Source organism: Desmodus rotundus, chromosome 1 (genome assembly GCF_022682495.2).
Source record: "Desmodus rotundus isolate HL8 chromosome 1, HLdesRot8A.1, whole genome shotgun sequence".
In the NCBI taxonomy this organism is placed as follows: domain Eukaryota; kingdom Metazoa; phylum Chordata; class Mammalia; order Chiroptera; family Phyllostomidae; genus Desmodus; species Desmodus rotundus.
Window position 1 is genome coordinate 68,158,969 of NC_071387.1, and position 138,885 is coordinate 68,297,853.

Sequence of the window (138,885 nt, forward strand, 5' to 3'; positions counted from 1 at the left end):
GGTGAAATGAAAGTTTTTAAAATGTATCAGGAGCCAAAATTAGTATCATTATGATGTCAGTTTCAGGATTTTAATTTTGATACCCTAGTCTTAAATTGTATTTGATGTAGTTGTAAACCAAGGCAGTGTTGAAATGAAAGTCAACATAAATTAAATTCAAGAGTTAGAGAAAACATAATATGAAGACAATTTTAGGATTTTTGATTTGGCACCCTAATCTCAAATGAGCACTTGAAATTTAACAGTGAAGTATTATATAGGCTTATAAAACAATGTTACTGATTTTTATGTATAGTTTCTGAAATATTTATAATCACATGTAACATCATTTCAGAAAATTGTGCCACGATAGATTTGAGATGATTAACGATATCCAAATTCTTTCTTTGGCATGATGGAAATAAATTACTAAAGAATAATAACAATGATAAATATAAATGATAATATCACTATAAACCTAGAAACCTCTTACAGATTGTTTATAGCATAATAAAATTTAAACTACCATATATTCAAAATATTTTTTTTCTCTAACTGGGTTAATTTAGAGCAATTTGAGCATAAAAAAGAATAATGATGCAATTAAAATCACACTAATTCATGGAAAGTGGATACAATTCTCTTTCTAGAGTAGGGGTATCAAACCACTGGGGGCCACATCAGCCTCCCAGTTGCCTTCAAAGGGCTGAATGTAATTTCAACTCCTTAACAGTTAAGGAGCAGTTACATTTATACAGTCCTCAAATTATTTCTGCCCTTTGAAGGCAACCGCAAGGCTGATGTGGACCCTGGTGAAGATGAGTTTGACATCCCTGTTCTAGAGGATGGCAGCTAGTTAATACAGAGTGAATCTTAGAATTATAAACTCACCATATTGTGACCCACGAGTGATCACAATAGACTGTGGCTGGGAAACAGAATAGTCTCGTAATATCACCCAATCGATCTTATTTATTAATTACCAAGGGAAAAGTTTCTTGAGACAGAGAATGAGAGAGAGTAAGCAGTGGTGGTTATCACAACCAAATGGGAGACTATGTGCAGTTTCAGGTTTATCTAAGTTGGGTTTTTGATGGAATGCTTGATTGTAACCTAGTCACAGAGGAGCCAGTCTAGCACATCCAGATGGTTGGGTGTTCTGCACTGAATGCTGAGTGGTCAGAACTCTGTAAGGGATTCAAGGAGAGAGAATGCTGGTGGCCGTGCTATGATGGCTGCCCCCATCTGGTGTGGGACCCGACCTGTATGACTGTCTGTGGTAGACAGGGTGCAATGCACCTCTGAGGTGTGTAACTGCTGCTGTTTGTGGTCATCTTCTCAGGCTGTCTGGAAAGGGAAGAGCAATTGCAAACACCTCTTCTAAATTTAATCTGCACATTATTAGAAAATACTTTAGTGACCTGTTTTCAAACATTTACTCCTAATTTTCCATTTTTGTGTACTTACTTCTAACCATGTATTTTTCAAGTTTATTTTACCTTGTATTTGTAGTCACTAAGGTGTATTTTGATATTAACATTCCATGATTCCAATGAGCAAAATTTTGCTTTTGTTACAAAATGGATTGTGGCTAATCTGAGTATAGAAAGTAATATTTCCATATGGGACAATTCTACTCAGCTATCTCCTGAATTTTAATTTTCACTGGTTAGTAAGCTAAAGCTTTAATAATTGGTTTTCTCAAAATAGATTTTTTAAATCAATTTTTCTAGATCTAAGGACTTAAAGCTTAAAAAATTCTTCCTGAAAGAGAATGGAGTATATTTCAGGTACCCTTACCACCAGGAATATTTGGTTACAGTTCAAACTTAGATTTAATACTGAAAAAACAAAAGTGAGATGATCCCTCTTCTTGTGCAGACGTTGCAGTTATGCTGCTTACCAGGTGTGTGGTGCCCATGGGTAGTGAGCTCCTTTTTGGCTTGTAGAATTGTCCTTACTTGGGAGGTTATACAGGGGAAGTGGTGAGTGCCAACATCTCTGCTTGGGAGGAGCCCTAGGAAGTGTCTGGGCTTTATGTTTTTCTGTTTGCTCCTCTGCCTTTGGGAGTGAGTGGGGTGAAAGAATTTGGGCCAGGAAGCAGTTGCTTCTTTTATTCTATTTGGCATAGATGTCCTGTCAGGGAATTTGGCAAAAGGTGACTCATTCTTTGACCTTGTTTTGAATACCCCGGTGTTGATATATTTTCCCACATTCTAGAGAAAAAATATATTGTAATGCCAAATGTAAAAGTGTAAAAAGTGGAAAAAGATGACCTGTGGGCATAGTGAGTGGAAGTTCAGTCTTTTAAAACTTTACTGGCAGAGATGAAATAACACAGGCTTTGGAGTTAGGTAGGCCTGACTTTAAATTCTAGCTCTGCTACTTTCTATTGAGTGATTTTGGCCAAGTTATTCAACTTCTTTAGTTTCAGTTTCCTCATTCATAAGATATGATAGTTCAATGTTCCTTATAGCATATATGGAAGTTATTGAAAGCATTGGTAGAAAAAAATGTATCAGGGAACAAATGATATAAATATTTTACTAATAATAGAGGAAAGATTCTGTGTGGGTCAAAAAATAGGACTGGATTTTCTAGCCTTCATCTTTCTCACCAGGTGAAGTTAGGTTTGCTCTGCTGGTAGCAAAGAAGAGTCATGGAGTATAAGCTAATTAACAATTGATGCATTTTTGGAGCATTTAAAATTTTATACGGTCCTTTGTGTATCACTTTCACTATGTCAGCCCTATTCTCAGGCTATCAGATTATTTTCCTAATATTTCTGTTAAAATTGGATTACCTTGATTCCAACTTTATTTAATTCTCATTTAAGGTAGATTAGCTATAAAATTATGGGTTTTTCTGTGCAAGATATATTTTTCTAATGCACTCTAAAAACAAATGCTTTAAGAGTTTCACCTATAGTCTATGTACTACCTATAATAATCATAGGTACCTCCTGTGCTACCTTACTGTGCTTCAGGAAACCCTGATACACATTCTCTTCCTTAGTCCTCATAATAGTTACATGACATAAACAGAAAAGGCATAATCACCCCCATTTTCAAGATGAGAAAATCAGGTTCATGGATAAAGTCTCATAGCCAGTAAATTTCCAGAATTGGGCCTGTTACTCATGCTTTCTCTGTATCAACCCAATGTTCCTATTGTACTACTAATTCTTCTAAGGAATGCAAACCTAAAATTAAAAGGAAGGTTTTATCTATTTAGAACTGTTTTGGGATTTTGTGGTAATTTGAATAGAGATCAGATAGGAAAAAAAAAGAAAGCGAGAGTAGATTGCTCTGTTGTGGTAGCAGCCTCTGAAATAGCGCCTGATCATCTCAGCCTGCTAGCATTCATGCTGGGTAATCCCTCTCCTTGAGTAACTCCTGTCTAACCAAGAGTATAGCAACTTAGAGAAGGTGTCACTTCTGTGATTAGTTTACAAAAGAGTGTGACTTCTGTCTTGCTAGAAGACTCCCCCCCTCTCTTGCCGATTTTGATGAAGCAAGCTGCCATAGGAGAGTCCTGCCCAAAGAGAGAGGACCTGCGGGTGGCCCTCAGGCAAAACCAGCAAGGAGCGTTTCAACATCCCTAAGGAAAATGAATCCTGCCAACAATCACGTGTTGGCTTGAAGGCAAATCCTTCTTTGGATGAGACCCCAGCCTTGATAGATGCCTTGACTGAAGGCTTGTGAGAAACTTTGAAGCAGAGGACCCAGGTAGGCCATCCCAGAACCCTGAATCACAAGTGTTTTATAATACTGTTTGTCTTCTTTTTGGTGTTGGGGCAGTGGTTTAATCTGTTATTCAGCAATAGTGCACAAGAAGTCCGCAGTAGTCATTTCCAGAAATGACTGAGTGGAGGTGGAATCCAGTGAATGCTGTGCATGGGCCCCAGTGCTTGCCGTTCTAACGGACTATGAAATCTAACACTTCTGCCTTATCGTCCCATTCTTTCCTCCCTTCTCTCCCTTGTTCCCTCCTTTTCTTCTTCCTTTCTACTATGTCCTGTACTTTTAACTAATAGAATGGGTGGAAACTTAAAAAGTAATAGCAACACAAAAGAAAACTTGTTACCATTTATACCTTTCCACAATGCTCTGCTCCAGCTTCACATGTAGGTCCTGTGCATACGTAGGAGGTACTTAACAAAGGTCTGGCTGTTGGAATTATTGAATCATCATGGAGTAGTTTTATTGCTGTCCCTTCCAATTGGTTTTCATTTTTCTGCTTATTGGAGTGTCTTTGTTCTTTTATGGGTTTTGTGTACTCACGTTCTCTCTTTTCTTCTGTAGGCAATTTACAGTACTGATCTATCAGTACTGTTCCTCACTTCAATGTGAATATGATTTTTCCTGAAAGTTCTCACTTTACAGAATTAAAAACTTTGAGCATGAGGAAATAGCATTCAGCTTGACATTGTCTTACTGACTTCCCCTCGTTTTTCCATCTACCACACTATACCTGAAAGATTTTCCCTTTTGAGCAGTGTTTACCTCTATTTCACATGCACAAGTAGCTGAGAGGAACTAGGCAAGGACCATTGCATGTGAGTCCATGTGTACAAAACCTTGAAGATAACCTGAAGCTAGCCCTTGATAAATGAGGGAGGGGTGGGTTATGTGAAGGGATAGAATGAGTAGTGTGTGAGGTTAATATATGGACAAATCTGAGTCACAAATTTCTCACTATATGCAAGCAAAATTTAATAATAGCGCTCCTAAGTGCACACAAACACACATGTAAATGAGTCACACTACAAAACCTTTTAACAAGTACTGGCAAGTCAGATGGCAGACTCACCCAGAAACCTGTCTCTTCAGTAAAAACTTCTTAATTAGCAAGGATGTCCATAAATCACAACCTATAATAACAATTATATGAAACTGGTACAAGACTTGATTAGAAAGTTAAAAGTGAGTTTTCTCAGATGAAAATTCTTTTTCTCTATGGCATGCAGCCAGCAGGTTGTCATCTATACTTGAACCATGAGATGATACTTGGTGCAACAATTAACATCTCCTTAACTTGGTCTAAGAGGGGACCAGGGTGATACAGTTCATTTGTCTTGTAAGAACAATACTAGTGTTTGCTGTACATTGAGAAACTATGTGTTGGATACTCTCTTAGGTACCAAATGTACTATCTCAGTTCATCTTTTTGTACACTTAGGCAACATTTTACTTGTATAAAAAGGCTTCAACTGGTTTACTGAGTTCTCTAAGTTTTCATAAGTAATAAGTGACCAAATCAGGATTTGAACCCAAGTCTACTTGACTCCCCAAAGTGCTTCTTCTGTCAAAGGTATAGCCTTGATAAAGGACATGAAATTAATGAATATATGGAAGCTGGTAAACAGGATAAACTGTGGCCTTAAAGCACATCTTTTTCAATACGTGGTAAAATGGATAAAAGAAGGCTTTACTCTGTTGCTACCTCTTTAACCTTGAACAATTCAGCCAATTTTGCTGGATTCTTGTTTGTTTGCTTGATTGTTTGGTTTTTGATAAATGAAAACATCTGAACTGGTTATTACCTGATGTGCCTTCCATATTCAAATTTTATTATTCCAGTCTATAAAGTCCTCCATTCAGGCTTCGATCAGTCTCACCAGCCTAAACTGCATAGACACTGAGACTTGGCATGCTCTTCCACCAGAGTCCAGCATGGCAGGCAGTTAGAGTCTGAAAATGGACTGGAAGTTCCGTGAAGCTGTAGCACTACTTTTTCATTGTGTGCCTCCCTCTCTTTCTCTCTTAGGTGCCTGGTTTGCTGACATGTTCTGTGAGAACTTGAGGTGAGGATAAACTGGTGGTAGAACTGGGAAGGACCTGAAAGAATTAGTCAAAAAAATTCAGATTCCTTTTTTTAAAAAAAGATTTTATCTATTTATTTTTAGAGAGAGGGGAAGGGAAGGAAAATAGAGGGAGAGAAACATCAATGTGTGGTTGCCTCTCACATGTCCCCCTACTGGGCACCTGGGCCACAACCCAGGCATGTGCCCTGACTGGGAATTGAACTGGCAACTTTTTGGTTTGCAGGCCAGCACTCAATCCACTGAGCTACACCAGCCAGGGAAAATTTCAGATTCTTGTTTTCTAACACACAAATATTTTTACCCCAACTGAAATTTTTAAGGAGTAGAAGAAAGCTCTGCGCACAGACAGCGTATCTTAGGGTAGCTGTTAACAGAAATTGCTTGGCCGTGAACTCCTATTTCTCAGAATTTCATAATTCTCTGAAAGTATTTGTTTGACTCCACCTGTTAAAACTTTTAATGGCATACTACAGTGCAGAGGTTGGCAAACATTTTCTCTAAAGGGCCAGATAGTAAATCATTTAGTTTTTGTAGGCAGTAGGGTTTCTGCCACAATTACTCAACTCTGCTGTAGCACCAAAGCAGCCACAGATAATACATGGATGAAAAGGATGCCTGTGCCCCAGTACAACTTTACAAAAACAGGCAGTGGGACAGATTTGACACGATTGCCGTAGTTGGCTGACTCTTGGTATAAGGGAGAGAGTTTATTTGGAAGTGATTATGACTCTTTTACTGTAATTAGGTATTTTGGGGAAAGATATTTGATTTATATTTGATGTAATTTGTCTGTAAAATGGGGATAACAAAACCTTCACAAGACTGTTATGGAGATTAGTCTATGTAGCTAAATATACCAAACTGGTAACTAGTAGGTGCTTAATAAATGATAACCATAATTATCATGATTACAGTATTATTATTTTAATTTCCCTTAGTTTATATTTTTGGTTGTTTCAGTCTAACTAATGTATTTACAGTAAACCAGTAAGTGCTGTTGAAGGTGGCTGGAACTGTGCTTTGAGGGTTCATCGTCAAAGATTCTTGTACTGGAATTAGAAAGTTGCTTTAGAGAGTGTTGGTGCTTATTTCATACTTACTGAACTAATAACATTCTCTCTTGGTTCTAGTTTCTCTACTTTAAGTCCTTTCAAATGAATTATGTAGATATAGGTACATGTGTTTGCTTTACTTTATTTTCCCTATTGGGTATCATGCATCTGTTGATTGGCATTAAAAACAGCTCTCACCAAACCCATGGCAACAAGCTTCTGTTGACTTGAATTCAGACCAGCTCTGGTGGAAGAGCCTGGGTGTGTCCAGCTTTGGCTGTGGCACTGAGAGGGGGTGGATGCACCTGTTTTACTTGTGTAACATTAGCCCAAGGTAGTGGTTGCTTCTTTGTGTATTTGCCTTTGTCTTCTTTATGGAAAGCTGATTTGAGCTGCTGGGCTGAACCCCATATCCTGTGCAAACTATATTGGCTTTCTTTCTGTGGCAGACTGCCTCATATCTAGAGGTGAATTTGGCTCATACAAGTGAGACTGGCTTTTCTTTTCCTAGAAGGAGAGAAGGCTATCGTCATATCTAAGGGTCCTGAGTCATTACAGACATGACCTTTCTCAAAGAGAGTTGTTTTACTAAAGGAGAAAATTGTATACCAATCATTAAAAACAGAAACCACGGAATGGGGCCTGAATTTTTGACTTATAAACATTAACAGACATTTAACAGACAACTTGCAACTTCTGCTATTGGAAGGGTTGGACAGTAGTTTTCTCCTCTCTTTCCTTGAACCACTTTCATTTCCTTTTCTCTCTCCTTTCTTATAAAGAAGAGTAAATACAAATGATAACAGATCTGCTTTGGGCTGATATGGAGGCAAGATATAATAATAGAAGTTGGATTGAAATTACAGTGTGCATGGGCTAATTAATTGAAAGCTTTAAACATGAAGATAAAGCTTGTGAAAGTGGCTACAGAGAAAGGGTCTAAAACAACAGTAATATATAGGGACAATATTAAAAATCTTTACATACTGTACTTCAACACAATACTCGAAGACAAAATATTTTTTAAAGGTAACATAACTAATTCAAATACCAAAAAAGTTTCATAAAAAGTTCACTTTAAATCATTATAATTCTGATATTATAACAGTGGTAAGAATACAGCATATTTCATACTTTATTTACATATTTGTGCCATTTTCTGCCTCTTTTTAACCTTTAGAAAAAGGGTATTTAAGTTGCATCAAATCACAGGGCTAGTTTGTAGCCTAAAATGTTTCCTCCTGGCTGTTTCCTTTCATTTCTATACATATGGAGATATTTGTATTGTAGTGCTACCTCAATCTTTTAAATTAATATATGACATATTCTATAATTTATTTACACTTCCACATTAATGAATATTTAGCTTGATTCTTAGTTTACCTAGAAAGGTTTATAGTTGCTCATGATGAAATTAGGAATCAGAAGTTAATTTAGTGGAGGTTTTCTTTTATAACTCCTCTGGCTCCTTGCATACCTTTGAGAATGAGTATTTATTTATTTATTTATGTGGTGTTTAAAAATTTTTTTGTCTTCATCTGAGGATATTTTTTCATTGCTTTTAGAGAGAGAGGAAGGGAGAGAGAGAAGAATCTATGTGAGAGATGCACTGATCTGTTGCCTCCTGTAAGTGCTGGACTGAGGATTGAACCAGCAACCCAGGTACGTGCCCTGACCAGGAATTGAACCTACCACCTTTCAGTTACAGGACAGTGCTCCTACCAACTGAGCCACACCATCCAGGGTAAGAATGACTTTTTAAAATAAGCCCAAATGCCTTTGGGAAGGTATTATAGGAGTTTATATCTCCTCAGGTCTCCTATGATTTAGCTGCATCAGAGAACCAGTAGTGTAGGTTTAATTTGAAACCCAGCAAAAATTAATACCATAGTTGGATTCTGGTCAAACAAGTTGTTATTAACCCAGCTATGGAATAGGATTTAAAGGTGACTCTTGCTAATGTCAACAAACCAATTTGGCCCAAGCTCATTTCTTTCTCTTTTTTTGATTACTCTCATATAGTTGTTTGCGTACATGTCTGACTTCCTTGATCTTCTGAGGGTAGGGACCATGCCTTATTCATCTTTGTGTTTATTCAAGGCTTCTCCCACAGGGCCATGCCCACAGTGGTTACCCAAGAAATGTGTGTTAAGAGAAATAATTTTATATAAGCTAGAAATTCTCTTTCAGATTCCTGTATTTGAACAACTGGCTTTCAGCATTTTGGGTGGGATACAGAACAAGTATGGGTTTTTGGTACATACGATACTTTCATGTAGAATTTAAGAGTTGCCATGCTCAGTTCAGAATCCTCTGCGGTTTTCCAGTATTCTCACTCCTATCACTCGCCGTGTCTCAACGTGAGGGAGGTGACGCTCATCCTGGCATGTTCTGGCAGGACAGAACTCTTCGCCTGGTTTGCCTAGTCATATTGGCTTCTAGTTTGAACAAGAATTGTTTACACACATTTAATTTTAGCTCTTGGGCTGTAACATGTCATTGTTCTTTTTGCTCATCTCCTCCTTTTGCTTTTGAAAATAGGATAGGCATCTTTAATTCTTGCTGGTCCTGTTCCTTGTGCTTTTAGATGGGATTTAGCCTTGCCCTTCAGCTTTCATGGCACTCCAAGATATTTTCCCAGCCACATTTCCTGTATAAGAAAATATAAACTATGTTACCACAAAGGGAAGTGGAGATTGGGGGACATTATTTAAATTATTTAGGGAACTCATAACGTGGTTTGAAGGAAAGTTAAAGCAAGGTATTAGATTGATTTATTATATTTGATTGTTCTTCTATATTCAACTTATAGAATAATGCATTAACCTTTTATTCAATTTTACCTGTTGCTGTCACAGTGAACCTGTAGAAAAAAAAATAGATTTGGGGCTTAGTTTTTTAAAAAATTCACGGTTAGTAGAATTATTTTTATATCTTCCCATATTTAGGGGAAAATTAATACCCTAGGAAATAATATTGAACTTTGGCTAAAAAAATATTTTCCTTAGAGTAGGCCATGAAAATCGAAAGTACTCAAAGCAGGCTTGAACAAGTGCTTTGTAAACTCTCTGGCACAGTTCTATTTCTTTATAGTACTTACACAATTGTAGTTCTTAATGATTTTCTATAAACTTGTTTTGATTAAAAAGCTAAAGATATAAAAATAAAGAGATAACTTTGGGAGAAAATACACTTATGGTTGCTTACTTCCATACTATGACAGACAAAATTATGAATTTTTTTAATACAATTTTCACACGTCAATTGTAGAGGAAATAGGAAATGCAATAAACTGTAGGAGGTATGAGTTCGCCACCTAGAGGAGAGATGTGAAATTCAATACTTCTCTAAACACTTCAGTAGAATTCATTCATTCATTCACTCATTCATTAAATTATTTACTCATTAAAATAATTAAGTATCTACTAGAATTAACTATTGTGCCAGTGCAGATTTAATAATCTAATCAACAAGAATGGTTCAAAGAAACCACAAAGTGTATGTTACTTCAATTACACAGCTGCCTCTCTTAAAAAAAAATTTTTTTTGAGACTATAAATTAAATATTTGGGCAATTCTAAAAATCAATATTTGGATTGTATATTACTTTTAGCTCTTGGTTTATAATAAAGCTTCGTCCCTTTACAGTGTAGATATTAGGCCTTCTTTATGTAAGTTAGAAAAGGGAGTTTCAGAGAAGCTGAATAACAAGTTCAAGGTGTACAGCTATTTCATTATAATGCCTGTGTTTGAACCCAGGCCAGTCCGACTCCAGAGCAACACCTCCTGACTCAATTTTAGCTCAGTCCAGATGCTGGTAAATAACCAGATTGCCGCTGAGGGTATGGGTCATGTTTATGGGTTGAAGAGATTATGGCTGGCCTTACACCGTCAATAAAGCAGGCTGGGAGAAGCTTTAATGAAGCCACAAAACTAGATAGAGTACACAGATGGTAGAATTGTTCATATTTATGGATTTCTTGTACTCTGAGGAATGAACTCCTAAATATGCCTGACAGGTAAGAGTAGACAGAAGGCTGGTGACAGTGGTGTGCTCAAGTGTCTCCTTTGTAGCTGGGTAACTAACATCACTGACAACCACATCTCATGTGAGACAGAGCCACACAAATTAATGTTAGAGAAAATTCTCTTGCAGTCTGACTAGACAGGGCTAGTATTAACATGCCAACTATGTAGATGAGGAAACTGACATACTGAAGATGTATCCTGAATTTCAAGGCCATGTGATAAACCTTGGTGCTAGACGTGATCCCTAGGTTTTCTGATTTCAAACCAGCATTCTTTCTGTCATTCCTCCCTGCCAATAGAATCAGCTTTGCTTTCTCTAACTTTTCTTAGTCACTCCTGTGGCTTCACTAAATAGTTCTGTGCCAAGACAGAAATTCCCATGAGAACAAATATATCAGAGAGGCTGATGGTACTAAGAGATAAAATAGAGATAAGGAGAAGACATGTTGCAAAGTTGTGTCCACCAATGCAAGAGGAAAAGGACATATTGGGAGTAAAGAAAGCAAAGTCAAGTCAATGAGCCATTTCTGAGGTGGTGAGGAGAACAAATGTTGTATGTGTTCATGAATCTCTTTGATAGGTGTGATCCCGAGGACTTGTATATAGGCGACCCAAAGTGTAATGCACTATGGAAACTCTCTAGCTGTTGGGATTCTACTGTGAACCGTTTTTCAAAGTGAAGAAGACTCTGATCAGCCTCTACTTTGTTGATGGAAAGGACTTTGCCCAGTCATACCCAGAAAGCTTGAGAATACCATCTACACAAGTATAACCCTGAGACAATTTTAGTTTACCAGGAAAATTTGCTTAAGAGGAACAGTAAGATCTGTTCAGTTCTACTACATGGACATATGATGATGCACATGGTTACCTTCTATTGTAAATTTGGAAAAAAAAAACCCCAAAACCAAACACCTCACTGTATTCTATTGCTGAGGGATGCAGAAGAACATTTTATTTGGCTTTGAACTACTTTAGTTGAAATCTGACTGAGAAAGACAGCATTGGAGACTGTATCTTATTTATTTTGTACCTTTGTCTGCACCTAACATAAGTTTTTTGAGATCATTATTCAATAATTTTAAATTAGTTTAGTAAAGACATTTGCAGATGCTTTACATTAAAACATTGAATCAATTTGACTTACATTTCCCTCTAGTTGAAAAGAAAACTTATGCACTCCAAAGCAACGTTTTCCTTTTGAAAAAAAAAAAAATCGAAAATCACCCAGAGACAATTGGGAGTGTTCCAGATCCTTGTGATTTTATTTATGTGAGGGTAAAGTTCAAATTTCTCAACATATTATAGTCTTAGTATAACTGGCCAAATTCCATGGTGGATAATTAGACCTAGTTTACCAGGGCAGGTTTGGCTGGAGAGAGCAGTCACAGTGTGCTTCTGGGAATCTGTCAGCCAGGTTGTTGTGTTGGACATGAGTGGTCGGCCTCACCTTACTTGCTGACTGGACTAGCCCGGCAGGTTCTATGGGTGAGATCACTGCTTGGCTCTCTCATTCTGCACCTGGTAGGTAGAAGAAGCCACGAAATGAATGGCCTGACTTTGGGTCTCAGAAGTTCTCTTTCTTATTTCCTCTCCCAAACCCCTTCTTGAGAGAAATCTCTAGGATCTGAAGTATTCATTTATACATTTATAATTCCTTCATTTATTCATTCAATAAATATTTACCAATTACCTATAATGTGTCAGGCACTGACCCAGGCTCTAGAAATATAATAGTGAATCATACATTTCCTGCTTTCAAAGACCTATAGATGAATAACTAAGATACTCAATGAAAAATGTTACAATTCACAGAGCTCAGCAATTGAAATTTTTATTGTTTCTGTCTTTAAAATACAGAAAGTGTACAACTGTTCTTTGGAAAGGTATGGCACAAAAATGTACTTACAGATTTCAATATATAAAATTAATGAATGCAGGAAGACTGGTTCTTCTGTTTCACGGTGGATGGAGAGGAAAGCCCACCCTCCCTGGCTCCACCTTGCCCAACAGCCACGACTGCAGTGCTGCTGGGAGCACCACTCTCCAGGGTCTCAAGCCACACTGACTTTGAGTGTCTTAAGGATCTTGTCTCACAAGTACTCAAACCCAGTGTTAAGATAAAAAAAAATTGACCTTAATATTAATGTTGGTCTTATCATGCTAAATAAAGCAAACATATCACTGAACTCAAAAAGCCACATTCAACAAATGTCTCTAACTCAAAAAAATCATATAAGAATGACTATGCTTAAAATCTCCTAATCAGTTCCATAATACATATGATTGGTAATATGTTGCCTTGCTTATGAAATGTACATGTGCTTTGAACATCTATGTGCAATAGAGTTTTATGACATTCCTATTAACAGGCCGTTGGTGTAATACTGTTATTATAACACTTTATACAGAAATTATAATTCCATCTGTTTCTGTTAATGTTTAGTTCCTCTCAACACCTTCTCTGAACTGTAAGGTGCTATCAGGTTTATACTTTATATGATTAGGAAGCTTAGGTTATCTGTGGTATAATATCAACATTGATTATTCAACAAAAATTCTGTGAATATTATATGTGCTTGGACTTTTCCAATGTTGTGAAGGGTGATTGACTGAAAGTTTCCTCATATGCATTAGTAATTTGAAAGTTTTTATTTATTTATTTACTTACTAATTTATAGGGAGAGGGCAAGGGAGGGAGGAAGAGAGGGAGAAAAACACTGATGTGTAAGAGAAATACCGATTGGTTGCCTCCTGCACATCCCCACCTGGGATCCTGGCCCGCAACCTAGACATGCCCTGACTGGGAATTGAACCAGCGACCTTTTGGTTTGCAGGCCAGCACTCAATCCACTGAGCCTTACCAACCAGAACTGCATTTTAAGCATTGCTAAAGATTGCCTTATATTCGTACGTGTTTCACTATAGTAAGAAATTATAGGCATTTAATAAAATAAGGTATGAATTATAGTTTAAAGCTTTTCCATACTCACAGCCTTTATAAGATTTTTTTTTCCTTTCAAGTACTATCTGAATAAGGGGAATGTTCTGATTGAAGACACGGAGATACATGCAGAGACACACACTTGTGCACACACTGTTTCGTTTATCTTCAAATCTATGCAGCATTCAGTTGTTGAGTATATATTAATATACTGACCTTGATGAAGACTGAATTTTTCCTGAAGGAACTTATAATCTAGTAGGTGAGAGACTTGCCCCTTTCAAAATGCGACACTGCTTCCCCACTCCTTAGGTTGTGAAAGCAGTTGTTTGTGCTTTCAATTGTTCATGTGCCATCTTCGTAATTTTGCTATCTTTACATATCACTTGTACTACTGTGCTTCTGTAAATATATTGCTATTTTTAACTTAAATTTGTTTAATAATAACATCTGGTAAATCACTAGGTTGATGTGCTTGTCATAGGCTTTTCAAAATACTTTAATATAGGTACATCACTTCTAAATTAAATATTTTTTCCCTGTACAAGTCCCCAAATCTTCTCAATTTCTCTCATGACTTCACGTATCACCATACTTTGGGAAGATTTACATGTAGGACCCACCTTTGAGAGTGAGGAATGGCAGAAAAAAATAAAGTGCATAATAATGATAATAATCTTAGCAATGCTAGGAAGAGCTATTGTTTATTGAAGGCTTTACATGTGTGATTTATCTTATTTAATCATCACAACTTTCACAGGCATGCGTGTCACACAGATATGAGGCAAAAAGGCAGGAAAGAGGGAACGGCATAGGGCAACTGTAACATGTTATAATGTGTTAGTATTTATTCTTTGTTTTCGATAACAGATTTTACACCTGATTATTTTATGAAGATTAGTGTGTGATGGTGACAGATTAAACACATTTTAATACAATATATTTGCTGTTAGTCAAAGGATGTTAGTGTCAATCACATCCATGCTAGGAATGCCAGATCAAGCAAAAGAAATCACATTAAAACTTTTTTTCAAGCTAATGATTTTCTGCTTCCTCAGTTGCTAATCAGTGAGAATATCTTTGTCCTGTTGAACTGAGGCATTTGTTCAAAAGCCTGTGCATTTTCTGGCACAAGTACTTAACTTACTAAAGGCAAAAATCTTCCAGTTCTGTGCTAAAAAAAGGTGAAATAAATTTTTATTTTTTAAGTATATTTTATTGATTATGCTATTACAGTTTTCCTAACTTTCCCCCTTTATCCCCCCTCCACCCCACACTCGCCAACCCTCCAGCATTACCCCCTCACCTTAGTTCATGTCCATGGGTTGTACATATAAGTTCTTTGGTTTCTTTGTTTTCTATACCATTCTTAACCTCTCCCCATCTATTTTGTGCCTACCAATTATGCTTCTTATTCCCTGTACCTTTCCCCCTCTGTTCTTCCCCTCTCCCTCCTCACTGAAAACCCTCCATGTGATGTCCATTTCTCTGGTTTTGTTTCTGTTCTAGCTGTTTGCTTAGTTTTTGTTTTTTTTAGGTTCAGTTGTTGACAGTTGTGAGATTGTCATTTTACTGTTCATAGCTTTTGATTTTCAATTTCTTAGATAAGTCCCCTTTACATTTCATATAATAATGGCTTGGTGATGAACTCCTTGAACTTGACCTTATCTGCCCTTCCATTCTAAATGAGAGCTTTGCTGGATAGAGTAATCTTGGATATAGGTCCTTCATGACTTCAAAAACTTCTTTCCAGCCCCTTCTTGCCTGCACAGTTTCTTTGGAGAAATGAGCTGATGGTCTTATGGGCACTTCTTTGTATGTAACCCTGACCTTTCCTCTGGCTGATTTTAAGATTCTGTCTTTATCTTTAATCTTGGGTAACTTAATGATGATGTGCCTTGGTATGCTCTTCTTTGGGTCCAACTTCTTTGGGACTCTCTGGGCTTCTTGGACTTCCTGGAAGTCTATTTCCTTTGCTAGATTGGGGAAGTTTTCCTTTATTAGTTGTTCAAATAAATTTTCAATTTCTTGGCCTTCCTCTTCTCCTTCTGGCACCCCTATAATTTGGATATTGGAATGTTTCAGGTTGTCCCAGATGTTTGTAAGCCTCTCTTCACTTTTTTGAATTCTTGTTTCTTCATTCTGTTCTGGTTGGATGTTTATTTCTTCCTTTTGTTCCAAATTGTTGCTTTGAGTCCCAGTTTCCTTACTGTCACTGTTGGTTCCCTGAATATTTTGCTTTATTTCACTTTGGGTAGCCTTCATTGGTTCCTTCATTTTGTGACCAAGCTCAGTCTGTTCTGTGGGCATCCTTATTACCCATGTTAATAGGTTGGCCATCTCCTTGTCGCTTTTTTCTTTCTCTGGCGTTTTGCTCTGTTCTTTTACTTGGGACCTATTTCTTTGTATCGGTGCACCTGTTAAGTTGTAAAGCGGCGGGGCCTTAGGTGTTCAACCAGGGCAGGGCAACCCTCCTTGCTGTGCTGCAGCACTGTCTGTGGGGGAGGGGCCAGACAGGGAACAGTGCAGCTCGCTTTCTGGACTCTAACCCCACTTTCCAACAAACTCTCATGTGAGACTGGGAGTTTCTCCTACTGTGACAACCCCTGCTGTAGTCCACAGTCAGCCCTGAGTCTCAGTTTCCCATTCAGCCAGCCCTACCCATGCTGTCCACCGCCTTGCCCCAGGTTCTCTCCATCTGCCTGTCTTCCCATTTCCATCCACCTACCAGTCTCATTGACTGTTTATTTAATTTGTTGGTTGTTGGAATCCCATGCAGTTTGATTTTCTGGGAGTTCTGGTTGTTTGTTTTTAGATTGGTAGTTATCCTCCTTTTGGTTGTGCAAGGAAATGAAGGGTTTCTATCTACACCTCCATCTTGGCTGGAACTCCAAAATAAATTTTTAAATAAACATATAGTCACAAAATGTTAGACCAGGAGTATCCAACCCACTACTCACAGTCCACATGTGGCCCAGGTGGGTATGAATGCGGCCCAACACAAAATGGTAAATTTACTTAAAACATTATGAGATTTTTTTGTGATTATGTGTCACAATGTCACGTAAAATAAACATACATATGTTCTCGCTATTTGTACACATCCATGGCTTCAGTTTTACAGTAGTGTGCGGCTTCCAGTGTGTTATCTTCCAAGCGCAGGCAGTAGAATTGACACCATCAGACATTACATGTGCTCGTGATGACTTCGCCAGGCAGCGATAACAATAATATTACAACCTCCCATTGCAATGTTAGGCATTTAATGTTATTTAGAAGTCAGGTAAACATTCTTATTTGATTACTAAAGGTACTTCCACGCCTTGGTGGCACCTCGCAGATCTCCTACCATGTTTTACAATCAGTCCTCAATTTTATGCATTTTGATACATTGGCTAAACACAGTCCTGTGAACAGCAAAAAATATGCAGCCTTGCTTTTCCATTTGATACAAGAATTTGAAAACAGATTTCAAGATTTCCAGGAAAATAATCAATATTTTGCTATATTTGTGACTCTATTTTCAGTCTACATAAATATATTACCTGCCAATTTTCAAATGGAATGCACAGAGCTGCAATGTAACATTGAACTTAAAGAAAAATTTGATCATGTCCCCTTACTGGACTTTTATAGGTCCCATCTTCCAAGAGACAAATATCCCTTGCTTACAATCATGCCTTATTCATGTTGTCACTATTTGGCAGCACCTACATTTGTGAGCAACTATGTTAAAAAATGAAACACATTAAGAGTAAAATTAGAACCAAAATATCTGATGAGCACCTTGAGAACTCACTGAGAATTACAGCTACTTCTATCAAACCAGATACTGATGGACTATTTTCTCAAATACAATGACAAACATCCCACTAGTTTTATGTTACCCTCTTTTCTTTTAGTTTTATAATAAAAATATTAAAAACTCAATGATGTCTTATTACTTAAATATGTACATTCTGTAATACAAACTTGGGACCTTCTCAAGGATTTTAAAAGATTATCAAAGGGCCACAGCATAATTAAGGTTATTTTGTGAGGACTTCTTTGCTTATTTGTGGTGGTGGATATCATGAAAATTATGCACAGACTTTTTTGCTCATCAGTTTTAGTTAGTGTTTGTGTATTTAATGTGTGGCCCAAGATAACTCTTCTTCCAGTGTGACTCATAGATGCCAAAAGGTTGGACACCCTGTGTTAGACTCTGAAGAGGCCTAAGAGATCTATGACAATTCCCTAACTTTATGGAGAAAGAAAGGTAAACCCAGCAATAATTAGGGAATATTTTCCTGTGTTTCCATAATTGTTATGTCCATCATAAAATTTATGACACATAATTATTTTTAATTATGTACCTAAATTTTGGTTTTAATATATGGTGAACTCCAAGTAAAAACTGTAACTTAATTGTTTCTTATTCTGCATTTTTAGCAGACTGCCTTGTACTCAGTTGGTACTGAATAATCATTTTTTTGGCTAACTAAATGGCATGATATTCCCCACAAACCTTCCTTTTAATTCTTCTTTGATATGAACTTTCTAGATACTTAAACCATATCACATTATTTATTTTCCTATAAAAGTGTTAAAGATTATTTCAGAGATACTTAGGTGCATAATAAAGACTTAGATAGGTGGACCAGTGTGCTGTCCAATGTCATACTTATGTGTTCTGGAAATAGGAAATACATTTCGGAATTGTCAAAACAAGACATGAAAAATCTAAAGGTGTGTGAACTATGTTGATGAAATACTTTTTTATTGGACATTTATAAATATGGTGGGAGCTATAAGAAATAATGACTCTTTAGCAATTCATTTTTTAAAAAAGTTTTTATTTATTTATTTTTAGAGAGAAGGGAAAGGAAGGAGAAAGAGAGGGAGAGAAACATCAATGTGAGAGAAACGTTGATCGGTTGCTTCTTGTACATGCCCCGACCTGGGACCCAACGGCAAGTCTGGTAAGGAACCTGATCTGGAATCTAACTGGCGATCTTTTGCTTTGTGGGATGACATCCAACCATCTGAGCCACACCAGTCAGGGCTATCCTTAGCAATTCTTATGGAACAAATCATGTAAATATTGGGAGATGCTTAGAAAAATATTAAAATATGCTAGTTGTTTCATATAATTAAATTATCAAATAATTACTTTAATTATTTTTGTCTAGCTGTGTTGTAATATGAGTGATATACAAAAATGCACACAACTCATGTACACAATATGATGAGTTTGGGCATATGTCTATGTACCTGTGTAACCATACTGTTATATTTTTCCAAGTAGCCTAATTAAAGTACAGCATTGGGTCTCATAGTATATTTGAACATGAAAGATTTGTTTGGGTTGAGGTAATTTTTTTTGTCATTATCCTGTAGATAACTGAATTATATAGTACATCATTTGGTAAAAATCTGTTTTAATTCTTAATACTCTTTGATGTAAAGTGTACTTTAAGAAGTGTCCAAGGCTGCCCTGGCTGGTGTGGCTCAGTGGATTGAGTGTCAGCCTGCAGACTGAAAGGTCATTGGTTAGATTCCTGGTCAGGGCACATGCCTGGGTTGTGGGCCAGGTCCCCAGTTGGGGGTGTGCAAAAGACAACTGATCTGTGTTTCTCTCACACATCATCAGTGCTTCCCTTTCTTCATCCTTTCCCTCCTCTAAAAATAAATAAATAAAATCTTTGAAAAATGAAAGCATTCAGAGCCTTGGTTTTACCTGTGAAGGTCAATGCATCCTTCTTTTTAATCCTCGGGATTAAAAAAAATAACTTGATAAAATAGGATATGCTTCTCCTAACTGCCTCCTTCCTGTGCCTTTTCTCCACTGATTTTTTTTTAAGTCCTCTTGCCATATGTACTTTTTCTGCCATGAGTTAGTTAGAGTGGGAATGTCAACTTGCATTTTCCATATTGATTGGGAAAAGCAGTTTGAAGGCAAAAAGTGCCTGAATATTTCTCAGTAGGGTCTCCACACAACGCTCCTGACTCTCTCCTGAGAACACTTCTCTGTATTTAAGTTAGAAAGTGCCAAATTATTCCCCACCACACACCCATTTCACAAGATCAATACCCATTTTAGAAAATTTTTTTTAAGAAATGGAAAATATTATTTATTTATTGTGTGTTTTTTCTTAATACTGAGACTCTATCTGCAAGGGATTTGAGGAGGTTGTGCATACACAAATAATACACTAGGATTTGGAATGAAAAAGAAAAATTTTTAGATTTAAAAAAATGGGGAAATGGAAATATGAATAGAATTATAAGGTGAAAACAATTTTTTTGTATTCTAGCATAGAGTACTACTGTATGTTGAGCATTCACTATGTATTGACCAGTTAACATTATCTTATTACAATATCTAATCTAATTTAATGAAATAGTCAAGTTTTTAAAAACATCCTCACCTGAGGATATTTTTTCATTTCTTCTAGAGAGGGGAAAGGAGGGAGGGAGAGAAGAGGGAGAGAAACATCGATGTGAGAGAGAAACATCAATCGGCTGCCTCTTGCATGCACCTTACTGGGGACCGAATCTGCAGCCTAGTTTTGTGCTCTGACCAGGTATCAAACCTGTGACCTTTTGGTTTCAAGGATTATGATCCAACCAACTGAACTGCACTAACCAGAGTTCAACTTTCTTGTGTCTTATTGAAGCCATCATCTCTTATATTACTGATAACATATGCAATGCATGTGATGTAAATAATATGATCATGTTTATATCCTCCTAAAAAGATACTTTGTTTAAAAAAATCCTTACCAGAGGGTATGTTTATTGATTTTAGAGAGAGAGGAAGGAGGAGAAAAAGGGAAACATTGATGTGAGGGAACATTGAAGGCTGCCTCACATACATGCCGTGACTGAGGCATGAACCTGCAGTCTAGGTATGTGCCTAACCAGGAATGGAACTCACAATCTTTTGGTGTCTAGGATGATGCTCCCAACAAATGAGCCACCAGCCAGGGCTAAAAAGATATTTTTAATCTACTTTCAGTTCATCCATATTTTTAGTAACAATGCTAAAATAAAATCTTGAATTGTTAGGTATCTGTAAAGTACTTAGTCATCCAATAAAAAAAAATGAACATTAAGCCCCTACTAAATATCAGATACAATGTGCTAGGTACAAGTGATGAACAAATCAGAGTATTAATTATAAACATGGCAACGGCCATGAAATAAAAGTTCTGGATGTGTGTGCATAGCAAGGGAGCTGATCCAGTGTGGTGGTCAAGGAAATCAAGGGATGTTTGAGTTGAGATCTGCAGGATTATGTTGGCATTAACTTGCCAAAAGAATGGGCAGTAGTTGCAAGGGGGAACATTCCAAGCTGAAGGAATGGCATGTGGTGGGCCCTGAGGTGGAGGAAGTATGGGCATACTGAAGGAATTTTAGTTGGAGCATAGGAATGGAGGAGGAAAGTATGGGTATCCAAGATTGGAGAAATACAGGAAAATCTTATTGGGCTATATAGACCATGTTAAGTATTCTAAGAGAAGGAGAAGCCATTGATGTGTTTAAGTGATGCATTTTCATCACATTGAAGTGATGTGATCAAATTTTCAGTTAAAAAGTCACTATTGGTGCATTTTGGAGAATGGTTTGGAGGAGAAGCAAGAGTGGATACTGGTGGGCCAGTAGTTCAGAGGATAGATTATGATAGTTTGGACTAAAGAGTTTGCACCCAAGATGGAGATAAGTAGATTGCTTTAAGGTATATTTACAGAATAACTTCAACAGATCTTAGAGATGGACATGGGGGAGAGGAAGGTGTTAGGCAGATCTGTACAACTGGAGAGGTTGGTGATACGAGTTTAGGTTCAGAGAGCTTGAACTTGATATGTGGTGATGTATCCAGTGGCAATGTCCAATGGAATTTATAGACATGGGTCTGGAGCTCAGAGAGGAGTGCATATACCTAACTTAGACTAATTTATACTAACAAATGGAGAAATGAAACTGGCATAAATTTTAGCATAGAGGATAGATCAATTTTAAGAAAAATATAAACTATAGTAATTAATCCTAAGACTTAATTACAAAGCTTTACTAGCAAGAAAATTTTGACAATATATGTTGATACCACCTCTTCAGTCTCTAAATTTGCTTAATAATTCTGAAGACATATTTCATATTTCTTTACATTGTTAATGCTATTTTATTTTAAAACTTATAAGCTGAAGAATGTCTCTGATTACTTATATATAAGGAACAGTTGCCAAGACATAAATACAATTCACATTCAAAATTAGAATAATGAATTGAAAAAAAAAATCAGCAACTACCTAAAGAAACACTCAGGAAATTGCCAGAAGTTTTCTAAAAATTTCTCCATATATCCATTCTTATTAAATGGAAAAACAAACTGAGTAAAACAGCATTACTAGAAAATCACCTAAAAATAATATCCTTTATGAATGAGGAATGCTCTTTTCATGGCTATTCTTTTCTGCGTATGTTTGTATTGACTATTCAATCCATCTAATAGCCACTGAACAAATATTTATTCAGTGTTGATTATATGCCAGGTACACTCCTCTAGGCCTTTAAAATAATCAGTGACAAAACAGTGCATGATCCCTGTCCTCATGGCTTTTACATTTTAGCAGGGGCATCAATTTCTGATATAAATTAAAAAAGGTTTTTTCTTTTTTAAAAATATATTTTATTGATTATGCTATTACAGTTGTCCTAATTTTTCCTCTTTTGCCCCACTCTGACGGGTGACCCCATGCCCTCCAGCAGTCCCCCCCTTATTCACATCCATGGGTCATACATATAAGTTCTTTGGCTTCTCCGTTTCCTATACTGTTCTTAACATCACCCTGTCTATTTTGTACCTACCATTTTGTACTTCTTAGTCCCTGTACCTTTTCCTCCATTTACCCTCTCCCCACTCCCATCTGATAACCCTCCAAATAATCTCCATTATCTATGATTCTGGTTCATTGCTTAGTTTGTTTTTTAGATCAGTTGATAGTTATGAATTTGTTGCCATTTTAATGTTCATAGTTTTTATCTTCTTTTTCTTATATAGTTCCCTTTAACATTACATATAATAATTGCATGGCGATGATGAACTTCTTTGGTTTTACCTTGTCTTGGAAGCACTTTATCTGCCCTTCTATTCTAAATGATAGCTTTGCTGGATAGAGGAATCTTGGTTGTAGGTCCTTTCTTTTTATCACTGAATACTTCTTGCCAGCCCCTTCTTGCCTGTAAAGTTTCTTTTGAGAAATCAACTGGCAGTCTTAAGGGAACTTCCCTGTAGGTAACTCTCTTCTTTTCTCTTGCTACTTTTAAGATTCTCTCTTTATATTTAACCTTTGGCATTTTGATTATAATATGTCTTGGTGTGGTCCTCTCTGTATTCATCTTGTTTGGGACTCTCTGTGCTTCCTGGATTCATATGTCTATTCCCTTCACCAAATTAGGAAAGTTTTCTTTCATTATTTTTTCAAATAAGTTTTCAATTTATTGCTTTTCATCTTCTTCTGGCAACCCTGGGATTTAGTTGTTGGTGTGTTTGGAGATGTCCCAGAGGCTCCTTATTCTATCATTTTTTTGAATTTTTTCTTGCTGTTCTGGTTTAATGTTTCTTTCTTTCTTTTGTTCCAAATCATTGATATGAATCCAAGCTCTCTCCCCTCCACTGATAGTTCCCTGTAGATTTTTCTTTATTTTGCTCAGTGTAACCTTCCTTTCTTCCTTTATGTTGCTGCCATACTCGATGAGTTCTTTAAGCATCCTGGTCACCAGTGTTTTGAATTCTGCATCTGATAGGTGAGCTATCTCCATTTCATTTAGTTCTTTTTCTGGTGTTTTTTCCGGTTCTTTCATTTGAGCCATATTTTTTGTCTCCTCAATTTGGCAGTTTCCCTGTGTTTGTTCCTGTGTATTAGTTAGAGCTGCTTTGACTCCCTGTCTTAGTAGCGTGGTCTATTGTAAAAAAGTCACCTGTAAATTGTGTGGGGTGGAGCCATAGGTAATTGCCAGGGTGGGGCAACCCACTTCACTGCTTAGAAGCTCCACTTTTGGGGGAGGGGACAATGCTGCTGTCTGGCCTCCAGAGATCCCCTGGAGCTTGCCCTGTTTCCAGTCACTTCACCCACTTCTTGTGTGTGATTGGTGTCCCTCCTGCTGCTGCCCTGGGATTTGCATACAGTGTAAGTCATGCTGGTTCAAGTGGTAAAAATCTGGCAGTTTTTTCTGTCGCCCTAACCCCCACTGGCTTTTACAGACAGAGATAATGGGGGTTTATCTTCCCATTGCTTGGAACCTGGGCTCTGCAGTCTGGCCTGGACATGGGATTGCTTCTACTAGGGTGTCCCTCCGGATTTTTATCCAGCACACATAAATGTGGGACTGTCTGTTCCACTGCCACTTGTCTGCACCACACCACCTCTTGTTTGCACCACATTGCCTCTCTACCCTATCTCTGCAACTCCGCCCCTCCTACCCATTTGGATGAGTGTGGCTTCTTATGTCCTTGGTTGTTGGATTTCCATACAGCTCAATTTTCTGACAGTTCTGGGTGTTATTTGTTTTTGAGATCTGGTTGTAATTCTTTCTATGATTGCACATGGAGCTGAAGCTTGTCTACCTACACCTCCAACCTGACCGGAAGTCTGGTTAGTTTTTATTAGATAAGCTTCATGTTTTATAATATATCATTAAAACACAAGGCTTACTTTATAAAATATCTTATAAAACTTTTAAAATAATTTGTTATATAAATCCATAACAAAACTCTTTTTCCAATAGTCACAAACTGAATGCAAATGATTGTTCATCTTAGAAAATCTATGATAAAGTTAAAATAAAAATTTCAAGACACAGGAGAGAAGATGATAATGGCTGAGTCAGTGGAAGGTGAGTCCACTTGCTCTTGCTCCCAACTGATATTCTTGGCTGATCTTCTGACAATTAACATGAACAATCAATGGAATCTTAGCTGATATGAAGTTTTGAAGCCTAGGAGTACAGAAAATACTTCATACCAACCAGTAAGGAGATTTTATAAGTTGAAGGGGAAATATCCTGTGCATGGCCTGGTAGCAACAGAATAACCAGGTAGAAATTGCAGCTTTGGAGCTCTCTCCCCTCTCAGAGCAGGTGGCCCCAATCCTGCACAGAAATCCCCAACCTTAATCAGGAGTCTTGACAGGATATATGGAGTCTGGGAGACCCAAGCTACTCTCACACAGTGAGCAGTACATCCTTAGCTGCAGCACCAACCTGGAGAGTTCCAGATAGGGACTCAATTTCCTAAAACAAGCAGGTTGCTGTACCTGGGTCTGTCAGAGGCACCAGCAGGCTGCAGTTAGCTTTGACCTTGAGAGACATTTAGACATTTTGCTCTGGGGGGAGGTGGTATGTATGGAGGCCAGACAGTGGCTCAGTACTGTCGTGTGGGTACCACATAGAGACTTTTTAAAAAGGAACTGAAATGTGGCTGGGCAAGGACCCTGTATGCAGCTGCTCCACCAGTAAAGACACCAGACTGAAAGCACAGTTATGAAGAGCAATCTAGCAGAATGGGAAAAGTGCTTCTCTTGGACTCATTATGAACCTCTCTCAGCTGCTCCAAGCTGCAATGGATATATGGATTCTTTCCCACTGAGACCAGCTGGGAAGAGAGATCAGAGATTGGAACAATGTTGGGGGAGGCCAGAATAGAGATCTTACTGAACACATTGTGTAAGAAAACCTGTTTCCCCATTCTCAAGCCTGTGAGAGGTCCCCCCACACCCCACCATAGCCTGAATTAATCAGCTGCTGCTGATGTGGCTGTGGAGAGGAACCTTGCACAATGGGAAAATTTCTCTTTGACCATTCTGAACTTTTCTCAGCCACACTAAGCCATGCTAGATCTCTGAGTCCATTCCCACTGAATCCAGCTGGGGAAGGAGATCAGAGAGTTGCACAGTGAAGGGTTTGCTGGGCCCCACCCAGCTCTGCTAGCAAGCAAGAAGGGGCTATGCATAACAGAGTGATCTAGACTGTGTCTCATGCAAAGGTGGTGGGCTGAGAATTAGATGGGCAGATGGGCAAGAATTGACTGCCTGAGACCTCGCCCCCCCCGGCCCCCCCCCCCCCATTGCATAGTAAAAACCTCTGGGAAGGGAAAGGCATGCCTATCCCCCTCCTGCAAAGTTGTGAACACCACCTCCAATGGGAAAAGTCTGCACAACAGATCTGCCAGGCTCAAGATACCTCTGCTGGACACATTTTCGCAGGAGAAAGAAAAACTCCAAAAGGGGCCTTCCTGAACATTCTTAACTCACCAAGTCACACTAGTTCCCTGGGTCCTAATCCACTGAAACCAGCTGGGCAGAGAGATTAGAAATTGGCACATCAAGGGGTATTCAGGGCCCTGCCGATCCTTGGCTCTTACACAGAGCTGCCATCAATGCCAAGCAGGAAAGAGCTAATGTTTTACAGATTGTCCCCTCACATGAAATTAACAGCTAACTCATCAGAAACTATACATTACTGGAAATAATCAGGGACAGACCAAGACATGTGGCACAGGAGTGGGTGTGCACACCCAACATCTTCCCTGAAGTCTGAACTGTACCTATGAGGAGAGATCCAGGGGATCCATCCTCCTGGTTGCACCAGAAGCTCTCAAAATGGATGGGTCAGTGGCAATGCTAAGACTAGTGGCAGGACCGCAGATAGAGGCATGTGGAGGTTGTGCCCATGGTGCTTTTGGACATTGGATGCCTCAGTCGTGGGCATTGTGTTAATAACAAGTCAGCAGTACAGAGCAGTGAGGTCCATCCCTCATACAGTCAAGCATGCAGGCGCCAGTCATAGACTAGGGATCACATGTAACTTCAAATAGGCTGCCTAGAGCTCGATGGTGACAGCATCTGACATTACCACAGACATAACCAGAAGGAGAAGCCAGCAGGCAAGCACTAAACTCTGCTGAGAATTCTACCTCATTCTTCATTATTTTCATTATTTTTTTTGCATAGCTTTTTAACATATTTCTTTTTCTTTGTTTTGTTCCTATATTTTCACTATTTTTAAATTTCAAATCTCATAATTTATTCTTCCCTTTTCTTCCCTTGCCTTCTTCCTTCCCCTCCTTATTTTTGTTTTAAATTTTACTTTTTTACCTTTCTTTGCCTCGTTTCTGTTCCTTACCCTTATTATTTCTCTTCCCTCTATCCTCTCAAAATAATTTTTCTTCCTTTAATCATTTCATATTCTTTTTCTCTTTCTTAAAGTACTCTTATTCTCTCTCCACCTTTATTAATCTTCGCTCATTTGTCATTTGTATTGTTGTTGTTTTTCTTCAATTTTATTTCTAATTTTCACTATTTTTAAAAATTTCATATTTTACTTTTTCCTTGTATTACCCCATTTTGTCTTCTTCTTTCCCTTATTTTTATTTTAAACTTTATTTTTCCCCTTTTCACCTTGTTTCTACCCTTTACTCTTATTATTTCTCCTCCCTTTCTCCTCTCAAAATTATTTTTCTTTATTTAATAATCTTGTATTATTTTTATTACATTATTCTTATTCTTTCCATGTTTATTAATCTTTGCCTATTTGTCATTGATATTGTTGTTGTTGTTTTTCTTCAATTCTCTTCCTATTTTTTCACTTTTTAAATTTCAAATCTCATATTTTACTCCCCTCTTTCCTTACTCCATTTTCCCTTCTTCCTCCCCTTTCTTATATATGTTTTAAATTTTATTTTTTTGCTTTCTTTGCCTACTCATATTATTTCTCCTTCCTCTACCCTCAAAATCATTTTCCTTTCCTTTAGTCATCTCAAACTTTCCTTTTTAAAAAAGATTTTATTTATTTATTTTTAGAGAGAGGGGAAGGGAATGAGAAAGAGAGGGAGAGAAACATCAATGTGTGATTGCCTCTCACACAAAACGTGTGACCTGACCCACAACCCAGGCATGTGCCTTGACTGGGAATTGACCAGCGACCCTTTGGTTCGCAGTTTGGCATCCAATCCACTGTGCCACACCAGCCAGGCCTCTTTTTTTCTTTTTCTTTCTTTCTTTTTTTTTTTTTAGATTTTATTTATTTTTACAGAGGAGAAGGGAGGGAGAGAAACATCAGTGTGTGGTTGCCTCTTGTGTGCCCCCCACCAGGGACCCAGCCTGCAACCCAGGCACGTGCCCTGACTGGGAATAGAACCGGCAACCCTTTGGTTCACAGGCCTGGGTTCAATCCACTGAGCCACACCAGTTAGGGCCTCTTTTTTTCTTTTGAATAATATTTTTATTCTCTTCCTGTCTTTATTAACTTTTGCTCATTTGCCATTGATATTGCTGTTGTTGTTAGGGGTATTTTTGCTGGCATGGGTTTTGTTTTCTGTGTTCTGTTTTCTGTGAACAGCTGTGCAACAGCATACAAGACATGGTGGGGGTTGAGACTGTCAAGTCAGACAGAACACAGAAAAGGGGATGTTAAGAACAGTATAGGAAATGGAGAAGCCAAAGAACATATACATGACCCATGGACATGAACAAAGTTGTGGGGATTTCTTGAGGGAGTGGGGTTACTGGGTGGAGGGGGGCCAAGGAAGAGAAATTCGGACAACTCTAATAGCATAATCAACAAAATATATTTAAAAAGAAACAAAATATACATTTTTCTGAAATGCACATGGATTATTTTCAAAGATAGACCACATTGTAGGACACAAAAAATGCCTTATATTCAGAAAATTGGAATCAGATCAAGCATCTTCTTGGACAACAAATGCTTGAAACTAGAAACCAACCTCAATAAAATACTCAGAAACATTCAAATACATGGAGGCTGAATAACATGTTATTAAATAATAAATGGATTAACAATGAGATCAAGGAAGAAACCAAAATGTATCCTGAAACAAATGAAAGTAAACATGAAACAGCCCCAAATCTATGGGACACAGTGAAGGCAGTCCTGAGAGGGAAGTTCATAGCAATACAGGCCTACCTAAATAAGATAGAAAAATTTCTAATAAACAACTTGACACTACATCTATAAGAACTAGAGGAAGGAGAACAAGCAAAGCCCACAATGAGTAGAAGGAAGGAAATAATCAAGATCAGAGCAGAATTAAATGACATAGAGACTTAAAAAACAAAGGATCAATGGATTCAGGATCTGGTTCTTTGAAAAGATACACAAAATTGACAAACCTTTAACCAGACTCATCAAGGAAAAAAGAGAAAGGACCCTAATAAATAAAATAAAAAATGAAAGAGAAGTAACAACTGATACCACAGAAATACAAAAGAGTATAAGAAATTACTATGAACAACTATATGCCAAGAAATTGGACCACCTGGGCAAAATGGATAAATTTCTAGAAACATATAACCTTTCAAAACTGAATCAGAAAGAAGCAGAAAACCTGAATAAACTGATAACAACTAGCAAAATTGAAGCATTAATTAATAATAATAATAATAATAATAATAATAATAATAATAATAATAAAATAAAAGCCCAGCACACAAAAGCCCTGGACCAGATGGCTTCACAGGTGGATTTTACCAAACATTCAAAGAAGTGCTAACACCTCTCCTCAAACTATTCTAAAAAATTCAAGAATAGGGAAGACTCCCAAAGTCTTTTTATGAGGCCAGCATCATGCTAATTCCAAAGCTAGGTAAACACAACAAAGAAAGAAAATTACAGGCCATGTCTCTGTTGAACATAGATGTTAAAATCCTCAACAAAATATTAGCAAACCAGTTCCAGCAATACATTAAAAGGATCATACACCATGATCAAGATCAAGTGGGATTTATGCCAGGGATGCAAGGATGGTACAATATTTGCAAATCAAAAAATGTAATATATTACATAAAATGGAGGACAAAACCACATGACCATGTCAGTAGATGCTGAAAAAGCATTTGATAAAATTCAGCACCCATTTATGATAAAAACACTCAGCAAAGTGGAAAGAGAGGGAGCATACCTCAACATAATAAAGGTTATATACGAAAAACCTACTGCCAATATCACTCTAAATGGGCAAAACCTAAATGTGTTTCTCTTAAGATCAGGAACAAAACAAGAGTGTCTGCTTTTGCCACTCTTATTCAATATAGTACTGGAAGTTCTAGCCACATTATCAGACAAGAAGAAGAAATAAAAGGCATCCAAATCGGAAAAGAGGAAATAAAACTTTCATTATTCACAGAAGACATGAAAATGTTTGTAGAAAACCCTACAGGCTCCACCTAAAGACTACTGCACTTAATAAGTGAATTCAGCCAAGTAGTGGGATACGAAGTCAATACTCAGAAATCAATGGCATTTTTGTTTACCAACAATGAACTATCAGAAGGAGAAACTAAGCAAAAATCTCATTTATTAGAGCAACAACAATGACAAATCTACCTAGGAATAAATTTAACCAATGAGGTAAAAGACCCATATTCAGAAAACTATAGAGCACTGAAGAAATAGAAAAAGATACAAATAAGTGGAAGCATATACCATGTTCATGGATTGGAAGAATTAACATCATTAAAATGTCCTTACTACCCAAAGCAACCTATGGATTCAATACAGTTCCTATTAAAATACCAATGGCATATTTCACAGATCTAGAACAAATACTCCAAAAATTTATATAGAACCAAAAATGACCCCAAATAGACTCAGCAATCTTGGGAAGGAAGAACAAAGTTTGAGTGATCACAATACCTGATATCGAATTATACTTCAAGGCTACTGTAATCAAAACAGTCTGGTACTGGCATAAGAACAGACATAGATCGGTGGAACAGAATAGAGAGCCCAGAAATAGACCCATGTCTCTGTGGTCAATTAATATTTGACAAAGAGGGCACTATCATACAATGGGGTAAAGTTAGTGTCTTCAATAAATGCTTTTGGGAGAACTGGTACATACAGAAAAAATGAAACTAGGTCACCAAATCATACCATACACAAGAATAATTTCAAAATGGATAAAAGACTTAAATATAAGTCGTGATGCCATAAAAATCCTAGCAAAAAACATGGACAGTAAAATTTCAGATATGCCACATAGTAATATTTTTGCTGATATATCTCCTAGGGCAAGGGAAATAAAAAAAATAAACAAATGGAACTAAATCAAATTAAAAAGCTTCTGCATGGCCAAAGTAACCATCATCAAAGCGAGAAGGGTACTTACTCTATGGGAGAACATTTGCCAATGATATATTGGACAAGGGTTTAATCTGCAAAATATATAAAGAATCCATACGACTCAACACCAGGAAGACAAAAATTCCAATTAAAAAATCGGCAAAGGACCAGAATAGACACTTCTCCAAGGAGGGCACACAGAGGGCCCATAGACTTATGAAAAAATACTCGACATCACTAGCCACTAGAGAGATGCAAATTAAAATCACAATGAGATATCCCTTCATACCTCCAAAATGGCTATCATTAATAAATCACAAGAAGTGCTGACGAGGATGTGGAGAAAAGGGAACCCTAGTGCACTGTTGGTGGGAGTGTAGGATGGTGCAGCCACTGTGAAAACAGTATGGAATTCCCTCAAAAAATGAAAAAATGGAACTACTTTTTGACCCAGTGATTCCACTGCTGGGATTATACCCTAAGAACCCTGAAATAGCAATTCAGAAGAATTTATGCACCCCTATGCACCCTGGCCTGTGGGGTCTGTGTGTTGTGGCTGCGATGAACAAATTCACACAGACTGCAGAAGTCCTGTGGAGAAAAAGGGACGGCATGGCCACTCTCTGAGTGAGAGAGATGGCCCGGACCCCTGCCTGGACAGGCCTTTATTGCTTTTCTGGGTACATTACATCGAGGATGGTCCTCATTTTCTATGCACAGTTTCGCTTTACAGATAACAAAGGAAAGGAAGTTGCTAATTACTATAAAGAAAAAAAATATTTGCAAATGCAAAGGAAAAAGTGGTTGAACTGGTTACACTCGTCCTTGGGAGGCTTAGCATAGATTTTAGGAAGTTACTTTAAAGATATGCAGTAAACATTTGCTGACTCAATTCAGGGTGAGGGGGTTTTAGCAAAAAGCAAGCCTCAAAGCAGCCTAGGTACAATGCAGGCCTGATTTCCCAAGGGAAAGCCGATCTGTGGGTTTGGTTTCCTGTGTGCCAACTCACGCCTGTCGGTTTTCTGATAGAACTGGGCTACATTCTCCATGCCACGTGGAAGGGTTCCCTATACCTGTGCTCATAGCAGCACTATTTATAATAGATAAGAGTTGGAAACAGCCTAAATGACCATCAGTAGATGAGTGGATTAAAAAACTGTGGTACATTTATAGAATGGAATACTATGCAGCAGGAAAAAGAGGGAACTCCTACCTTTTGCAACAGCATGGATGGAGCAGGAAACTATTATGCTAAGCTAAATAAATCAGTTGGTGAAAGACAAATACCATATGATCTCACTTATAGGAGGAATCTACTGTATAAAATAAGCTAATAAGCAAAATAGAACCAGGGGTATAGATAGAATCATGGAATAGACTGACAGTGGTAAGAGGGGAGGAGTGAGGTGGAGACTGAAAGAGGATGAAGGGATTAGTCAACATATATGAAGGACCTGTGGATGTGGACAACGATGTGGGATTGACTGTGGAAGCAGGGGTGGGCTGGGTGGAGTGGTGGAAAGAGGGAAAATTGGGACAACTGTATCAGCATTAACAAAAGAAAAAGTTTCAAGAAACAGACCATGAGCCAAAATAAAGCACATTAGGTTTAGTGTTTTTTTTTTTTTTTTTTATTTTGGTGTTCCCACTTTAAATGAGTATGCATAATTAAGTTGAAAAACTATATACAGTTATTAACCAAGGCATAGTTGAAATGAGATTTTGAAAAGTATCATAAGCCAAAATTACTATCATTATGATGTCAGTTTCAGGATTTTAATTTTGACACCCTAGTCTTAAATTGTATTTGATGTGGTTGTAAACCTAGGCAGTGTTAAAATGAAACTTTCAAAATAAATTAAATTCAACAGTTAGAGAAAATATAAAGGCAATATTAGGATTTTTAGTTTGGAATCAGCACTTGAAATTTAACAGTGAAGTATTATATAGGATTATAAAACAATGATACTGATATTTATGTATAGTTCTGAAATATTTTATATTCACATGTAATATCATTTCAGAAAATTGTGCCATGATAGATTTGAGTTGATTAATGATATCCAGCTTCTTTCCTTGGCATGATAGAAATAAGTTACTAAAGAACTAAAAAAACAATGTAAATATAAATAACAATATCACCATATTATGAACCTCTTATAGATTGATTATGGTATAATAAAATTTAAACTGCTACATATTCAAGATAATTTTTTTCTCTAATTGGGTTAATTTGGAATAATTTGAGCATCAAAAAGAAAGATGATGCAATTTAAACCACACTAATTCATGGAGAGGGAATATGATTCTCATTTTAGAGGATGGCAAGTAATAAATATAGAGTGAATCCTAAAATTATAAAATCACCATATTGTGACCCCTGAGTGATCACAATAGACTGTGGCTGGGAAACAGAATAGTCTCGTAATATCACCCAATCGATCTTATTTATTAATTACCAAGGGAAAAGTTTCTTGAGACAGAGAGAATGTGAGAGAGAGTAAGCAGTGGTGGTTATCACAACCAAATGGGAGACTATGTGCAGTTTCAGGTTTATCTAAGTTGGGTTTTTGATGGAATGCTTGATTGTAACCTAGTCACAGAGGAGCCAGTCTAGCACATCCAGATTGTTGGGTGTTCTGCACTGAATGCTGAGTGGTCAGAATTCTGTAAGGGATTCAAGGAGAGAGAATGCTGGGGGCCGTGCTATGATGGCTGCCCCCGTCTGGTGTGGGACCCGACCTGTATGACTGTCTGTGGTAGACAGGGTGCAATGCACCTCTGAGGTGTGTAACTGCTGCTGTTTGTGGTCATCTTCTCAGGCTGTCTGGAAAGGGAAGAGCAATTGCAAACACCTCTTCTAAATTTAATCTGCACATTATTAGAAAATACCTTAGTGACCTGTTTTCAAACATTTACTCTTAATTTTCCATTTTTGTGTGCTTACTTCTAACCATGTATTTTTCAAGTTTATTTTACCTTGTATTTGTAGTCACTAAGGTGTATTTTGATATTAACATTCCATGATTCCAATGAGCAAAACCTTGCTTTTGTTACAAAATGGATTGTGGCTAATCTGAGTATAGAAAGTAATATTTCCTATATAGGATAATTCCACTCTCTGCTATCTCCTGAATTTTAATTTTCACTAGTTAGTAAGCTAAAGCTTTAATAATTGGTTTTCTCAAAATAGATTTTTTAAGTCAATTTTTCTAGATCTAAGGACTTAAAGCTCAAAGTTCTTGAAAGAGAATGTTATATATTTCAGATACCCTTGCCATCAGGAATATTTGGTTACAGTTAAAACTTAGATGTCGTACTGAAAAAGAAAAACTTGAGGAGAGACTTCTTTGCAGTTATACAGCTTACCAAAAATTTTGGAGCCCATGGATAATGAGCTGTGTTTTGCCTCTTGTATTTTCCCTGACTGGGACTGAACCCATAACCGAGGTATGTTCTCTGACTGGGAATTGAATCTGTGACCTTTCAGTTTAGAGGAGGATGCTCCTACTAAATGAGCCACAGTAGCCAGGGCAGTAGTCAGTGTTTTGAATCTGTTTTGATTTTGCAGAAGTAGAAATTGAGGCTTAGAAAGGTTAATTCATTCAACTCCATGCTACTCATTAATGGTGGAAGTGGCATTTGAACCCTCTGGTAGTTTCATCAGAGTCACCACTACAACCTCTATAACTTGATCTTTGGCACAGCTATTTATTGGGCTGGCCAAAAGTTTCATGTTTTTTCCTGTAAGATAGTGGCATTTAGCTGTCTTTAAATTCATTTGAAACAACTTTGTTAGATTGTATTATGACAGCTGTCATATCAGCACACATTTAAAAAAACTCATCAAAATTGGTAAATTTTTGTATAACCATTTAATATTAGAGATGAAGGAAAAGATTTAACATTTTTCACCTAATATGATTATTATTTCAAGAAAGATAAAAACACAACTGATGGCAAAATAATTGTGCAGTCTATGGACAAGGTGCTGTGCCTGATTGAACATCCCAAAAGTGACTTGTTAAGTTTTTTGCTGGAGATTTCTCGCATGGTTGGGCAGACCAGTTGAAGTTGATAGTGATTATATCAAGGCATTAATTGAGAACAATCAATGTTATACCATACTGGAGATAGCTGACATACTCAAAATATCCAAATCACTAAAGTTATTGGTAAAAATGGAAAATGTGTCTTTTATTTTATGGAAAAAAGTAAATACACTTTTTGGTGAACCCAATATTACTATTTGCAATTTATAGTGCTATCTCAGCAAATGTGCAAATAACTTAGTTTGGTTAATTAGGAATATTTTTCTCAACCATTAATTTTTTTAAAAGTATATTTTATTGATTATGCTATTAAATTTGTCCCAATTTTTTCTTCCCTTTATCCCCCTCTGCCCTATACAACACCATCCTCCAGCATTACTCCCCCCAACCCTTAGTTCATGTCCATGTGTTGTACATATAATTTCTTGGGCTTCTCCGTTTCTTACACTGTTCTTAACCTCCCCCTGTCTATTTTGTGCCTACGAATTATGCTTCTTATTCTCTCTACCTTTTCCCTCCATTCTCCCCCTCCCCTTCCCCAATGATAACCCTCCATGTGATCTCCATTTCTGTGATTCTGTTCCTGTTCTAGTTGTTTGCTTAGTTTTTTTGTTTTTTTTTTTTTTAGGTACAGTTGTTGATAGTTGTGAGTTAGCTGTCATTTTACTGTTCATATTTTTTGATCTTCTTCTATTTCTTAGATAAGTCCCTTTGATATTTCATATGATAAGGGTTTGTGATAATGAACTCCTTTAACTTGACCTTACCTGGTAAGCACTTTATCTGCCCTTCCATTCTAAATGATAGCTTTGCTGGATAGAGTCATCTTGGATGTAGGTCCTTGCCTTTCATGAGTTTGAATACTGTCCAGCCCCTTCTTGCCTGTAAGGTTTCTTTTGAGAAATCAGCAGATAGTCTTATGGGCACTCCTTTGTAGGTAACTGTCTCCTTTTCTCTTGCTGCTTTTAAGATTCTCTCTCTATATTTAATCTTGGGTAACCTAATTATAATGGGCCTTGGTATGTTTCTTCTTGGATCCAATTTCTTTGGGACTCTGAGCTTCCTGGATTTTCTTGAAGTCTATTTCCTTCACAAGATTGGGGAAATTTTCCTTCATTATTTGTTCAAATAAGTTTTCAATTTCTTGGCCTTCCTCTTCTCCTTCTGGCACCCCTATGATTTGGATATTGGAGCATTTAAAATTGTCCCAGAGGATCCTCAGCCTCTCCTCATTTTTTAAAATTCTTGTTTCTTCATTCTGTTCTGGTTGGATGTTTATTTCTTCCTTTTGTTCTAAACCGTTCATTTGAATCTCAGTTTCCTTCCCTTCATTGTTGGTTCCCTGTATATTTTGCTTTATTTCACTTTGTATAGCCTTCATTTGTTCCATCATTATTCAACTGAGCTTAATCAGTTCTGTGAGCATCCTGATTACCAGTGTTTTGAACTGTGCATCTGATAGATTGTCTATCTCCTCCTCACTTAGTTCTTTTTCTGGAGTTTTGATCTGTTCTTTCATTAGGGCCATATTTTTTTGTCTTGGGGCACCTGTTATGTTGTGAGGGGCAGAGTCTTAGGTAATCGCCAAGGCGGAGCAACCCTCTTTGCTGCATTGTGATGCTGTATGTGAGGGAAGGGTCAGACAGTGAACAATGCTGCTTGCTCAGCTCTCTCCCAACTTTCTGTCACTTTCCTTGCTTCCCACAAGCAGACTGTGCCCTTTTAGGTGGGTGGGTTTGTGTACATTCTAGGACCCTGTGGGCCTCTCCAACTGACTCTCCTGTGAGACTGGGAGTTTCTTCCACCTTTGCAGCCCCCACAGGATTTTACCCAGAGGTTTCAAGTCTTTAGATTCCTGCACTTAAACCCTGGGTTTCATGGTCTGTCTGGCTCCTGAGTTGTTCCTCATGGCTTATCTGCACACTAATGTGGGAGTGCCTGGTCCACCAGCTCCACCTCCCTTGCCCATGTGGTCCGCTGTCTTGCCGCATCCTCTCTGCCTGGCTGCCGGTCTCTGCCCCTGCTACCAGTCTGAATGAATGTTTCTTTATCTCATTGGTTGTCGGAGTTCCATACAGTTTTATTTTCTGGAGGTTCTGGTTGTTTTTTGTTTTTAAGTTGGTTGTTATCCTTCTTTTGGTTGTGTGAGGAAATAAAGCATTTCTACTTATGCCTCCATCTTGGCCAGAACTCCTCAACCATTAATTTTTAAGAAGTAGACTAAGTTGGGGGAACAGTAATAGGTTAGATGCTAGAGGTAGTTGTGGTTTTGATGGAAGACGTAGTAAAATAAAATGGCTGTTCCTGATCTTTGCCACAGTGAAGGTCAGAAAGTAGATCATTTGAAGTCTACAGTTATCCTTGGAGGTTTTATTTTTCACCAAGATTTAGGTGTTAACAAAACCATATAGACTTGGCAATATGTCATAAGAGTGAAAATACAACAATAGAAAATGATGTAAATTGCTCAAAATTGTGGTCTAAGCCTCTTTAAAAACCTCATAAATGACCAAGCACATTCATTAAACAGAATTTTATGTAGATGCACAATAATAAAATACCACAATGTAGTTTTATAAATTGGACTTAAAATAAATTATTTGGCTGTATTATTAAATATTTAATAGGTGCAATTTTGTTTGCACTGGACCTAGAACATAAGAAAAAAACTTTGAGATAACCTGAATAGCTCAGGTCTCTTGAGAAAGCTCTCAGCTTTTTTGAATGGTTTCTTTTTCTCCAGATAAATTTCCTTTTAGCAAATGGAAGCCATCAGAATGATTTCCTAGACCTTAAAAGCACCTCAAAATACTGTTGCAGTTTATAAGCTAGACCTGAGCAATAAATCAAGAACAATGTACTGCTTTTCATTATGTGTCAGGCACCATTAGGTCTTAGGTTCCTTAGGCCAGGAACTTTATGCATATTATTTTGTTCGATTTTACTAACAACTCCATGAAATTTTATTATCCTCATTTTAGAGACTGAGGAACCACAGAAGGATCAGGGAAGGAAAATAATTTGCCCTTCCAAGGTCACATCAATGATGCAGGCTGAAGTTGAATTCAGATAAGTACAAACCCCTGTCTTTAACCACTGGACTATCTGTCTGCCCTCAAGGAACTGCTAAGGTTGTCATAGAGATTTAGCTCTGTATATGGATTTTTGCTTCAGGAGAGGAAAAAAGCAGGAGGATGAGGTGCATAGGTTTAAACTAGGCATCTGTGCTAATATTGAAGGTGGAACAACTAGATTCTATTTATTGAGTGGAGGTATACCTATTCAATGTATTTGTTCATCACACATAGTTCAAGGTGATAAAGGGATCTAGGAATGTGGATTAGGAAATATATACTATGTTTGGGTCATAGCCAAATCTCAGGAATAACATCTGCCTCTTATCCGGTCTCTCTTTCATTGAGAATAAACCTATCTCAACTGTAGGGATCAATGAAAAGACTTTTGTATTCTTGCCACCAGATATATGTTATCTGTACTTGGAGAATTGAAAGCATAAGTCATAGAAACATTCTCTTGGAAAGAGAGGTAATGAGATACATTGGAAAAAATGGGTAGTTTGAAAATCACAGAGACCCAAGTTTAAATAGTGGGGTTGACACTTTTTAGTAGCATAGTGTACTTCACTTCTTTGAGTCCCACTTTTTTTTCCTGAAAAAATGAGGGTGATCCAAATTATATCCAGAGTATGATAAACATTTAATGCAGATAATGTAGATAAACTCTTGACACTAATAGATAAAAGTCTTTTCATCTCTTGTCTGCCTAAGTTCTCCTTTCCCTTCCTGCTAATTTCTTCCCTCTCTTCTCTTTTCCTTATTTTTTTCTGTACCTAACAATTTTTCACAAACCCTAGAGTTAAATATTTGTATGTTGTTGTACCAACTATGGATAAAGAAAACACCGACTCTGCATCCACTGATGTGCTGATAGAAGTATTTCATCCTCACAAATTTTAGAGGGAAAGTCTAGACGCTGGTGAACCGGTGAGAAGGCAGCAATTATTTTTGCGATTTAACTGTGACATATGTATTGAAGAGATACCTGTCCACACTATTGCAATTCCATGCTTCCAGGAACTGGGAAGGTAAAGAACTTACCACCGGTGATAGATTAATCAAGCAAAAAAGTGTAAAATAAGCAGAGTATCTTATAATAATATATTTTATTACAAATTGTGGAATGTATTATTATAATTATTTATGTTTCTTATAGATTAAGTTTATGTTACACAAAATTTCTTTTTTATATAATTTATTATTTTATTCTTTTTTTCTTTTTCCTTTTTTTATACGAAATTTCTTATATGATTTTACTGTTAACACAATAGTAAAGAAAATATATTGCAAAACATAGCTAATTAGTAAAAAAATTAGAAACAAAGTCCTACTATATAACTCCCTTCTAAATATTTTCCCTTTAAGGAGATTTTGAAATCCAGCTTTTCTGTGTTTCGATACTGGACAATAAAACATTAAGTAGGAAACCCTGAGGATGATATAAGTAATTGGGTGTATTTTAGAGCTGGATTTCATCAACAACTAACTTGTCACTGTCATCCTGTAAATATCTTTTTGTATCATCCCCATTGCTCCAGGAAGCCGTGCGCTTTTAAGGTTGGTGCTGATATGAAATCTCTCAGCTGGGGCAGCCTCTGGGAGGGAGGGAGCTGGCCAAATGTGCATACCAACCAAAACTTATCACGTTGACCTAACTCTTCTCATCCTGTGTTTCTCAACAACATCTCTCTTTTGCATAACTCCAGTGGAATAATTTCTATTGAATTGCAGAGAAAGTCTGTTTATGGGGTTAGTCTGGCAGAGTTCTCCATTGGGTTTTTAGATTTCACAATTAATTTCATAATTTGATATACCCTTTTCTTGGAGTCATAATTTATTGTCAGGTCCTTTTAAAAAAATTCTTACCTGAGGATATGCTTATTGATTTTAGAGAGAAAGGAAGGGAGAAAGAGAGAGAAACATCGATGTGAGAGAGAAACATTGATTGGTTGCCTCCTGTATGCACCACGACCAGGGAGCAAACTTGCAACTTAGGTGTATGCCCCAACTGGGGATCGAACCTGCAAGCTTTTGGTGTAGGGGACAATGCCCCAACCAACTGAGCCACCTGGCTAGGACCATTCTCAGGTCCTTTTAAGTAAAATGTTTTTAATTACCTTTTTTAAGGTTTGAATTTTTTTTTTAAATTTCTGGATAATTTCATGGGGTATACTGAGTCAACAATCCATGTTAGGGAAGCAATAGAACAAATGAATGGGGTTTTTAAACCACCATGGATGATAGAATAAGATATTTGAGAGAACACTGAAAAAATGAGGAGTTTGAAGGGAGTATATGTGAAAATGTTCCATTACACTTGACCCTCTCTACCTTCCTTTGTTATTTGGTTTTGACAATGAGAAATATCAAAGACACACCTAAGTCTTCATGTTTAAAAATGGAATCACAGTGCTTACCTTATTGGGATATGGCAAGATTCAAGTGAAATAATTTGTGTAAAAGGTGTAGCACTATGCTTTCCATTCTTGCTTTCCAAAAATATCAACTATTTAGATTTTATTATTACTGTCGCTTCTAAAATACTATTGTTAAGACTTTTTCAAGTTGGTGTTTCCATATAACTTCTAGTAACTAGGCTAATATGCTCTGTGGTTCTTCTAGGCTTCGAGCATTATGATGAAGAATATTAGAAACATTTCTTGAGTCAGTACTGCTTTCTAGAACAAAACTAGTATAGCTATTTGGAATGATTTTAACTCTAAAAGAAACCATTTGAGGTAACAACCTTTTAGATGTTGCTTCTAATTGAATGAAATTCCTGAGCAGCTCATTGCCACATCTGAGGTGTAAGTTTAGTCTAAATGCAATGGCCAGAGAATATAGGAAATGTCTTTCCTGTTCCGTCTAAACCTTTGTGGCAGCATTTTCCAAAGAAATGCATTTTTTCAGAACTGAATATGAGTCCTATAGGTGCTTTACTCATAAAGCTTCTTTGCCTCCTCTTTTTAGAACTCTTTTCTTACACCAGTCCCTCTCTGTCACTGTCCAAATACCATCTGCTCTTGTAGGAGGGGCCAACAGGCTCTGGCTCTCAGACCAGCCAGAGCACACTGGTCAACTTCTAATAGCAAAACAAAATGCTAAAGCCTCAAATAGGGGCAAAAGGGAAAGACGGTTTCCTTCACAGAGTTAGAATGGCTCTATGATTAAGGGCCTTGAAGTCAGACAGACCTGAGTTTGAATATCTGTTCAAACAATAAATTTGTTCATAAACTTAAGTGTTATTAAATAATGCATACTTCATGGGCTTGTGATGAACAGGAAGTAAAATAATGTCTGTAAAGTACTTCATAGATCGGCCAGCATAACGTAAACATTTATTTCTCAGTAGCTTTTTTTTTTCTTCAAAATATTTGTCTCTGGCCTCCCAGCAATCAAAAGTCAGTTTGTGTAGATTCCATCACAAGAACTTAGAGAAGTCTGAACATTTAGACAACTATCTTTTCCCCTAAAACCAAGGAAGGAATTTTTATTCTAAAATGCCAAGATTATCCATATAATTTACCCAGGGACTTGTCAAATCTATATCTCACTTTTATGCAATTGTAAAACATTAAAAAAGTTGTATGTATATTTATATATGTACACACATATATGTATATATACATACACACACTTACGTATATTTCAATATACTTCTATGACGTTTTGCTCATCTGTTCTCTCCTATGTCTATACCCCTGTGAGGTAGGTTTCACATCATCCCATTTTATGATTAAAGGACAAGGGAGTACAGAGAAGCAACTTGGCTGGGTCAAAGGCATTGCAGCTAATAGGGATGGAAGTGGGGTATCCTGACTCCTTTCCAATTTTCCTTGCTTTGCACTGCTCTGATGACTGTGGATGTGAAGTGCAGTAGAATTTGGCTACCAAGGAATTCCAGCTGAGAGGTAACCAAAGGAAATAGCATGGCTGAAATCCAGTTAAAAGTTAAAATCCCATTGGGTAATTTCTCCTTAATTGTCAACAGGAATCGCTGGCATGTCCCTGTCCAGCCACTTTGCAGACAGCAGGGATGTTAGCAGGAGCTCTTGGTGAACAGTGATTGCTTCCCAAGGGAGCAGTGATCGCTTTGGCTGGATTGTGCTGTGGCAGTTTGCTGGCGGTGAAGAGACTGTAGTCAGACAGAGGCAGTAACCATTTTCTAATAACCACCTCAGGCTTTTGGCACTGAGTTTTCTGGCACTGTCTAGGGAAGCTCTTTTTGCTACTTCATGCTGCTGGTTTGATTTTGCTAGGAAATGTAACACTGGCCATAGAATCACTCACCTCACTGGGATTCAGTGTGTGTGCCCTGAGCAGTGTTCAGAGATGATTCTTATCATCTCTGACAAGCAAAAAGCAGAGAGATGTTTTAAAAAATGGTCCCAGTTTGTACAGCTTTCTTCATCTGTGTTTCCGTGGTGCTTGAAATCAGGTTGTGGTCCTGAGTTAATGACAGGAAACATTTTTTTTCATCCTTACCCAAAGGTATTTTTTCATTGATTTTAGAGAGAGAGGAGTGTAGAGAGGAAGGAAGAGAGAGAAACATTAATGTGTGAGAGAAGTATCAGTTGGTTACCTCCTGCACTTGCTGGGACGAGTATCATATGCACCTGGACCTGGGATGGAACTGCCAACCTGATTATGTGCCCTGACCTGAAATCGAACCTGCAACTTTTTGGTTACAGTATGAAGCTCCAACCAACTGAGCCACACTGGCCAGGGCCTCACAGGAAACATTTTGATGTCTGTATTGCCTCCTTGATTTTCTTGAACCTCTCACATGGAGTGGCTTCATCCTGTCCCGCAGTCCATAGCACTATTATCTTTCTCTCCACTTCCTGTGCAGGCCTTCCTCTGGTTTGTGGGCTGTGCACTTCATTTTTTTTTCCTTCAAGGCACACAGTGAGCTGCTGGTCAAACAGAGTTTATGTGGGTGACTTCTGCTTTCTGCTTATCACCACAGGATCAGGTTTTCTTTCCCTATTTTCTAAACCCGAAGTGGCTCTTTTTCCTTCTTTTCAACTCGTTTATATTTTTCTTTTCCAACTCTCCCTTCACTTTTCATAGTGATTAAGCAGGTATTATGCTTCTTTCCCAAAACTTGATTCTGTAATACCCTTATTCCTAAAGAGTTATGTTTACAAGGCTAACCTAAATATGCTAAACTTGGTGTTTATTTGATGACTTCGAAAACTCCTGATTCCTTGCCAATTATTTGTGAAGGAGCTTACTTAAAATATCTGCTAATCTACCTGAATTTACTTCTAAAGGCAATTACATATAATGCCTCTTAAGACTAAGTCTCTATGGTTGCAGGTTGGCAGCCTCCTACGGGGATTCTGCAGGTTAAGTAAATCATGGAGATTACATCTTCACATAGGAAGTATGAAAGCTCCAATGTATGTAAATACTACTTAAGAAGACCCTAGATTTTAGGGAAGGCTTGAGATTTTGGGGGAGACCCATAAAACACTTCCTGGATGTGAGTTGTCACAGTGAACTTCCTCCCTCTGGCTTATGTTATATTCACATTGAATCACCCAGGGACTGTGTTTTTAGCTCGCTTATATCATACACATTTCTGATCTGGGTGGATAAACCAGCCTTATAGATTTAAAGAAGATTCCGTCAGTTCTTTCCCCCGCAAGGAAGTTTTTCTTGAGTTAGTCAAGAACGTATGGAACATAGTCCTAGGCGTTTCACTAGCTGCAGTTTGAAATAAAATCTGTTAGGGGGTTCATTGATGCCTATGGTCATCACACCATGGTGGGGGACCCTGGTGGCCAGATAAAGGGAAACCTCATATTCTTATTTCTGATTTCCCTACACATGTATTTTGTGACCTTAACAGAAGGGCTTATGACCTCTTCACTAAAAAAATTGCAAATTTTAATACTTTTCTCTGATCAAAAATAAATCACAGGATTGAATTACTCTTCCAGTACCCTTGAAATTGTAAAGCCTGGCCCGGGGGCTTCCCAAGGGCATAATCTGTGTCTGGCTCAGTCACTGTTTCATCCACAGAACCCTACATGGTGCCTGGAGCAGATAGAAGACAATAAATAAAATGAATGAATAAATAGAAAGATAGGAACAGAGTCACATTTTAGTGACCTAATTATATCTTTTCAGGGTAATGTAGTATTTAAAAAGGGACAGTGTTAACACATTTCTAAAAGGAGATGAATGGCACATTTGACACTTCCCAAGAAGGGATTTAGCTTCTATCACTCAATCTAGGTTTTTAATTACAGAAACATTTAGAACTCCCTGTAGTTGAATATGGATGAATCTTTAAGGCAGGTTGAAGGCCCAGGTGGTCCTTGTGGACATCAATACTCCCATGGAGCACTGTCCATGAAGAAAAGTGTGGGCTTGCTGTCTTTTCATCAAAACTCCTAGAATTTGGCTGACTGCCTGGTTTATTCCAGGACGTTAGTCAGCCCACAAATACCACACTTGTTTATTCAGTCCAGAGCGAGTGAATACTGCCATTATCCCATCTCTTTTGTTGGCAAATGCTTTGTTAGCCTCAATTGAGCTCTGCAACACAAAATACAGTGACTAATCTTTTGGGGGTTCTCCCTTCCAGGTTCTTATATGAGCAACTAAATCTATAGGCCACAAAGTCCCATGCTGTCATTTTTACTCATGCTGTTCTTCTGTTCTGATGGTTACACTTTGTACTAAAGGAAACTAATACCTTCCCGAGTGTTGTTGAACTGGCGCCGCCAGTAAGAAAAGGAGGTTACCAGTCTTTTTATTGTTGTGAGGAAATGTTGGTGGCAAAGGGAGGTTAGGCTGATTATTTATACTTACATAGTCTATTATTGGGCATTTGTAATAGCTACTACCTTGCACTCTCAAAAAGTTTTCTAATACTGAATATGAGAGTCTGAAAGTACAGGAAGTAGGGTCAACACAAAACAAGCACTTTGGATGATCATACAGTTAATATGTTATAGATCTGGAATATGAAACTAAAAAGAGTGTATATCCTTAATCACTAGGCTATTTGTCTATTTACAAATATCTATAAAGTTCTAAACTTTTTAGCAATAGTTTGAGGATCTATTTTTCTGAATTGCCATTGATGGTGAAGGAGTGATTAGTTTTGGTAGACAGCTGTGATACCACATGGTGCAAAACAGGGGAGGGGTAAAGGAAACCATAAAGGTCAACATTCTCGCCAAAATCCCAGCCATTTTTATAGCAAATGGCACAAAGCAGCTTGACAAACAATTCTGGTTGATTATTAGGCCTGTAGAAATTGTTTTTGGTTCATAAAGCATTGACTTTGACTCTAACCTGTTTCTCTCTCCTCATTCTACAACCTTTAGCCACAATTACCTTTCAGATGACTTCTTTCTACCACAGTCCACCTCCCCAGTGGAAGAGAATGCAGGTACAGGGTGACATTTGAAGCAAGAACATTGAAGAACTACTGCCAGCCTGATGCGTAACCGAGGCTTGGCGTAGCACAGTCTTTTTAGCTTTTCGGTGTGAAGTCCGGGGACCACAAAGGGTGTTTCATCCATGGGGTTTTTGCTACTTGTTATTTTAATACCTGACATCTGGGGGAAAGATGGATCTAAATGTTTTTTAAAAATAGCCATTAGCTTAAGACATATTCAGGGGAATGTATAAATAATTCCTGGGCTTTGGCACAGATGATGCACATGCTAGCAAACAGAAATTTAAAGTAATAAAAGAGATTGCCCTTTTTTGATAGTTTTCTGGCTTGAGGTATACATTTTTGGATTTGACTCAGTGAAAATGTTTATTGAGCACCTAAAACATGCCAAACACTTTGCTGCATTAGAAGGGGTTGGGGGCCTATTCTGCAGTCCAGCTGGGATGCATGAAGGGTGAAGAGAGAATACATATACTTATAGCACAAAGCAGAATAAAATATAGTATACGATGGGCTCTAGGCTGTTATGGAGGAAGAGAAAATATGTTATTAGTGGAGTCAGGAGATGCATTATTAAGGTGATGGCCTTCTTGCATGGTCATGAAGGATAGATAGGGTTTTGGCAGGTGAGGAGGCATTGCAGTGCAAGAGAATAATAATAGCAAAAGCACCATGATCCATTTAGGGTAGAGGCAGGGAAATAAAAGGTGGCTGAGTTTGTACTATGAATACTGAGCTGTATGTACACAGTTGACCACGTCCTCTTCCTTGAACCACTGTTTACTCCAGACCCACCACGCCCTCCTGGCTCTTTGTCAATCATACTGGCCACCACTTCTCAGTCACTTGTTTTGGCTACTCTTCTCAGTGTGAGCTCTACATGTTGAAGGGCTTCAGCTTCAGTTTTTTTAGCTCACTTCTCCTAGGTTGCTCTTATTTAAATATAAAATATTTAACATCTACATGCCAGTGACTTCCAAATGAGTGAATTTCCCCATGACCCATGCCCTAACCTCTAGGCTGTATATCAAATTGTCTACCTAACATCTTTACATTTGCTGTCTAAATTTCTAGATCCAAACCAGAACTCTTGATTTCCTCTCTGCTTCCACTCTCTGCTAGAAATCTACTCTTCTATTAGTCTTCTCCCTCTTAGTTAATGGGCCTGCCGTTCACCTAGTTTGCTTAGCCTCCCACCCCCAAACTGGGAGTTATTCAAGTTTGCCCTTTTCTCCCACCCTCACCATTAACAACAAGTACAGGGTCCAGCACATATAAATGCCCCTTTTTACTACAAAATCATAAGCATGTAATTCTGTAACATAACAATATCACACTCAAGCACACTATACGACATTTTAGGTGAAAGTTCAAATTAAAACTGGAAGAGTAAATTCAATAAAACAAAAAAATCCTATAAATTATTACACCCATATTATTACCTACCAACCACACTCAAGCAGGCCTTCCTTCTGCTGGACCCCATGTCTTGAGTTCACCACTGCACCACCACACACAGGCGACTATTGTTTTTTGTCACCTGTTTGCCATAAGCCTTACAGCAGTAAGATGAATTGGTTTGATAACAGTAAATATTAAATTTAAAAAAGATTACTTTTACAGAGATCATCTCTTGATTCCTTTCTAGAAATTAACTCATAAGTTATCCAGAAGAGCCATGGATTTTTCAGTGTGCATGTATGTTGGAATTTATTTCTCCCACCTTCCCAAAGAGCCTTCACATTCTCTTGCCTTTCAGATCCAGCCACTATGGATCAAATACACAAAAACCTATCCCTGATTATCTGATATATAGTGAAAACAACCCTATGATGAAAAGATGGTATTACTGCAATGACTACTAACTAGCACCTATGAAGCCCTGTTATCTGCTGCCCTAACCACTTTACATTCACTGATGGTTCAAGTTACATAAGACACTATGAAATAGATATAATTATTGTCCTCATTTAGACATCCCAAAGTCGCTTAGTTGGAAAGTGACAGAGAACCAGAACATAAATCTATTTCTGCTAGACTTCAAAGCCCATGCTTTGAACCAAAAGTAATTTAAAATTACTTTTTGAGTCACGGAATAACGGTAGATGCAGCTTCTAGTCCAAGAACATTTTGGTTGTCTACAATGAGGAAGACATAAAGATATATCTCTACAAAGATGATACAATATAAAAATAGCTCTTATTTATATTGCCTTTTCATAATTTTTAAGGTAATTTCATTTGGGGGGAGGCTGAAAACTTGCCATTCATTTATGCCCCCTGTAACATGCATTTCTTCTCAGTGTCTCCAGTGGACACATCCACTGGCATCAGAGGTGTAAAACGAGAAACCAGGGAGAACCATGAACATAACAAGAGGGTAAATGAAATTACTAGAAAAAAATTTCCAGGGAAAGAACACTACTTTACAGCTATTTCAATCTTTATTTCTTTCTGGACATAAGCCTTACTCAAAACAGAAGAGATTGAATTAGTCAGGATAAATCACGTTATGCTATGGTAACAAATAACCTCAAAATCTCAGTGGCTTAAACAGCAAGGAATTAAAAAAAAATCAAAGAATAATTTTCATTCATGACACATGCCCCTCAATGGCCACATTCCATGATGTATTTCTCCTTCTATTCCTCATCTGTTTATACTCCTATCTCTTCATTCTGAGCATTAGGACCATTTTCTGGTTTCATGTAGAAATTGCTTCAAGAGTACTCCCTAGACACAGAAGTTCTTGAAAGTACCACAGATTTTGTTTGAGGGTTTAGATGATTTCCTTGAAAGTTGATTATCCCCAGTGCCTTCTTTCCTTGGTCTTTGGGCCATTCTGCAGTTGAAATAGTCTCATTTGTGTCTCCTGGAAATATTTTTGACTCTGAGAGTTCCTCCAAGTGAGGTAGTATTCTCTAATGTTGAGAATGGGCTCTGGAAGCCAATAGAAGTCCGAGTTGGCTCTGCTGCCTACTAATTGTGTAAACTGGGCAATGTCTTAACCTCTCTCAGCTTTAGCTTACTTATTTAAACAGGGTTGTTGTTCATTATTTGAATAGGGAAAACTGGATTTGAGAGAAAGCAGGAGATAATATTAGTCGAAATTTTTGATGAATTGGGTAAGGTAGAGGGAGGAGGCAAGGATAACTACCAAGATTCTATCTCAAGCAACTGGGTGGTGGTACATTTTACTGGGAAGGGGATAAGAGAGTTGATTGTGTGTGTGTGTGTGTGTGTGTGTGTGTGTGTGTGAGAGAGAGAGAGAGAGAGAGAGAGAGAGTTTAAATATGAGGATCTGAGGTGCTTTTTAGATATATAAGTGGAAATGTTGAGAATGTTGAGTTGAAGTTTTAATGGTACAAAGAGAGTAGGCTGAACTGATAATAGAGATTTCAAAGTCATTTATGTAAAGAAGATAATTGAAGCTATAGGAGCAGATGAAATATACTGAAAATGGGGAGAGAAGAGAACCAAGGGTAAGCCCTGAGAACTTTTCTGTGTAATGGCCTCATAGAGAGGGTAGAGGATTCTTCAGAAAAGTTAGCTTTTATAACACCACACTCTGTTCTTTCCCTTTTACCTTTCTGGACACCACTTTTTTTCAATGAGGAAAACAATTATGCTGCCTACTTAGAGTGAGCAGCGGGACAGGCTTTGGTAGAGTTCCTCAATAGAGATGTATAAGTTTAAAATAATTATTAAGAAGAGTAAGAAGAAATGTTGATCCAGTGAAATTATTGAGGAGATGTATTGAAGTCCTAAGATCAAAGCCATATGTTTGTTATGACAATAATGTGGATGGTTGTGACGTTTTATTTAGGAGTGCTTAACCTTCTAGGTACCAACATGGCATTGATCCTGTGTTGGGAGATTGTCAGGTGAGAGCAATATATGAAGATACATATATAGATTTGAACATGCTAGTGGTGAGTAGTTCAGATAGCCAACTACTTGTGGTCTTTTGAAAGAAGGCTGATAGACTGTGCGGAAATGAAGGACCCAGGGGCTGGAGGACTCCACGAGTTTGGAGAGCAGGGGTGTGCAAGTGAGTACCCTAAGAACACTGGAGCAAAGGCAGCTAGGTCCTAAAATGGGACATTTGCAGTTTAGATTTGGGGTGTGGAAAAATACAGTAATGACAATGTTCAGGATATATTTTTGGCAGTGTAGGGGAGTCTATGTTGAGTGGAAGTGAGACTTTTTATTTTGTATTTTAGGTCAAAGAATAGATTGAAGGAGTTGGGTGGATATCCCACAGAGACACTGAAGTTTTCAAGAATGATGTCATAAGTTGGGGTTGAGGAGAAAAGAATAGCGTTATGTCTTGAAGAATGGGGCCGGGAGGTCAGTAGATGATGGAAACCTAGAAGTGTACATGGTGGTATAAGCAGATGGCACAGGTACCAGGGTGGAAGTGTGGTATTAAGGAGCCAATAAATTGCCGCCCTTGCCCTTCATTCTATCATAGGTGAATTACATAACAAAATGTGGAGAGATGTGCTTACAGTTTTTTTTCCCTTTTATATAAAGGAAGAAGATTCTAGAGGTCATAGGGGTTTGAAGAGAGAATCTAAAGAGAAAAAGTAGAGGGTATTAAGGGGTTAAGAAGAGGGGAGGTAAATTGACTTTCTTTCGGTATATGAGGATTATAGGAATGGAAGCCTTCATGGGAGTTAATTGACCACAAAGTGAGTCACTTGGTGACAAAGATGTCTGAGGGTCTGAGGTGGGAACTGGCCAAGTCATGTGTGGGCAGACTCACCGTGTGGATACTGGAGTGGGGACTCCTGTGTGAAGAGTGAAGGGATCAGTCCTCCTCTTCCTGGGATGGTCTCAAGGTATGCTGAGTTGCCACATGCCTGGTAATTTTCATTTAACACCTCTTTTATAGACTCACAATAATATTAATAAAATATCTGTCTTTACTCCATTCCTGGAATTGTGAAGATTCAATGCAATTATTTGTGGGAAAGCACTTTAACAATTCTAATCACTATATGTATGTTAAATTTTATTGTTACCCACACCTGTGATGCATTTGACTTTGTGCTCATCCATGTATCTGTTAACATATTCCCTAGGATAATAAGGGTGTCCCTTTGACAAGCCAAAATTCTTTATTTATATTTTTAGTCTGGCCCCTGGGCTGATTCTCTTTAGTGATTTGTAGTCTTGATGTGGACTCCCATCTTTCCCTGATGTTTGAGTATCTCTCTCAGCAGCTTCTCATGGTCAGAAGCTCCATCTTTGCGTATTTCTAATACAAATCCCAGACTCAAATCTAGGACACCCACCAAGTTCTTTGCTCCAGTGTTAATTATGTTTCCAGCTCCTGGAACATTTGCAGAACTGAGCTGACTGACATGCCCTAAGCAAATGTTGCCAGTCTAGTCTAGTTTTTCAGGTACCCCCTGATGATCCAATAAGAAGGTATCCAGAACACGGTGGTACTAGAGAGAATTCTACTCATAGTTTCACAATGTCTAAAGTCTTTCAGACTTTCAGGGAGAGAGACAGATACAATTTTACCCCAGAAAAGGGTATTCCTTTATAATACCCCCTACCTCCCTTGGACATTTAACTGAGATTATACTTAATTTTTGAATGTTAGATTTTCTTGGAAGGGAAAAAGAAGCTCCTGTGATGGAATAAAATTTTTTAAGGGTAATTCTCAAGCAGGTTCATTAGTTTTGTTCTATCATCACTTTTCTACTGACAGTGATTTTTACCCTTCCTGACCTTGGACATGGAGGCTGTTCTTCTGGAGAAACAACATGCTTTGGTGTAATGGGGTGCAATTGTTGGGTGAAGTACACAACACTCGATCAACTAGTGAGAAGTGTGCACATTATTTTTATTAAAATGTGATGCAGTCTTGGGAGAAAAAACTATGCTATGTGTTCCCTTTACTCATTTAGTTTACAACATTTTGTATGTATTTTCCTTTTATTTAGCATCTGTACTCGTATCTCTTCATTCTGTGCATAAGAATAATCTTTTGGCTTCATGTAGAAACTGCTTCAGGAACACCCACTGGACACAGAAGTTCTTGGAACTACCATTGATTTTAAAACAGGTTTTTATTTATCTTTAGAGATAAGGGAAAGGAGGAGAAAGAGAGGAAGCAAAATATTGATGTGACAAACATTGATTGGTTGTTTCTTGCACATGTCCTGATCGGGGATTGAACCCACAGCCCAGGTATGTGCCCTGACTGGAATCGAACTGGTAACATTTCACTTTGTGGGACAATGCCCAACTGACTGATCCATGCCAGCTAAGTTGTTTCCCTGGAAGGCTGAATACCACCAGTGCATTTTTTCTCTGATAGCTTGTATTGAATTCTCTCCATCTCTTGGATTTTATCCATTTGAATCACTCCCAACTTCTTTTACATCTCTAGAATTAGCACCATATGGGTAATGAAGAGTTGACATCTACTCGGTCAACATTAACTTGTATAAAACTCTTGTTCAACTTACATTTTCTGCCTTGGTAATGCTATTTTACTGGCTTCTTGAGAATTTCCAAAAACCCTGTGCTTATTCTTTATCACATCACTCCAAATTCCATGAGGCCTCGCCATCAAAGCATAGGACTCTGGGTAGAGATGAATTTTGTTAAAGTCCCCCTATCCAGAACCAGCTTCTAGGGAAAAAAAAAACGATTGTCAAGAATAAACAAATATTTTGATCCTACTTTTTTTTTGTAGGTCAGTGAAAATTTAATATATGAATATACTTTGTAGACTTTCACAGGCATACATAGATAGAAACTAGCATGGTTTTTCTTACTGTAAGAAAACAGATCTGTAATTTTTCTTTTATTTAGGATACTGGACTTAATTATTGTCATTTTTAGTACTTCGTGGTGCTGCCAAGGCAGTGTGGTCAGAATGAGGGTGGGATGTCAAATAAATGAAGCTTTGGGGAACATGAGCTGGGTTGAGTCATGCAAGCAACTGTCTCAACTTCCTCACCTACCACAGCACCAGAATGTGTTATTGTGATTACAGAGTGCTGATTTAAAAGGAAAATGAAAGAGATAAACACTTACACAAACAGCTGTGGGTCTAGAAAGGATGTGGAGAGCTGAGATATGAAGGTAGAATAAGGCATCAATTTTAAGGTACACAGCCTACAGTACGGTGCTGGCCGCACAGCAGGGGTTCCATAATATTTGTTGATTAAACTGCTTTTTGAAAGACTACTATGATGTACAAAGCAAAGAGCCCAAATTGTGTTTATAAATCTGAAGGAGCAGGCCTTTATGTTCCATGTTTAGCTAAAAAACGCAAGTCCATAAGCAGACTGAGGTGTAGGTGAAGAAGATAAATGGAGTCAATGATATTGGCGAGTGTTCAAAGTCTGTCTTTTCTCCCCATGTTGTCTTTCTCTCATATATCTTTTTGTATTTCAGGAATCTGAATATCCGTCTGTTTTATAAACCTCTTATTTTCTGACTCGAACAAGATAACAACTACAATTCGTTGAGCAATACCATGACTTGTTGGTCTTTGCAGCCCCCAAACATATCATAGTCCAGTGCCTGACACATTAGAGGGACTTCCTATATGTTTGAATATTTGTTTTATCTTTTTCTCTCTTTTCCAGATATCCCCCCTTTTCACTATTTGTATAAGCATAAGCGAAACTTTCCCTTCATTCTCCCCCAATTTAATCAGGCTACTCCACATTCCTATCTTGTTTTTCAGAGTGGTGAACAAGTCCTAAGAGCCCTGGTTGTTACAGACTTTACAATCAATCAGGGAAGGCAAATAGTGAACAAATAACTTCAGGTGCGATAAATGTTAGGGAAGATAAATTCAGGATTCAAGGAAGCATAATCGAATCTAGATTACAGGAGGGATTCCCGGGGAACTGTGAGCTGAAGGAAAGATTTGACTTGATGAAACTGGGGATCAGGCAGGCAATGGGAGAAGGGTGTTCCAGGAAGTTGGGACAGTATGCACTGAGCCTGGATTTGAGAGACAGCATGGTTCACTCAAGGAAACGGAAAGGTGGAGTTTCCTAGGAGGAGTGTGAGGGTGTAACTCTTAAGAGGCCTGCATTGGACTCCTTTCCAGTGGTCTGTGTGGTCTTTGAGTGGCTCTGCAATGACACAAACATCAGTATTACAATACTGAATAAGCTCTTTTAGTAAATGTAGGTAAATGCTTTCTGAATTTATTTGTTTGTGTTTTCCAAGTGAGGGACAATGAGTCTGGCAAACAAAACATCATCAACCTTAGATAGTATCTTCCACTAAGTTCCTTGGTCTATATTCTTTGGTTCCTTAAATTCCACAATTGGCAGTAAGCTATTAGGGTCAACTGATTGAGTTCTAACAAGTAGTACCTATACCCAAGTCAGTAATGCGGCTCTTAAGCTGAGCTTTTCCTAAGCTACAGTGATTCATGAAAATTATCCCAAGGACCCATGTTTTGACTTTCCTTGCTGGTAGCTGTATGTAGATGTCCTTAGAAGTTAATTTACACCTTCCTGTAAACCAAGACAAAGGCAGTGGCCTGACTTTCCTCATTGCATGCTGCCTTCTTTTTCTAGGCTTTTAAGATACTTTAAAATTTGATTCTCCCTGTATAAAAAGAATGAAGCGGGATATAGGTGGGAAACACAGAGTGATCGCCCACACCAAGCCCCGGCCTTGCAGCTCCCTAAGCCAGGTCCTGCACCCTGCCCTCCTCTGGCATAATAACCTCTGACTAGCTCGTGGGTAATGGAGGACAAGCAGAAATATTATTTGTTAACTGTAGCTGAGGAATATGGATAGGAAATACAGATTGTATGCTCAGCAAACTTCATTAAAAGTATTCCAGTATTCTTATTAAAGAAAGTGGAACGCTGAGATGTGTATGACTGTGCAAGTATTGAGGAGCACATTCTTTAATGCCCAGAGGCCTCAGATTTAGTGGCGGTGGAATCCCATTTCTTTTGTGAAAACCAAATAAAAGTTTGTCCCAACACAGGTTAGAAAGCAGGGTCAACTCTGCTTTATAAACATATAAGACTGTGAAATCATGTGTTATTGTCAGGGGTTGAAGTGCGGTGTGGAACAAACATGCATGATTTTTAATTGTTTTAGGTGACATAATAGGAGTCAGTAATATTCTAGTTCGGAGTAGCTAGAATTCTTTGAGTTATTGATTCATTCATCAAAATTCTAATGTTCAGGCACTGTATTTGGCCCTGGGGACACAAAGATGAATATGTATGGACCAGTAGTCCTTGGAAAAGACATGTAAACAAAAAATGTGTATTCCAGTCGAGGTAGGTAGGAAGGTCTAAGTCAGTTGAGTGCTCAATTTCACTGCAGAGGAGGGCTGTAATCAGGAAAGATTTCCCAAGAAAAGTTACGTTTGGCTCAATGAGGAAGCATTTTCCAGAGAGACGAGGGAGAAAAAGTGCATCTCAGACAGAGCGAAGAGTGTGTGCAAAGGCAGAGCGACATGTGACAATGCAGTACATGAAGGGAAACTACAGTGAGGCCGAACTGAAATGCGGGCACACGATGAGGTGCTAGTTACTAGTCACAGCATGGTAGTGGAGGTGCAACAGATCCCTGCCTCTTGGGTACAAAGAGCTACTAACTTTCCACAGAATAGTTTGTATACTTATAATCAAAGGTAGAGGTTAACAGGAGCTCAAAGAACCAGAAAATGATGCATATGTAAGTGACCTAAAAAGGCATTCTGTCCAGTGTAGTTGTTGATTTTGTCTGACCCTAGGGGCTGGAATTTGGGAGGATATCGGCCTAGTGTAGCCGGCAGTCATGCCGTGACACATGGGGCCTGAAAATAGAGCCAGCAAAAAGGGATGCATCAGACAGATGAGAGATTACCGTATTTTTCGGACCATAAGACGCACCTAGGTTTTAGAGGAGGAAAATAGGAAAAAGAATTCTGAAGCAAAAAATGTAGTAAAATATTTAATGACATCCTTTAAAGCAGAAATTCTTTTCTGCTTTGACATCTTTCCACAATTACAGTAGATTCAGCAGGAGACTATGGTCCATTATGGTATCTTTCTACAACAAAATACAGTAATGACAACTATCAGCACTGGTCCTTCATAGTTATGGGGGCACTGTAGCTGAGAACATCAGTGGATGGCGCACTGTTATAGAGAGATCTGCTGCTGGAGGGCCACAGGTTGTGCAACACTCTTGTATGGGGGCAGCAGTTTTACACAACCTGTGTGGCTGTGCAGTGTTGCCAAATTACAGCTCCCATCATCCCAACCTGTCCAAGCATGATGGGAGTTGTAGTTTTGCAACAGCTGCAGGGTCACATTGACAGGTGACCCTGCAGTGGAATTTGCCTATGTTAATGTTAATGGGGGACACACCAGTTACGTGATGGAGGCACATAGGGGCACTGCAGGCTTTCTTCTCCTAACCTGCCTGCACTGCCTGTACCCTCCTCCCTAGCACTATAGTATGTCGCAGAGGGGACTCTGCTCCTGCCTCTCTTGCTTCGCACCGCCGGGACACCCCCTCCTTCCAGCCCAGGGCCCGCAGCATCGCCCCACTCCTGCCACCGCCAGCTTCCTGCAGCGGCAACCCTGGTCCTGCCTTCTGTGACCCCGCTTCACAGCACCCCCACCCTGTCCCCCCACCAGCAAGCCAGGTAAGCTACATTCAGACTAGAAGACATACCCCAATTTTCTTCCCAAATTTGGGGGTGAAAAGTGCGTCTTATACTCTGAAAAATATGGTAGATCCTGGTGACGTGATTCAGCCTCTGGATTAAGCTGCACCTAGAACATGATTATTTCTGGACTCTTTAGTTACCAGAGATAAGTCAGGTTGAATTTTTGAATTTTTTGCTTAAGTTAGCTTGACTCTTTTTCTTTTTGGCAACCTAATAGATCTGGTATCTTCATTTTGTAGTTCAGGACACTAATACCCAGTGTGATAAACTGATTCACTACCAAGTGGTTAGTTAAAAATTGAGACTAGAGCCAGGTCTCTTGACTCAGAGGTCAGGCTTAGGAAGATCCAGCATTTTTTTTTTTAGATTTTTAAAATTTGTTTTTAGATAGAGGGGAAGGGAAGGAGAAAGGGGGAGAGAGAAACATCAATGTGTGAAAGATAGATTGGTCAGTTGCCTCTGGAATGCCCCCAACTGGGGACCTGGCCCACAACCCAGGCATGTACACTGACTGGGAATTGAACCAGTGACCTTTCAGTTTGTAGGCCAGCACTCATTCCACTGAGCCACACCACCCAGAGCAGGAAGATCCAGCATTTTTAAAGCATCTGTATGTAAGGGTCTAAATATACATGCATCTAGAAATCTGTTTTGCAGAACCACACATTTGAAAGCATGATTAAGTTAAGTTTTAAAATGACATTTTAAGTAACACTGTTTTAGAAAGACCATTCAACTAGAGTCTGGCACTGTTGGTTCGTGACTCACATTGCCACTAATTATCTTTGTGACCTGGAGCGTACCTCTCTGGGCCTCAGTTTTTCATGGGATCTGATTATCTCTAAATGCCCTTCCACTCCTGTGATTCTAAGCAGAAGTTTACTCCATTTTCAGTTACCCACTGTGGATCTTACATATTTCTACATACCCTGGGGAAATATTTCTTTTAAATTATTTTTTATATTATTGGGTTCAACTGCACAAATGTTTAATTAATACTGATTATGGGCTACATGTTGCAAAAGCAAATAGTTATTTCTAGTCAGTGTTGCTTACTTACTTTTGTGTTCTCAGACGCAATTTGATGTTGTTTCTAGTCCAAAAGTATTTTCGGATCTAGGGAAAGTGTAACCCCAAATAAGAGCAGGATTAGGAAGAGGGCTAGTCTGTCACCATGCATCAGTCAGAGAGGTGACACCATAGTGCCCAGCAGTCAGAGGGAGGGACAGAGCAGAAGTGCAGGCGCATTGGGAACCAAATGTGTGTCCGAAGGTACTTTCCTGCCCACATAGAATTGGTTTTGGATCGTAAATCTCTAGAAGCGTTATCACTGTGGATGACTTTGGGTCCTTTCAGAGTGGTTGTCTCTGAGGTTAATAACTTGCTAACATTTTTTGATATGACATTAGAAGCACTTAATTGCTTGATGGAGTCATTTGGATAATCTATTCGTAATATAACAATTAATTTGATTAACCAAAGGAATTTTCTAACTTGTATAAAGACCAGCTTTGGTCTGTTTCTTGGCCTGTCCACATTAGAACAGTTCCATTGGCTGGAAAATCACCTTGGAACTCTACAACCTCACTTGAGGTGTCTTGGGGAGGGGCAGAGACACTGGTTCTGCGGTTTGCTAGAGCCAGATTCTACTTCCCTAGTCATTTTTGCCTAGTGTGACCCTGCACATGAACTTAAGCTTTCTAAGCCTTAGTGCTGTCATCAGTAAAATGGGAATAATGATATCTACTTCAAGGATTGTCCAACTCAGTGATTCTTTACAGCGTAGCCCAAATAAATGCTACTAGGTAATATTGTATTTGTGAGGTTTAATTTGGACTTGTTCATGTGATATATTAGGGTCCAATGAAGAAAAATGACAGGATAAGAAGACAATCCTACTTATAAGGTCAATTTATACTATGAAAATGCACTATAGATTGATAATTTCATTTGATCAGAAGATAAAGCAGTAGGATTTTCCCCAGGTTAAATATTACTTTCCTTTGTTACATTGGGAGTCTGGAGAGGTTAAATTATTTAACCTCTCTAGACTTGTACTTATTCATAGTTAAATTGAAGATAGTATTGCTATCTTACTTCATACAAACTGGAAGGTGATAATAAATATGAAAGTCATTATGAGAGTAGAAAACATGAATATGAAAGCTCATGCTAATATGGTAAAAAAGTACTATATGATTTCACTCATATGTGGAATCTAATGAATAAACTGAACTAACAAGCAACACAGAGACAGACTCATAGGTGGAGAGCAGGCTGACAGCTCTAGGAAGGGCTAGGGGGTGGAGGGATGGAGCAAAAAAGAAAGAACTCACGGACAAGGATAACAGTGTGGTAACTGCAGGGGCGGGGGGAGGGATGGGCGCAGGTGAAAGAGGGTATAGGGAAGACTAATGGTGATGGAAAAAATTTAAAAAATAATAGTAAATGTTAATATTATTACAGACCACTTCTTTTTTTGTATAGTACAAATTGTTCTACATCCATATTGGCTCCTGCCACTAATTAAAATATTATTTTCTTTCATTAATTTCTTTGAGTGTAATATTGCCTTTATAAAGGGAAATCAGTATTTTTCAGATGTTCAGGCAAAAGACTAAGAACAGTTATACTATTGAAAATAAATAGCTATTGTGATTTTTTTTCTACTGAGAACATAATCCCTTCTCTCCTAAGACTATCCATTTTTAGAGCCATATTTTCATTACTCAAAGAGATCATCTGGAAGATGTGTCAAACTATTACTACCTCTGCAAAATCTTTAAGAATATCTGCTTTGAGGCTGGGAAAGTATGCAAAAATCCCCTAACATTTTCACATCAAGCCACGTGTATTTAATATACACCACCTCAAAGAGGAACATTACCACCCTCACACCATGAACTGAGGAGAGAACTGAGAGATTTCTAAGAATATATGGGTGCAATTTTCTGTTAACTGAGAATGATTGATAGTTCGTGGAAATCTGCCTCCAAAATAACCTGCTGGCAACGCCCTTCATTTGATTAATATGAAGGAAACTGCTTGTTGCTTACCCGTTTAGCTACCAGAAACTCTCTTTATCATCCTAACTGCCTGAATTTCTATGGAGATATTATGTGAAATCTGTTTATTTAACTTAGTTTTTTATGAAACCAGTGTTCTTTTGACTTTTCTTGTAATTTCTCCTTGAGTGTTGGTGCAAGTAAGATCATATGTGGGAAACCACAGTGTGTTCTAGATCTAAAGTCATTATATGAACCCAGGGGATTTTAATTCAATTTCAGGTCCTAAAATTTTAATATTATATTCCAAAGAGAGGAGTTTTGTTTTATTTCAGATGCACAGACACAGAACAACTATACTGTACTGGTAAAAACTGTAGTTTCAAATAAGAAAGGACTTGAAGAAAAAAACCAAGCTGCAGAACTTGTTTTAAGGGAAATTATAAAACTATCACTCAACAGTTTTGGATGAAGTCTTTCAATTTGGGATACATAACACACTCTAAATTTTACACTTCATATATGTCTGTTTCCTTTTGCCTCCCAGTGAAAGCCTTTGTTCAACTCTCAGTGTGTCGCTCACTCAGATGCCACTGCTGACAGCTGGAAGCTGGGAGTGGAATGGGTTGGGAATAAGTTTCTTAGGACCATTTTGCTTTTCTTGTACTTTACTTGGTCTGTAGTTTACATTTTCCATCTTGTAGAGAGGGGCTTTGTATATCTGTGGACCATGATTTAGAGAGTATCTTTGTCCTAAAGAAGCTCTGTCTGGTTTCTTAAACCAGATAGATCAGTTTGCCATAAAATTTTCAGAGGGTCAATGTTCACCCTTTAGACTCCCATCTGGTCTGCCACTGACATTCTATAGCATTTTTCCTCCATGTCATGGGTACATCGTTGATGGTAAAAGAGAGGATTTTAGGTAGTACATGGATAAATGCTTCAGTTTGATTGCTATGTATTTTCAAGCATATGGGAAAATACTAGTTTTCCATTTATGGAAATGATATAAAGTTTCTTCTTTAAAACTGTGAGTTAACTTAAAGACAAATAATAAGAGTTCTGGAGGAACTCCAGTGTGGCAAAAAACATGAAGATAGCAGGTGAATAGCTGGTTTGGGAAGCACTGTTAAAGACTCTAGGCTAGCTAGCTCTTTGCTTCTCCTTGGGCACTTGAACCAGTTAGACTGTCTCACGAGTCAGGATGTCCTTTGCACGTTGGCCTTTGCCTTAAGAGTGTCAGACAATGATGAGAAAACACACCTCAGAAGATTCTAGGAGATATTTACCAAGAAAGTGCTGATGAGTGTGAAAGAAGGAGGCACAGAGCATGACTGAGGGAGAGAAAAGAACTTTCAACTTGGCGGTTGGGATTTGGGAAGGTTTCCTGAAAGAAAGAAGACTTGATTGGGGTAAGCAGAAGCTAGACAGACGGAAAAGAAGAGAAAAATAATGACACATTCCAAGCTCATTTCTTACACTATGGCCCTAGTTTGTGAGCATTGGGATCTTAATTTGGGGAAGATGGGAAGGACCATCAATTCATTTCTTTTTTCATTGGTCTTTGAAATTTTTATTTTTTATTGTTTTTTTATTGTTTTATTGTTGATACACTGTGTCAGAAATGAATGCTTGAACAAGTGTACGTAGCTTGGTATTTACTGCTTCCCCTCCAAAGAACACATGGAACAGGGTGATGATCAGTCCCGACCACGTGCAAACAGGGCCAAGAGCAAAAGAGGAGGACCACCTAAGGAACCACCACCCACCTGAAATTAAGGAGCAGGAATAAAAGGGGTTTCTTTATTTGTTAAATACATTCTAGAGCTATCCCATGTTATTGTCTGGCAGAGTCTGAAAGCAGAGAAGCCATGTTTCTAAGAATGGGGCTGTGCGCAAACCCCTGCAGTGCTCGGAGGAGCAAGGGCAGGGAGCAACGCTGAAGTTCTTGCTCTCCTCAGCAGTTTGTGTTCTTCCTTGAGTCAGGCAGGCGTGTTTGATACAAAAGCCAAAAGGCAGCTTTAGCTTGGAGAAGTTTGAGTTCCTTTTTGACCATAAACAAAGAAATAAAAATAATACACTCTTTCAGAATAACACAGACCAAATATGTCTAATGGAAATATCATGTAAGCCACACATATCATTAAAAGATTTAATAGACACATAGCATACATAAAAAGAAACAGGTAAAATTAATTAAAAAATAATTTATTTAAATCAATATACATAAAATATAATTTTAACATGTAAACTAAAATACAAAATACTGAAATATTTTGCATTCTTTTTAATGTAAATATTTGATATCTGTTGCATATTTTCCATTTATAATGCATGTCAATTAGAACATTACATTGTTATTGGGAATAATATTTAGATTTTATAATGTTTTTAGTTGAAAAAAATAGACTCCTATATCCAAATGCCTCAAACCTAAAGTAATTAAATTGAATATCAGTTTTATATAAATAATTATATTTATTATTTCAATTAAGTTAGATGAAAATAAAATTCCAGTTCTCCAGTTCTATTAGCTCTATTTCAGGTACACAATCTCACATGAATTTAGTGGCAATTGCATTGAGTCATAGGATAAAAGAAAAACAATCAAAATAATTTTTCTTGGTCACTTTACTTCTGTAATGATTACCAAGGTAGGAAATTCATAGGAAGCTGGGTGATGAAAGCACATTGAATAAAGGCAGAGAAAGCCTCATTCTAGACCAAGCTCCATCGCTGATCATGTTTTCCTCTTCTGTACTTCAAGGAGAATGAAACCTGCTTTTCTGCCTTGTTGGTTTTTATGTAGATGCTTTAAAGGTCCAATGAAATGGATTTCTGAGGTTTGAATCGTCTCAAATGTCTTAACCAATGATTCTCAAATGCTTGTTCCTAAACCAAGTGTTTTTTTCCCACATGATAGTCCCCCAAATTTTTAGTTATTTCACCACATCTTTTCTTAAATGGGTTTAACAACTTCAGTTCCTCCACAATTATTTCCCCCTAGGCCATAAGTTCAGTTTCAGCATCCTGGTCCCTCTCTACTAAACATGTTGTTGTTTGTCTCTATCCTTCTTACTTGTGGTATCTTGAACTGAGTGTACTTAAGACTTGACCAGTGTAGGGTAGAGTAGAGAGATTGGGGTTAGTCTTCCTGATCTACTAATAGATACCATGCCTCTGTTAATGTAGCCTCTAGCTTTTGTATTTGCTTGCTTTTCATTCTTTTTCTTTTTCTGGTAGCCACAGTCACTTGACTCATATCAAGCTTATCAGTAACTGAAACCCCCTTTTTCTCTCTTCCTGTACTTATTTGATTAATTTGGTTGTGCTTTCTGAAATGACTCTTTTTTTTAAAAGCCATATTGCATTCAATTTGAACCAGGTAGAAAAGATCTTTAAGGAGCCTTAGGAAAGTGCCTCTTGAACTCTAAAAAACACATATCTTTGTTAAAATGCAAATTTTGATTCAGTAGTCTGGGTTAGTGCCCAAGATTTTACATTTCTAACAACTTCCTGTGGATTACACTTTGAATAACAAATTCTTAAGATAACTGAAGGTTTTGTTTGATTGTTTTTTTATTTGTTTGTTTTTAACAACCAATCCTCCTTCCACATTTTCTTTATTATAGATAAATATGCCTTTTCTGTGTAAACCCTCTCTGAGATCCTTTAAAATCTTAGCTGGGGCTTATGTATGCAGTTTTGAGAGTCTCACCTCTTTAAGGGAAAACTGTACTGTTTTTTTTTTTTGGATTTCCTCATAGTGTGGTAAAATGAAGAGCATTACTAAATGGTGCTGAGTTTTTCTGAGCTTGTTCGGATCTGCTGTGAGAGCTACAAAAGGCCACAATCATGGAACTAACACCAAACCAGTTGTCAGTCTCTGGGAAATATTTTTCTAATTGACCTTGTATGAGATTTTATTTAATTTTTTTCAGTTCTGATTCATTTTGTCAAAATAAAAAGGAATCAATGCAAAACATAGATATCAAAGAATATTTAATTTCATTGGAGGGTAGAAGAGAGAGGAAAGCTGAAAGAGTATGTGGTGGTCCTGTGCTAGCTCAGAAAACAATTTGTGGAAAAGTGAATTTAATCTTGGTGGAAGGTTTGGGGATCCTCAACACCATTTACACCCTCAGATGCAGACCCACCCAAAGTGAGGTAAAAAGTATTTTTGTTTTCTTTTCAGAATGGATATTAGAGCCAGGTGTTGTTTGTTTGTTTGTTTTTTCTCACTCTTGATTTCTTTATTATCTCTAGATCTACATTTCCTTTTGATGCCTCATCCCTTCTCCACTGTTACAGCTTTTTTCCTTTTCTTTGTCTTCTTGGATTCATCTAGCCTTATATTTGTCATACTTCTTTGAGGACCTACAGTTTGCCACAGTGTCTTTCTAGTAATCCAGATAGTCCTCATCCAATACTTTTGATGTGGTTTTGGCCGAGTCATATAGAGCAGCATTGCTTTATGGAAATGAATGGACAGAACCTGCCCTTTTACCAAAGTAGGGCTGACAGGAGATGGAAAAATAAAAAACAGTTGTGCCTCACTTACAGGTTTGAAAGGGGCTCATGCTCTCTGCTAAATCTCTGAGCTGGTGCTGAGTGAATAACCTCAGAAGGCACGGGATGTCAAGGGGTCCCAGTTTGACTGGCTCTGTGCAATCAAATGCAGCCAGCCGTTTGTGTGTGAAAGGACCGGGTTTTCCCCACACTGCTGGTAATGATGAAATAACAGACTTTCCCCTTTCTGGCTCCCTGGAGGACAATTGCTGCCAAGGTATTTTGGAACGGAAACTGGAAAATGTACTGACCACTGGAAGACAGTAACAAGGATCCTCTGATATTTTTTTCTTTGTTCATCCATTTCTTCTTAGGTGAGAATTCTGAGATATCATTGGTTGATGCAAGCTTGTGAACTGGCTACTTCTGTTCAGGATACACTGTGGGGTGGTGGTGGAGGGGCCCTATTTGGATCGGTAGTAGTCCTTAAGTAACAGCAATTTATAGAGGAGTTCTAGTGGAGCCCATCATGGAGAAAAAAGAAACTAAACACAATGGGAAATACTTAACAATTAAAACCAGCCCTTGCTTGTGTGGTCCTGTGTTTCACCATATAACTCTATGGAAATGGACTGCGGGGAAGAACACTGGATTTCTGATAGGTTGTGAAGCCAAAAACCTGTTGAAGGCTCTTGATAAGGTAGCAAAGACAAAACCTCTGAAACTTCAGGGAAGTTACTTAAGAGCTCTGATTACTACAGGCCACCAGGTTGTTGGGTCATGGGATCAGGCTACATCATGAAGAAAATAGGAGGGTCAGCTGAGTCAGACTCTGAAACAATTCCAGAATACACTATAACTTTCCAGGAGGTTAATTCTTTGTATTTAAAAAAATAAACTTTATTTTTCATTGAGAATTAACCTATTCTTATTAAAATACAAAATTTCAATAAGCAGAAAAATAAACAGTATGACCTCTGCTCCTACCACCTAGAGTGAACTCCCATTTGTTGTGGTGCATTCTTTTTGTTGTTTTGCTTTCTGTGCTTTAAACAAAAACATAATTCTGTTCAGATGATAGATATAATTTTGACTCTTTTTGGACTTGAACTTATAAGTCTATTTCTTGTTGTCTCAAAATTGTCATGCACATTTGTCATACAACTTTTAATGGCTGCTTTTGTAGGTTTATGCCCTAAATTACTTATTTGTTCTCATGCTGTTAGGGTTTTTTTTGTATTATAACAATGAGGCCATGTGTCTCGAGTATTTTTATTAATTCTCCTGAACTGGATCTCAGAAGGGTTACTTACTTTTATGTGATGGACAGAGTCTAGTAGATTTATGAGTGAATTCTTGTGCGATTTAAAAGGACGGTGTTGTCTAGGCCAATATCTGAAACTGTGTTGCCAACCTATAGTTGGCTCTAGAGTCACTTAAGTCACTCTCTGTTCTAACCTCACCTGCAACCAGCCGGGTCTGGCCTGGACCAAGGAACTGGGCTTGTAGAGATTAAAGAAGTAAGAACCAGTTGCTTTTTTGAGTACAGTATGCAAATCGATTCAAGAGAACTCCTGCCACTTGCTCATGCTCAGTGAGCTGAAGTCTCTCTTTCAAGTGCTCTTGTGGTCGGGCTGCTATCGGGGTGGTAGTGGGGTGGTGGTGGGGAGGTGTGTGGGGCAGGCTTGTTTACTAGCTGTGTTATCTTGGGAAAGTCTCTTAACTCCCATTAGACTTAGTTTTGCCATCTGGCACTCAACCTCTTGTAGCGTTGTTGTGACAATTAGAGAAAATGTTTGTAAAAGGATTAACATACCACCCAATCCATAATGGATACTCAATAAAAGTTAGCTGTCATCATCATCATTGTTGTTCTGTGTTTCCTACTAATCTCTCTTCCCAAGGGCTTAACTCTGCCTCTCCTTGCCCTTCAAATACCTCCAGTCAGAGGCTGGGGTACTGATTCAATTACAATGAAGCTTTCTGGAATCAAGATGTTTCTCCGCCTTATAAAGAATACTGACAATCTTGATGATATGACTCTCCCATCCTCAGAAGATGGCATTTATCCAGATGGGACACCTTAACTTCTACCTAAGAATACCTGAGCTTCTACCTTCTTTACTTCTATCTTTCCTTCTTCCTGTCTTTAAACTTTAGGTATTGGCTAAGGTAAGAATCTGCCAGAACTTTGATTAGGGAGGAATGTATAATTACATACATTATATATCTATGGTAAATTGGGCAGTATATAAAGCATAAAGAAGATTGTGCATATTAACTCCAATAGAGTCTGGACACCTGACTCTAGTTAGTTGGAAGTTGGATAAGTCAGTCCTGGACAGAGAATGAACCAAATGAACATGGATTTGATATTCCCATTTGGCTGAGCTGCAGCATCTCTCAGGCCCCATGTAAGCCATTGGAAGGAATCTAGAAGGACATGCAATATCAGAGGATGCTTCATGACTGATGATAATTCGAGGTCCAGGCTGGAGAAAGGCAACTGAAATCAAGAAGGCCTAACAGTAGGATTTGCTTGTTGACAAGGAGGCTGGGGACAGAAGGAGGACTTGACACAGGAATTACATGATTAGATTTGTATCATGATAACAAAGATAATAACGATGATTCTAATAACTTGTACATGCCAGTCTCTGTGCTAAGAGCTTTATATATGTAATCTCATGCAAATATCTTGTAACAGGTATTAGTATCACCCTTACTTTCCTGATGAGAAAACCGAGTCATAGAGAGAGGAAATACCTTGCTCAGGGTTGTAGAACTGGTAATTAGCAAAGCAGGGGTTTGAATTTAGATCTGTTTTTCTCTAAAGCTTAGGCTCAGATCAATAAATCTGGCATCACTAGAAAGACAGATTAAATAGGGCAGGGGCTAGAAGGACTGGATGCAGAGCAACCACGTATGGAGTGACTTCAGTATTCAAGAGGAGCGTGAGGACTGAGGCAAGGGAGCGCGGTAGGAGTGCAGAGGAAGGTGTGCACATAAGGTCTGATAAGATGCATGACAACAGTGGCTCTCCAATCTCAATAAATGTCAGATTCTCTGTGGAATTTTTGTTTGTTTTTGTTTTTTAAAGTATATTTTATTGATTATGCTATTACAGTTTTCCCAGTTTTCTCCCCTTTATCCCCCCACTGGCATGCACCCCCCAACCCTTCAGTGTTCCTCCCCTTTGTTCATGTCCACGGTTGTACATATAAATTCTTTGAGTTTTCTGTTTCCTATACCATTCTTAGCCTTTCCCCATCTAATTTATTGCCTACCAATCATTCTTCTTCCCTGTGCCCTCCCCCCCTCTATTCCTCCCCTCCCCCTCCTCCTCCTCACTGAAATCCCTCCATGTGATCTCCATTTCTCTGATTCTGTTCCTGTTCTAGTTGTTTGCTTGGTTCTTGTTTTTTTATTTTTGAATGTGGATTCCCACAGCATACAGTCAGAATCTCTGGGGCAGGCCTAGGTATTTTTACAAAGCACCTCGTTCTGAAGATCTGCCATGTTCAAGAACCACAGCTCTGCCATCCTTGATTTAGATATTTGAGGTGGAACTTGACAGAGGAGAGATTTTTAGATGACATCCAGGTTTGAGAATTTTCTCATGGAGTGAATCATGGGTACCCTCCTCTAAGTTAGGAAATAATAGTTTTGAAGGGTAAGATACTGAGTTCAGTTTTGGATAATTTGGGGATGGATATGTCCAGTTGGGAGCTGGATATCAAAGTCTAAAGCTTGGAGTAGCAATCAAGGCTATAAATTTAGATCTGGAGGTCTTTGGTATTTGGAAGGTGGTTGCTCTATGTTTTACATGGAATTTTCAAAATACCCAAACATACTGTTTTCTTTCAATAATCAAATAATCCCTCTATATAAGCACAATGTACTTAAGAACACTCCCTTTTTGACCCTTGATTGAGTCTATTGCTTTTTAAATTTAAGTTATCATTTCTTGTGGTGGGAAAGCAGACTGGTGCAGCCACTGTGGAAAACACTATGGAATTTCCTCAGAGAACTAAAAATGGAACTGCCTTTTGACCCAGCAATTCCACTGCTGGGATTATACCCTAAGAGCCCTGAAACACCAATCCAAAAGAACCTATGCACCCTAATGTTTACAGCAGCACAATTTACAATAACCAAGTGCTGGAAGCAACCTAAGTGCCTATCAGTAAATGAGTGGATCAAAAAACTATGATACATTTACACAATGGAATTCTACGCAGCAGAGAGAAAGAAGGAGCTCCTACCCTTTGCGACAACATGGATGGAACTGGAGAGCATTATGCTAAGTGAAATAACCCAGGCGGTGAGGGACAAATAGCATATGATCTCACCTTTAACTAGAACATAATCAACAAAAGAAAAAAGCAAACAAAATATGACCAGAGACATTGAAATTAAGAACAATCTAACAATAGCAAGAGGGGAGGGGGAGGGGACAGTGTGGGACGGATTTTCAGGAACTACTATAAAGGACACATGGACAAAACCAAGGGGGAGTGTGGAAGCAAGGGAGGGAGGTGGGATTGGCTGGGGTTGGGGGGAGTGGAGGGGGGAAAATGCAGACAACTATTTGAACAATAAAGTAATTAAAAAATAAAAATAAATACATTTAAGTTATCATTCCTAGAATTATACATTGCTATAAGTCCTTATTTGTACCATCTCATTGGATTCAAACCAACAACTTGTTAAAGTAACATATATTATCCCTATGTTTTAAACAGATTTAGTGAGGTAATGGAACTTGCCCAAGGTAATGTAGAATCAAATTGTTGAGCCAGGATTTTAACTCAAGACTGTTTCTAACCCCTGCCTCAGAGCTTTTGGACTATTTCACAATAGAGCTGTTCTTAGGTCAGGCAGACAATCATTATATTACCTTCGTAAAGAAAGCAATATAATCTATCACCAGCAAATTTTGCAGGTAAATGCCAAAGTATGTATAAATACAGAAAAATTCATTTAGAAGAATTAGTTCAATGCTTTTGGAGAAATGGGTCTTTAGTAATTACACTGAGAAAAATGAGTGTGTGTGCGCTCCCAGGGATCAGTGGGATTGGACTGTTCAAAGTGCCTTTTGACCTTTGCCTGACAGCATGTAGCATAGTCTTCATTTCCTGTACTCTCAGAAAAAGGGGGTGGGGAGGGGCATGGCATTGTTTGTCTCTAGAAATTCTGTTGCAATTGTTTGGTCTCCTGAGATTTTCCCAACTTGTTTTGTGGAGTATATCCAACTTTGGGTTGCAACTAAATGGGCTCTTGGTAAGCCCAGGTTGAAAATATGTCTCCACATTAACGTTATGTTTCCTTAGGCTTGGATAAATATAGACATCTGCCATGTTTTCTGGTAGCACTGCTAAGTATGAGGCGGCCGGTGAAAAATATGCAGGCTATAATGAAGATTGGCAGGTTAAAATCAATACACTTAAATAGCATTTTCCCACCAAGATGAGTCATATAGCTGAAACTGTGTGGTACTGCTTGGAACAACAACTGTAATAGTGATATTTAATCTCCATAAGTGACAGATACTTAAGATAACAGTGACACCCAGATGACAAGTCAGGCAACAATAGCCCAGCTTTTTGGTATGAGAATAGAAGAAATGCTACTTGAGCGATCATTTTTCCAGAGGGATCTCAAATATAGTAACACTATCATAGCTTTAATAATTCCCAATAAACTCTGTTTCTAAGATTCATGATAAAAACAACTTTGATCCATGTGTAAAAATGAAAAAAATCTGTCAGTTAATTAGGAGTTAGGTAGCTAGAGTTTGCCCCCATATCCACAGTGTAAGGTAAGCCATGAAAAGACAACCTTTCCATAAAGTAAGTTTTCCCCAACCCCACCTTGCCAAGTGAATTCCTTATTCCCTAGGTGTGCCTATTTATCTCCAAGTCTAAGCCACACCTATTCCCTGTTCTGGCCCCACACCAAGGAACATTTAAAAAGCCCCTCCTGCCCTGGCTGGTGTGGCTCAGTGGATTGAGCACTGGCCTGTGCACTGAAACGTCTCTGGTTCAATTCCCAGTCAGGGCACATGACTGGGTTGTGGGCCAGGTCCCCAGTTGAGGGCATCTGAGAGGCAACTGACCGATGTGTCTCTCTTGCAAATTGATGTTTCTCTACCTGTCTTTCCCTCTCTCTAAAAGTAAATAAATAAAATCTTAAAAGGCCCCTCCCTTTAGGTATCAAAGTATCTTTGAGTGAGTAAGTATTGATTCTTGACTTCCTTTCTCCCACCACATCTAGACAGGTATCCCAGTCTTTTGTCTATTCCATGCTTGGCTTATATTAGTGTCAATATCTATTTGTTGCCTAGATTTGGTTTTGGCTTTTGTTTTTCTATTCCTACACATCTCTTAGCCTGTTCCTTTGATCCCATTTAATAATCTCTTCATCTTGTTCTTTGGTATTTGGCTACACAGACCCAAAGACCTGAGTTCAAATTTTTGTTCCATTATTTACTAGCTTTTTAAACTGTAGGGAATCACTTCCTTTCTTTGGCCCTCAATTTTACATCTTTAAAATCAGATTGAAAATGTATGTGTTGTAGAGTTATTGTGGCAATGAAAATCAGAATAAATACAAAGAACTTGGCACCCCTAAGTTCTCAATCAATATTTTAATTTTTGTTGAATGTTACTCTTTCTGTCTCCTCAAGTCTCAGTGCAGATCCTGACTCAGTCATTTATTTGATTCCATTCATTTTTGAATGGGGGAATAAAGCCAAGAATTACGTTTAGAAAGTATTTACAATATAAGTAACTTGAGAAATGTGAGTTGAAGATTTATATGCTGGCTTGGCTGGCGTAGCTCTGTGGATTGAGCACGGGCCTGTGAACCAATGGGTCGCCCATTCTATTCCCAGTCAAGGACATGCCAGGGTTGTGGGCTAGGTCCCAAGTAGGGAGTGTGTGAGAAGCAACCACACATTGATGTTTCTCTCCCTCTCTTTCTCCTTCCCTTCCCCTCTCTCTAAAAATAAATAAATAAATAAATAAATATGTACGTAAGTAAGTAAGTAAATAGAATCTTAAAAGAAAAAGATTTATATCCCATGTCACTTACTGGTGCTAAAGTTACCTGTCAGAGCCAGATTAAAACATTACAAGCCCTATGCATAGGTAAGATAAAGGTGCCCCTTGACCTAGTTCACATGTAAGTCAAAATCTAAAAAAAGAAAATGTCTAACAAAGTTCAATAATGTTTTTTTTCCCCTGTCATGACTACCCTCAGCTTATAAAAATAGCAAATTCTTAAAAACCACCATAACCACCACCACTTTTTTTTTTAATGCCCTGGGACTATCCTTTTCTATCTTTTGCCTGCTCTCAAGATCTGAGGTGGGTGGGATAGGGGAGAATAATGATCAACTAATCAATGTTTTTGAAACCCCTGAAATAATTTTTTTGCGAGTTTATCTAGATCCTTAAAAAATGTTATTTTTAAGCCATTATCTTCTGTGTATACCTTATCTATATGGCCCAGGTTTCTGTTACTTGTTCTTGACCCTGAAATAAAATTTTTCTCCAATATCAATCCTTAGCCTTTCTGCAAACCCCAGACTTGTTACAATCTTGTATTAATGAAAGCTCATGGTAGACAGTGTGGTTGCCTATTCAACAGTGATTTCTTTCTTACTTCTTTGCCAAGAGAACACCAATATTGTTCAGTTATTTAGGCCCATGATCTTCATTGGTCCATCCCTAGCCCCAGTGGGTGAATGGGGATTAAGCTAAGGCAATCCTGGTAATTCCTTCTTTCCTTGCCAATGTCTGATTTAACATAGGCATGCGGTGCAACCTTGTTTATGAAATGGAAAGGCAAATATGGGAAAATTTGGGGTAAGTTTCCTTTGCTCTCAAAAGGGACAAAGACAGTGGTTCATACTTTCCTGAATCTGGTCACTGTTGGGCAAGGAGTTGGTGCCATGGAAGCTATCTTGAAATCACGAGGAAACAAATTGGAGGACAAAACTGACATGCTAAAAATGACAGAAGAAAATATGGCAAGAATGTGGGCTCTTGGCGATGTGATTGAGCCACTGACTCAATCTGCCCTGGAACCATCAGGAGATAATCTTTATTGCTTAAGATACTCTTAGTGTATTTTCTGTTACAAGCATCTGAAAGCATCCTAACTAACTAATCAATGTTAAAGCCATTTCTCACTATTTGTACTTATTTTTTTTTTTTAGAAATGCCTACTAGAAATTTCTATTCCTGGTTATATAAGATTTATTCTAAATAAATTAAATTTTCCAAAAGACTGTCAATCTTTTAAAAAATAAAATCACAATTTAATTATCAATTGTTTAGCCTGGTGTTTCCCAAATTTCTATAATTTACATAACACTTTTATAACTTTGTCATATCCTTGTATCAGCTATACCAATGAAAATATTTTTCTGTAAATTATCCCTCTTTTTTAAAAGTAAATACATTTATTAAAAAATATTTTTCTTATTAACTATAAAATGTAAACCAATATAATTTGTCTTAGAAGATAATCATAAAAAGAGATACTCTGAACAAAGTATGAAACTTGCACTGGATAGAGTTGCCTGTGAAGACTGAACTTGAGGCTTACTCTGTCTGTTGAAAGGGGAGACTGGGAGGTGTTACAGAAGTGGTACAATTCTCCCAACACAATCTGGGATTCTTTCCTTGTCATGTTAAGAATAACTAAAAGAGAATGTCAAGGGAATATCTGTCACTGTCTGAATTTATCTAAATGTCAGAGCTGTGCCATGTATAATCGTCTGGTGTTCTACCAGTATCTGATTGCTCCCAGAACTGGCCTAGTCAGAGAGCTTTCTCCAAGGGCCTGGCCTCCTGAGCAATAGCTCCTGGAATGAGACTTAGGTATCCTTAAGGAGAAGAGAAAGGCCTAAGAAATCAGCTTTTGATTGATGTGATTATGAAAAGTCATTGAAGCCAATCTTGCAATGTTTTATTATCCTTGATATTGAAGTAGACAGTATTCATTTATTATTCTTTCCATGTCAGTGGTTTTTAAGTTGTTGGAATCATATACCCCATTGAGAATTTATGGAAAGTTATGATCCTTCTACTTAGAAAAATGAACAATTACACACACACACACACAGAATGTTCACTCACAATCAGAAGGTCCACGGACCCTCAGCATTTTATATATTTTACATGTCTTCCTATAGCTCAATGTGCAATTCAGTTCAGTGCACACTGTGGTTGAGTGCGAAACATGTTTTTTTGAATAGGTCTATCAGTGAGTAAGAATAGAGTTTTAATTTAAATGCATTAAACTGGCCCTGGCTGGTGCGGCTCAGTGGATTGAGTGCTGGCCTGCAAACTAAAGGGTCACTGGTTTGATTCCTAGTTAGGGCACATGCCTGGGTTGTGGGCCAGGTCCCCAGTAGGGGTGTGCAAGAGGCAACCACACATTGATGCTTCTCTCCCTCCCCTTTCTCCCTCCCTTCCCCTTTCTCTAAAAATAAATAAATAAAAATTAAAAAAAATAAATGCATTAAACTGGGGAATTACTCTGCTCTCAACATCTACTGTGAATGGTCATAAGTTACACTTATATTGCCTTCCAGTAGGCTTCAAGAGATGAGGTCAAACTCTATAAAGAAAATCAGCCACCCTATAGAGTTATCATTGTGGACTTTGAAACACCACTAAATGTACCTAATAAAATTCTTCCTGGGAAGGCAGACTCCGAGGCCAGGGTGGAGTTCGCAAGGGTTTCTTAGCTAAAATAAAGAAAATTGACTAGGAACTTTGGGTTGCCTTTTTCTGAGGTCAAGTGTCTGGATGTATCAGAAACAGCAATGTACCACACACCTGCCTGTCAAACCAAAATACCCTCCAAAAACTCAATAGGCACCTGTTTCTTAGATTGTCATCTGAGCAAAGTATCATATGATTCCAATTTATGACAGCCTAAAATCATCCCTATACTTTTTCCCAGCCAAATAACTCTTCCTTTTAAAGGCACAGGGTGTGATAAAATAGCAAGATGAAATAGACCATTTTAATTTCTAAATTCAAGAGATAATATTAAAGACATTCAACTGTAGAACTAAGACATTACATATGTAATAGTACTGAGAATAATTTTTGGAACAAATTTTAATGAGCTATAAAATTAGGAAACTCGTAAACAACTAAGTTTCTTAATTTTTTCTTTAAACTTAGCATTAGACTGAGCAAATGGTTGATTTCAAATGTTTGTAAATGGTTGAGTTAGAATATGTTACTTCTAAACATTTCAAAGAATGTTTGGATTAAAAGAACTTGATCAAAGTAATGCTGAAGAGGAGATCTGGAATTGGTGATATTCATCTGATAGAATTCTTTATATAACAAATGTTGGAAAAATACTAGAAAAAATTTTAAAAAGTGACATGTTTATTATCTCCAAGTGGAGTTAGTTTATATTAAGATTTGTCTTTGGAAAGATTTTAGATTTACTTCCTTTTTTTATTTCTGTTTTTCATATTTTTTTATTGTTCAAGTACAGTTGTTTCCATTTTCCCCTCACCACTCCCCCCACCCCAGCCATCCCCGCTTCCCACTCTTGATCCTACCCCCATTTGGCTTTATCTGTCCTTTATACATAATCCTGAGAACTCCCCCCCCCCATTATCCCGTCCCACCTCCCCTCTGGTTATTTTGTTTTTAATTTGTTCTTAACTGTCAGTTTGTTCTTAATTTTAATGTCTCTGGTTATATTTTGCTTGCTTGTTTGTTTTTTTTGATTAGGATCCACTTATAGGTGAGATCATATGGTATTTGTCTTTCACCACCTGGCTAAAGACTTAAATATAAGTCACAACACCATAAAAGTACTAGAGGAAAACATAGGGACAAAATCTCAGGTATTCCATGCAGCAATATTTTCACCAATATATCCCCTAGAGCAAGGGACATAAAGGAAAGAATAAATAAATGGGACTTCATCAAAATAAAAAACTTCTGCATGGCTAAAGAAACATCAGCAATATGAAAAGGGCACCAACCATATGGGAAAATATATTTGCAAATGGTACCTTCGACAAGACTTTGATATCCAAAATATATAAAGAACTCACATGACTCCACTCCAGGAAGACAAACAATCCAATTAAAAAATGGGCAAAGGACCTAAACAGACATTTCTCCAAGGAGCACATATAGAGGGCCCAGAGACATATGAAAAGGTGCTCAGCATCACTAGCCATCAGAGAGATGCAAATTAAAGCTACAATGAGATACCACTTCACACCGGTGAGAATGGCCATCATAACCAAATCAACAAACAACAAGTGCTGGTGAGGTTGTGGAGAAAAGGGAACCCTGGTGCACTGTTGGTGGGAATGCAGACCGGTGCAGCCACTAAGGAAAACAGCCAGTGAAATAAGCCAGGCAATGAAAGACAAATACTTCTTTATTAAAATATATTTTATTGATTATGTTATTACAGTTGTCCTGTTTTTTCTCCCTTTTATTCCCCTCCACCTTGTACCCCCTTTCCTACCATCATTCCCCCACCTTAGTTCATGTCCATGGTTCATACATATAAGTTCTTTGGCTCCTCCATTCCCATACTATTCTTAACCTCCCCCTGTCTATTTTGTACCTACCATTTATGCTTTTTATTCCCTGTAAAATTTCCCCCATTCTCCTCTCCTTCCCTGCTGATAACCCTCCATGTGATGTCTACTTCTGTGATTCTGTTCCTGTTCTATTTGTTTGCTTAGTTCATTTTTGTTTTTTTTAGGTTCAGTTGTTGACAGTTGTGAGTTTGTTGTCATTTTACTGTTCATAGTTTTGATCTTTTTGTGAGATAAATCCCTTTAACATTTCATATAATAAGGACTTGGTGATGATGAACTCCTTTAACCTGACCTTATCTGGGAAGCATTTTATCTGCCCTTCCATTCTAAATGATAGCTTTGCTAGATAGACTAATCTTGGATGTAGGTCCTTGCCTTTCATGATTTCAAATACTTCTTTCCAGCCCCTTCTTGCCTGCAAGATTTATTTTGAGAAATCAGCTGTTGGTCTTATAGGAACTCTTTTGTAGGTAGTTGTCTCCTTTTCTCTTGCTGCTTTTAAGATTCTCTCCTTATGTTTAATGTTGGGTAATGTAATTATGATGTGCCTTGGTGTGTGCTTCCTTGAGTCCAACTTCTTTGGGACTCTGAGCTTCCTGGACTTCCTTGAAGTCTATTTCCTTTGCCAGATTGAGGAAGTTCTCCTTCATTATTTGTTCAAATAAGTGTTCAATTTCTTGGCCTTCCTCTCTCCTTCTGGCACCCCTATGATTTGGATGTTGGAATGTTTAATGTTGTCCCAGAGGTTCCTGAACCTCTCCTTATATTTTTGAATTCTTCTTTCTTCATTCTGTTCCAATCAGATGTTTATTTCTTCCTTTTGTTCCAAATCATTGCTTTGAGTCTCAGTTTCCTTCCCTTCATGTTGGTTCCCTTTATTTCACTTTTCACAGTCTTTGCTTTTTCTTCTATTTTGTGACCATATTCAACCACTTCTTGAGTATCCTGATTACCAGTGTTTTGAACTGTGCATCTGGTAGGTTGGCTGGCTATCTCTTCATTGCTTAGTTGTATTTTTTCTGGAGCTTTGATCTGTTCTTTCATTTGGGCTATATTTCTTCTTCTTGGCACACCAGTTATGTAGTAAGGGGTGGAGCCTTAGGTATTCTTCAGGATGAGGCAACCCACGTGGCTGTGTTGTGGTGCTGTCTGTGGGGGAAGTGTCTGAGAGGGAACAATGCTGCTTGCTCAGCTCTGGGCTGAGCAAGAGCTTCCTCCTGTACACACAAGCAAATTGGGCCCTTCTTGTCCTGATTCCCAGGTGTGTGGGCTTGTGTATGTTCTAGCACCTTGTGGGTCTCTCCAGTGAACTCTCCTGTGAGGCTGGGAGTTTCTCCTACCACATCAACCTCCATAGTTTTTTTTCAGTCAGAGGGTTTGAAGCTTTATTTCCCCACATTGGAACCTGGCTTGTGCAGTCTGTCTCCCTCCTTAGTTGTTCCTCCCAGTTTATCTGCACAAAGTGTGGGACTGCTCACTCTGCCAGCCACTGCCTTGCCTGCCCTGGTCTGCCAGCTCTTGCCTTGCTGCAAGTCCTCTCCACCTGGCTGCCTGTTTCTGCCCCTCCTGCCGGTCTGGATGAATGTTTCTTCTTTAACTCCTCGGTTGTTGGACTTCTATACAGTTTGATTTTCTGGCAGTTCTGGTTATTTTTTAAATTTAAATTTGTTGTTTTCCTTCTCTTGGTTGTGCGAGGAGGCAAAGCATATCTACCTATGCCCCCATCATGGCTGGAAATCTTGATTTATTTCTTAATAATACTGTGGAAGCCATAATAATGGCCACAATTGAAATATAAAAATTTCACTTTTTATCTTTGAAAATTGTTTTTCTCCAAATCAAGCCAAAATGGACCAAATGTACCTGACAGCAGATCACAGTCTAGTGATTTGGGCACAGAATCAGTGTGATGACCATTACATTATAATGTTACCTTTCTTTGTTGTCTGTGGAATGTAAATTATTCCCTTTCACCTTCTTAACCTGTAAAGTGGCACTATCCATGTGTAAATTTTCTTTATATTGGAGTATTCACTGGGTGAATAGTTTTACAACTTTATGTTGTGTATTAAAACATTCTTGATGAGTGTATGAGGATTATAGTTTAAATAAAACAATGTCAGCCCTTTACAGAAAACATATACAGTAGTCATACCTTGGTACTTGTCAGCTTCAGAACTTGTCAAACGCTGTACTTGTTACATTGTGATAAGAAAAAAATGTTTCAGCACTCAGCGCTTGCTCAGGACGTTTGCACTTGCTAGAACTTGTATGAGTCACGTCGTATCCTGCGAGAGAAAATGCTTCATCACTCCTCGCTTGTTCACCATTTGGCGTCTCTCTCATGATGAAACAGAGGTCAACATATATCAGTTTCACAGTAGGTCACGAACAGTGCAAACCCCCCACATCTTCATCGTAACTGTCTTGTACTTTTGTTCCTTTTAAGTGCCCATCATGGGTTGAAAAAAGGTTGAGTGATACCACTATCCCTAAAAGACAGTTAATAAGAACCATGATTGAAAGGAAAAAACAGATCATAGCTAAGTATGAGAGTGGTGTAGGTGTGACTGATATCACTCTTATGTTCAAGATGCCAAGAACAATGATCTCGACAATAGTGAGAAATAAGGAAGCGATTAAAGCAGCCAGTGTTGCCAAAGGTGTAAAGTCTGTGACTAAGCATGTTCAGAGACATTGGAAGAAGTTGAAAATTTGCTTTACATCTGGATTAATGAAAAACAGCGGTGACAGCATTTCTGAGGCAATAATTTGTGAGAAAGCTAGGTGATTGCATGCTAATCTGTTAATAGGCAAACCTGGAACAAGTGGTGAGAGCACTGAAGTGTTTAAAGCCAGTCATGGATGGTTCAATACATTTGAAAGAAGCACTGGCATTCATAATGTGCTGAGGCATGGAGAGGCAGCCACTGCCAACAAAGAAGCTGCCAAAAGCTGTGTCTCTGAGATTAGGGAGTATGTAGAGGCTGAGGGTTTTGTCCCCCAACAAGTGTTTAACTGCGATGAAATTGGTTTGTTCTGGAAGAAAATGCATAACAGAGCCTACCTCACTCAAGAAAAGAAGGCATTGCCAGGGCACAGGCTGATGAAGGACAGACTAACTCTCTTGTTGTGCGGGAATGCTAGTGGGGATTTAAAACTTTAGCTTTTCCTAGTGAATCCCAGTGAAAACCTGTGAGTTTTCAAGAGAGAGAATGTGATATAAAGCAAGTTAAGTGTGATGTGGAGGACCAATACTAAAGCTTGGGTGATGAGCAGTTCTTTATAGAGGGGATAAACAAAGTGTGAAAAAATATCTGCAGGGAAACAAACTGCCTCTGAGGGCTTTATTAATTATGGGCAATGCTCCTGCTCACCCTCCAGGCTTGGAGGACGACTTACTGGGGGGGTTCAGTTTCATAGCCGTGAAGTTCTTTGCCCCTAATACAACTCCTCTGTTCCGGCCCAGGGACCAGCAAGTTATTTCCAACTTCAAAAAACTCTATACACAGGTCCTTGCAGAGGTGTTTTGAAGGAACACAGATGACACTCAAGAGAGTTCTGAATTGACCATGTAAGTGTCCTCCACTGTGTTACTCTCATAGGTGAGGTCTGGCGTGAAATCTCTTACAAGACTATGAGCTCTAAGTAGTCACTCCAAGGGACTTTGAAGACTGAGGGTGATCCTGCTAGCCCAGCAGGGGAGCATATTGTATCTCTGGGCAAGTCCATGGGCCTGGAGCTCAATGCTGAAGATGTCGAAGAGTTAGTGGAGGAGCACAGAACAGAGCTCAGCACTGAGGAGCTGCCGGATCTTCAAAGGGAGCAGCAACAGATAGTGGCTGAGGCAATTTCTTCAGGTGAGCAGGAGGGAAGGGAGGAAGCATCTACTGCACTGGTAAAAGAAATGTATGGTAAATGGGTTTAAGTTCAAAACTTTGTGGAAAAGTATCATGCAGCCAAAGCTCTAGCAGCTGAAACATGGACCAGTTTAATGAACAGACAATGTCACACTTTAGAAACATTTGGAAACAGACAGAAACAAGTTTCTCTTGATAGGCTTTTAGTGAAACTCCCTAAATCTGAGTCTCCAACACTGTTCAGTGAAACCAAAAAGACAGAAAAGTGAAGAAACCCCTGAGAAATCTCCTGTGAATGTTGTGGAAGAGAAATCTTCTTCCAACAATTAACCCCTCTCCTCCTCCTCCTCTACCTAGCTGCCATCCCATTGTACCAGGAACTGTCAGTACAGGTAAAGTGAAGTTAAATTCTGTTTTTATGTAATTAATTGCTTTTTTATCCATGCTTGTTCCGTTTTAAGGTTCTGTATTACAAATCAACCTCATTACTTAATATTAGCCCAGTAAAATGTGAAAGTTCTGGGAAACTTTCACGAATTATTTCCAATTACATTGTTTCTTGTGGGAAAGTTTGTTTGGTACTTGTCAGTTTCTGTACTCGTCACAAGTTCCGGAATGAATTAACAATGATTACTGCGGTACCACTGTATTTATTATCCTGCATGTAACCATAGGTAAAAATTGGTGATTCTGTCTATAGTCTAGCAGGAATGGAAATTTAAGGTTAGGCTGTATGAGATAATAAAAAATAGGCTGAAGATTCTTTTAAGGATACTTCAGATTGCTAAGATCAATGCTCACATGTGTATATATACATATCTATGTTTATGTGCACAAATATATGTGTCAAAGGTGTGTCTATTTTGTTATTTATTGTATTCTCAAGAATTAAACTGTGTTACATTTGAACAAATGTTTTCAGTTGGCAAACAGTGATAAATACAGGGTTCAGCAGAAGTAACACCTGCTTGAGTGTGGTTGGTAGGGTAATAATATGGGTGTAATAATTTATGGTTTTAATTTGAATATTTCACCTAAAATGTCATATGGTGTGCTTAAGTGTGATATTGTTATATTATAGAACTCCACGCTTATGATTTTATACTAAAAGATTTTGTAATAGGGGTGTTATTTGTGCCACACCCTATATTATTTCAATGAATAATCCCCTTAAAGCCATATTTAATCTTAAATCTCACTAAAAACCTCATTGAGATTCTTAGAAATAATCTTGGTTCAAGGTGACAGTGCCCTCATGGTCCCCGGATCTGTCTCTTCAACAGAGTTTGGACAGAATCTAGGGACACCCCATCTTTCCAACTACTGCCCAACACCTTGGCCAGTCACCACCTTTAAAACCACCTCAGCCAACCACAGTCTCTGAGACCAACCAACACCATTTTTTTAAACATAACTCTTATTAAGGAACAACCATGAGCTCCCAAATTCCTCAGAATTATTCCACCAAAGTGGAGGCTGCCATCAACTACCTGTCCAACCTGCATCTCTGGGCCTCCTATACCTACCTCTCTCTGGGCTTAGATTTCATCTGTGACCATGTGGCTCTGAAGGATGTGGGCCACCTCTTCCAAGAGCCAGCCAAGGAGAAATGTGAGGGCACCGAGTGTCTCTTAAAGCTGCAAAACCCGAGTGGTGGCCACATTCTCCTCCAGGATGTGACGCACCCCTCCCAAGATGAGTGGGGTAAAACTCAGGACGCTGTGGCCGCCTTGGCCTCGGAGAAGGACCTGAACCGGGCTCTTTTGGATGTGCATGCCCTGGGTTCTGCCCACACAGAACCTCGTCTCTGACTTCCTGAGGGACCATTTCCTGCACGAGGAAGTAAAACTGATCAAGAATATGGGCGACCTCCCAACTAACATCTGCAGGCTGGATGTTCCCCAGGCTGGGATGGGCGAGTATCTCTTCAAATGCTCACCCTCACGCAGGACTAAGAAGCTGTAGGAGTCCAGATGTCTTTGAGGGGGCCCTCTTCATTTCCCTGGTATCTGGCTTTTGCCTGAGCCTCTCCCTGAAACCATTAGACACTCTTTTAAGTACTTTGGAGCCCTCTCCTTTGCATGGGACCAAATGGAAAACAAGCTTTTTGCAGAAAACAAAAAATCTTGGTTCAAGGCAGTAAATACAGGGTGGGGCAAAAGTAGGTTTACAGTTGTTTGTATGGAAAATAATCAAATACTCAATAAGTAATAATACAAGAATAAGCTGTTTCACATACTCACTATAATCCTAGTTTTGCCCACTCTGTATGCTGACTTAATCCCAGGGCAGTGTTTTCAGTGTGATCCCGGGGCTACAAACTCTGGGTATCTGAGTGGGTCTCTGCTATCTGAAATTTTAATAAATGTCCCAGATAATTTTATGAACTAGAAGGTTAGACTGTTGCACTTGAAGATAGTCTCTGGGGATTCAACTAGTTGTCCTCCTTCAAGGAAGTAACAGTGACAAGCTTTAATATTTCTTATAGCTTGGGAGGGAAGATGGCAGTTTTTTTAGGTGAGAAGGGACAATTCAGCTGACAACATCATCACTGTAGTCCTTCTTAATCCCCTCCTCTTCCTTATCACCATAATCATTATAAATGCTGTTATTTATTGAGCATTTACCATATGCCAGGCACTGTGTTAATTGCCTTTCAAACATGATCTCATTTAATCTTGTAATGGATTTTATGATCACCAGTTTACAATAAAGGAAATGGGGACTTGACTTCATGCAGCTGCTACAGGACAGGGCTGGGAGGTAAACCAGATAGTTTCTACATGTGGCTCTAAAATGGTGGTTACAATCTAAAAATAGAGAACTAATTGGTTTCAGGAAAGAGAGAAAATATTCGTTAAGCACTTCCAGTCAGCTAGTTATTTTTCATGTACAGTTATATTTATTATTCTCAAAGCAAGCTGTATTTCTCTTTTCACATTACAGATGTCAAAACTGAGGCTCCACAAGTTTAAATATTTACCCTAATTCACTGCTAATAATGGAAAGGCTCAGAAAACCTCTGTCTGTTCTCTTTTTCTCCTTGTTTACCAAACCCCAGCTCCAGTTTGCATGGGTTAAAATCTCCCCTCTGTCGCATATTAGCTTTGGGACATACAGAAACAACAAATGGCACAATTTCTCTGTGCCTCAGTTGGATTGGCCAAAAAGTTCATTCGGTTTTAAAATCCAGCTCTAGCAGCACTTAGTAGTTGTCTTTAACTTCATTCAAAACAATCTCGTTAGATTGTATTGTGACAGCTGTCATATCAACGTGCATTTAGAAAAACATCAAAGTTGGTGAATTTTTGTGTAGCCATTTTAATATTGAATATGGAAGAAGAGAAGCAACATTTTCAGCATATTATGCTTTATTATTTCAAGAAAGGTAAAAACACAACTGAAATGCAAAAAAGATTTGTGCAGTGTATGTACAAGGAGCTGTGAATGATCGAATGTGTCAAAAGTGGTTTGCGAATTTCCGTGCTAGAGACTTCTCACTGGACAATGCTCCACAGTTGGGTAGAACAGTTGAAGTTGATATCAATCAAATCCAGACATTAACTGAAATATCAATGTTATACCATGCAAGAGATAGTCAACGTGCTCAAAATATCCAACTGAAGCATTGAAAATCATTTGCACCAGCTTGGTTATGTTAATCGCTTTGATGTTTGGGTTCTAAATATGTTAAGCAAAAAAACCCTCCTTGACCGTATTTCAGCATGCGATTCTCTACTTAAATGTAAGGAAAATGTTCCATTTGAAGTGGATGCTTTATGATAATGTGGAACAGAAAAGATCAAGGAGCAAGTGAAATGAACCACCACCAAGCACACCAAAGGCTGGTCTTCAGCCAAAGAAAGTGATGTGTGTATGGTGGGATTGGAAGGGGGTCCTCTATTATGAGCTCCTTCTAGAATACCAAACAATTAATTCCCACAAGTACTGCTCCTAGTTAGACCAACTGAAAACAGCACTTGACAAAAAGTGTCCAGAATTAATTAAGAGAAAATGCATAATCTTCCATTATACATGACCACATGTTGCTTTGATGACCAGGCAAAAACTGTTACAGCTTGGCTGGGAAGTTCTGATTCATCCACCACATTCACCAGACATTGCATCTTCAGATTTCCATTGAATTCTCTTAATGGAAAAAAAATTAAATTCCCTGGAAGACTGCAAAAGGCACCTGGAACAGTTCTTTCTCAAAACGATAAAAAGTTTTGGGAAGATGGAATTATGAAGTTGCTTGAAAGATGGCAGAAGATAGTGGAGCAAAATGGTGAGTATGTTGTTCAATAAAGTTATTGGTGAAAATGAAAAATGTCTTTTATTTTTACTTTAAAAACTGAATGAACTTTTTGGCCAGTATGGGTGGCATAGGAATTTTGTGAGGATTAAATAAATGACTATACGTATATAATATGAATAACTTAGAACAGGGCTTGACATAAATATAGTACTCTACAAGTACTAACTGCAATGGTACTAATTAAACCTTGGAAATGGTAATTAGCAAAATGGGAAATTACAAAATTTTGAGAAAACGGAAAGAGAATCAATTACTTATTTATTTTTAGAGAGAATGGGGAGGGAGGAAGAAAGAAAGGGAGAGAAACATCGATGTTAGAGAGAAACATCGATGTTCAATCAGTTGCCTCTCGCACATACCCCATCTGGGACCAGGCCTGCCACCCAGACATATGCCCTGACTGGGAATCGAATTGAACATCTGTTGCTTTGCAGGACAATGCCACCTCAGCCAGGCAATTGTTCTTAGTTTCCTCGTATATTCTAGTTGAAAGGAGTAAGTTGTACACTGTATCTTGTTGAACAGGACAATGGTAACTAGGGTTGGAAGAACTCATTGCAAAGAGTGGTAGGTGGCCATGATGTCAATCAGGGAAAAAGACACTGGGAAGGGGATGTGGGGGATTTGGTGGGGGAAGGAACCCTGCACTGGGCATTGAGTTGTTGTTAATGAAAAGAAGGAGACCCAGAGGTCATTGCGAAGAGTCTGATTCAATCTATTGCTTTTACTTCAAAAGCCAACAAAGTCATGACCATTACTGGAAAATGTCTGAAAATAAAACAAAAACATACTCCCCTTCCTTTGTACAATGACAGAAGGCTTGTGTTTGTCCCCAGAATACTGTGTGGATCTGGCCTCTGTAAACATCCTGCAGGATAACGTGAATAAATATAGGATCTGGAGGACAAAAAAAAATTTTAAAGATGATTAAGTTAAGGGGCTACCTCATCAGACTTAAGAATCTTTAGTCTGCAGGAAAGGTGAGAGAACAGAGAAGAAATCACAAAGGCAATGGACTTTATGGACACACAGTCATTCACCCACACCCAGGGCACATGTTGAAGGTAGCTTGAGATCACTTAAGGACACAAAAAGGAAGAACTGCTTAACATACTGGAGAGTAAATCAGACACTAATCAACTCAGGAAGTGATAAAACATAAATAGATTTTAAAAATAGACAGGTAACATTCAAAACCACATTATTTGTGTGTCCTTTCTGATCAAGGCCTAGGCTGTGTGTGGGTGTGGGTGTGTAGGTAGGTGTTAAGGAAGCAAAATGGGACTGTCCCTGCCCTCTAGAGGCTCAAATTCTAGAGCTGTATATAAATAAGTTATAATATCTATACAAAATGGGATGAATACAATTAAAACTATATAAATGAGAGCCAAGAAGCTAGTAGGTCAGGAGGAATCAGCATGGTGGTGGGAGGTGCTGATGTTATAAAAGGCTCCTCCCAAGGGGGAGATGTTGTAATACCAAAATCTGAACTGAGAGTTGAGATCATTGGAAGGCACATCATAGACAGGAGATAAGCGCAGGAATTCCAGTCAGAGGTAACAGCACACGAGAGGCAAACAACAAAGGGAATTTGGGTAAACTACACAATTTTATTGTTACAGATCATGAGACTCAGAGAGTGTTGGGAGATGAGTCTGGAGAGTGAGGCAAAAGCCTGCATTCAGCATTCATTAATTTATTCAGCAGACCCTTATCAATTACTTACATCATGGTAAGTACTACATAAGCATTAGTGACAAAAAGATGAATGAGATTGATTACCCACCACTTATTTCTATTCGTTCATGGCTAAATATGTCCTAGACGTGTATTAGATATAATAATGAGAAAGCAATCACGCTCTCTGTTCCTGTCGAGGTTAGAGCTTAGTGTGGAGACAGGCAGATGCCTATTACAAAATAGTATGGTGGGTGCTATGGAAGCAGCACTCAAACCCATGATTTACATACTGTGAGTGACCTTCCTACAACTTAAATCTGATCCTGTTATTCTCTGTTTAAAATCCTGTAGTGGCTCCCACTAGGGCCTTTCACTTGAAATCTAAAATTCATAGGATGACCTCACAAAGTCCTTCATCATCTGGCTCTGGCCCATTCTACCTCAGCTCATCTCTCACCAGGACACTGGCACTGGTGCTCCATAGCCACTCACATGGGACTATCTGGAGTTATTAACATGCGCTGTTATTTCAGGACTTTGCGTGTCTTGTTCCCTCTGCCCTTCTCCACCTGGTCATCTCCAGCTCATTCATCAGACTATCCTGTTATTCTGGCCCAGAATCCGAATAGTAAATATATTGTGTCAATACCTTTATGGTTTGTTGGGGGAAAAGCTGTTAATGGGCTTTACATGATTGCGTTATCAATTGTCCCTGCTCTCCCTCACTGTGTCGGATTCAGTGCCTTTGCTTGCTAGTTCCCTAGCTCCCTGCACTTACTTTTCTTTGCCTGCTGGGTTTGCAGTTTTTGTGGACTGTACAGTATGGAGTGTTGATGCAGGCTTTCGTGTCTCTGGGCTTATGTGGTCAGACACAGTCCTGTGCTTCCAACACCATCTAAGACCATCAAGAGTTTCTGTTCTCCTCCTCAGCTCATTCTCAATCTTCCTGCTAAGTTTTCTGCAGTGTGTACACACGACAAATGGAGATAGAGTGACAGTAATCTCCTGGGCATAGATGGCGAATCTACTGTCTTTGCGGACTGACTCATTAGACTTCTCCTAATCAGTCTGCTTTTCTGTCCGTGTGAAAATCTTCAGTATGGGCAATGGGTGGCCAGGGATTTAAGAGTGGGGTGCACAGTGATTAAACTGGGGCCATTCATATGACAGTTTTAAGAATTCAGGCCACCAACTCAGGTGCTGGATGCCTGAGAAAAAAATCAGAGAAGGGGAGAGAAGACGTGGGCCACCTGGGCCATAATTAAACTTGCCAATGAAACAAGTCTATTATTTAAATATCCACACTTTACCGAAGTTTTAATAATCTTGTACTTGCTACTTTATTGTTTATGTGATCAACAAAACTGAAAGAATAATAACTATTTATAAAGCCCAACCTACCTCCTTACACCACTGCCTGATTTCTAAACACATAAAGAAATGTCTAGGTCTAAAGACACGGACTCAACAAACAAAGCAGATCTTGTTCTATCCCTGAGCAGCTCTTGCATAGAACTTGTTTGCAATTCTGAAATAATCTTTCCCTTTAAATGTGAAGGCTCACTAGGGAGCGTATTATTCGTATGATGAAAACATGTAGGAAACAGTAGTGCTAAAGACTCACTAGTCTGTGTGTTGGAGCTGTTCGCAGCATTCTTCTGATTTCATTCTACTGAGGTCTGCGCAGCCCGTTCAGCCTGGTTGTGATTTCTCCCCTGTGGCTAGATACAACTTTCAGGTCTTTCACTGGTTTAGTCATGCAGTTTCTTTGTGGTTCCCTTTAGAAGGAGTTGAGACTATGAGTCAAAATTTTTACCTTTTGGTTATAGTTCAGAGTTGCGACGAGAAGCAATAAATAAAACCCCTTTCCACATACTTGTTTACTTGATTGGAATTTTGATGGGAAAACTGAGAAGATCACAAAGTCTCTTTAAAATTAAGTGAAAAAAGCAATTTCAAGAAATATATAAATATATCACGGTACATTTTGTATAAAAGGGGGAATTAAATATGTGTTTGTATGTGTTGTTCTGGTGTTAAAATATAATACGAGAAGGATCTAAAAGGAACAATTAAAGGTGATTACCTACAGGGGTTGGGGGTAATGGTATGGGCAAGAATTAAGAATGTTTTTTTTATCACCTTGAAACATGGTATATATCACCATTTCAAAAATAAAAAACATTAAAAACAGGAGAACAAAGTCCATTTGGTATTACAACATGTGTCAGTGGTGTGTTTGTTTTCTGGGCGCGTAAAATCTGCTCAACAGCATAGGATGTTCCAGTCACTCTAATAAAAGCTGCTATGTTTTGAGCACCAACTCTGGGATAGTTACTTCAGATGCTTCCCCCATTTAACCTCTCCCGCAGCCTCTAGACAGGTAGCACTGTTCATGTTTTTAGATGAGGAAACCAAGTCTTAGGAACATTAACTGCCCAAACTAAGATCAGAGTTAGAAGGGTCCGAGCCCATTGCTGGCATCTTCTGACTTCAGACCCAGTGCACTTTCTCCTATGCGGAGCCAACCACACCTCCATTATTGCAGGTGTGTTGATTACATCCAGGGCCAAAGTACATATTCATTGAATAAATACTGGATACTTACCATAAATTAGGCACTGTGGCAATCCCTTGTAATACAAGTAATACAAGCGTAGTGAAGAGAGGCAAGAAAACACTGAACCTAACATAAGACAAGAAGTGCTTTTAATGGAATTCAGCACAGTGAGGGTGGCAGTACAGAAAGGACATTTAATTGGACTTAGGAAGTTCATGGCAGTTTTCCCAGAGATGAGTCTTGGAGGACAAATGGTATTTAGCCAGGAGGAAAGAGGGTCAAGTGTATTCCAGGCAGAAGGAACAACATGTACAAAAGTACAAAGTTTTGAAAGAGCTCTGCATTTTTGAGGAATAGTCAATAGTTGGGCATGTCTAGAGCGTAGGTTAGTGGAGAGAAATGAGGCCAGAAAAGGGAAGGGTCTCATGTCACACCAAGTCACTTGGACTTCCTCCTCTAGCAATGGGAGACCATAAAGGATTTAAAGAAGAGGAATGAAACAATTAAACCTAGAGCTTAGAAAAGTCACCCTGGCAGGAGACTCTGAATTGAGAGGAGGCCGGGTTTGACGCTGGAGAACTGGGTGGGGGAATGTTGTAGTACCATAGTTTATTGTTTACATGTGTGTGCATGTACATGTACCTTATAACATCATGTGTTTTTCTAAAAGTGGGATGCATCTTACAATCAATGGTATGTTATAATGTAATTGGCGACATTTTCTCTCTTAAAGGCCCCCAAAGACCAGCGTATCTTATAACTGATGGCATCTTAAGTTAGATAGAATGGTTTAGGCAAAAGACGATGAGGGGCCTGCTCAGTTCTCTGGCAGTGGGACAGTAAAGAGAAAAGATTTGAGCCATATTTAGATTCTGATGTGATACAAATTATTAAGTAAGTAAAGAACATGCAGAACACTGTGTATAATATGTTACAAGTTGTAGAAAGTGGTGTGTGGTTGAGGGCATAGAATACTCACACACATGCGTATTTCTGGAGATGCATAAAATGTCTCTAGAATAATACACAAGAAACTGATAACATTAACTGTTTTCAGGGAGGGGGCATTAGGTGGCTGGGGGAGAACAGTAGGAGGAAAATTTTTCATTGTGCTTTATTTTGTACATGTTATATTTGAATTAGGTGTCATACACTCGAAATATATAAAAAGATGAAAAAAGGTATTTGGTAGGAACAGCTGACAAATTTGTTGACAGATTGTTTATGGGATAAAAGAGAATGTTTTATGGGTCTTATCTTGTTCCTTTAAAGATTATCTAACTTCAATTTTTAAAACAACTTTGAGGTATAACTTATACCATAAACTCAGCCATTTTAAGTGCACAATCCAATGATCTAATAAATTTACTGAGTTGTATTACCATAACCATAATAGTTTTAGAACATTTTCTTCAATAACATCCCTCGTCCCCGTTTAGTTAATCCCCCCTCACCCCTATTTATTGTGAGAAGATTTCCATGAGAACACTGGGGTCATTTTCGAAAGCTGCTTAAAACTTTCCTTCCTCACTGCAGACTCAACTAAAAGTTACAATATAAATCTTTGTATTATTTTCATTTTTCTAGCACTTTCAGATCTCAGCTGTCTTCCTAACTACCGTCAGAGACAGACTGAAAATTAGAGTTAGCTGAACGGCATCTGACTTTACAGGGCGCTCCGCGGGCCAGAGCCGTCTGAAGCCGGAAAGTGGGGAGCTCTAGAGGTGTGGTGAAGAAAGATCACAGAAGTGGCCACTTTTAATAAACCAAATACAGGAACTATGTCAATATTAAATTATGTCTCAGTTTTGTATCTTAAGTTTTATCTGACCTAAATACCAATCCTTTTAGTAAAATATTTTTTAGTGCTCTGCGAAAAAATAAGCACAGAAAAGTGGCTTTTGATTTTTAATTCTCCTTGTTGAATCATTTGTTTTCTTTCATTTTTCCTTCTAAAGCAATCACACATTGCATTACAAAGTCTCTGCCACTAATCCTCTTCGACACACACAGACACACACACACACATGACTTCCAGATACTAAATGGTCAGGGTCCGCATTAAGCTGCCATAGAGAAATTAAGAGGAGCGGCTGAGAAGGAAGAGGCAGATACACTATCTCAGGTTTTAACAAGCTATTTCTCTTTGCCTACATCAAGAAGGGAGAGATTGTGAGTGAAAGCGGCCTGGGCTGGCAGACCAGAGTAAGTGGGAGAAAAACAAGGTTCTCTTCTTCCACGGCTGGCTCTTCCATGAGCTCTTGGTGGCATGTGCCTTAAATGCTGTTAGAAGGGTCAGTTGCTCCAAAGGCTGCAACAGGCCACTGGTGGTAACGAGTCAGCTCTCAAATGTATTGGATTGGGCCCATTGAGTGCAGTTTGCTTCTTTGGTTTTTGAACCAGTGCTTAAAATGTAGGAGATTTTAAATAAAAATCCAATAAAAATGGGAAGATGTGGCCATACTGGGCTTATGTTTTCGCATGGTAACAGTTATGGACCTGAGGCATGTGTACTTCTTTCGGCTAGGACATTTGTTTTCACATTTGCTACAGACCACTTTCACTTTCTGTTCTTTCCCAGCCTTTGAGATGATGTTTTAGTAATGAAAAGTAATATGGGATCCTAAAACCAGAATTGCCCTACCTAGCCTGCTTACTCAGTTCATTACCCCTATGATTCCTATCAGGCATTTGAGTTTGTAACAGCATTAGTTTCCTCTGGCTACCATAATAAATTACTACAAACTTGGTTCCTCTAAAACAGAAATGTATTCATAGTTCTGAAGGCAGGGAGTCTGAAATGAAAATGTTGGCAGGGGCTGTACTCCCAGCAGAGGGTCCAGAGGAAAACCTGTTCCTCACCTTTTCCAGCTTCTCACGGCTCCAGGAGTTTCCTGGCTTGTGGTTATATCACTCCACCTCGCCTCCATCTTTCCATGGCTTTGTCATCTTCTCCCTGCATCTCTCCTCTGTGTGTTTCTTATTAGGACACTTACTATGGGATTTAGGGCTCGCCTGGCTCATCCATGATAATCGCATTTTCAGACCCTTAACTTTTTCCAAATAAGGCCACATTCCTAGGTTCTGGGGATTAAGACGTGGGCATATCTTTTTAAGGGCCACAAGTTAGCCCACTATAGTAGCCAAACTGGAGAATCCTGGAGGACTTTCAAACAGAATAGGGAGTTGAGGCAGGTGCCATTCATTCATCAGGACAAAGAAACAGAATGAAGGCAAAATCAGAGAGACCAATTTGCCTCAAATCTTAGTATACCAAGGGAATCAAACAGCCTTAAACCCTGACATCTTCACACTGTAGGGAGTTGAATTAGGGCAGACTTAGTTTCTGTGATTCATCAGTTTCAACTTGGCCTAACTATGTTGGTTTAATTGCTTGCTTGACCTTGGCTGTGATTACCTTAACTGGGTATACGGTCTACCATCTGCTTACTGCTTTCAGTGGCCTAAAACCAAAAGACTACAACTAAGACTACAATTAAAAACAAAATTAGAACCTTTTTTCTGCTAAAAGAAGAAATGTTGAAGAGAATAGGAGAAGAGATGGGGAACTAGGTAATATATAAAAATAGGTGCTCAGAGCCAGGACTGGCTACTGTGGGGCAGGCAACTCTGCCATGTCTGGTGAGCAGCAGGAAGCTAATCCTCTCAGGAAAAAACTAGTTGTCTAATTTCAAGGGATCATAGACTGTTATGGTAGAAATGATCCCAGGGATGGTCTTAGCTCTCATCTGGAGCTTCAGTTGGAACAGTCAGAAATGTGGGGGAAACTGAGGCAGATCAAATACCAGGAGTACAAACAGCACACAACCCATTTATAATCTAGAAATTTTGTTAGTGCCTATTTAAAGATTTCTTTCTTCATTCTGGTGTTTTACTTCTAGAGAAGCTGTGTGTGTGTGTATGTGTGTGTGGCAGAGAGGCACCCATATAATCATACACAGTCCCCCAAATATCCAAACCTTAATTGGATGATTATATTGTTATCCCTAGAGACACATAGTTGGAAGAGCTTAGTGTTCACCCTGCTGAGATCTGGTGGGGATTTTTTTTTTTTTTTTTGCTGGAGCATGGTAACCAAGACAGCAAGAAGCCCAGCCAGGAGGCTGGTCCAAGGCTAACTCAAACAGCTTTGCTTAATTCTGGGCTACTGCTGGGGTTTGAGGACTGGGGCGGAGGGGGGAGGGGGGGAGTGTGTGGCAGCTGGCAGAGAGAAGCGTCTGACATTCTTGCATGCTGACATCAAGCTGCAAAGCTGCTGCCCTCTGGTGAGTCAACGGCAAAAGGCCCACATCGTTCGAGAGCTTCTGCCCAATCAGAGAAGGTGGTGCCACGCCTCAGAAATCTTTCTAACCCTCAGCATGCTGTGGCCTTCAACCAGAGAAAAGAATGCAGAAATGATTACATTTATAAGAAGAACAGAATCTACAGTAGTAACAACAGTAAGATTAAGTTCATGTTTTCTTTTTAAGCAATTTATGACTGACTATGTACAGTCAACACCCTGGATTTTACTTAATAAAAAATATTTAAAGTTTTTCTTTTTTGCTGAGGTAAGAGGGCATACTGAAGGACCCCCTGGGCAATGGGGTTTTCTGGATATTGAAATTAAGATGTACTAGAAAAACATTGATACCCTGAGATAACATTGTGTTTCAATGGCAGTTATTGGAATTTCCCAATCATATCCATAGATTGTTAGGTGTTATGAGAATTTTTGTATAAATATGCACATATGTATAGTCTATGATGAAATAGAATATTTCTTCTCACCTTATTTAGCAAGGTTGTACTGCTGTCTAATAATTTCTTGCAATTTCTATTGAGCAGAAATCAGTTGGGAAGTATCATGCATGAGGCAAGAAGGGTAAATTATTTGCTTAGTACAGCAGAAAGTTGCTTGTCAGTAAGGGCAAAGTCCCCTCTGCAGCATTGCCACCATATGATATTGTCATATCAAGGAGTCTCTAAAGAAGATTGACATTGTAAAAGATTAACTGGGTTTACTTGGCAAGGTCAGGCATCTAGATGGCACGCTATAAAATGGTTAGAAGGGGAAAGGCAATCTGTAGTGGAGGCTATCTGATTTGGGCACTGGCTTTCCTTATAGTCCTACCGTACGGTTTGGATCATCAGGAGCAAAAATGTTCACTTACGCCAGTGACTGTGCTCTCTGCATGGCTTTGGGAATGAGGGAGTCTCAGAAATAATGACTGTGGTACTGTAGCACCACAAGAAAAAGAAGAATTGGATCTGACATGAAAAAGAAAGCATGCGGCCAGCACTGGAATTGCCTCCCTTAAGACCAAAGATCTCTATTATCCTACCCCTCCTACAGGCTTGGTATAAAGAGTTGAAGGGAAGCTAGATTATGTGTGTCAATTCATTTGTTCATTCATTCTTTCATTTATTCATATAACAAAAATGTGGGGTTTTTTTGCGTATCCTAGGTGCCAGGCATTGAGGATATACTGTTTTTGTTCAGACAAGGAAACAGATAATTGTGATGCAATATAATTAGTGCAGTAATGACAGCAACGTGCACTGAACTTACTAGATAGAAGAGACTTTGCTAGGAGCTGTAAATGAATACCTACAATAACCAGATAGGGGTTTGACTATTCTTTTTGGAGGAACAAGTATCTGGAGAGATTAAGTCCTGCACAGCCTGGAAGCAGTAAACAAACAACAAAAAAAATTAAGCTCATTTTGACTTGAAATTGGGTTTCTTAGCCACCCATTTCCAGGTTTGGGGAAAGATGACTAAAACTACAATAAAAACTACCTGCAATGACTGTTGAAAGCAAAGTAATTCTTTAAATGAGGGTGTGTTTGTGCTGGTGGTGGTTTTTAAGCAAGCAGCTACCTATGTGAAAGCCATGGAAGGTGTGTTGTCAGGGGGAAATGAAAGTGATTAAATAGATTTAGAGGTTTCCGTGCGTGTTCTAATTTTCTATTAGGGAATCCAAAAAAGACACTAAAAACTTAGTGGCTTAAATAACCATGATAATTTACTGAGCTCACAATCCTGCAATTTCGGCAGGATTTGGTGGAGTCAACTCCTCTCTATTCCATGCAGTGGCAGCTGGGCCTGCATGAACGATGGCTGGGCAGCTGGGGCTCCCCATGAACCTCTATCTTTCTGTGATCTTTTCACATGACCTCTCAAGCATGGCAGCTTCAGGTAGTTGAACTTCTCACATGAAAGCGTAGGCCTCAAAGGTGCATCCTCCAAAAGAGATTGCCAGACAGAAGGTATATTGCTTCTTGTGACCTAGCCTAGGAATGTACATAGCCTCACTTTTGCTAGACTTAATCAATTAATTGAGATGGTCAAAGGGCCCTGTCTAAGTTCAAGGGGATGGGACATAGATTCTTTCTCTTAATGGGGAAGTGACAAGGTCCTAGAGAAGTATTTGGAACCAGAAATACTGTTATAGGATTCTTTGGCGCGAGGTGGGCAATGAAGTGGGATAAAGGCAGCATGGCATAGGCATTAAAAAAAACAGATCTGGAGTATGACGGGCTTTGATTTCAACTATAGGTGCCACTGCCTAACAGACATAGTGCTAAGCTCTTTAAAAGGAGTATCTCTTTGAAGGTTAACAACAAACCTATGAAGAAGGACTATTCTTATCCTATTTTATAGATGAGGAAATTAAAGATCAAAGGTTAAGAAACTTGCTCAAATTGGTAAATAACAAAGACGGGATATGTTAGCCAAGGTAATTGTTCTATCAGAGCCTGTACTAGGAGAGTTTGAATTTTAACCTGAAGACTATTGGAAACCACTAAAGAATTTTAAACTGACCAGTCCTGTGGCCGTTCTTTCTCTTTCAAAAGCAGTATGGACTATGAATCAGGGGCTGGAAGCAGGGAGAGCAATGAGAAGATAGTTGCCCAAATCCAAGTGGGAAATATTGAGATATCTGAAATACTGAAGACATCAATAGTGTAGGAGATGTGGAGGAGGTCCAAAGAAAGTAGTGGTAGTCATCCTTAATTACTGATTGGATGTGCAGAGGAAGAGAGGGAATTTCTGTAGCTATTAAGTCAGCTTTGAGTGCCAGTGATGTGTGCATTATTACATAGGGTTCTAAGTAGAGAAAGAAAACAACCGCAGGGTGTCTTCCAACATAAAGCAAATTTCCTAAGTCCTTGTACTCTCAGTCTAGACAGAAAACAAACAAAACAGACTCCTCTTGAAGCTCTCAGATCTCTTACCTTGCAATTCTAGCTTTCAAATTCCACGCCGAGCTTCCTTTCCCACACTCCAAGCCCTTGTTCCAGGGATTACAATGATTATTTGTGTGTACTAGGTGGTTGTTCCTTCCACATCAGGGGCCTTGCAGGATGACCTATGACTGCTTTCTCCTGTAACTATGAACATGATTTTCTAGTTCTTACAAAGGGTGACTGACTAGTGCTGTGATGTGGTTTTCAGGCAGCCAGGGGGATCTCCATGTGAAGACTGACTGTGCCGTTTAGTTTCATCGTGAGTTCTTTTGGAGGGACAGTATGTGCTTTGAAGGACAGAGAAAGAATACGTGTCTTTAGATAAGGCATTCCATATCTTTGATTAAAGTCTTTAATCTATTGCTGGGTCAAGGTCTGAGAATCAAACTGTCTCACGATAGGAAAATGAACTAAAACAAGTGAAGAAACTGTCAGACAAACCCCAAACTTTTTTTCTAACTATGCAAATACTTGTTTTTTCAAATTATTTTCTTTAGAATAATTTCTGAGACTAAAAAAATTGCTGTGACCTTGTCTTACTTATTTGCTTGTGCCTTCTATCGCTTTCTTTTAATAGGATTGATTTCTGGAACTTAACTTTATTGTTATGCTACATTTTGTTTTTCTTTTTTTTTAAAGATTATTTTTATTTATTTACTTTTACAGAGAGAGGAAGGGAGGGAGAAAGAGAGGGAGAGAAACATCAATGTGCTATTGCCTCTCGCGCACCCCCTACTGGGGACCTGGCCTGCAACCCATGCATATACCCTGGCTGGGAATCGAACTGGCAACTCTTTGGTTTGCAGGCCAGCACTCAATCCACTGAGCCACACCAGCCAGGCTTATACTACATTTTGAATAAATTATTGCTTCTCTGGGTGAGCTATGGAGCTTGGCGTTTGATTGAACAGCTTTTGTCAGCTGCCAGTTGTTAGAAATAGTGGGTACTCCATTTAACTCAGTGTTTCAGATAGTAAATCACTTGAGAAGAGAGTATTACCCTAATTATTTGAACACTTGATTCTGCACATTGCTTGGTCATTCAACAGACAGTTATTAACTCTGCCCTTGGCTGTCAGTCTCTGAAGTTATAAGCTAGTTAAGCTATCGTAGCCTATAAGGTCTCTAGATGGTCACACAGTGTGGTCACAGTCCTGCTATAGGATCTCAAACCTGGCTTTTCTTAGTAAGCAGGGGGAAGCTTAAACTTGGCTTTGCACACTGAAATAATTCTTTTTTTAAAAAAAATTTTATTGTTATTCAGTTACAGTTGTCTGCATTTTCTCCCTATCCCTCCACCCTGCCACATCCGAACCCACCTCCCTCCCCCTACTCCACCCTCCCCCTTGATTTTGTCCATGAAATAATTCTTTAGAGAAATCATCCACTGTACCTCAATTTCAACTCAACCTTTTCATTTATAAAGAACTCCCTCCCCCAAAAAAGAGCTGCTCCATGGTTCAGAAATTTCCCCTAAAATGGGAATTTCTAATGAAACTCATCAAATTGGTGAATGGCAGTGAGCGAATAACTGATGAGGTCATATTTTCTTGTTGTGGACTACTACAAATGTCGTAGAGTGGAAAAAATTAGAATAGAAAAGTCAGACAAGAGTCTCGTTTCTGTTTGGAGGTCTTTTTGCTTGTTAAAAAAGCTCCCAAAGCACAAAACATTGGATCAGGAAAAAAAGGCATAGTTTGATCATCTAAACCACTTTTCCCTTAATTAAACTTTGCATGCAGGGGATTACTTTTCTTTTTTTCTAGAAGGAAACCTCTTTCTTTGGACAGCTTCAGCAATTTAACCACATCTTCCAAGCATATAGAGCAAATAACTGGCAATCAATCATTCATCAGTTATAAAGATAAGCCAAGGAAGGGGAGTACTTTTGCAGGTCACGTCATCTGACAGAAACTTTGGACTGGTCTTTTCCTGGTTCAAGAGTTCAGCCATAAGACTTACTTTCCCTATCAGCTGGCTCAAGCTGATAAGGTTCTGAAGCAAGCAGGGGTTCTTTATGAGCTTTTATTTAATTTTCCTTATGACATAAGGGTTGGGGGGATTAGTCTGTATAGAGTTACTTCTGGTTGGTTTATTTTTCTTTTCAACAACTCACTGTCTCCCCTGACTGGACAAGGAAAATGGAGCTTGATTAAACAGTTTCCATCAAATTCCTAATGCCTAACCTAGAGCCCTTATTTCTAACAGGTATCCTGTGAGTACTTTTTGAAAGAATACTTATAAACTCAGATTGGTGATTGGCTAATGATAAACATATTTCAAGGGCAGAATAATTGAGTAAGAGCAATATTGCATTGTATGCTCATCAATGGACTGGATGCAGGTGATGGAGATGATGGTGAGATTGAGGGTGCCCGAGTTCTCTGAAATTGCATATAAGATGTTATCTGCTATTAGAATCAGCTGAGTCTATCTTTTCAGGAATTTGGAGGAAAAGGAGTTCATTCAGAGGTGTTACCCAAAAAGTGGTATGTTAGGCTTCAATGGATTCCCGGAAGTAAGTGCTCCAGCTCCCATACTTGATGTCACTCACTTTCCCTTCTACTTCCATCCACCTCCCAAAATCCCTACTACTTCCCTCAAATTCCACGCTGAGCTTCCTTTCCCACACTCCAAGCCCTTGTTCCAGAGATTACAATGATTGTGTGTACTAGGTGGTTGTTCCTTCCACATCAGGGGCCTTGCAGGATAACCTACGACTGCTTTCTCCTGTAACTATGAACATGATTTTCTAGTTCTTACAAAGGGTGACTGACTAGTGCTGTGATGTGGTTTTCAGGCAGCCAGGGGGATCTCCATGTGAAGACTGTGACATTTACTTTCATTGTGAGTTCCTTTGGAGGGACAGTATGTGCTTTGAAGGACAGAGAAAGAATATGCGTCTATTGGTGGTCTGGTGGACACCAATCGTAGGACATTTTCTGCAGCTTCCATCCTAGCTTGTGCTCTAGTCCTGACTCTGTCACAAATTCCCTATTGATCTTGTAGAAGTCAACTAACTTCCCCCAGCTTTAGCTTCTTCTGTCCTGAGATTTATTTATTAATAAATACATAAAATAATTATTCACTAATAAATAATTAAAGAGATGATGGTCAAAGTGCTTTACTAATTCCATGATTCCATTATTCTCAGAATAGACGTTAGTTAGAATAGTTTGAAGTAAATACATGACCTGCTGTTTATTATTTTCCCTGCTAAGATGAAGATATTAATTACTCACCTTTTTTTCTTTAAAGGTTGAGCTTCATTCTCTGATATCAGGTAACTAAACACCCCATATTTCCATTTGAATATCTACTGGGTGCCTGATATTTAACCAAGTAAAATTCTTGCCTGTGGCTAAGAATCTAAGAATCACTTCTGATACTGTCCCTTGTATGTATGAAGGTTGAAAACCATCACGTTTCATTCTCTAATAGGACTGTAGTTCTAACATAGGTCTTCTGGAATCTTAGAATACAACAGATGAAAATATACATTTTGGTATTTTCTTCTAAGGGTACAAATGTCTGCATGTCATAACATCATCATTATGACTCCTGTCATTTATTGAGAGCTTACTATGTGCTAGACACTGCTGCTAAACCTCTATAATCTTATTTAATTCTCTCACAGTATGGCAGTTAGTTACTATAATTATTTTTGTTTTTGAAATTGTCATATATAAGTGCAGGAAATATATATGTACAGCTTATAGAAGTTACAAGATAAACACCCTGTACACAACTCTTAGTTTAAGAAATACAAATTTATCAGTCCTTAGATATGCCTGTATGCCCTCTCTGGTCACATCCCCTTTACCTCTAGAAGTAACCACTATTCTAAATTTTGCCTAAATCATTACCTTATTTTTCTCTAGTTTTGCCATCCATTTATATGTCCCTAGATAATACACAATTTAGTTGTACTTGTTTTTGAAGTTGATGTAAATGGAATCTTTTGTATGAATTGTTTTAGAACTTACTAGTTTCTCAATATTTTGTTTTGATATTTATTATTTTTGATGTGTTTAGCTATAGGCTATACATTATTATTGCTGAAAAATATTCTACTGGATTATTTTGCTACAATTTATTCTACTGTTGGTGTATATTTAGGTTGTTTTAATTTATTTTTTGCTGATGTGAATGATGTGGCCTTGAATATTCTTATATATGCCTGGTGTGTGTAAGTACATATGTATGTGTGTATGTGTGTATGTATGCATATGTACGTATGTATAGGTAGGTGTCTTTCTGTCTGTCTGTTTATCTATTTTAAGATGCATTGGAAGGCCAAGGCCCAGAATCACAAAACCACTTGTTTAAGATCTAAGGTCAGAGTGTTGAGACCAAACTCTGACCCCAGAAGTTTATTGTCAGAGTTTGCATCCTTAATCCCAATACCCTATGGTATTGAGATTAAGATAGAGAAAAGGCTCTGGAGAATTTATAATAACTTTCCCAAAGAGCAGGGATTCAACAGAGGTCAATCTGACTAAATGTTTTTCATTATTTATCATTCAAAGCATACATTAGGATTCTAGTATTTGTGAAATACTAACCAATCACTGAGAATGAGTTTATGCTTGGCACTATTGTCTCTTCCTTACAAGGATCAGATGTTAAGTTCATGAATAAGTACACTTGTAAGTTCATTTAATTCAGCATCAATTAAAAACATTCTAAAGTAGATATACTAAACAAGTGCCAATAGATGTTTATGATATGACACTGACAAATTATAGGCTTCTATAGTCAAGATAGCATTAATAACGTTAAAGTTTTTATATGCCAAAAGCTTGGGAAGGAGTAGTTGCTGTAGTAACCAAAAACCAAATGAGTGTGGCAGTTGATGAAAAGCTGCAGTTTTGATGTTAGAGGAATCAAAATGGAAGCCCTGATGAGTCACTACTGTCCTGGAGACACTTGGATGACTTTCTTTCCTAGAAGTTTTTCCTACTAAATGATGACAAATATTTTCAAGGAAAATGTAATATAATTTCTCTGTTTATGTGTCACTCTGTGTTGATTGCAAGTGACTAAACCCATCCTGAACTCATTTAGGTAAAAGGAGAAATACGCTGCTGTCCGGAATACCTTGAAGAACTGAACAATCAAACAATGGGAAGTACAGTGATGTAGATGGACTTCCAGAAACTAGCACAAAGGGTCAAACACTATTAGAGATCTCTAGTTCTTGCTTCTGCTTCTCTTTCTGGGTTGAGTACCTTAGATTGGCTTCTTCTACATGGCAAGAAACATTGCTGTCAATACCTCCTGAGTTCTATAGCCTACAACTTCTACACTGGTGATGGATTCATTTATGCTTTCTCTGATGAAAAGTTAAAAATTACCAGAGGAGGGTCTGATTGCCTCAGCTTGGAGATATTGTCCACCTTTAGACCAATTTACTGTTCCCTGGGTGGGGAGAGAGGAATGGGGTTATATATGAACATGGACATTTCCTCAGAACCACTTGGTTTGACTGGAATAAGAGCATTCCCAAAAGAATGTGAGTGAAGTTTACAGAAAGGGGCACAATGGACAGATAAAGCAATCATTCTTTACTATACTTGCTTAAACAACAACCATGATATTTTCAGTATTTGACAAACTACGACAGTAAAATTAATTTTATAATATTTTCTTCTTGGATTATTTTACTTATATTTTACCTGAAATATTTTCTTTTTTATTTAATTTTAATTTTGTATTGTTATTCAATTACAGTTGTGTGCCTTTTCTCCCCATCCGTCCACCCCAACCCAGCTGAACCCACCTCCCTCCTCCACCTCCACCCTCCCCCTTGATTTTGTCCATGTGTCCTTTATAGTAGTTCCTGTAATCCCCTCTCCTCACTGTCCCCTCCCCACTCCCCCCTGCCCATTGTTAGATTGTTCTTAACTTCAATGTCTCTGGTTATATTTTGTTTCCTTTTTTCTTCTATTTATTATGTTCCAGTTAAAGGTGAGATCATATGGTATTTGTCCCTTACCACCTGGCTTATTTCACTTAGCATAATGCTCTCCAGTTCCATCCATGCTGTTGCAAAGGGTATAAGCTCCTTCTTTCTCTCTGCTGTGTAGAATTCCATTGTGTAAATATACCATAGTTTTTGGATCAACTCGTTTGCTGTTGGGCACTTAGGTTGCTTCCAGTACTTGGCTATTGTAAATTGTGCTGCTATGAACATTGGGGTGCACAGGTTCTTTTGGATTGGTGTTTCAGGGTTCTTAGGATATAATCCCAGCAGCAGAGAAATATTTTCAAATAAACAATTAGGATGAGGAAATGAGAATCCTGTCTTCTTGAAAATGAGTTCAAGCCTGAAGGCTCGGAACCTAAGGAAATGAGGTCAGGGCTAAAATAAATCTACCTTAGGAAGGTAAAGTTTTTAATCAAAATTAAATTGGCAAAACTAGGTTAGTACTGTGCTTTTTTCATTTCACCATTGTTTATTTTTATTGGCGTTAGTTAAGAGTAAGGGTGGTATTACAGTGAAGATAGTGATGGAACTAGAAAATCCATGTGTTGGTTTTTGTCACTCTTTAAAATCAGTACAAATGTAGTTGCTAAAGACAACACCTACATATTCCCACAGTTCTTATGGCCCAGAAGGCTGGGCATGGTGTAGCTCAGCTGGGTTATCTGCTTGGAGAATAACAAGGGCAAAGTTTAGGTATGGTCTGGGGCTGCAGTTCTCATTTGGAATTTGGGTCCCTTTCCAAGCTCATTGGTTGTTGGCAGAATTCGTTTCCTTCTCACACCTTCCACATGGCCCCATCCATCTTCCAGCCGGTATTAGTACCTTGAATCCTGTCACGCTCTGAATCTCTCCAACTTTCCTTTCTGCCATCTCTCTCTCTGACTTCTCTGTTTCTCTTCGACCATTGGCAGAAGAGGCTTTTTTTTCCCCTTCCTCACAGATCATTTATTAATTCACAGCAAAGTACCTTTAGAGTGAAGAACTGTGCAGACACCACTGTAACTGAATAATCAGACTTGTCATCATGTGCCTCCTGAACTGAGCACTGCGCCTGTCACAGCAATTCCTATGCAGTATTCTTTTTTTAAAATGGGGAAATTTTTTATTTATTTATTTTTACTTTTTTAAATTATTGTTCAATTACAGTTGTCTGCATTTTCTCCCCACCCCTCCACCCTACCCCAGCCAAACCCACCTCCCTCCCCCACCTCCACCCTCCCCCTTGATTTTGTCCATGTGTCCTTTATAGCAGTTCCTGAAAATCCCTCTCCCCACTATCCCCTCCCCACTCCCCTCAGGCTATTGTTAGATTGTTCTTAACTTCACTGTCTCTGGTTATATTTTGCCTGCTTTTTTTCTTTTGTTGATTATGTTCCAGTTAAAGGTGAGATCATATGGTATTTGTCCCTCACCACCTGGCTTATTTCACTTAGCATAATGCTCTCCAGTTCTATCCATGCTGTTGTAAAGGGTATAAGCTCCTTCTTTCTCTCTGCTTCATAGTATTCCATTGTGTAAATGTACCATAGTTTTTTGATCCGCTCATTTGCTGATGGGCACTTAGGTTGCTTCCAGTACTTGGCTATTGTAAATTGTGCTGCTATGAACATTGGGGTGCATAGGTTCTTTTGGATTGGTGTTTCAGGATTCTTAGGGTATAGTCCCAGCAGTGGAATTGCTGGGTCAAAAGGCAGTTCCATTTTTAGTTTTCTGAGGAAATTCCATACTGTTTTCCACAGTGGCCGCACCAGTCTGCATTCCCCAGAAGAGGCTTTTAAGGGCTCATGTAGTTCTATTAGCTTTGCCTGGATAATTTTTGTGTAAGGTCAACTATACGATATAACATACCATAATCATGGAAATGAATGACGTTTCATCACACTCACACATTGCATGGATTAGGGTGTGAAATCTTAAGAGTCATTCCAAGAAATTCTGCCTACTGCAACCTGGCTTCTGGGTTGGACTTGACCATATGTTAGCTGTTTAGCTCCTCTGAGCCTCAGATTTATCTTTGGTAAAAGTGAGGTTTAAAGCTACCTGTGGGGAACCGTTCCAAGCGTGGGAAATGTGGCTCAGCCCCCACTCAGAAAAGCCAGTGGGGAGCAAGGTTGGCGGGCAGGACCCACGTCCATGGATAGGTTCTCCAGTGGGAAATCAGATCTGCATTGTACCTTGACTGCTATGAAACTTGCTCTTGCTAAAACTCCCTCACCCTGAATTGAGGCAGCAAATGTTTACTGAGTATCTTCATCTTCCTAAAGTCTGTGCTAAACCACCCAAATATGGAGGGTGAGCAGTTTCCCCCTTGAGCTGTAACATCCTTGTCTTTGAAGTAATTAGCAGTGTTCTGTCCTTTGTCGTCCTTAAAAGGTAATCACCTGTGGTGAACCTGTGCATGGTAAATGAGGATCGCCCTCAATGTAATGTGCCCAGAAAAACAATAAAAGCCTGTCCAGGCGGGGGGGGGGGGGGGTCTGGGGCCCTCTCTCTCACTTGGAGAGCGGCCACTCAGCCCCTTGTTCTCCACAGGATCTCTGTAGTCCGTGCGTATTTGCATATTGCAGCCACAACAGATCGTGCTGGCCGGGATCTGCGCCAGCTACCTGCCTTCCTTACCTCACTTGGCCCATGTTAGTTTTAAACATAATAGTCCATGTCAAACAATTTTAAATTCAGTTTTACAAACATTATTGTATTTCATTGGGGATACAAAGTTCCACACACTTGGAGACTTTGAATGAATATAAAAATGCACCAGTTTGCTTTTATAGTAAATACATTCCTATGGGCTGAAAAATGCTGATATCTGATGCAAATAATTAACTTAATGATTTACTTCTAATTATGCAAAATCTTCAGATCACAAACCTAAGAACTGTAAGACACCTCAAAGCCAAAAACATATTTTTTATAGAGTCCTCTTAAAACAACTGTAGCGAGTCCAAGTAAAAATATAGTCCTCTTAAAAGGGCTCCAGTCCACATATATCAACTAAACTATGCAGTTGCCAAAAACAATGCAATCTCTCCAGATTCTCTAATTGGCCTTAAGACTTAATGTAGCATCAGGTATGCAAATGAATAACGTCAGACTCTGATTATTGTCACCTCCACTCCCACCATCGCAACATCTTCTGTTACCACCTACTTATTCTCAGAAAACTGCTTCTTAACTCTGGTCAAACTTTTTCTTTTATGATTGCTGATTAACCTTCTTAGAATAAATTATCCTAAGTGCAGTAAACAGCCTAAATCCTCCTGTCCCTCAAATAGCTCCCTACTTGGATTACTGTCTTAGTTCAGATCCTCTGAGAAGCAGATGCCAAGATGGGATGAGCTGAGCATGAGATTTGTTGAGGAGAACTTTGTAGGAGAAAATAGAGAGGGAGCTGGAGAAGGCTGGGAAGGCTGGGAGACCACCATGCAGAATTGTTCCAAGTGAAAGAGAGAAAGAAGGAAAGCAAGAAGAAAGGCCTTAAGATTTCAATTCTGAGAACATTTTAGCAAGGTTAATTGAGAGTCCTTAAGCTAAAGTTGCCCATCAGAGGAATCCTGCATCTTCCAGGGATGGGCCTGTGTTAGTTGGCAGGCCTGCTGTGCTTAGTCACAGCTGGGAGCAGCTACAGAAAGCAGGGCTTCAGAACAAATGTGATGATGAATTTCAGAGGGCAGCAGCTAGGGCTAACCATCTAGTATGCTTCCCACAGTAGCCACCATAATTACTACCTCAGCAATCTGTTTTTTGCTGCATTCATAGGGTAATGGCCTTCTCCGTCATGCCTTTGAATGTTAGGCCATCGAAATGGCTGATTATTTAAATTCATGTGGCATCTCTGCCAGAATATTTTCTATTCATCACATTTTATTTTATTTTAAAAGACTTTTACTAGTTAACCTAATTCACCCTTACCATCCGGGTTGCTTCTTCTGTCTTCTCCCTGTAAGTATTCCTATTATAATGTATGCATGATGGCCCTGATCTCGAAACTCCTATACTCAATGAGCCACCAATAGTGATTATAGATTTGTAACTGCAGAAATATATCAAAGGAAACTTCATTAATAAGAACAAAGATTGGGACTACAAGTATTTTTGTAATTTTCTTAATGGATGAAATGGACAATTGATGTGAATCACAAGGACTCCTTTTCCTTGGTGACTTGAAGTTGGACTGGAAGGAGATTTACATTATCTTATCCATGATCCCTTAGTTTGGGATCCTGCTCGTCCTTTTAAGTGCGGGGTGGGGGAGAGTGGAGAAAGTGTCCCTTAGAGCGACCATATATTGTACAAATGAAAAGGGGACACTACCAGTATTGCCAGGACAGAAGCCATAACCAGGATAGTCCTGAGAAAACTGAGTTATATGGTCACTCTGAGGTCTCTCCTCTCAGAATCAAGGGAGACTTGCACCTCTCACCTCACCAAGCACGTGGAAAGAAGGAGCAGTGAAATGAATTAGATGAGATGTCTGAAAAGAGAGTGATACAGAAAGGTGGAAATTTTAGCTTGTTTTTCCTTCTCAAAACTTGACATCTCTTGGGATTCCCTGTTCACTTAGGTATCTTTGTTCCAGAGCTCTTCCTTCCCGGGATGAAGATGGGGGCAAGTAGGTGAGGCAGCAAGGGGTGTGTGGGGATTGTGCTCCCTCCAAGGCTCCTACGGGAACAGTTCTAGATGGTTATTAGCTTGGATCACATGTACTTAGGGGATTCTTGGTGGTTTTCCAGGCTAAACAGGACACATATTCTTGGAGGGCACATTTTTTCCCCAACAATTTGAGGGTAAATTTCTTTTATATTAAATCAAACCCAGATATATAGTGAATTATTATAGAATATAAAATTCATCTGGATTTTAAAAACGAATTATGAGAATTTAAACATATTATTTTTGGGAGCCACTTTATACTTAGATCTTCCTGTATTATTTATTATTTTAAGTTATTTTCTATATCTTGTTGGAAAAGTTTTAAAGAGAACTACCCAAGAAATTAGAGTGTGTCTTCAACATTCCCTTAGCTCTTTTGTCTCTTTCCAAAATTGGATAGAATGACATTGGACATTACCAGATTCTTAACGTTTTGACAGTACTCTAAGGTTTTCATTGTAATTGATCATTTAGACTAGATTACTGATTGCATAATAAGACTCAAGGCAGCCAGAATTCTCCATTATAGACAGAAACTAGCTTTCAGTAGGTGTGAAGGTAAGCCAAGATTTATTTCTTCAACAGCATTTATTGAGTGTTTTCTATGCCCTGGAAGCTGTTCCTGAAACTGTAAAATAGCAGTGAGCAAGACAGATAAAGAGGCAAATACCATATGATCTCACCTATAAGTGGATTGTAATCAATAAAACAAACAAACGAGCAAAATACAACCTGGAAATAAAGACCAAACTGAGAAAAACCAGAGGGGAGGGGAGAGGGGGATAATGAGGGGAAGGAGGGGAAGGGTCAAGTCAAGGAACATGTATAAAAGACCCACGGACAAAGACAATGGGGGGTGGGTATTCAATGAGGTAGTTTGGGGGTGTGTAGGGTAGGGGAGAGTAATGGGGGAAAATGGGGAGAAATGTAATTGAACAGCAATAAAAAAAATTTTAAAACACACTAAAGAGGCCTTCTTCTCCTGGAATGTAACAGACCTGACAGATAATGAATATTGTTAAAAACTAATAAATAAGAAAACAAATTAAATCATCCCAATAGTGCTTTAACTTCTTGGATAAAAATAAAGCAGGAAAGGGGTCCAGCCACTTGTGGGAGACAGTAATGGCTTCTCTAAGGAAGTGATATTCATTTGGCCTTAGATTGAAATAATAAGGAGGAAGTCAGATGAAAATGAGGGTAGAATCTTTCAGGAAGTAGCAAAGATAAGTGCACAGAACCTGAGACAACTTGGTTTTCTGGAGGCAGAGAGAGAAAGCCAGTGTGTGGACCACAGTGGCGGAGGGATTGTTGACTGGTTGGACATAAGGCAGGGGTAGACCATATACAGTTCTGCAGGTAGTAGAGAGGGGTTTGGCTAATCTAATTATAGTGAGAAATTATTAGTAAGAAATTATCTTAGGGTCTTAAAGATGGGGAATTTTATCACTGTCCAGATTATGCCAAATAGTAAGCCATCTTTTCCTGAATAACTTGGCTAAAAAGGACATTATGTCTATGGATATGCATGAAGATTAAGCAGAATGTGGAAGAAGGACCTTAACTAAAACTGACCTTACTTAACACGAGAGAACAAAACATGGGAGTGTTAAGAGCATCTAAGGATGATGATGTTTAATAGCCAATGAAATGTCACATTTCACTATAAAAAATATATATCTATGTTATATATTCTGGAAGAAATTCCCCTTCAAAGTAATTGAAAAAAAGTTTTATAGAAAGGGACATAGAAATTCACATATCTAGAGCTTGATTTCTAAAGATTTCTGACTTCATTGTACATAATTTACTATGAAATTGTGTTTATTTATAACTTAACGTACTTGACTAAAAAAACACAAGGAAGTTTAAGGAATATGAATAACATTTAAAATGGCCAGTGTTTCTCTGGTGTGATAACCGCCCCCTCCCCAGGGCATTTAAATGAGGTGGGGGGGAAACCTCCACCTGGAATGGAAAACACTGCAATCACATTTCCAAGGAAAGAGAAGTGAAATAGGAAAACAGAAACAAAAGTCACCAACTCTTTTGGAAACTCATGAAAGGCAGACAAGAGTTTGTACATTTCAGACCAATATGCCTCAGCATGTGAATCATTTAACAGGAAAAAACACAGGACTGACTCAGTTAGAGCGAGCTCTTTCTCTCTCCACTGAGGTCCTTGCTTGGTGTGGCCTCTGCTACTCTCCTCGCACCTTGCATTTCTCCTGCTTTCTCACTGCAGAGAAACAGGAAGCATATTTATTAATAAGACTGACTAGAGTCACACATAAAACAATATCAGGTTTTTATCTCTTCTGGGCTTGGGAAACTGCTCAAGGATCAAGGACCAGCTCCTGGTTAGAATGAGAAGCAAGTGAGAGGCAGGACCTCTGAAAAATAAACTCACAGCTAGCGTTTGACAAAGGCCCCTAGAAAGACGTAGACCGTGTCTGCCTGTACAAGATTACATCAGTTCCTCCCGATCCTCCTATGAGGCTTTATCCCTTATAACAGGGAGAGGACTGGGGTCTTAACAGGAAAAGGAGCTTGCCCAAGACCATAGGGTGAGTAGCCCTTGGATCCAAACCTTCTGACTCCTACGGCTGTACCATCCTCCATTCATCATGCCCTGTGGCAGAGGTTTACAACTCAGGGGAGTGTTGCCCAGGCTGGGGTGACTAGTTGGTTCCCTCCTTTGCCTTGCAGTTGTACCTCTGGCCACCATTAATTAGTTTCTGTATTGCGGGTCATTCTTTTTAAGACATAGGTTGTGTCTCATTTCACTTGAAAATGGAGAGAGATGGCTAGAGAAACTTATATTATGGTATGTTCCCCACTGCACCCTACCCCACTCCAGATCTACAGAGAGAAAGTACTTAAAGAAGATTATTGCTGTCTATGAAGGGCATAAGGAGCTAAATGGATGTTAAACCACTTAGGACAAGTCACCACTCTTCCGTCCTCATTTCTTATCGGTCCTTGGCTTTGGGAAGAGAGACTTTCTGAAAGGATAAGGAGCTTCATGTAGTAACAGGGAGGGGAAGGTTTGTGAACTCTAGACTCTGAAACAAACCAGTTCTATAGGCTACAATTTCCTCCTTAGCCTTCCTTTCTTTTTTTTTTTTTAAAGATTTTATTTATTTATTTTTAGAGATAGGGAAAGGGAAGGAGAAAGAGAGGGAGAGAAATGTCAACGTGTGGTTATTTCTCATGTGCCCCTTTCTGGGGACCTGGCCCACAACCCAGGCATGTGCCCTGACTACGAACCAAACCAATGATCCTTTGGTTTACAGCCTGCGCTCAATCCACTGAGCTACACCAGCCAGGGCATTAGCCTTCCTTTCTAACAGAAATGCATGCCATCGTCAGAGACTAGGGGAAAAATAACAGTAAGAAAAGAATATAATCCTTTAAGTATATTCACAAGCACCTCCAACCATACCAAAAATTCTCAGTGTCATTCCAACTCAAGTGTGGCCTGTGATCCCACAGTTAAGTAAAGTGACCATATTGAGGATGTTCACGCAATAGCATTGGCTTCGGCTTTCTTAGTGTATCCAAGTCTTTGAGTTCACTTTTATCACACCACTGGTTAGTGTGGGGTTGTTTAAATGGATCAGGAAATCTCATGAAAACTATTAAACTAAACAAGTTCATCTTTTAGGGAACACGTCTGTGTATCTGGCCATTTTCCAGGGACATCAGAAACTTGCGTTGAGAAAGGGTGGGCATTTATGAGAAAGTCAGGCAACTGGGGTATGAGTCTTTATGCTACCATTGTGTTGCTCTATGACAGTGGGAAAATTCCATAGCATTTCTGTGCCTCAGTTTCCTTGTTAAATATGGATGCAATAATTGTGCCTACTGCACAGTATTATTGTGAGGCCCAAGTGCACCCTGTCTGGCATCTAGTAACTGTGAAATTTCAGTGAAGATAATGTAGATGTATCCTAACATGGAATTGTGATTTTGTTTATTTAACCCATGTATTCTCATTTAATGGAGTTTGCTAAACCCAATGAAGTCTCTAGGATTTTAAGAGCATGACTTCATTGCTCCCTCATTTTTATGCTGCTTCCTTTAACAGGCAAGCGAGTCCCAGCTGACTGACTCAAGACTTTGCGGCAATGTATATCATGCTGACTTCCCGGTCATGTGCCCTGAGGGCTATCATCCACCAAATCAAGGGAGCAGGGAAGTGTGTTGGTGGTAAATAAATGAGGAAGAACAAGGACAAAAAAGTATCAGGAGCTTATTTACTGATCATGTTTATTATATGAAAGAATGATCATTTTTTTCACATATTTGTTCTCTGTTGTACTCTGGACATGGAAGAAATATAATTGCTCAGTAGCCATGTTGATCAATTATCAGGTGGCGTCGCAAGCTACAGCTGTTTCAAGATGCCTTCAAAATACAGGGACATTTTTGCTTTCCTTATGAATGCCAGACTGGGTCAGTCATGATGGAAAGATATAACCATCTATAGGTTAGTTGTTTATCATAAAATAAATCCCCCTATCTCATTATGTTCTTGGTACTATTTATCAAGCAGAGCTCTTCGGGGCTAGAAATTTAGCAAAGAAGTTAAAGAGATAACCAACATTCAATTCTAGCAGGTTGCCAGTCTCAGTGAGACAGCATGGAACTTGAGCATAAGCCCAAGTTTTGGACTCAGTCAGACTTTCATCCTGGTTTAAAGTTAGTGGCTGTGTGACCTTGGCACTGATATTGAACCTCTATGAGGAAATTATCTCAGAAATATGAGCAATAAAACCTTCAACCAAAATTGTTTTGAAGACTCAATGCAATTGACATTACAGTGATCTATACTGTAAATGCTCAATAAATATGAATGTCTTTGTCTTAGTTTTTCCTTGACTCTTTCTTCCAAGCCTCCCAGTGCATTTGGGAGTCCAGCTTTTATAGGTCCAAATTATGTTACAGATAGCAAGTCAGTCACTGGAGGAGGCATAAACTATTTGAGGCATTTGCTGCTTTCTGCTAAAATGGAGGCCAGGGGCCAGAGCTAGCATTTATACTTTGCAGCACATTGGCCAGCTGTTGCAGCAAATCCGGTGAGCTGAGAGCATGGGAGATACTAATGAGTGTTTCCTAATGAACCACAGCATATTGAGGTGCTTTCTAAATTGTCAAGGGCTCCAGGGTTGTATGGTGTTATTCTCACTACTATCAGTACTTACCTTTTCTTCGCACTTTACAGGTTTGGAAACTGATACCCAGAAAAACAACAGCTGGCTTTCCCAAACACATTGTCATCATAGCCACAATAGTGCTTGCCTAGAGCCAACTAGGTAACTCACGCAATGTGTATAACAACCATGAGGTGGTTACCATCAGCCCCATCTTACAGAGGAAGCAGAAGCACAGAGAGGTCACACAGCGGGTAGGAAGCTGGGTTCTGAACCTTAGTGGTCTGACTCCAGAGTAATCATTTTGGCAGTGATACTATGCACATATACTTTGAAAAAATAAAACTAAGCTTAGTAGGTGAATTCAGTTCCCTTTTATGTTCGATCCTTTCTTTTTTCACTTCATAATACACTTTGATTTATTTATTAGTTAGCTTTTGAGAATATTTTCAATTTGAAACAATGCACATAAAATGTATTGGTTTCATAAAAAGAGGAAATAGCTGCTAAAGTCAACCAAACTAATTTAAAGATAGCTTTGAGATACTCTCCTACTAGGGTGCTGATGATGGCAGAGGTGAAGAGTGGGGAGGTGGTTTGTTCCAGTAGAAATACAACACATATCGCTTACAGTCTAGCTGAGGCAAGAAATGAAAGCAGAGTAAAGTCCAGTAGAAGCTGAGGAAGAGAGATGAGCTTGCACTGAGAAGGTAAAGGTTTCAGGTAATATATGGGACTGGGTGGTCTCGAGGGGTAGGAGAGGCTGGAGTTAACAGGTACTATTCTTAGGATGAGCAAGGGCCAGGTATAATATTGCACAAGAAAAGGAGAAAACAAAAACAAAACCCCCAAGCTTCTTAACTTGGAGAAGAAAAGAGTCAGAGAGACATGGAGGCTTACTTTTAATATTTTAGGGCTGTCATATAGCAAAGGGATTAAATTTGCCTGTGTTGTTCTACAGGACAAAAGTAAGGCAAATGGATGCAAGTGGAGGGAGAAAGGTTTAAAACCAAAATGGAGAAGAACCTTCCAGTACTACTTCAATAACAACAGTACAATAGCAGCAATAACAGGAAGGACTACTTCCACAATCATGTAGCTCTCGGTTACTGAGGATAGATATGTAAGCAGAGGCTGAGTGATGCTGTAAAGGCAAACAAAGCAAATTGCAGACCAATACATTTTGTATAATATTCCCGCTTAAAACATATACGTATCATGTGCATGCAAAAAATACACCAAACTTAGAAACACATGCATTTTATAACAAGTTTTTTCAGTTTTTATGACCATATGTAATTTAGAACAACCTACAATACGTATATTTTTTAACTTATAAAGCTCAGGAAGCTTGATTACATTTTTTGAGGTCACAGTAAAAGCCAAGATCTGAATCCATCCTTCTCTGACTTAGACTAGTATTTTATTTTATTTTTTAGAAAACCACAGTCCTGAATTTCATGGAATTAGGAAGGGAATGGGAAGACAAAGCATGGAGGCAGTAGGTATAGAATATTAAATTGTAAGAGATTAGGAGCTTCTAAAATTAGCAAAGAGCTGGTTGGGGGAGTATGACTGGAAAGTGACAAAGAAGACAGTTAAGTCAGTTGGAACTGAACTGTGAGGAAGCAGGGCTGTGGAGCAGAGCAGCCAGGGTGTGGTCATCTTGACAAGTAGCAGATATGGAATTAAAAAAAAGAGAGAGTTATTGTCTTTCTTTCTCTTTAAATTTAAAGCCCTTCATTAAAACCATCCCCAAGTCAACATTATGCTTGTTTCTATCTTTTAAGCTGTTTTTGTTTTTTACAAACTTCTCATCCTTTAACAGTATTTATTCTTGAAACAAAATTTCCTCTTCTATTTTACTATATAAGCTGAAGGTCATACGTGTTGTGTGGGAAGAGAACTCGTGCTGGCTACCTGGGTTCCGAGGGGAGTGCAGCCACGTTAGAGCCAGAGTGATCTTAGCTCGGGTACAACCTGACACCGCTGTTTACACAAGTGTGGTCTGCCTCCAGGACAGAGTGAGGTGTTTTATGGCCACAGGCTTTATGAGTTGTAGCTATAAAATAATCAATCTTTTAAAGCAAACATACCACAATGTCTGCATTCAAATGCAAATTGTCCTTCAGAGCTGCGACCTTGGGAAAATTTTCACACATACTGCCAAAAACCAGTGTTTAAACTCTTCACTGAAAATATCCTTCAGACCGTTTATCTCTGTCTCACACACACACACATCATTTTAAGGTACACATTTTTTATTGAGGTAAAATTTATATATGACATTATATAGTAAAAGTATATAATAATATAATTCAACATCTGTATACGGTGTAAAGTGATCACCACCAAAAGTCTAGATACCAGCCATCACCAAGGTACACTTTATTTTTAACCAAAAATGTTTTATCTTTCTTGGTAATCAATTTTATTTCTCAGAGGACTGGCTGTGAATGCCTCTGGCTATCAGAACACTAAAACCCAACATTAAAAGACAGTTGTTACCACTGAAGAGGTAAAAAAAATAATGGGGTGCTAACTCTGAAGACTATACCCAAAGTAGAACTACAAAGATGGTTGGAATATTGGCAGGAACCTTAGCATGAGAGAATAGCCTTTCAAGATGTTTTTTTGAAGGATATATTTAAATGTCTAAATGTGAAAACACTTATAAAATAAAAGTAGCGAAATCTACTTGATATCCCAACTTGTTTAGGATACTTTTCATGTTCCCACTTCATTTCTAATTTGTGGTCGCACCTCATAATCAACGCATGGTCAATATCTCTAGAGGCCTCTACCCGGAGGTGAGGAAGATCTACAGTGAATATGTGTGGTGTGCAAAAGAAGTTACATTTACATAAATTTGAAAACTTTGGGAGGACAGTTTGAGAATATGAAAAATCAAAGTGCACTTACTGTTTTATTACAATTTGAGCTCTTCGTTATGTAGATATGTTCAGAAATGTACACAAACATATGTGCAAATTAGTCTATAACAGTATTGTTTGTAACAAGAAAATACTAAAAAATCCTCCGAATGTCCATCAATAGAGAAATTGATCAATACATTATGGTGTAGCTGAGGAATAGAATAAAATACAACAATTGAAAGAATAAAATGGTTTAAAAATGCAGATTTGCAAAACATATTGTGAAATAAAAGAGCCAAATAAAAATTGTTTTTAGTAATTCTCAATTTTGGAAAGGCTACATCCATCCACATGCATATCTATGGTAAATGTATGGAAGGGGACATAGAAATGTGATGGCAGTTACATCTGGAGGAAATAATGAGGTCTATTATAGGTGAGAAAATAACTTTTTATTGTATTTTCTCTTGTGTGCTGAAATGTTTTATGAGCATGTAGTGTTTTGTTGAAAATAACAAAAATGATTTTAGAAGATAAAATATACAGTGGAGAAATGTATTGACTAAGGTATGGCTACAAACAAAGATTTGATCTTCTTTCAAACGTGGTGAACTAAACTTTGAATTCCTGCTCTTTGGGTGTACTTGGACACGAGGGAAGGGTGAGTGCTGGGGATTAGTGCAAACGGTGATAACTCAGAATGTGTCATGCCTTTTTATTCGAAGCTGCAGTATCAAGCTTAGAAGAAAGACATTCTGCGTCAAACCTTTTACATCATCAGATGACTTTTACTTAAAAACAGAAGGAAACAAGAAATCTTTATTTTTGGGCACTTGACCAATTATTAGACTTTGGGGGCTGTGTTTTCTTTTTTTTTTTTTTTTAAGTAAAATAAGTATGCCTGGTACATTGTCACATAGCAATTCTTAAGGATGAGTTAGTTTCATTAAATTGCCTCCCTTTCTCACAGCTGGTGGAATAGTGAGATACTAAGTTTATGAGCGCTCTAAGGAGGGAAGAAGAGAAAATATTTAGAAGGGAATTTTGAAGGAATTTAATGTTCTCTGTATGTTCACTGAGGGAAAGGGAGGGCAAGGAAGAGAGTGAGGAAGGGGAGTAGGAGGACCTCAAAGACCAACGTGGACCCCATAATGGGTTTAGCAACAGTGGGTTCTGGAGAGAAAGGCTCTTATGAATTTTATTGGCTCATGTTTTGCAATAGATGAACAACTTTTTGTTTATGGAGTTAATGCTTGCTTCATAATGTGGAATTGTTTACTTTTAATTTGCTATTATTGCCATTGTTTTTGTTATTATTATTATTACTTTTTATGGAGTACTTAACATGTTTTAAATTCTTACTGTAGGTGTTTTATAATGAAGTATTTCTAAACATAACAACCATTTGGGATGGCTAGGTCTAGCCCATTTTATAGATGAGAAAACCAAAGCTCAGAGAAGTTAAGTAAGGAGTAAGCAGAAAGGTCAAGACTTGACTTTCTTTTCCAAGTAACTGGAAGCATAAGGCAATGGACTGACTGGCTTCCAGGGGCATTGAGCTTGACCTGCACGCTGCAGAACATGAAACCAGGGAGCCTCACAGATTCCGGAGGTGAACTACGTTGGAGGGCTGGGAAGAATAAATGGTCTGCTCATCATGCAACCGGAACTGGAGAGGGGCAGTCACAACTGTTGGACTAAGTCCAGAGATACCATGGAAGGGAGGGAAGGAAGGGAAGGGAGCCTGAGAAACTTCTGGACGTTGTTAGAGTTACAGCAGCTTCACCTATGGGGAGACAGGCTGGGACCAATTCAGAGGGTGAAGTTTGGCTGGTACTTTCACTATTCTTTTTCCTATCCTTCTCTATTATCTTACCTATGTTAGATGCTGAACATTTCTTGTTGCTTAGTCAGGCTAATTCTAAACCCTGAGATTTCATTTGTAAATACAATTTTTAGAGAATTTTCATAAGATTTTCCAACAGTGTTCCATGGGTTTTCTATCATGTTCCCTGCCCTTATTTTACAATCTGATTTGAAATTACTGCCTTTTTTGGAGTTTCAAGAGAGATCTCACTCAGGGTACATGAAAAAGAACAATCTTTAGGTGACAAACGGCTTCCCTGTGTAGTTTCTAGTTCAGAGAAGCAAAGACTATCCAATTTTCATATGTATCTTATTTGGAGCTAGTTGGTTTTAAAAGCAGATGATTTTTCTCTTTCGTCTCTAATAAAAAAAAAATGATGTTTGGAGCAATGTGTGTTTACTGGTAACAAATTCCACCAATGGGTGTGGTAAAAAGTTGAGTGCTTGTGGACTTGCAGCTTCCATTGTCTACAGCATTTCCTCTCTTGTCTGAGAGGTTCATGCTTTCTCAGGCAAGGGCAGTTGCAGGTCCAGATACGTGTCTGGTTTTTCTTACTCCAAGGATGACGAGGTGGGGGTGGGATGGGAGTGGGGGTGCTTGTGGAGCTTTCTGGCAGGGATTCCTTTGTCTGTCTTTGAAAAAAAGTAAAATGGGGCAACAGGTCTCATTGGTCAAATAAATGACTTCCTTGTTGATAGGAGGTGAGGAAAAGATGAATGAATAGCTTTTGGGAAAAGAAACTGTGAGGATACAAGGGGAAGAGAAAAATAAGGAGTTGAATATTGTGAAAGACTTATAAGATGGGTGAAGTGGAAAGACAGAGAATTTGCTTTTACAATTTGTCCTGGAGACAGTAAGATAATCTTTTCTTATTAAATCAATGAAGTCCTGGTGTCTGTTCTGCCCTGGGAGCACCAGTGATTATATTGAGCCCCTAAATAAAGAGAGCCAACGTACGTGAGTGCTCTAAATCCCATCTTGTGGTGAGAGGCCTGAAAATTATAATACAATCAGCATTTGGTGTGTATGCCTAAGAAGTGGTGCCCTCAAACAGGATTATGGCTGTGATGGGCGTGTTTCTCCGTAAATGTGGTATGGTATCACACCAGTTCACCTGGTTTTTCTTAACAAAACTGTAGCTAAACAATGGGAAAAATACACATTTACCGCACATTTAATTTACATATAGCAAAGCCAACACATACCACAGAGTGGTTTAAATGAACAGCAGCTTGTGGTCTATTCCGGCCCGTTAGGGTCATGGCAAGTGCGGTCCGGGAAACGCTGGGTCTGGGCTGTTGCGTTGGTGTGTTTCTTCCTGTCAGCTGGGCTTTGGCTCACCTGCTGATCTGTGGCAGTGTCAGAATGCTGGGTCACAGCCTATACTGTCTAGGTTTTGTGGATCACGTTCTTGAATCAAAGCTGATTTTTCCACTTAAGAGAATTCCATTTCCTTTGGCGAATGCAGACTCTTCCACTGTATTTACATGCATTGTGCAGGCTATTTCTTTTCTTAGCTCGGAATTCTCCAGACATGCTGGAAGTGCGATTCCTCTGTTATTCAAGGGTGACTTGCAATTTTTCTTAACCAGGGTGCCTTCACAAATTGCCTGTCACAGGGGCCATGATGGGAAGGGCTTTAGAGACATCTGTAGGTCTTAATGAAAAAAAAAAAAATTCCTACTGAGAGTCACCCAGTCCTTAAATCCCTTAGACTTTTGTGAGTCTTTTGCTGCCTCCATCACTACTCAGCAATACTGAATAGTATCCTCTTGTTATTTTCAGATTATGCTATTTTTTAAAAACTATACAATGTTTCATCTCTCTCACACACACACACAATAATGAGTGCATCATAAACAAAAAAGTAAAATTTTGAATTTTAACTGAGAAAAATCAACATTATTGATAAAAAGCTGGTATAATATATTTAAAAGCAGAAATTCATGAATAAAATAGACTCTCGAGCACTTAATGAATGCCAGGAACATTTTACCAACATTTTCTTATTTAACTTTTTAACAACTTTTTAAAGATAGACATGCCTTATCTTAGAGATGAGGCAACGGAGGTTCTGAAATGTGAAGTAAACCGCCAAGGCCACCGCAGGTGCAGGGCCAGGCAGGGGCCCGCTGTCTCTGACAACTGATATCCCACACTTCTTATTTTCTGTGATGGGCGTGAGCTAATTTGCAGCTGCTTATTGCATTTAATTCATAATCCTGCTTTCATTATAGTAAAACAATAATAATCACACAACATGAGTATTTGCTGTGGCCTCTAGCCAAGGCCATTTGATTCAGAGTCAAAACCTCATGTTTGTATAGTGTTTTTACTTTGTCAAAATTTAATAGGGAAAGTTTTCATATCTGAGGAAAACCAGACTGATTTTTCTCTGTTTAATAGTGATATATCAACCTATCAGTTTTATATACACTAGCCAGTCTCTATGCTTATCTTTCTCTATGTTTCTGAAAGAGGAGAACTTATGCTTAAGAGTCCATTTCAGAGGCAACAGTTACTTAATGAGAGTGGAGATGAGGGTTCACGTCCCCAACAGAGAGCACACGTGTTATCTGTCTAAAGACACCGATTCCTCCTCTGTCAATAGCCCTTCTATTAATAATGTTCAGTGACCGAATTTACCAAGTTCTTACTGTTGTTTTGGAGAGCTGAAAATGTTCTCAAAGTTATATCTAGGAGCCTTTGGTGGTTCTTAAACATGTTATAAGATTAGCAACTGAAACTATCTATGACAGGAAGGAAGAAAATAAACATGTGTTGAGAATCTGTTATTTGCCAGACATATTACTAGGCACTTCACATATAATAACTCCGTGTGGCTGATGTTAACTCCACTTTACAAGGAACAAAAGGTCAGAGAAATCACTAATTTCCTCTAAATGTAGAGATGGGATGGTTTAAACTGGTTCATCCAGCATGAAAGCCTTCTTACTTTTCATTATCTTACCACTATCTAGTTTGAAAATAAAATATATGGCATTTCATGTCTGGACCACCTCGACACGAAAATTGGGCACTCTCTCACCGAAGTAACTCACACTAACAATAAACACCCCTTTCCTCCCAGGAACTTCCCAAGTTTGGAGAGAGGAACACTGGAGCTCTGCTACGTCCAGGAATGCTGCCTGCAGTGATCTGAAATCAGATGATAACATTCACAGCACTGCACCTGTTTTTCTGAGATGGTCTCTATAATCTAATGTAAATTTTTAAAGTTTTTTTTATAATGGAAATTTTGAAGCATATAGCAAAGTAGAGAAAATAACATAAAACTGGTACTTCGACCTGGCTTTAATAATTTCTGCCCTAATTTTATGCTCTGTATAATATTGACATAAATTACAGTGTGTGAGTGTATTTGGTGGTGAGTAGATAATGGCCCATATACTTTTACCTTTTAGGCCTTAGTTCTTACCCCAGTCTAGGATGAATGTTTTCTTCTAATACAAAGTCATTTTAAAAAGCACAATATAAGAGATAACAATAAATCAGCTATCAAAATAAGGTACAGCAGGGATATAAATATTTTACCTTAGATTTCAAGCAATGTCAGAAGAGCGTGAAGACAGTGAAGACCCGGAGCATGAAAAGCAGACCATTTGGAGCCCTTCTGTTGGCACGAGCGCACGTACATTGGTTTCGTTCACGGTTGTGAAGGACTGTAAAAGGGCACAGCCGCCAGGAAAGGACCACTGGTTGACCAGAGAGACACAACTATTTTTTGCTACATGGAGTGTCTGCCTTAGCTGTCATAGCTCATCTGCCCTGAGAGAAATGGAGACACAGGGAAAGAAACTGGTTATGCTGTCATTTTTCAATTATCCACACAAATGCTGGGGAACGGAGGTATGGCTTACAAAAGATGAAAGATAATAAAAAATCATTCGTATTTGACTTTAAAATGTGTTGCTGTACTTACTTTCTCTAGGGGTGTGCCTATTCTGGCAATTCCTTAAAGAGCACAGGAGGCTGTTCTGTCATAACCAGGCCCTGTTGGAGCTGTTTTCTTATTTGCTAACCCTCAGCCACATCTCTCTCTCTCTCTCTCTCTCTCTCTCTGGTGTTACCTTAATGACAGAGTTTCTAAAGGTCCTGGTCCTTACATTCTATAAACACACATTTAAAATATTGATAAAGTTACAACTAAGTACACGAGATTCTAAGAGTTAAGGTGGAATTTTCCAAAAAGAATTCAGTTAACAGTCTTGAAAGCAATTGTCAGCTCTGTCCTCAGATACGATTACTGGAGATGTTAGACATCAAACTCCTTCTGACCCATTTTCTTTGTCAACAGGGGTTCCAGCTCTGTTAACAGCTCCCTTCCTGCTCCGCTTTGCACATGATAGTAAGCCTGTCCCCCACCACTTCTCTCTTCTGCCTGCTGGCCCCTCCCACACTGGTACTGGGAACATTTTTTCCTGATATGGTCCTTACAGTAGTTTGTGGGAAGTGAAAATAAGGTGTTCTTTAAGAAAAGATTTAATTTATTTCTTTTTAGAGAGAGGGGAAGGAAGGGAGAGAAGCATCGGTGCATGAGAGATACATGGATCTGTTGCCTCTCCCATGCCCCCAACTGGGGACCTGGCCCGCAACCCAGGCATGTACCCTGACTGGGAGCTGAACTGGTGACCTTTTTGGCTTGTAGGCTGGTGCCAAATCCTCTGAACCACACCAGCCAGGGCATAATTCACTTGCACATAAATTTACAATTTGGCTCCCCACATCAGTCCTTTACTTCACTTGTGTGGACCTGGCATGCTTTCAGATCTGAGGACTCAATGTATTAAAAGAGAAAAACGCAGGACTTATAGATACAGTGACTTTCCCATCCTGAATTACCGGGTACTGTTTGTATTTCAAAGCTTCTGTTTCTTTGCCACATAAGTGCATGTCTTTTGCCGGATTGTTTGTTCCGCTTTTAGTTCAAACAGTGCAGCCACCATGCTTACAGGGTGCCACAAAATAATACCAAAAATTTTGCCTTCACACTGAAGAGAATCTCTTCTTTGTTGGTGAAATAATAAATGTAATGGCAATAATAATAACAAGCAGGATTTATTGTGTGTTTATTCTCTACCAGCATTGTTTGACTGCTTTACTTGCATTAATTCATTTTGTCCTCACATATCCATATTAGGTAAATTCTGTTATAATCCTCATTTTGCAGATGGGGGCACCGAGGCTTAATGGCGTCAGCTAACCTCCTTACATCCCAGACAGGGCAGAGCTGGGAGGTGAGCAGGGGCAGAATGACTCTGGAAGCCAAGATCTTCACTCCTGTGCACACACACACACACACACACACAAAGAATAACTGCTGAATGTTAGTCCTCGAGTGCGTGAGGGAAACAGCAGTGCTAAGGTAGGGACAGACATAGTCAGGATAAGCTTCCTGGGGACGATCACTCGAAGGAGGCACAGGAGATGGGAAAATAGTGTTAGAGAGGGGAGGCAGGATGGTTAGTGGGTGAGGTACGTCAATGCAGTGGAAGGGATTGAAGGTCCAAGGAAAAAGTTAGGGAGAGGAGGGGACAGTGGAAACATCTCTAAGCTAAAAGTCACTTTCAGAGAAATGGTCTATTGTTTTGCTTTTTAGTAGCATACATGCTATCATACAGACTAATGGGGATCTGTATAATATACTGTTTTCAGAGACTTCCATCTCCTTGATGTGTTAGAACTGGCTTTTGATTTCCTTTTCTGATATTGTAATCTGATAATTTTTCTTCCTGTTGTGTTTTTCTTCTAAACATGCAAAACTCATTGAAGGAAGTGAGACCCACCTGTACTTTTGATTTTGGTGACTAATACTAACTCTCATATTTTACTACTAATAAATTCTTTTTACAAGGTCTCATTTGAGAGCATATTAGGTATGCACATAAAGATAGTAACCTTGAAAGTGCAAAGGTGTCCTTTATAGTCAGTCCTATGGTAGTTTATGATTTAACATGTATTGGCATATTTGATAAATGGGTTTATCAGCTATGGTTTTATTAGAGTAGATAACTTATCTTTTTTAAAGGCACATTTAATCTTGGTGCCAGGATACTTGATATCAAGGTAAAATGTAATACTTAGAACCAATGTCTAAATAGGAAAGAATAATCTTTGCACATAAGAAATGTGGTATATAATTGCATGTAGGGTTGAATCATATTGTGAAATATATCTTATAATATAGAAACTAGCACATTTAAAAATCACTTGACCAAACTCTTTAATATTGGTTTAGCTTTAAAATTTGGTGTATTTTACTGAGGACACATTATTATGCTTTTAATTGTTAGGCCTTCTGATCATATGAATTCTTTTCATGTTTCATTGTAGTCATATAAAACATTTTACTTCAAAGGAAAAATGTTATGAATTTACAGCATGTTTAGAATTTGAAAATCTGTTTCCCATTTTGTCTAATAAGACAGAGGAACATTGATTATGAATAAAGAAGATGCTTTGTTGAAAAGAAACTTAAGGATCCTGGTGTTTCTCTGCCAGATAGCACAAAAACTAAGAAGACCACAGGAATTTTTCAACATTATTAACCTCTTGACAATGTGTAGGTCGTATAAAGGACAAATGACTATTTTGAAGAGACTGAGAATGCCAATTTTAGCAGACTGTGTAATCACTGTAGATAAATATTTGTGTTCCTGGGGATTATTTGATTTTTATCAAAGCAATTTGAATTGGAAACATGGCATGTATTAAGTCATTGGTACTTATTGTCTAATTTTTTCCCATAGAAGTTTGTATCTACCAAAAGAGCACTAAGTCATCAGTTAGACATAGCATGTAATGATCCTTATCATATGCAGACAAAATAAAAGCCTTTTAAGAAGCTACTTCACAAGACAACTGCATAGCTTTCCTCATAGGAACTTGTTAAACAAATAATGATTATCAAAGCCATTGGGTCAATTGCTTACACCAGTTTAACAAGAACAATTCCAAGATGTCTAGCCCATTCCACATTCCATGTGACTAACTATGCTATCCAGAGCCGGGAAAATATGCAGGCAACTCACAGTAGCTTTTCTTAAATATTTTGTGAACACTAAGTTTTAAGGAAAGCGATAAAATCACATTTACATAGGATAATCTTCAAGGCATACCCACTGTCAATGCTGTAAATAGTCTCAGTTGTGTCTAAAAGTTGCTTAAAATTGGTGTGGGGATTAACTTTGGGAATAGTGGGTGGGCTGGGTAGAAGGGGAAAAAGGGGGAAAATTGGGATAACCATAACAGTATGAACAATAAAATATTTAAAAGAAAAAACCAAAACCTCTCAATGGAAAGAAAACTATCCAATGCTGAAAACATTGCGAATTTAGCTCCTATCTATATTGGAGCTGGCAAATGCATAAATCTTGTTTATTGACTTGGAGATTTATTGTATGCGGTAAGACGGATATACTAGGAGTTTTGTGTAAGGCTCCAGCACAGAGGATACTGTGAATTGGAATAATTAGCTTTTATCGAATAGTATTTTTTTCCATTACCATTTAGTCCCCTTTTACCTCCGTTTCCCCAGCAATCACCACACCATTGTCCGTGTCCATGAGTCCTTTTTCCTTTTTGTTCAATCCTTCCACTCCTTCACCTCCTTAGCTGTCATCCTGCTCTCCATCTATGAGTCTGTCTCTATTGTCCTTGATAGTTCAGTTTGTGTATTAAATTCTATATATGAGTGAAACATATGGTATTTTTTTTTCTCTGACTGGCTTATTTCATTTAGCATAATGTTCTCCACGTCCAGCCATACTGTCACAAAGGATAAAATTTTCTTCTTTTTCATGGCCCAGTAGTATTCCATTGTGTAGATGTCCCATAGTTGTTTTAAAAGTATGTCACATTAACCACTCCTTCATGCTTACAGTCATGCCATGAGTGGGGTAGACATGGAAGGAGGAAGATTTAGAGTGGAAAGACATAGGTAAGAGATGGGGAGGAAAGGAGCTGAATGAGGTCAGGAGGACTTTGGCAGGTTTGGGGTCAATTCTGTGTTTGTTAACTAAGGCAGGTAGGGACACGAGTTATGATTAGAGTCAGCACACAAGGGATCATGTTCAGAAAGAGCCAGGGAGAAGACCAGTCGATACTCTAGGTCCCTGTAAACAGAGTCTGGAATCCAGAACTTCGGAGCTAAAACAGAAACCCGTGATCAGAGACTGTAGACTACTATGCCACTAACTCAGTCAAAGGGTCTGGGTAGCAGAACCAGGGACCTAGCATTTCAGCACTAACAGGAGACTAAAGCAAGCACTTCTACACTTCCTGCTTCGAGTCCAAGCTTGTGAAGGCATGATCCAAGCAGTCTAAGAACTGGTTTGAGATAATTCACTATTTTTGTCGTTGTAAATTGGAAAATAAATGACTAGGAACTAAAAATTCTGCTTAATCAGCTTCTACATTGTGAAATCTACTAATGAAGTTTCCTAAAGCAGAAATGAGAATAGGAAACAGACCACCGGTGCCAGATCTCGTTCACGTTAGTTGTTGAAGGACCCAGTGTTAAAAATTAACTCCAGCGTTTGGTGGTGGTAGTAGCCAGAGGGTTCTTTCCTTGGATGATAAAACTGTTCTGCAAAGGGCAGTGGGGCAGGCTGGTGAGTCACCCAGTGTGGGCTGGTGCGGGGCAGAGCACAATGTGGGCTAGCCTGGGAGGCACATAATAGTTAGATGGAAGAAACACAGAGGCATCATCCTTCTTATGATTTCCTTTCTTCCACAGAGTCAGTTACGTCATAGGTCCCCTGAGGAGATCTTTTAATTGGTTAAAACATCTTATGCTATTCCTTTAAACTTTTTTAGTAAATATGAAAATTTGTTGATAATAATAGCAAAAAATAGTAACAATATCTTGATCCCTCTTGTGGGGTTAAATTGTGTCCTCCAAAAAGATCTGTTGAAGTTTTAATCTTCAGAACTTTGGAGCTAAGATTAAAAACTTAAGATAAGAATGTGATTTTTATGTGAAAATAGGTTCCTTGCAGACACCATTAATTAACTTAAGATGAGGTCATGCTGAAGTAGGGTGGGCCCTTAATCCAACATAACTGGTGTCCTTATAAGAAGAGGAAAATTGGACACAGAGTCATGTGCGATGGGAAAATGGCCATATGAAGACAAGAAGAATGCCATGTGAAGGTGGAGGCAGAAATTTTTGGAGTGATGTATCTCTAGGCCAAGGAATGCCAAGAATTGCTGGCCATCACTGGAAGCTAGGAGAGAAGCATGGAATAGATTCTTCCTCAGAGCCCTCAGAAGGAATCCACCCTAACAATATCTTGGTCTCAGACTTTTAGTTTCCAGAACTGTGAGACAACACGATGCTGTTGTGTTGAGCCACCTAGTTTGTGGTATTTGTTACAGCAGCCCTAGGAAAATAATACAGCCCCTTCCCATGCCTGTCTTATTCTCTTCCACTGTTTGCCCTCACATGTTCTTATTCATTAAGACCAAATTGCTTTTCCTACTACTTGTGATCTTTCTGCTCAAAAAATACTCCTTCCTTTCTTTATTTGCCAAATACCTATTAAAAGTAATTTTAAAAATTTCATTTTTGACTGAAATATATCAAATTTATAAACAGTAAACGATATAACATTAATTCTCTAAACATCTAGATTTATTGAATGACTTTTTTTTTGCCATATCTGCTTCAGATCAATTGTTTTACCCTAAAAAAGAAATATTCATGACATAAGTAAAGCCTCTTTTGTCACTACCCTCTTTGCTTCCCAGTTCTCCTGTCAATGGTCATTCACATTTATTCTTATTTTTAAAGTAGCCTCCAGACCATCACACAGGCTAACTTATTAACTATATCTCCTGTTTCCACAATATTTCATGTACAACTTATGCTAAGCAGTGTATATTATTTTGATTGTAGTCTTTCTATGAGAAAAGAAAACGGTCATTTTCAGTCATTGGTGCCTATACAATGTCTAGCTCTTCCTCAATCAATTTTAATTACATAATGTCTACACAAAAACATTTGACCCTCACAAGAGTTCTGTGCATAGTCAGGACTAGAATTGTTCTTTTCCCAGAAATTGAAACTTCATGAATTTCACTTGTGTAATGTGGTAGATTATATTATTTGCCCGTGGCATACTGTCGGTAGAATATATTTGGTGAGTATATTTCCCTGCTATAAATCATATAGGGCTTGGCCATATGATTTGCTTTGGTCAATAAAACGTAGGCAGAAGTGACAGTCTGATAGCTTCAAGCTGAAGTTTTAAGAGGTTTTTTGTGTTTCTGCTGTCCTCTTTTTGCTTCTGTGAGTCACTGTGAAAAAATATATTCCAAGTTGTTGCTGGCTTCAGAATGAAAAGACTGTGGAGCCAACCTAACCCTAACCTGATGGCGACTGCAGTCAAGCATAGCAGAGCCTCAGTAAGTTCACAGACCTGTGAGCAAAAATGAATGCTTTCTGATACCGGTTACTGAGATTCGGGGTGGGTACCACACAGTGATATCATAGTGGGAACCTCAGTAATACACCTACTAGTTAATGGTAGAGACAGACTAGAGCACATTATCTGACCAGTAACCCAGTCTTTCTACTAAATTATTCTGTTGTTTATTTACACATTAAGCACATATTTTTATGTATTTACTATGGAAAACAGAACATAGCAACGACAACAGACGAGGGTCTTTGCCCTCACAAAGAGCATATTTCTAGTGAGGGAAACAAAGAAAAACCATAACATAGTGACAAACTCTTACGATAGCTCAAATGTCCTTCTGAGAGAGAATAATGGAAGGGGTGAAGGACAGGAAATGACAGCCTTTATGGTGGCCAGGGTAGGGCTCTTTGGGGTTCTAGTGAAACCGAATGAGCACATCTTTCTCTCCCTCAACTGGTCTCAGGTAATGATGTCATTTTTTCATTTTTCTTTATTTGTGTAATGTCAGCCCAGTTGTGTGCCTTTGCTCTAGGCTAACCAGTTATCCTTGGTTTGCATCTCGTGTGTTCAGATAGCTATTGGTCTGTTTTGCAAGCTTTTAGATAAAGGCTAAAAAAGGCTTCCTTTTCCCTTTTCCAAAGTGAGCAAATACACATTCTCACTTGTCCTAGGCTCTGAATGAAACTGATTTCTCTCAGGTAAGAGGTATTCCGTATACGGAAAGTCAAGAGAAAAGCAGGCATTAGCAATACTGTAGGGACTGTGGTCAGCCTGCAGCTTATAAAGGCCTTTGTGTCCATGTTTTGATTGGCCCTGTGAGAAGCCTGGAGCAGCTCACACACCCATCTGCATCCATACTAGTGGGGCTGAAAAGTGCTGACACAGGTTTGCGGCGGGGGGTGGGGGGGTGGGGGGGTGGGGGGGTGGGGGGGGTGGGCTGTGGCTTGCCAGGGTAAATTTGTGTAATGCACTGTACATCCCTCCCAACAACAGTGGTTCTTTTGTCACCTAAGTAGAGGCTTTTAAGAACATGAGTCATTATAAAGAGCTTTAGAAAAGCAGGCAACATCTTCCAATATTGTGGCTTTAGGCAGTCCCCCCATAAAGTATCAGAAGCTCCGGAAGCAGTGAGGCATTTCATGAATAACTAACAATAGAATTAGAATCATAATTGAAATTGATTAGAAATAAGTAATATTTTAAAGTATAATTTAAGAATGTCAAAGGAAGCCCATTATTATGGAGAACTGAATGAAGATTAACCAAAATATTTTTTTGAATGTATATAAGTATATCACAGATAAGAATACTTTTAAATCTCAGATTGGCCCAGGAACCTCTAGCTTACTGATAAAAGCGCAAATTCAAGGAAACTAACTTTAGCATTTCATTTTCTTACTTTTAATACATACAGAAATGGAATTGTAGGAATAAGCAGGGAAAATAGTCCTTATTCCACTACCTGGAAAGTGTTCTGGTTAACATTTCAATGCTGTTTCTGCTAACATTTTCTCTACAAGTACTTTTTACCTAGGTGAGCTCCTCACAATACATGTAACTGTGCTCCGTGCATTTTCTTTCACTTCTGTTACCGTTTACAAGACATCAGGGGTTGGCAAATCAGGGGCCAAATACGGCGCAGTGTCTGTTGTAGTGGAACAAAGTCATGTTCACGTACAGAATTGTCTATGGCTGCTGTTGTAGTGCAAGGCCACAGCTGAGTGGTGGCAACAAAGTCTGCGTGGCTCGCACAGCCGAAAATCCTCGCTCTCCGGCCCTTTACAGAAACAGTGTGCCAGGCCTTTGGATAGGTTATTAAAGTCACACGCGAACAACATTCTAAGGCTCTTGCAAACATCCCCCAAAAGTTTACGTGTCCACTGACACTTTCACCAGTATTTGTCTGAGGAGGCTACCTGCTTGTTTGTAAATATATACAAACCAGCTATATGTATATATAGGCTATATATAATTGTGTAATTTTTATATTATATATAAACCAGTTATAAAATTATATAAAATTTTATGTAATTTTGGAATTAAACAGATATAGAACAGTATTTTTTCTTTTTATACTTTAATTTTTATTTATTTCTTTGAGTAGCAGTTATAATTTCCCATTTTTATTTAAGCACTTTTATTTCCTCTTTTCTCAATTGCCTTTTATGCCTTGTGGCCATTTGGAAAAGGTTTTGTTTAAAAAGTAAATTTGTGAGCACTCCATGTCAGTTCAGAGTATCAACAGTTATTTGGTGTTTTTAATTTGAATACAGGGTATGGCAAAAGTATGGTAGATTGTTTATATGGAAAATAATATAATAATGAATAAATAATAATATAAGAATAAACTTTGTGTTTCATGTGCTCTCAGCTGTAAACCTACTCTTGCCCCACCCTGTATATTTACTCAGGGCGGGGTTGGGTTTTTTTTTTTTTGCCCTTTAATTTCAGAGATCTTTTATTTTTTTTAAAGATATTTATTTATTTATTTTTAGAGAGGGGAAGGGAGGGAGGCAGAGAGGGAGAGAAACATCAGTGTCTAGTTGCCTCTCTTATATCCCTTACTGGGCTAAAATAAAAAAAAAAAACCAAAGTATCTCATCAGATTAAAAACAAAGTGTTGGGCATTTATGCTCTTCCTCTTTGAGCATGAAAATACACTATTTAGAATTCTGCGTGGGAGGTTTTCTCTACTTCCCCATTTGTTAATATAGTCAATCATTTATTTATAACACTCTATACTTATGGATATTTATTTTATACTTTGGGTTAAAATCTAATACATTTATTTATTTTGCTGCTTAAATTCCAAATTTGGCCATGGAAAGCTCTTGCAGTTTGGCTCCTGTGTCTCTGTGACATACTCCTATTAATATAGGTGTTTTTCTTTCTTTGTCCTTCCCTCCCTCTCTCCCTCCCTCCCTCCCTTCCTTCCTTCTTCTTTCTTTCTTTTTAAAAGAAACTTTCTTAATTTTTGCCACTACAAGATATTCTAGGCTTATCTTGCATATCTCCTGCCTCAGTCCTAGAATCAGCCATTTCTTCAATGAGACCTGATTCCTTTAATTAATTTCTTCTTAGAAACTAAGATCTGGACACAAGGTATATACTTATTGCTGGTAGATGTAGTTGTTCTAAGACCTCTCAGCTAAGAAAACAAGATATTATATGAGTCTTCTAAGCCATATATACACACACACACACACGTATAATCTCTGTATGTAACTGCCTATTTCAAAAGCAACCTAACCATGAGTTAGTACTGATATTTCCAACTATAATTCATTGCCACTTGTATCACTTTGGATTTCCTTGCTCATCTGTATGCTCCCTCTAGTAGGTTTACACTTGTTCATATGGAAAATAGTATAATAATTAGTAAATAATAACACAAGAATAAACCCTGTGTTTTGTGTACTTACAGTGTAAACCAACTTTTCCCCACCCCTGCACATATGTAGCCTATCAGAATTGCTAACCTGTATCCTTGTGTGAAACTTTTGCAACTAGAGTAGAGTACAAATGTACAGTACCTTTTACTTTAAGTTTTAGAGACTCCACTCATTTCAAAGCTACGTGGTCTCTCCACTGATATTTGACTCTTATTTTACTGCATTTTCTACCCAGGTTTACTTCCTCTTCCTGGTTGTCAGTCACGATGCTGCCACGATTATAAAAGGAACAGGTGGCGTGTGTGAGGAATTTTCAAATTCCTTGGGGTCATAAATAAATATATATGTTCATATATTTAAAATGCAGTCTTGATCAAGCAGAGAAATTGATATTAGATTGGAGATAGTAAGTATAAAAAATGTTTATGTTAAATGAATCCTACCAGTAGTACATGTAAAGAAGTAAAATTGGATGGAAGTTGCAGGTTTTATAATAAAATATTTCTCTTCCTTTATATCTTTGGTTTTTGGCCATATAAATGCACCTTTTCCACCACAGCTATTGCTCATATTATATATTATAATGTACTGATAGGTGTGGAATTTAGTCTCAAAAATCAGTAATGCAAATGTCAAAACATAAACATCACAGGCATCTCATGCTAAGTCAATCTTACAATGGGCTCCACAGCCCTGGCTGGTGTGGCTCAGTTGATTAGAGCATCCTCCTGTAACCAAAGGGTTGCAGGCTTGATTCCTGATTAGGGCACATGCTTAGGCTGTGGGTTCACAGGTGCTTGCGACCCCTGTTCTAGATGCGTAGGATCCGGTCTGTCACTGATCCCCCAGCCCGGGCTTCTCTCTCGTGTCAATGTTTTTCTCTTGCTCTTCCTCTCTCCCTAAAAGCAATGAAAAAAATGTCCTCAGGTGAGGAAATAAATAAATAAACAAATAAATAAATAAGTAGAATGTGCCACAGAACTTTAATCAACAACTGTTTATCAGTAAAGTATCTGGCTTTCTTGAGGTAGCCCTTACAATACAAATGCTAACAGAAAAAAATGAGCACATGTGATTCTGAAACAGTACATTTCAAAATCATTTCCCCAAATTTCCTGCTTTTCCTTATGTTCTCTTTACCCATTATTTTTCTTCTTCCTTCAGTTTACTTTCTAATTTTGTTGGCTGTCTATTTGAATGTTTAGAAGTAAAATGTTATCTTCTTCAGCAGATGCATAACTTACTAGTTCGATTTAGACATTAAAATGGTTATTGTACCTGAGCTAGAAAATGACATTATGGTGCTTAAATTTATAGAGTACAGTGGCTGAAAAAATGTTTTAAACAAAACAAGCCAAAAAGCAAAACCTACCAGTTCATTTCATTGCATACACATAGTAGTAACTCACACTATTGATTTATTATTTTTGGTTCATGAAGCACATACATATGAGACACGGAGAGAATTTAGTGTTTATTGAATTAATGCCTGAATAAACAAATCATATCTATTTCAACACAATTCCATATACGTAATACGTCTCCCTGTCTTTAACAATGAGAAATTTAATGCTCAGAAAGATTAAATAAATTACTTGAAGTTATGCTGTCAAATAAGTGCTAAAGTCAGACACAAATCTAGACCCTCATCATCAGAAGGGTGTTACGTTACTAATGATAGTATCGATGGTCCTAGCATAATGGTACATAGGAGATGCTCATTAAATATCATTGAGAAAAAAAGAAAGAAAAGGATGGTGCTGGTATTTGGAGGAATACAGATTCCACAAAAGAAAGAAAAAGGTTAGCATATAATTTGATGTTTAAATAACAGCTAAAGAGATACAGAAAACAGCACAAAGCCCTATCAGAATTGGTAGGAAACTAAAACCCTGAAATGAAAGGGTTTTATAGACTTATTTCCACTTTATATCATTATTACACGAAGTGATAAACTTTGGTGCTTTCAACATTTTGGTGGCATTTGGTCTGTTCCTGGATAGTTCTTCTCATACATTATTTTTTACTTAGGTTATTTTCCTCAAAAAATACCTTCTCTATTATATGATATCAAAATTTTATGGGCACTAAGAGACAAAATTTTCTTTTCTTTCTTTTTTTGCATACATTTGTATATGGGAAGTTTTATTTCTTTATTTTTGATGTCTTCATTTTCCCTGTCCCTGATTTTAGAACCTAATACTGACTATCATCTCATTTTGAAAGATTAAAATGCGACAAAGATAATAATTTAGAAAGTGAAAGTAAAAATTACATCAGTTTCTTCCCTGCCCACTTCCTTGGATGTAAGCAGTTAACACGAGCTGATTTGTTTGTTTTTCAGTGCAGCAGGCATCTGTTCAGGAAGTATCAAGCCATGGAATATGAAAAAGAGACATTTACTGGGGAAGATACAAGATACAAGAAACATTGTACACGGGACAATGACGCCTCAGTCCCCTTCAAAGCAGGCACCTTGGGGCCTCACACAGTTCTCCCAATGGCCATCAGCATCCCTGTTGTATTTTCCTGAATCTCATCGATGGCCTGAAATCTCATCCCTTTCAAAGGTGATTTTAGTTTTTCTATCTTCTATTTTCTACCCCATTTCATGCTGTTTTTCCTTGCTTCTTCCCTGATATAAGCCAAGGCAATAGGACACTGATAAGTGTTGCATGCAGAAGTTGCTGTGGGAAGTTCTAAGGAGAGAAGGCCTACTCAGACTAGAATATTCAGAACAGCTTCTTGAGTCAAATATTCCCATAACTGAGTCTTGAACAATGAACTGTCTGGATTAGATACATAGACCAGAAATGGGGAACATTCTTGAAAGTAAAAACTACAAATTCAAAGACAGATTAGTATGAGCAAATATAGTATGTTTAAAGAAATACAAATCTTTTTACATAACTTGCAAGAAGTGCATTACGTATGAGTGGAAAAATATGGGAGTCATTGTTTTTTCCTTCTCTCTTTTTCGTTCTCTATCTTTAATCCTTCTGAAAGTACAGTATCTTCTTTTTAATACCTATGTTACTATCCTAGTCCAATTCACCATCAAATCTCTATGGACTTGTAAAATACAGTGTTGCCCCCTTATCCACAGCTTTGCTTTCTGCCGTTTCACTCACCTGCAGTAAACCACAGTCCAAAAATATTAAATGGGAAATTCCAGGAAGAAACAATTCAAGAGTTTTAAATTGCGTACCATCCTGTCCTGAGTAATCTCTCAAGGTCTTGCTCGTCCTGCCTGCACTGTGCATCATCCCTTTGTCCTGCGTACCCAGGCTGTGGACGTGTCCCACCCCTTAGTCACTTAGTAGCCATCTGGCTTATTACATGGGCTGTTCTCCTATCACAGAATTGTGTTTAAGTAACCCTTCTTTCACCTAAAAGTGGGCCCAAAGCCTAAGAATAGTGATGCTGGCAATTCAGATATATCAAAGAGATGTTGTAAAATACTTCTTTTAAGTGAAAAGGTGAAGACAGTACAATAAAATATTTGGAGAGAGACAACATTCACATAACTTTTATTCAAGTGTGTTGTCACAATTGTTCCATTTTATTATTAGTTATTATTGTTAATTTTTTACTGTGCTTAATTTATAAATTAATGTTTATCATAGGTATATGTGTACAGAACAAAACAGTGTATGTAGGGTTTGGTACTATCTATGGTCCAGGCATCCAGTGGGGGTCTGGGGACTTATCCCCTGCAAATAGGTGGAAGCTATTAACCCATGTAATTGGTCTTCCTGCTTCTGGTTTTGTGCCCTTAAACTTTATTCTTCACACTGCAGCCTAAGTGATCTTTGGAACATGTAAACCAAATGACACTCATCCAATGAGTTTAATCATTCAGTAGCTTCCCATTGTACTAAAGTAGAGCCCAGACTCCTTGCTATGATTTCCTTGCCTTTAACCATAAGATACCAGCACTGCCTACTACTCTGACCTCATATTTTACACTTGTCTCTTCCTTAACATGCTTTGGAAATACTTGGCCTTTTCCCCAATCCTCAAACTCCAAGAGCCCTACCTCAGCACCTTTACATTGGCTATTCCCCCTGCTAGAATGTTCTCCTCTGAATCATAGTTAGCCCCTTCTTATCTTTAAGTTCTTAGCAAAACTATCATCTTATCAGAGTTACCTTCACCTCCTCAGTCATATCCTTGCTTTATGTTTTCAGACACTTGTGATCTTCTGAAGCGATCTTACTTTCTTGTTTCCTATCTCTCTGCCACCACAACCACATGCTTTTTAAAGCAGGGATGTGCTGCATACACATGTTCATCCCACCTGTGTCCCGAGAGGCCGACTTCTCAGAGCTGTGGCAGCTGGGCTCCCCTGCCCTCTGGCTTCTGGTTGTGTTTAAGTGATCACAGGGCGGAAGGAAAGGTTTGGTGGTAGCTGTGTCTTTCTCCCGAAGGCCAGAGCTCCTTTCAGGCAGTCATCTCCTACAGCTCTTGATTTTTCCATAATTACTTCCTCTCCCTGACGATTTAGGCCTACGGGTAATAAACTTCTGTGGTTTGGCTTCTTTTCTTGCTCTTCAGAGCCATTTGTTGCTGCCTCAAGATGCTTCAGTTTCCCTTACACTGTCCATGTCCTTTACAGACACTTCACTAAACCCTTCAGATTACCATATCTGTTTCAAGTATGCCATTTCTTTCTTTCTGGGACCTTGAATTCTGTTTTCCAAACTACAGTGTTGCCAGTACCTTGCACAGAGCCTGGTACAGGTAACACTTAACATGTCTGTTTTGAAAAATGGAGGAAGAATTGGGCATTTGGACACTTCAATCAGAATCTATTAAGCTGAAATGTCTTTTAATATTTTAATACCAGGGACCTATTTTTAAAACTAAACTTTTTGAGAGTTTAGTCTGTGTAGTCTATTTTTTAATCTAAGTCTAAAATATAGTGAGAATGGGGATAGAGGGGTTTTTTTTTTTCATTAGAAAAGATTATACAAGATCTGTCCAGAAAAACTCCAGCCATTGTTAATATAATGAAAATAGTTTGCACGACATCAGTGTAACCTGGCAGCCAAGGAGAGTGGACTGGAATGCACATGCGTGAATAATGATGACTTCACTGTACTAGTCAGTGGGGGCAGTAGATGCTGTTGAGTGAGCATGTGTACTGTGTGGCTGTCGCATTCAAAATGACTGAGCAAGTAGAGCAATGAATCTTCATCAAATTTTGCATTAAGCTTGAACATTTCTCTGCGTAATCTATTTGGATGAATCAGAAGGCTTTTGGGGACAGCAATGAGTGCAGCGCAAATAAAAGTGTGGCACAAGTGCTTCAAAGATGGTCAAGAATCTATTGAAAGTGATCCACATTCTGGAGGGCCTGCAACAAGCGGAACACCTGAGAATGTCGAACGTGTATGGGCTGCAATCAACAAAGATTGATGACTGACAGTGCGAGAATGAGAAGCTGATCGGGGGATTCCAGAAACTACTGTGTCCGAGATTTTAATGCACCATTTTGGCATAAAACATGTTGTGGCAAAATTCATTCTGCGCTTCTGCTACCAGAGCAGAAAGAACATTGTGCTGTAGTTGCTAATGATGCTGGGAGAACTTTGTGAGGTTCCAAGGTTCCTAACTTGAAGGGGACTGAGGCGTCATTGTCCTATGTAGAATATTTCTTGTATCTTCTATTTTCTTCATAAATGCCTCTATTTTTCATATTATATGGCTGGATACTTTCTGGACATACCTCATATGTTCAGTTTTGGGATATAAACTGTACTTTATATTTTTTCTTTTTTAAAAAAATTATTTTTATTTTATTTTATTTTATTTTTTTAATTTTTATTCAGTTACAATTGTCTGTATTTTCTCCCCACCCCAGCCAGTCCCACCTCCCTCCCTCACCTTTACCCTCCCCCTTGATTTTGTCCTTGTGTCCTTTATAGTAGCTCCTATACACCCCTCTCCCCGTTATCCCCTCCGCACTGTACTTTAAAAATAGTTGCTGTTTTCTGGAATGTAAGTCATGTAATACACATAAGCAACATCTATTATACAGGTGAAGAAACTGAAGGTCAGACCCTAAGACTGATTTGTTTGAGGACACTATGGTACTGGACCCAGTTTTTCCATTCAGGTTTTTGCTCTCTTGATAATTCCAGATTCTCCCATCACTTGCTATGTGAATCCTCAAGTAGGACTTATCCCACAGTTACCTTGCTCTATTAGCCATGGTTTTTTCAGTTGCATAAATTTGCCATTTCATTCTGGTAACTAGTCTTTATTCTTATAATTCAGAAAAGATATGGGACACAACTGCCACTGAACTTGGTGTTTTACCAAACACTGTCCTCAGTGGCCCAGTTAAACTCTGGACAACCCTGAGCATTCTGTTCTCAGGGTCTCCGTCCTTCTTGTAGGTGGAGGAAGTGGTGGCAACTTATCTAGAGCTCCTGCTCCTCCTGATTTTCTGGCAAGTGACTCCTCACTCCGGGCTTCTGCAGGGTCAGCCCTCCCTGAGGTCCAGCTCTCTCAATCAGCCTTTTAAGCATGCACAGTGTAGGTAGATGCAGGAGTTACCTATGCAGGACCTTTTGCATTCTAATTAATTGGCTGTGTGCTGTTATGGCCTGCTTGTGGGCAGTAATTGCATGTTAAATGCTTTGAATTCTTAGAACCTAGCATTGCTTCAATACTTAGTAATCAATCATTTAACTCTATTGAATAAAGAAGGAAATTCTTCAAATTTTGAACTTTATGCCAGCCTTGTCAAAGTTACAATGATAAACTAACTCTAGACATGTTCTGGGTTGTGAAACTGAAGAAAGAATTAAAAAACTTGGAATAAATTCAATAAAATTACACATTATGGTGACACTGATGATTGTATGTATATGGAAGGGAAGTGAGAACAAAGAAAATTGCAAATTGATTGTTGTGTGTTAAAGTAACTGGATAATTTTAATTCTTTATTTTTAAAAATACTATGTTAAAAGGATATATGAAATGAATACAGGGTTGGCGCAAAAAAACTTGCAACAACCACAATTAAAAAGCGGAAATAAAGAGAGTTGGAAGTCCAGTTGTTTCTGGCTTGCAGCATTTGAAAAGAGCCTGGGCGAGGAGGTTGATTGTGAAGGATGATGGCCATCGCCAATAGGGACCAGACAGGAGGCAACAGGCTTAAGTTACAGCATGAGGGGTTTAGATAAGAAAAAAGGAAAAATTTTCAGACAGTGAGCTTTGGTAGACATTGGAATGTGTAACTGGGGAAGCTAGTGGAATTTCCTTTTCTAGAGGTCTTTTAAAAATAGAATAGCATCTCATCTGCCTGAAGGATGGACTCTATTTGACCTTTCGAAGTGTCCACTGAACCCAGCAGGTACACCACACCTTAGAGAGAAACAAAGCTTGAGTGATCCTGGGTAGCTTGGGTAATGAAAACAGGGTGAATGCATTTCCTACTTTACTGTATGTATGTCACATACGTAAATTATGACTGGGACAGTTCTTTTTTCCTTTTGGGTGAATGTTTTCATTTTTAAGGTCTGCAGATCAGGGTCTAAGTAAACATATTGCAGAAAGAGAAGGAGAAACTGGTATCTTATTTTAGAACATATTTTATAAAGAAATAGGTAAGTAGAAAAGGATATTTGGGACATCTTTGATTTTGATTTCACTTCCCATGCTAAATAAAAAATACCCAACACTGCCTTTTCTGTCAGTTTTAATATTTTAGGGTAAAACTTTAAAAATTAATTTAGTCTAAATGTTTCCTACAGTGTTTTTAGAAAAGCTGGTGTCCAAAGATGGAAGCGGTTCCCTGCATTTAATTTCCTCCCAGGAAGTTCACCTTCAGAAGTCCAAGTGTGAGGTCAAGTTTTGGGCTGCCGGAAAGGGTAATGTACTTCACTGTCTGAGCACCCAGACAAAACTTAATGAAACATCCTTCTTTGTGGACATTGGTAAGGATTAAAGTGTTTTAACTATTTCCTTTAATTTATGATTTGTGATTTCTATATTCGGTCTTCTAAAATTCAGAAATATATATTCTCTGAATTGAGCTACAACTGCAGATTTTCTTTCATAGCTGATACCCATCTTTTTCATTTCTAAAAACCACAATGTACTATAGGTCAACAGGGATGTAAGCGTTAGAACTTACCTCAAGCAAGAACAATTCTAAGGTATTCTAAACTTGATTTCTTTTCTGTTTTAGTTGGCCTGAGGACATTTATAGGTTAGAGCAGTAAATTGCAGTATCTCATATTTGTATAGCTTTTTATACTTGTCAAAGTGCTTGCTCTTCTAATATCTAATTTGATCTTAATAAGAACCTCGTGAATATCACGATCCCCTCCATGAGAAAATGTAGTCTCAGTGAGGCGATGTAACTTACCCAAGATCACAAAACCAGAAAATGCAGAATGGGAGCCCTACTGATTTCAAAGCCTGTCTTTCCACTGAATCTGTGATTTCCTGCTGTTTTAGTGTTTTCACCATTGATGAGATATTTGTCTCTGGTTCAGTCTGAACCAAAATCATGTTAGAGACCATGACACTGATGTTATTATTGCTAAATGGAAAGTTGCGTTGGCATTCTCTTAGAGGAAAACACCAAAGATTTTTTAAAATTCTGACATTCCACACAGTAAGTCATGTAAATGTCTGACAGGGCATTCATTCCATATGGAGATTACTACCTATTCTAATTCATGCTAGTTATTATTCAGCAGCATTTTTTTTGTTACAAAACTTACTTTAAGTATTACATTGGACTCTGACAAAGTTGAACACAGTCCCCATAATCCATGCTCTGTGTCCTGGTGTCTTTGGGGGTACAGTGGCTTTATTTCCTTCCCTAACTGTTCGGAAGTTTGTGTAAGACTGACTCAGAGGAAGCATTTTAGCTGAGTGCTCACATGGCCGTGTTTACAGCTCCAGAGTGCACATAGCAGATAAGCTACTGACTACTGACTTCCACCAGACAAGCCTGCCCCCCCACTTCCTGGGTGTGTGGGCGTGTGTACTTGGGCCTGTGAACTTGGATTGTGCAATTAGCCAGCTCGCTGCATCGGGTGGCAGTCATTTCACATCTCTTAAATATTTCTCTGGCAAGCTTAGTTTTATGAATCAAAAATCACTGTATTCCATGGGAGGTGTGCGGATAACTAATAATTAACACCGAAAAGGCCATGAGTTTATAACAAGATCAAACCTAATACTGAGGCAGGGAGTAGAGAAATTTGCCTGAGGAAATATTGTGAAACAAAGCTGCAAATCCCATAGAATAATACTATTCCATCTGCAGGGTTTCTTTCCTTGACTGTAATTGTAAATACCACTGATAGACAGCTCAGTATGTGGCAAGAACTTTGTTAGGTCAGCATCTTCTCATTTGATTCTAATGTTAGCTCTGGAAGACAAATAGGGCTACAGCACTTTTATAGAAGAAAAAAGATCAGAGAATGGAATTCACAGGAATGTGTCCTGTGTGGCATCGATTGTAAATAATAGAATGATGAAGGAGGGCACGACTGTTTGACTTCAA

The 138,885-nt window shown here is 38.5% G+C and overlaps 1 long non-coding RNA gene across 2 annotated transcripts; it reads left to right on the top strand.

The window, feature by feature from the left end:
• The first annotated feature begins 5,756 nt into the window (after positions 1 to 5,756).
• LOC139440959 (uncharacterized) lies at positions 5,757 to 119,384 on the top strand. 2 transcript variants are annotated; one of them, XR_011651284.1, is made up of 4 exons: positions 5,757 to 5,785; positions 8,424 to 8,520; positions 18,684 to 18,792; positions 118,605 to 119,384. It is a non-coding gene; the product is annotated as an uncharacterized lncRNA (long non-coding RNA). The 2 variants fall into 2 exon arrangements; XR_011651283.1 differs by lacking the exons at positions 5,757 to 5,785; positions 8,424 to 8,520; positions 18,684 to 18,792 and adding exons at positions 38,985 to 39,112; positions 78,906 to 79,160.
• The last annotated feature ends 19,501 nt before the right edge of the window (positions 119,385 to 138,885 follow it).